Consider the following 140,881-nt stretch of genomic DNA (forward strand, 5'->3'; position numbering starts at 1 on the left):
CCTCCACGCCGCGCAGCTAGCTCTCCGGCCGCGCCAGCCGCTTCTAACGCGGCCCCGCTCCTTTCTGGGCTCCCAAACGCTGATTGGCTAATGCGCCTACAGTGGTGTGTCACCATTGGCCGAGGCCAGGTACCTATCACGTCTGGGAGGGCGGGGCGCTGAGAAAACGCGCGGCTCGGGTGGCTAAGAGGACCTGTCTGTCAGCAACTCCGCCCCGAGGAGGGTGACCCGAAGGGAGCGCGGGCTGCGAGAGTCGCTCCCCGGATGCGACTGTTTGCACCTTGCAGCGTGGCTGCCGTTCAGGGCACTTTTGGCCGCTCTGTGGTCCCAGGCTGCAGTTACCCCACCACCCCTACACAGCGGGTAGAAAATCAGACATATAGAGGCCAGAGGGTCACTGTGCATTTGACTCTTACTGTTTATACACGGAAAGGCTTTAGTTTTCTTTCGTGAGTTCATTTACTGAAACATTTTTTGAGTGTTTAATGAGTCTGGGAAATTACATACATAAACGGTTAATTTTCAGAGCAACCCTAAGAGGTAGAAGGCTATTATCTCCATTTTACAGATAAGATAACCAAGGAAAAGAATGGGCCCATATCTAGTAAATGGGGGAGGGAGGCTAATTTGAACCCAGCCCTAATTGTTTATCACTTATTACCTCTCATAGTAAAGAGCATTGGATTGAGAATAAGGAAACTTGCATTCTGGTTTAGGCCCTGATTCTCTAAAATTATCTATAATTCCCTGCTAAATAATGCAGGTATATAGAAATAGCAGACACAATCCCAATTTTATCATCCTTTAAGGATTTTTAGTTAAAAGCATCTCTCTTCTTTCATCGCCACCACTCCTCTTAAAGAAATGAACCAGTACTCTCCCCATAACCATTCTGGATCTTTTTTGCATCCCAAGCTTCCCAAGCTCCCTTATTTGCTGTCAGTTTCATTTAAGTAAGATGTTTCTCCACTAACAATGAGCAGGTGAGCATGATTCACAGCCGAGGTGAGCATAGAGAATCTACACACTCAAGAACAGTAGGGACAAAACAAAAATGGCGGAGGGCTAGCAGAAGAGGTGCTGTTCCCAGAGATCAGGGCAGCTCTAGAAGGCCCTTTCCTGAAATTCATTCACTCAACAAATATTTATTGAGCACATAAGTGCCGGGCACTGGGGATACAGAGAGAACAAGAAAAATAACCCTTCTCTTTTGGAGTAAACATTCTAGAGCAGTGTGGGGTTGTGGATGCAACACAAACATAATATTAATAGTAACTTTGACTTATATACACAAGCAAACACTCCAACCCTCAGGAGGAGTACCCAGAAGACATTTGTATATCAACAGCCTATAACTCAAAACTAGCCAGAGGGAGTCACATTACAGAAAATCTGGGAATCAGAATCTGCAACCAAATGTGGTACTATCAAAAAAGGACTATTAAGGGGCCGGCCCGGTGGTGCAGTGGTTAAGTGCGCACGTTCCGCTTCAGCGGCCTGGGGTTCACTGTTTCGGAACCCCGGGTGTGGACACGGCACCGCTTGCCAAGCCAAGCTGTGGCAGGCGTCCCACATAAAATAGAGGAAGATGGGCACGGATGTTAGCTCAGGGCGTCTTCCTCAGCAAAAAAAGAAGAGGATTGGCAGCAGATGTTAGCTCAGGGCTAATCTTCCTCAAAAAAAAAAAAAAGGAATATTAAAACTAGGGAACAATGTAAAGAGGCATTAGGGACTAGATAGGGATGCAACAAAGACTTTGTTTAATTACAGGGTTTACTGAAAGTCTTAGTTGAAAAAAAAACCCTCCTGGTAAGCCCAAAACAGACATAAAAAATGCTATTTAGAACCACTTCCTTCTAGGTGGGGGAGGGGACAGATTATTAAAGGGTCAAGATATTGGCAAATTCTTTGTGCCGTTTAACAGAGTGAATAGCTGTTTTTAATCCACTGAACACTTTGCTAGCTGTTGAATAGGTTAAAGTGGACCTGAGGCTGTTTGTAAATAGAGGTTGGGAAATACGGATTCTTGAAGGAAAGGGAATTTTTGAGAATTTGGAGTTTTGGAGGCTAATCCTAGAGAAAAGTGTGTGTGTGAGAGAGAGACAGAAATCAACGCCAAACTCCTGCTCTTTCTGGAGTCATCCTCATCTCAGTATATGACAACTCCATCCTTCCAGTTGGTCAAGCCAAACACTGAGTCATCCTTGACTTCTTTCTCTTCCAAGCTTATAGCAGATCCCACTGGCTCCAGTGTCAAGTTATGTAACTTATTATCTTCAGCACTTCCAACCTGGTCCAAACCACTCTCATCTCTTACCTTAATTATTGTGAGAGGCTCCTTACTGTGACTCCTACAATCTACTTTCAACAAAGCAGCCCAAATGAACATTTTAAAATCTAAGCTAGATCATGTCACTTCTCTGCTCAAAACTTTTCAATGGTACCCCACTTGACTGTCTTCATAAAAGACAAGGCCCTACAGTTTCTAGCCTTCTATTGCCTAACCACATATGCTACTACTCTCCCCTCCCCTTATTTCCATACTAGCTACACTGGTCTTGCTATTTCTCAAACGTGCTAGCATGTTCTTACCTCAGAACCTTTACACTTGTTTTCTTGGAATGATCCTGGAATGATCTTACCCCAGCTCTTCCCCTGGCTTGCTCTCTCACCTCTTTCAGGTCCTTGCTGAACTGTAATTTCATGAGGCCTCTCTCCCTAGCCATCTTATTTCCAGTTTCAACCCTATTTACCTACACACATACACACACACACAATCCCTATCCCTCCTTCCCTGCTTTATCTTCTCCAAATTACTTTTATCTAACATACTATATTTCACTTGTCTCCCTATAACTAGAATGTAAGTTCTACGAGGGCAGAATGCTTCTTTTGTTTACTGCCATATTCCCATCAGTAAACAGTACATAGTACTTGGTAGGTACTATTTTTTAATGAAGGAATAAATGAAAGGCAGTGAAATGCCTGAAACTTTTAGGAAAAGGTGCTTCTAGTATTCAATTTTAACTTGTTTTCATCACTGTGGTTTTTTGGTTATCTGTTGGTTTTGAGTATTACGTGAAATGAAGAAGAGAGGTTGAGATTCCACAGTGCAAAAAAAGTAGGACATGTGACAATCCATAAAACCAATCAATTCAGAAGTAGGCCCCAGAGCTAGAAAGTACAGAAAATACAAGTCTCTAAGGGAATCCCACAGAAGTCACAGAAGGGGCTTCAAACTGTCTACAGAATGTTGAATGATAGAGAGCAAGCCACTCTTATTTAGCTCTCAAAAGTCAGGGAAACCAGGATGATTTAAGCACTGATCATAAAATGAAGCCTAGCTCTGTGTCAATTAGTTTAACAAACCCTGTAACTGGAGATCCAGTTGTACATAACCTTTATAATGATTTATACCTCAACTATCCCCAAGGATGATACAGTTGATATTAACTCTTAACAAAGGCAAATCACCAAATTTATGATTTTGTAATATCATCCATTCCAACATTCATTTACTGCTTCTCTATTCTTCCATTCAAACCAGACCAGAATTCCTAAAATGTCAGCAACTTCCACAAGTTTCAAGAGAGGTACAGCAAAAATCTTAAGTCATCTTAGTTAAGAAAATGGGAGAAGGAATGAACAGAAATCAAGTGATTTTTTTTTTCAGAAGTGTATATCATTCTGTTAAACTTTTTTTTTCCTTTAAGAGCTTTTAAACTATGGCTAATGCTTTGTGTTATAATTTTGGAGTATTTTAACATAAAAATTCTTTCCCTTTAAATGTGTAATTTATAGGATTACCCTGTGTGTGTCTGTTTATGTCCCAGGAAAAGGGTGAGTATTCACAATCAATTTTTCCAGGCACTACCAAGAATGCTATTAATTTTTTCTTCGAAATGCATTGTAATGGCCTTGAAATCTAAGTTAAGGAATTTGGACAATATGCATGCTGACAGACACATCTGCTAACCCAAATTTTTTTCTTCCAAATGCACTGTCTTTGAAAATAATCTGAAATCAGATTTCTCAAAGAACCAAGCATACAATTATGAATCATGTTGATAGTGCTTGCTAGATAAGCAGTACATGTCACTATCATCTCTTAGAGCTATATATGTTTTGTGTACCAGTTACTCTTCCAGGTATCCATGCAACAATAAGGAATGAAGGTTTTTTTCCTCTGACTACATACTTTATACTATTAGGTCGACAGTGATGACCAAATCTTAGATCTTTCCAATGGACTCAATTCCCACAGGATCTTGTCAGTAAGAAAGAACATACAAAGAAAACTAAAACAAAACTGTAATCCTATCAATAAAATGACAGTTAAAGACTAATTTGAAGACTCAGTACACATAAACAACAATCAGATGAGTGTTTTATCATTAACATTTATTGATGGGATGGATAAATACAGATTGAGAAACATACTTGACAGCAAGATATCAAACTGATAGCCAGACTATAAAATTTATACAACATCCTTTCTTAAATTTTTTAAAAATTTTTTTGAATTTTTTACAAAGAGCCCTTACTGTAATGGTCACTTACATCCTATCATTCACATAACAGCAGTAGACATCCCAGGGGTAGCATCCAGAATTGTGGTGCCCCAAGGAAGACGGAGGCAACAGCAGAATAATATGCTGAGAAAGGACTCAAGAGCAATACAAAGAAAACAGACAAAAATACCACCACAAAATTGTACCTGAGTGACATAGATTGGTAAAGTGTTTTGCTTTTTTTTTTTTTTTTTTCCTTCTTTGCTCTTTGGTCTGATAAGAAAACGGACTGTTTTAGGTGTGTGGAGGAGGTGGGAGAAAGGTCAGTTTCAAATCTAGAAACCTAGGTTAACACTAGCTAGGCTGCTGCATTCACTTCTTTGGGTGCTTAACCCAGCCAGCACTTCCATACTGTAACCAACTCCAATGTGATCAACCAACCACTAATCACTTAGGTCCTCAGCTTTCAACTGAAGAGTTCCTGATAACCAGATGGAGAACATACTTGCTCTGGCTTCAATTAGCATGCTGTCAAGCATCCCTCTCCACGCTTAACATGACAACAGAAAACCCCAGAGTCTTTCTCTTTTCATTCAACCATGAATACACACTCATAAAGGGGAAGAGTAGACACCGCTTTTTAGTAAACATTCTGTTTCTTTCCCTTCCTTTCCCAATGCCAAGTTCATATTAAAAACTTTAGGAACATTAAAATGGAAGAGTCTCCCACTTAAAAAATAATTCTCACTCCAGACCACTTTATCAGGTAGGATTACAGTACCATGCTTATTTCAAACTCACATCCCCAGAGGGTTAAAAAGACAAAATAAAACTGACAGTGTGATACAACACGAACATTTCTTAAACCATCAGGAGCAAACACTCAGTTAAAAGCTGGGTGTTAACAAGCAGCAACACGAGAAATTTGGGGAAGTATCAAAGTCACTGAAAGCTTAGTGGGACCGTGGAGGGCTTGTATCTCACCATGTGAAGGGTTGCATAGACTGCTTTAATTCTCCCAAACCCAAGAGAATAATATTTGTATTCCAACTTCAAAATGATCTAGAATCTCCCCTTTCCTAGCATTAGTATCAAAATAACTCTTCAATAAAATAATAATCCTTTTAAAAATTTAATCAGTTCCCAATTTCCCACAGTTCATGTTTCTGTGGGAAACACAGACATGTTAAAATCCAACCATACTGGGATAAGACCCCTCTAATTGCCTTCGTCCAGAAGCAAGGTAGGAGGGCTGTGTATGGGGAATCAGGTAGCAGAGGCTTAAGGAAATCCAGGACTGATATTACCATGATTTTATTTCTATATCCTAATCCATTGCTGTTTTCAACTAGAGATTTAAAATTTTTCTATCAACACTGGTGAAGCCAATAATACAGAATTATGAACAAGGATACATTAAATCAAAACACTAAAATCATTTTAAAAAAGAGGAAGCTAGGGTCTCAGATATGGAAACACACTGATTCATGAGTGAGAAGACTAGACAAATTCCTACATATTTTCTAAACCCAAAAAGCATAACTGACACTTCGAAAGACCGATTTAGCTTTAGATTAATGCTTCACTAGAGTTGAGTTAATGGCAACACAGGTATCTGATTAAAAGCCCTAAGGACAATCCACAGGTATTTGTGCCAACATAAGATTCAAGCAAAGTTTTAGGAATGAGATTTACAGAACTTGAGGCTCCAGTCCTGCTTAACACCACTTATCCTTGATAGCCTAGGTTAAAATGAGGGGGGGAAAGCCACATTTGCTAGACTAACTTTGGATGTATATATCCCTCTTTCACCCTTTGAATGTGTGAGAGTAAAGAAGACACAGATTTTAGAAACCACACAACCCTTCAAAGCCCAAGTTTATGGAATTTGGACAATATGCATGCAAGTTGACAAACACATCTGCTAACCCAAAGACAATGCAGCAGCTTCATGCAGAGCCCATAAGGAGGTTCATGACATATGCATAGATCTAAAAGCAGACACTGTGGGTATCTTAAAACAGTATCAGGAGGCATTAACATAGGAAAATCTCTAAATTGACCTATATCAGCAATGACCTACTAATGCAAAGGCCAGACTATGCAGCATAAAGCAGCTCTTAGGTTCTAAGCTCTAGTAAGCACTTTTTTCTAGTTCACTCCTCACAAAGTTCTAAGGAACTAACTCAGACTGCCATGGAGAACTGCTATAAGGCTAAGTGACTACATATGCCTCTGTGGTGAGGGAGTACATGTGATTAGAAAATATGTGACATTTGATGAGAAAAACTGAAAGCTGGGAAAGATTTTCATAATCAAATCAGTGATCATCAATTCCACAAAGATACAGATGCAAACTAAATAACCTTTTGGGAAAGTCAGGAAGGAAAGCAGACTTCACCAAACAAAATCTAAATAAATACAAAACCTAAATTTAGTAAACACACCACACATCTACCAATTACCTAGCACAACACAGAAAATTTCAAAGAGAAAGAGGAAAATGTCATCTATAAAAGTGACGCGACATTCCAAGTCAAAAGCATTACTGGTTTATAGGTCAGCAGAGAGCTCATCTTACACAGCAATGGCAGGCACTCTAGAGAGTTCAAATACACAGAGATGCAGGACGCTAATTTACCTTCAGTTAAGGTTTACTGTACAAATTCTTTCCTATTTTAGGCCAGTGCATCACCAATTCCAACTGCCTCAGTTTTCTCCCCAACCTATTCCTGGCAAGCGGTAGCAGATGTACAACTCCTATCTCCCTATGACTTCCAATGAAAAAAATTCAATTTCTCCACAAAGCATACTTAGTGTGAAAGAAGCTGCACTAAAAAAAGACATATTCAAATTGCATCATCCTTTTCCATAGCAAAAAATGCCATGAAGACCAATGAATATCACATCAAATGATCTGTAGATAATGGCATTTTCAGTGAGACAACTTGGCTTAGAATTCTTTCTAAAGGATTCTTAGAAAACTCCTGAAGAACCTCTGCCTAGAAGCTAAAGCCACCAAAGATGGACAATGTAAACCTAACAGTATCTGTGCGCTAGGCTTGCTTACCTTCATGGCACCAGTACTGTTAAATTCACAAGCTCCAATCTCTGAAGTCATATATAGGCTGCAAAAACTGAGGATGCAGCTGTTTCCCTTCAGACATACAGATAAAAGCAAGTTTTACATTCATAATGTAATTTAAAATACATTGTCCTAAAAATTCCCAGTCACAATCTCTGGCTCCATGGCTTCTCCCAGAACTACTCTCACATATGGTCTGGTCTTTCATAGGCAGAATATGTAGCACATCCCCCCTCTCTTCAGAGACCCTGAGGCTGCTATCACTTGAACACTTTCCCAAAGCCCAACTTGAAAAAAGACACACCCAATCCTGCAGGGCAGAAGCCGGCCATGCTCTCCAACCCTTCTTCCTCAACCACATCTTTGTTCTGCATCAAAAGGAAAAAAAGGGTAAAAAGGAAGTTTTTATAATGGAGCCCAGAGTCAGGCCATTGGCTGCACCTGCCCAAACCAGAATTCAGAAGGCTACCACTCAATTACAACATAAAGAAAGGGGAAAATACCATGTCCTACATGTATCTTCCTTCATGTTCTAAAGGCCACACCGTGCTCTCTCCAGGAGACTGTTGGGAAGTGAAAATGGTGAGGGACAAGGAGGGAAAGGTAAAACATGATTTTTAAACACACACACTTAAAAACACACATACCCACACTTACATACACACTTAAAGGTCTCAACACTTCAAGTGGCCGGAGCCTATCTGAGAACTCATGGCCAAAAGCATATCCTCCCATTCCCCCTACACTCCCCCCCACCCTCCAATCCCACCCCCCAGGACTCATTGCTATGTATCTCATAAACACAGCAAAATCCCTATCCCCTCCCCATTTATATAAAAAAACTAAACAGATAACTTACTTTCTTTAAATTATTTTTCAAAAGTCTCTTAAAAGATTTTGACGTTTAAATACTTCCTCTCTTCTGATATATTAAACACCAAAATGATCCACAACTGTTTGATAAAACAAACCCTCCAGATTTCAGTCCTGGCAAGAAGAGGGAAGATATCAACTCTAATCAACCTAATTAGGAGGTGGAAAGGCCAAGAATAGAGAAAGTATTCTTAATCCTTCACAGCTTCAACACATTCTCACCTCTCTAATACCAGTAAAAACTATAATAAAATAGTTAAATTTCTGAGGCAGCAGATATAGTAACGAAGGCCCTCTACCACCCTTCCACCTATGTCTCGATATTATTTTATTCCCTAGTCCAAGCAGGGTGACATATTTCATAAGGGAAGTAATTTTCTTAGTCCAGAATCAGTAGTTAAAAAAAGAGAGAAAGCATGTGTTTTTAAAGAAGTTTTTTTCTCCTCTTCTTTTTCTTTTCTACTTAGGAAGGGGTGGAAGTGGTGGAGGAGGTTCTGATGGTAGAGGTGGTAGCCTGGGTTTGTCTGTATTGCCAGATCTGGATGGCATTCCACCAGCCCGTGGATTCAGATATTCACCGTAAGAATGAACAAATTCCAATGCAGGGGGCTGAGTGGGCTGAACACCCTGGGCATGGAGAAGGGAGTGAAGCATATTCACAGTATCTTGATAGTCTATCGTCTGGGTTGTGTTGTGACCATTGGCCCCCGTGGGGCCTTTATCCAGTTTCATATGAGGAACTCGAGTTTTACAGCTGGGCTGTGAAAAAGGAAGGCCACTTGTGTCTGAGCTATGCCCAGGCAACTGGGCCATTGTAGGAAGAGGAGGGAAGAAATTTATGGAAGAGGATTTAGTACTCTTGGCAATCTTGGCTGGATGATCAAAAAGTGCCCCTCCAGTCTCTTCAGGGGGGCCCCTTTTACGACTAGAACTGGAAGAGGAGAAAGAACTAGACAAGCTATAGGTTTTGTGTGCTAAGGTGCTTGTCTGACTGCTATGTTTTGGATCACCTGGCCGTTTGTTCCCAGTACCAGCTGGAAGCTGTGAGTGAGAGTGCTTGTGTGAGTGGTGATTATGATGATGATGATGATTAGATGGGTGAGTCTTGTGCTTCTCTTTGTGCTCTCGGCTCTTTGTGACACTGTCATCTATAGAATTGTGCTTGTCAGGTGCAGCATGGACTTTAATGCGCATTTTTATCTCCTCTGGTTTTGAAGAGGCAGCTTTATCTCCACTTGCAACTGGGATTCTCATTTTGAGAGCTGTTTTGTCAGCCTTTTCCAGAAAAGGCCGCTCGGGGTTTTCTGAACCCTCTATGGGCATTTTCAGAATAACTGACGAATGGCTATCATGGTGAGATAGGAGATTCTGGGCAGCATATGCATACTGTGACTTTACGTTGGCCTCCATGTTCTCCAGTTGCCTCTTCTGGGCAGCCAACTCTTCTGCATGCTTTGCACGGTATTCTTTCAGTGACACTTTAGCTGATGGCACACTCTTACTACTATTCTGCTTCTGGGAAATAAATGCATTCGAACCATCCTGTTGCAAGGAATGATCAACTCCTATAAGTGCTAGATTCTCACTAGTCCGATGGCCCTGAGCAGGTTCTAGTTTAAAAGGAGGTTGGGAGGACAGCCAACGCTCGCCCTGCAACATCTCCACACCGCTCAAGTTGCTGGATGACTCTTCAGTGGTTGGAAGGGAAGGCACTGTACTTGTGGTAGAAGAAGTTGACATGCTCATTAAACCTGCAATAGTTGTGTCAGAGGAGCTCTGGGAAATCATATTGAGGATTGTCTGCTCTGAAGTGTTTTCATCTGTTCCTCGGTCATCTGCTTTTGTTTTCTTGGCAGCCTGGCATGCCTAGAATGAAGCAAATGACATCACTTCAGGTAATTTATCAAGTGGAAAAAAACACTGAAATGAGTAGACTGTGCTTCCTGTACGTTGGGAATTCTGGATAGCCCATAAGCAGAAGGCTACTCCAACATGAGATCAGTAATTATTGCCAATACGAGACAAGATTTTTAAAAGCTTCAATTAAGAGTCACACAAACAGGATGTGAAAGAGATGTCTGCATTCATTGCAGTATTATTCACAATACTCAAGATATGAAAGCAACCCAAGAGTCCATCAATGAATGAATGGATAAAGAAAATGAAATATTATTTAGCCTTAAAAAATGAGCAGAAGGATTCTGGGAAGATGGCGGAGTAGGAAGCACCAGGAAATCTATCTCCCCACCCAGACAATTACATTGGCAGAATCTGTCTGAAGCAACTATTTTGAAATTCTGGAGTCTTTTGAAGGCTTGCAACTTCCAGGGTAAACCGCAGACAGTAAATCCGGGTTAATTTCCATCAATTTCAGCTCTCAAAACAGTAGCAATGACTAAGCCCCCACCCCTAGCCATGTAGCAGGCAGCTAGGCATCTGTTCCTGGAGCAGCTTGCACACAGCTTGTGAGAGCCAGAGTGGGCAAAAAGGACTCTCTCCTCCATATATTGGGGATCTGTGCTCTGATCGCCGATTGCTGCTGCTTCTGATCACAAAGGTACAAAGAGGGAGGCAGCCATTGTTCTTGCAGCTTCCTCCACTGTTGCAAGCCCCTCCCCATCTGGCTGAAGTGACTTCCAGGGGATTGAAAAGGCCAACACTCTTCCTCCCCTCCTTCATCTTTTGCTTTTTCCCCTTTTGGGTGCCAGACATTAAAGAGTAGGACATTCAAAAACAAATGCATACACAGGGAAAATTAGAAAAAGACCACACATGTCCAGAGAAAGGCTCAGAAAAGACCAGAGAAGACCTTAAGTTTACACCTCAGGCTGATCTTCAGCACAGACACACCCTAAAAAATCAACCCCCCTGCCCCTACAAAATAAACAAAAACAATAACATAAAACAGCAAACCCTGGGGGAGGGAGAGAATCTGATTTCCAGAATTACCATGTTATTAGATTCAAATGTCCGGTGTTCACCAAAAGAAACACGAGGCATATAAAGAAACAGGAAAGTATGGCCCATTCAAAGGAAAAAATAAATCAACAGAAACTGTCCCTGAAAAACCTCTGATGGCAGATCTACAAGACAAAGACTTTAAGTCCCTTAAAGATACTCAAAGAATTAAAGGAAGATGTGGGGAAAGTCAAGAAAACAATGTGTGAACAAAATGGAAACATCAGTAAGAAGACAGAAAATCTAAAAAGAAACCCTGGAGCTGAAAAGTACAATAACTGAAATGAAAAATGCACTAGAGGGATTCAAAGGCAGATCTGAGCAGGCAGAAGAAAGAATCAGCAAACGTGATGATTGGACAATGGAAATTATTGAGTCTGAAGAACAGAAAGAAAAGAGATTGAAGCAAGTGAACAGAGGTTAAGAGACCTATGGGATATCAAGAGAACCACCATATGCATTGTGGGAGCTCTAGAAGGAGAAAAGAGTGAGAAAAGAACAAAGAGAATATTTCAAGAAATAGCAGCTGAAAACTTCCCAAATTTGATGAAAGACATGAACAGAAACATCTAAGAACCTCAACAAACTCAAAAACAAGATGAACGCAAAAGAGATTCACACCAAGACATACTACAGATCTTCCTTGACTTACCATGGGGTTACGTCCCAATAAACCCATCCTAAATTGAAAATATCTTAAGTCAAAAATGCATCTAACACACCTAACCTACCAAACATAATAGCTTAGCTACCGTACCTTCAACATGCTCAAAACATTTACACTAGCCTATGGTTGGGCAAAATCATTAACACAGAGTCTATTTTTATAATAAAGTGTTGAATATCTCATGTAATTTATTGAATACTGCACTGAAAGTGAAAAACAAAATGATCATATGGGTACAGAATAGTTCTAAGTGTATGAGTTGTTTTCACTCGTGATCGTGTGGCTGATTGGGAGCTGCAGCTTGCTGCTGCTGCCCAGCACCATGAGAAAGTATCATACCACCTATCATTAGCCCAGGGAAAAAAAAAAATCAAAATTTGAAGTATAGTTTCTACTGAATGCATATTCTTTCACATCACTGCAAAGTTGAAAAATTGTAAGCTGAACCATTGTTAAGTCAGAGACTGTCTATAACGACACTTTCAAAAGCCAAAAACAGGGCCAGCCTGGTGGCACAGTGGTTAAGTGCGCACGTTCCACTTCTTTGCGGCCCGGGGTTCGCCGGTTCAGATCCCAGGTGCGGACATGGCACCGCTTGGCAAAAGCCATGCTGTGGTAGGCGTGCCATGTATAAAGTAGAGGAAGATGGGCATGGATGTTAACTCAGGGCCAGTCTTCCTCAGCAAAAAAAAAAAAAAAAAAAAAAAAAAGAGGAGGATTGGCAGTAGTTAGCTCAGGGCTAATCTTCCTTGGAAAAAAAAAAAAAAAAGCCAAAAGCAGAATCTTGAAAGCAGCAACAAAGAAGTGAACCAACACATACAAGAGATCCTCAATAAGATCATGAGAGTCAGCCCCAGTGATCTAGTGGTTAAGTTCAGCATGCTCCACTTCAGTGACCCGAGTTCAGTTCCCAGGCACTGACCTACAACATTGTAGCAGCCATGCTGTGCTGGCAGCCCACACACTAAAAAAACAGAGAAAGATTGACACGGATGTTAGCTCAGAGCGAATCTTCGTCAACAACAACAACAAAAAGATCATGAGGGGCCAGCCCAGTGGCGCAGAGGCTAAGTGCGGACATTCCACTTTGGTGGCCAGGGGTTCGCCAGTTTGGATCCTGGTTGAGGACATGGCACCACTTGGCAAGCCATACTGTGATAGGCGTCCCACGTATAAAGTAGAGGAAGATAGGCATGGATGTTGGCTCAGGGCCAGTCTTCCTCAGCAAAAAGAAGAGGACTGGTAGCAGTTAGCTCAGGGCTAATCTTCCTCAAAACAGGATGATGAGATTTCTCATCAGAAACTTTGGAGGTCAGAAGACACTGAGCCGATACATTCCAAGTGCTAAAAGAAAAAGATTGTCAACTAAGAATCCCATATCCAGCAAAAATGTCCTTCAACAAAATAAAGGAGAAATTAAGACATTTCCAGACAAATAAAAGCTGAGGGAGTTCATGACCACTGGACCAGTCATATAAGATATGCTCAAGGAAGCCCTCCAAGGTGAAACGAAAGGAGACTAGACAGTAACTTGAAGCTATATGGAGAAATACACATCTCAATAAAGGTAAATACATGGGCAATTACAAAGGCTAGTATTACTGTAACAATGATTTGTAACCGTGCTTTTTGTTTTCTACATGACTTAAGAGATTAACACATTTTAAGGAAAAATATTTATTAATGTAAAACCTAGTATTACTGTAACTTTGATTTATAACTCCAAATCTTATTTTCTATAAAGTTTAAGAGCCTAACACATTTAAAAGAATTATTAGTTTATGTTTTGGGACACATAATGTATAAAGATATAATTTGGTGACAACAACAACCAAAAGGGGTGAGGATGCATCTGTAAAGGAGAGGAGTTTCGTATGTTATAAAAGTTAAACTGTTATAAATTCAAGTTAGAGTATTGTAACTTTAGGATATTAAATATAATTCCCATGGTAACCACAAAGAAAACAGCTGTAGAATATACAAAAGAGGAAAATGTGAAAGGAATTTAAAATTTTCACCACAAAAGATTAATAAAAAAGAAGACAGTAATGCAGGAAATAGGACAAAAAACTATAAAGCATATATAAAGCAAATAGCATGATGACAGAAGTAAATCCTTCCTTATCTGTAATTACTTCAGGTGTAAATGGATTACGCTCTTAATAAAAAGACTCAAAGAAAAGAGATTGGTAGAATGTATTAAAAAAACATGATCCAGGGGCTGGCCCCGCGGCCGAGTGGTTAAGTTCGCGCGCTCCGCTGCAGGCGGCCCAGTGTTTCGTTGGTTCGAATCCTGGGCGCGGACATGGCACTGCTCATCAAACCACGCTGAGGCAGCACCCCACATGCCACAACTAGAAGGACCCAGAACGAAGAACATACAACTATGTACACCAGGGGGCTTTGGGGAGAAAAAGGAAAAAATAAAATCTTAAAAAAAATAAATAATAAAATAAATAAATAAATAAATAAACCCACGATCCAACTATATGCTGTCTACAAGCAACTGAAAGACCCAAACAGGCTGAAAGCAAAAGGAAGGAAAAAGATATATCATGCAAACAATAACTAATAAGAGCAGAGGTGGCTACATTAATATCAGACAAAATCAACTTCAAATCAAAAAAGGTTTCAAGAGACAAAGAAGGACATTATACATTAACAAAAGACTCAATACAGCAATAAGATATAACAATTATAAACATTTACACACCTAATGACAGATCATCAAAATATACGAAGCAAAACCCGACAGACTGAAGGGAGAAACAGACGGTTTTACAATAACAGTTGGAGACTTCAATACCCCATTCACAATAAGAAATAGAACAAGCAGACAGAAGATAAGGAAATAGAGGGCTTAAAAAATAAACCAACTAGATCTAACAGACGTATACAGAACACACTACCAAACAACAGTAGCATACACATTCTTCTCAAGAGCGCATGGGATACTTTCCAGGAGAGAACATATGTTAGGCCACAAACTAAGTCTCAACAGATTTTAAAAGGTAGATATCATACAAAGCATCTTTTCTGACCACAGCAGGATAAAGTTAGAAATCAATTAACACAAGGGAAATTGAAAAATTCACAAAATTGGGGAAATTAAACAACACACTCTTAAACAACCAATGGATCAAAGAAGAAACCAAAAGGGAAATCAAAAAATACTTACAGATGAATGAAAATGAAAACACAGCACATCAAAATTTATGGGACAATGTGAAAGTGGTGCTAAGGGAGAAATTTATAGCTATAAATGCTTACATAAAAAAACAAGATCTTAGGGGCCGGCCCCGTGACCAAGTGGTTAAGTTCGCGAACTCCAACTTCAGTGGCTCAGGGTTTCGCCAGTTCGGGTCCTGGGCACAGACATGGCACCGCTCATTAGGCCATGTTGAGGCAGCATCCCACCTACCACAACTAGAAGGACCCACAACTGAAATATGCAGCTGTGTACTGGGGGGATTTGGGGAGAAAAAGCAGGGGGGAAAAAAAACAAGAAGATTGGCAACAGTTGTTAGCTCAAGTGCCAATCTTTAAAAAAAAAACAAGATCTTACAGTAACTGTACAACTTATAGATCTAGAAAAAGAAGATCCAACTAAATCTAAATCCAAAGCTAGCAGAAGGAAGGCTATAATAAAGATTAGAGAAGAGATAAAACAAAACAGAAAAATAGAGAAAAATCAATGAAACAAAAAGTTGGTTCTTTGAGAAGATCAACAAAATTGACAAATCTTTAGCTAGATGGACTAAGGGAAAAAGGAGACTCAAACTACTAAAATCAGAAATAAAAGTGGAGACAATGTTACAGATTCTGCAGAAATAAGGATTATAAGAGTACTGGGGCCAGCTGCGTGGCTAAGTTCATGTGCTCCACTTTGGCAGGCCAGGGTTTTGCTGGTTCAGATAATGGGCGCGGACATGGCACTGCTCGTCAGGCCACGCTGAGGTGGTGTCCCATATGCCACAACTAGAAGGACCCACAACTAAAATATACAACTATGCACTCGGGGGATTTGGGGAGAAAAAGCAGGAAAAAAAAAAAAAAGACGACTGGCAACAGTTGTTAGCTCAGGCACCAATCTTTTTTAAAAAAAAGAGTACTATCAAAAATTGTACACCAACAAATTGGATAATCCAGATGAAATGGAGAAATTCCTAGAAACACACAAAACCTACCAAGACTAAATCTTGAAGAAATACAAAATCTGAATAGACTTATAACTAGTAAAAAGATTGAATCAATAATCAAAAATCTCCCAACAAAGATAAGCCCTTCACCAGTTAATCCTACCAAACATTTAAAGAAGTAATACCAATCCTTTTCAAACTTTCCCAAAAATTTGAAGGGGAGGGAACAGCTCCCAATTCATTCTATGAGGCCAGCATTACCCAGATACCAAAGCCAGACAAAGACACTGGAAGAAAAGAAAATTATAGACCAATATCCCTTATGACCATTGATGCAAAAATCCTCGAGAAAAAAAATACTAGCAAACTGAATTCAGTGGCATAGTAAAAGGATCATATACATGACTAAGTGGGATTTATTCTAGGAATGCAAGGATGGTTCAACATACAAAAATCAATCCACGTAATACACCACTAAACAGAATGAAGGAAAAAACCACATGATCATCTCAACTGATGCAGAAAAAGTGTTCAACAAAATTCAACACACTTTCACGATAAAAACACTCAACAAACCAGGAATCTAAGGAAATTACCTCAACATAATAAAAGCCATATATGAAACACCCACAATGAACATCAGATTCAATGGTGCAAAACCGAAAGCTTTCTCTAAGATCAGGAACAAGGCAAAAAGGCTCACTTTCATGACTTTAACGTAGTACTAGACGTTTTCATGATATAGTACTGGAAGTTCTCATCAGAGCAACTAGGCAAAAAAAGAAATAAAAGGCATCCAAATTGGAAAAGAAGAAGCAAAACTATCTGTTTGCAGATATGATCTTATATGTAGAAAACTCTAAAGATTCCACCAAAAAAAAATTAGCATTAATAAATGAATTCAGCAACATAAGCAAGATACAAGGTCAACACACAAAATTCAGTTGCATTTCCATACACAATGAACAATCTGAAAGGGAAATTATGAAAACATTTCCATTTATAAAAGTAACAAAAAGAATAAAATACTTAGCAATTAACTTAACCAAGGAGGTGAAAGACATGTACAATGAAACCTGCAAAACATTGCTGAAAGAAATTAAATAAGACATAAAGGGAAACTCATCCCATGTTCTGGATTTGAAGATTTAATATTCTTAAAATGTGAGTGCTACCCCAAAGCAATCTACAGATTCAATGGAATCCCTATCAAAATCTCAATGACATTTTTGTTTGAAGAAACAGAAAAATTCACCCTAAGGAATCTCAAGGGATGATGAATAGCCAAAACAATCTTGAAAATAAGGAACAAAACTGGAGGACTCACACTTCCTGATTTCAAAACTTACTATAAAGCTACAGTAATCAACAGAGTGTGGTACTGGCATAAAGACAAGCATACAGATAAGCGGAATAGAATAGAGACCCCAGAAATAAACCCTTGCATATATGGTCAAATGATTTTTGACAAGGGTGTCAAGACTACTCAATGGGAAAAGGATAGTCTTCAACAAATGGTCTGGGAAAACTGGATATCCACATGCAAAAGAATGAAGTTGGACCCTTACCTAACATCATACACGAAAATTAACTCAAAATGGATAAAGGGCCTAAATGTTAGACCTACAAAAATAAAAATCATAGAATAAAACATAAGACAAAAGCTTCATGAGACTGGATTTAGCAATGATTTCCTGGATATGATACCAAAGGCATAGGTAACAACAACAAAAAAAGGACAATTCAGACTTCACAGAAATTTAAAAATTCTGTGCATCAAAAGGCAGAACCAAGAGTAAAAAGACAACCCACAGAATGGAAGAAAATATTTGTAAATCATACATCTGCTAAGGGATTAATAACCAGAATACATGGAGAACTCCTAAAACTCAACAAAAAAACAAACAACCCAATTCAAAAATGGACAAAGGGACTCGAATGAACAGACATTTCTCCCAAGATAAAGAAATGGCCAATCAGCACATGAAAAGCTGCTTAACATCATTAATCATTAGGAAAATGCAAATCAAAACTACAATGAGATACCACCTCATACCTATTACGATGGTTACTATCAAAAAAATAAAACACGTGCTGGTGAGAACGTGAAGAAACTGAACTCTTATACACTGTCAGCAGGAATGTAAAATAGTACAGCCACTATGGAAAACACTGTCGTCGTTCCTCAACAAATTAAAAATAGAACTACTGTATGATCCAGGAATTCCATTCCTGGGTACATACCCAAAAGAACTGAAAGCAGGCTTTTGAAGAGATATTTGTACACCCATGTTCATAGTAGCGTTACTCTCAATACCTAAAATGTGGAAGAAGGCCAAGTGTCCATCAAAAGAACAATGGATAGACAAATGCGGCATATACATACAACAGCATATTATTCAGACTTTAAAAGGGATGAAATTCTACAATAAGCTACAACATTTATGAAGCTTGAGGACTCTAGGCAAATTGAAATAAGCCAGTCCCAAAAAGACAAATTGTGTATGATTCCATTTACATGAGGTACTTTAGAGTAGCTGAAATCATAAAAACAGAAAATAGTGGTTGCCAGGGACTGGGGTCAGGGGAAATGGAGAGTTATTGTTTAATGGTTAGAGTTTCAGTTTTACAAGATGAAAAAAGGTATGGGGATAGATGGTAAAGATGATTGTAGAACAATATGAATATATTTAATACCACTGAACTGTACACTTAAAAATGGTTAAGATAGCAAATTTTACGTTATTTGTATTTTACTACAATAAAAAAATAAAAGGAAACCTTGACATTTACAACACAGATGAACCTAGAGGACCTTTTGCTAAGTGAAATAAGCCAGACACAGAAAGACAAATATTGCATGATCTCACTCATATGGAGAATCTAAAATAGTTAAAACTCGTATAGGTAGAGAGAAGAACAGTGGTTGCCAGGGTCTGGCAGGGAGGAGGGGAGAATGAGAACTATTAGTCAAAGGACACAAAGTTTCAGTTATACAAGATGAGTAAGTCCTAGAGATCGACTGTACAGCATAGTACCTAGTTAACAATACAGTACTGTATACGTTATCCTTCTCAGTCTTTTGGCTAAGATCATGTGCAGTATTATATACTTAAAAATTTGCTTAAATATTCTATCACAAAAAAAAAATTCATAGCACTCTATACCAGTGCTAGAAGGCAATAAAAAAATGAAGTTGTACATATCTAAAATTCATTCATGAACATCTGTGCCTTATAACTGCTTATGATTGCAGCAAATTCTAAATTCTAGAATTTTATCCAAAAGCAAATTCTAGAAATTTTGGTAATGTTTTATATGAAAGTAAAAGATGGCTGATGTGCTCCTAAGTCTCCTTTGATCCCTAGGCAAACTCATTTTCTGCAACTCACTCGACTCAGGAGAACAAAATTAAGCTTATCAGTCTGGATATCTGAAAAACGCAGGGAACATTTTTAAACGAACTTTCTATTTGACACTGAAAAAAAAAGGAATGATTCGATTAGTCGTAAGTAATACTTTGAAAAACATTTGAAATACAACTTTAAAGTGCACTCTATATAAAAAGAAAATTCTAAAATCCATTTAAAAAGCAGGTAATGTCAAAGACAAAATTATGATACCAGCTCTAACCCTGTAACTCTGTATCCTTCCTCTACCAGAAGCCAACACTGTGACTCAAAGAAGCCACTTTGTTTTCCTTAACAGTCTCCACAGAGAAAATACTCAACCAATGTTGCTGACCAAATGATTGTATCACAAGAGTTGCAAAACACAAAACAATCACGCTATCAACTACAGGCATTGACTTCTGGGCCAGTATCCAAGCTATGACGTTGCAGTCATGATCATTGCGTAACTACAAAAAGGGAAATTCCAAACCTAGGGTACATAGCCAATTCTAGTATATTCACTGGTGCAGTCAAAGAAGAAAATCATCTGTTCCACAAGCTGACAGCAATAATTCTTACCCTCCAATTCCGAATTCGTTTCAGCCTGTTGGGGGTTTTCTCCAGAATCTGTAGAAATTCATGTGTCAGTTCTACAAATGAAATAGAACATTTCAGAAAAACTCAGAGAGGCAAAAGTAATGAAACAAGAATAACCTCAACTAACTATTTTCATCTGAATCATGTCACCTTTGGCCAGATATGTGACAGATCAAGAGCAAGTGCTTTTCAAGGTCCCTTACTCTAAAACTTACCATCTAAAAGTTCCAAGGTCACAGTGGCGTCAACATACTCCCACCAGTGCTTCCCATCAGTTGAGACTGGGATCTCCCAGTTGGACCACTTGCAAGCCAGATGAATGCAGACACAGGCCACCACAGGAGGTGTGTACTGCAGGCTAAATGTGGTCAAATGCAGGCTGACATCAAAGGGAAGGAAACAAGAGAGTGTCATGAGCTCTCAATTCTGAACCCAAGTTAAAACTCTCCATTATTTAAAAAAAAAAAAAGTTTAAAAAAACACTGGAGAGCAAGAAGGGCAAGAAATATCCAGTGCTCTGATCCAGTACTCAACATGCTGGACTGAGTGCTGCTCCATTAACTCCATTAACCCATCTGCTCGGTAACAACATCTCTAAATTTTCTGACTATACATCATTCAATCCACACACTGACCAAGGACCAAAAAACAAAAAACAAAAAACAAAAATAAAACAGACTTGTTTTTTAAACAAGGATAAATTATCCTTAGAATAAGTTCAGAACTTAAAGAAAATTGTAAGATTTTTGATACATATAATCCCTAAATCAAACACTTAAGGAAATCTCCTAAAAATTATCTCATTTCTTCCAATCATAGGTCTGGTCTATTTAAAATGACAAATATGCAATCAACTCTCTCAAGTGTGAATATGCTTGATTGATGCTTTATTTAAAAAATTTTTCTTATCAGGCTATAAAAATGAACTTCTTAGTCCTGACAGTCATTAGGAATATCTTTGGTTTCCATGAAGAATCAACAGACTGGAGATGAGAATGAGCAAGTCATTTGGTAATACAAATTATGATTAACGATTTTTTTCTTTAAAAGGGGAAGAAGAAAGAAAAATTATTACAACTCTTCACACATATACATGCCCATTTATATGGGAGTGGGGGGAAGAAAAAGGAGTGTTTTAAAATATCGCAATTATTGCGGAATCCTCCAAATTAGATTTTTAGTCACTGTCAGTGAACCTCAATTTTACCCCAACTTTCAGAACTATGCTCTTGGATATTTTAAAGCAAAGTAACACATGCAGAGTTAAGCAGGCTATCAATCAATACTAAATAATTACATTAACTCAGCAAATTAAAAAAGCACCATGGAAATTTAAGGTACAACATGAAAACTGCAGAAAAATCAACATTTACCAGAGAATTGTCTATAACACATTGTATCAAAGATCCATGCCTGGGTCTTTGGGTTCTAGTTTACTAAGTGCCAGACCTGACAACTTTCCATATACCCCTCAAAAAAGTGACAATTCCAACCCAAGTAAAGTCCTAGCCCAAAAATAGAAGGGAAAAGTATTAAAATATAAACCTGTTGGTTGCCATGAAGTAAGAAGTCTGTGCTAAGTCCTTGCTTGCTAAAAAAAAAAAAGGGGGGGGGAAGGGGGGTAAGGAAAATGTTATTAGTTCCATTCATTCTCAACAATTATTTAGTAAGCATTTAATGTTTGCAAAGTTGAAACTATAGTGGTGAATAAAGTAGATATGGTCCCTGACCACCTGACATTTACATTCTACCAAAGGAGACAGATAAACGATTTTTAATTATAACATTAATAATTAATGCTGCTTCAGGACCTAGGGACTCAAGCTTTATTCTGCACACCAGGTATCTCGGGTACTTGTTTAAAGTGCAATCCCTGGGCATCCTTCCTAGAATGACTCAATATGTATGGAGAAGGATGCAAGCATTTTTAACAAGTAATCTAGAGATTCTGATGCAATGGTTCACCGAGAAATACTGTAGTAGGGGATGAGCTAATTTGGAGGCAAGATCAGATCTAGAAGACCTTGATCTATTTGGGAAAAGAGATTTTTGGATAAAAAAGAAAATTAAAAATTTTAAATTGAGTAGCCTGTGATTTAATCTCCAAATCACCAAATAACAAACTATTTAATATATTACAATAAAAAAACACATTCCTCCTTCCAAAAGAAAACTGCTCTGGGTGACAAAGAAAATTTTAATCTTGATTAAATATTCATATATATCCATCTCTGTTTAACCCTAGCCTTGCTCAATGTAAACTTTTTAATGCTTTCAAAACATAAAGAACTTGGGGAAACCCCTGGGGATTTTCAGATGAAACACACATTAGCAAAATACAAAATAAGGCCAATTATCAGTTTAGTCCACAAAACTATAAAAGGCATGTAAATGCGCAACAATGTGTAGATATTCCTGATACTACTATTTAAACTAAATAAGGGGAACTAGATTGCATGCAATTATAGCTACTAAAGTTAAATTAGAATAAAAAGAAAGTCTTGCGAAGGGATTGTCAATCATGGAAATAAGTTCAAATAAATTCTGGATGATCCTCTGGGAGGCCTTTAAGACTGTCTGGGACAATCAACCCTAGAATCAAATTAAGATCACCCACTCCCAAGACATGCTTAAAAGTGCTGTTAGATACTCATGATTTGGTAACTTTTCCAAGTACACCCCCAGCTTTGACAAACATTCTCAAGAAGCTAACTCTCTTTAACTGGCGATCACCTGAAAACATTAATTATAAGAACCTAACAGAAAAACCCCAAGTCAGAACCACTCGTTTTGATTTAAGCTAGAAAGCCCTTTCAATTTAACTTTTGGCCAAAACAGCTATATTATGTATTTGTCCACAGCAAATCTTAGCCTCTAAATGGTAAACAACTTAAGACAACTATCCCAAGGTGGGATTCCTTACCTCTAACAAGCTGAGTGCACTTTACCACATGTGTATGTGGGTGATCAATTGTTAGCTCAAAGCCTGAAAAAAAAAACCAACTAGTTAAAAAGCTAAAGATAGTCGAGATACTTTATACTTCTTTTATCTGAATCATCATTAAAGGTCTCTCTCATTTTCCTGTCCCAAAACTGCTGTTCAGAGGCTAAGAGTCACATAAAGTATACAATATGCTGTTTTCTAAGATGCATTATCTCCAAAGCTGCTTATATTTTGACCTAGAAGGTACCACTAAGATAATAAAGCTAATACAGTTTCAAGACCCCTAAGGAACCAATAACCTCCAAACACAAAACACCTTTTTAGGGACAATAGAATATAAATATATGGTTGAAGAAGTAGTCCCTTAAGTGATGACTATCTTCTGAAGCTTAACCTTGAGAAAACAATTTAAAACCTATTCCTGTCTTACTTTGGTTTTGTTCCTTTTCATCATCTTAATCACAATAGGTACTGATCAGTTTATCCAACTCCAATGGTCTTTACCAAAATTACTTAAGGAAGGTCAGTGTGTCTATAAAAATTTTTGAGTAAATTTCTCTTTTTGCATATGTAAATAAAATTTGCTAGATAAAAGTAAAGAAATTCTACTGAAAAATTTACATGATGCAAATCATTCTAAAATAACTGATTCTTGCAAATTAGATCTTACTGCTTTCCATATTAAAATATTAATAAAAATTTATTCCATCAGAAAAACATCATTGTCACCTAAAGTATGGTTACCTTGAAGATATTTAAAGTAAAAAGTTAATTAGCAGAAATTAACTTCAGAGATAAATTTTCATTGTGTGTATATATACGCAATAAAATACCAGTAACTTTCTCACACAACTCAAGAAATCTTCCCCTACCTAGAGAAGAGAAAAATGACAGTCCAAAGGACCTAGAAAAAAACCTCTTTATTTTACCTATTTGCTAAGCTTTTAAAGACAGTCTCTCTGATAAAAATAATAATAGATAATAACAGAATATCATTAGGGTTGCCCATCAACCGCTATAGATTTAACTTCACCTCCTCTCTGCTGTTCTGAACACTGATTACTACTTTTAAAGGCAAATGCTGTTATCTAAATGTGAACAAACAGACTATAAAAATCCATGAAAGAAAAAACTCCTTTAGATAGTTTCTACTATTGTTCATCAGAAAGTTAAAAACTGCAAAACTTTAAAGAGCAAATCATGAATCCTAGAATTAAAAAAAAACAAACTGCTAACTGCTGTTTCAAAGGTCAGCTGTACCTGCACTCTTCCTATGGTATAGGCCAAGGTTAAACTCTGACCTCTAAAACCTCTATAATTTGCAAAAACCTTCCCAAGAGGTTCCTTCTTGTTTCCTAATTTGCAAATTTTAAAATCATATCATTATATGCATTACATACATGTTTATTTAATGTTTGAAAGGAAAATAAACTTACCTAAAGTCTGCAGAATTATGCTTTCTAATATCACCAGATCTTGAACTTGTTGCAGGTAAGCCTGCAGGTCAGAAACACATAAATTACTCCCCAAAAAAGCCCAATATATTAAGTATAAGCAATTCAAACAAACTCTCCCAAGGAAAGCAAAGCCACAAAAGACAGGAGTGGAGTTATGAGGTAAAGTAGGAACTGAAATTAATCTTTATCCCTATTCACTACAGATTCTCCTTTTAAAAGAAAAAAAAAGTGGTATACTGAGAACACTTTATTCATAAACAGCTACAGAAAAAGCGTCAGAGATTTTGTTCATTTTCAGACCGACATTTTAGGTTTTAAAGTTCATGTGCTGCAGACACAAGAAAATTAAAAATATACCTTTTTTCACCATCATCAAAATACATTTGCAGAGCCTTCCTAGAGTAATGTAGGCAATCTCAAACATTAGATTCCTGTTAAACCTTCCCCTTTGGGGTAATGCTAGATTTCTGAAAATTCATGGAAGAATTCAAAGGAAAAGGGAACAAACAAAAAAAATCTCTCAGATTTGTACCAGCCAACACTGTAGTCACTATCCACACATGGCTATTGAGCAATTGTAATGTAGCTAGTCTAAAGTGAAATGTGCTATGAATGTAGAATACACAATGGATTTTGAAGACTTAGTTAAAATAATAATGTAAACTATCTCACTAACAATGTTTTAATATTAATTATATGCTGAAATGACAATACTTGGGGTTAAAAAATACATTATTATAATATAAAATATTAAAATTAACTTTTTATTTTAAATGAAGTTTAATGAAAAGGTAAAAATTTTAAGTTACACATGACTCCTCTTACTCCCATTGGACAGCACTGGTCTAGAACTCTAGAAGAATGAGACTTGAGCCAGGAATTAAGAGACTTACGTTGTAGTTAACTTTCCACTTAACTTTATGATCTTGAATAAGTCCAATAAGGACTTAACCTATGCTATTTTTCCTTTCCATATAGTGAAGAAAATATCTTCCCCTTATCGACTCACCAGGAATAGAAACTCAGGTGAGAAGTTGTGTAAATATACTTCAGAGAAGGAAAAAAAGTGGCAATTATTTTTTATTTCATTAAAATAAAACTTTTATTTAGTCAATTCAATAGACCAATGGCATTTAGTAGTCTCAGATCTAAATAACAGTCCAGAGTAATAACTTTTTTTCTTTTTAACAAGAGCTACTAGTATAGCCCAAAGAGGAGATGAAGAAAGTCAAGACACTGCCACACAAAACACTTAACTCACATAATTAGGGGCTATTATCAAAACCACCCCCCCCTGCAAAAAAAACCACTTTCTCCAATATGATCACAAGAATACACAATTCCATTTATCTATTTGATAAAGGATAACTCATGCATTGATTGTAAAAGACTTAAATAATCTATTAACAGAAACCCATAATTTTTTTTCCCAAGCACTTAAAAATGGCAGACTTCTCAATTTCTCATATCTCATCATTCCCCAATCATTGACTTCTAAAGCCAAGAGAGAGTTGCCCTCCTTTAAAAAGAAGTCAAGAGGGGCTGGCCCCGTGGCCGAGTGGTTAAGTTCCCGCGCTCCGCTGCAGGCGGCCCAGTGTTTCGTTGGTTTGAATCCTGGGTGCGGACATGGCACTGCTCATCAAACCACGCTGAGGCAGCGTCCCACATGCCACAACTAGAAGGACCCACAACAAAGAATATACAACTATGTACCGGGGGAGCTTTGGGGAGAAAAAGGAAAAAATAAAATCTTAAAAAAAAAAAAGTCAAGAAAGGATGGAAGGGAAAAACAAAAAAGCTGTATGTACATGCACAGGACAAATGCCTGGAAGAATATATACCAAAACCGTAATCAGCAGTATCCTCCTAGGAGGAGGAAAGATGAGCTTTAACTTTTACTTTAAATGATTCTTAAGTGTTTGGATACTTTTATAATGAGCATATATAACTTATAATTTCTTAAAAAGTTTAAAAAAAAACACCATTGACAGGACTAATTTTTTAAAAATACTCATTAACAAAAATTTATCTCAAAGAACGTTCTTCATAATGATATTATAGTGGTGAAAAGCTAGAAATTACCTTCTTAACAGAGAATGGTTAAAACACATATATGTATATGATGAAATACTATCTCAACATTTAAACTGGACAATAAGATGGGAAAATATTTGGGATATAGTAAGTAAAAAAAAAAACAGATACAAAATATATACATGTATAGCTATTCATAGAAAAAAAGCTAAAAATAATAATGATTGACATATATCTGAGGTACAAATTACACCTAGGCGACATATTTTCTTCGTTGTTTTTCTGCATTTTCCAATTTTACCACAATGAATACAATTAACTTTTGCCATAAAATTTCTGTTTTTGCTAAGGAAAACACAAACACTAAAAGGTTCCTTTAACAGCCGCCATTCAGACTTCAGTAAATCAAAGTTACAAAACTAAACTAAGATCAAAATAAATTAAGAAGAACAGATGATATGAGTAATTAATCCCCTACCTCACTCCTGGTATCAGGAAGTGATTCCTGTGGATGGAGGCAAGCATGTGCTACTTTGATGACGTGTTCCAATTTTTTTGGCTGCTCCTCTACTTTAGCTGCTAGAAATAAGGCCGCTGGAGCCACAGACTGGATGGAGAGAAAACAAATCATTTATTATTTGTTTAGTCCTAGATCAAGGTAGATCTAAAAAAGAACCAAGCCTCAAACCAAGTTTCTTTACTTCAACTTCATCACCCCTTGCTTACACTTTTTCCTCTATTTAAAATGTCCTCCCCTCTTCTATCTGTAATCCAGTCCACTTTCGAAAACCAATCCTTCAACAAACTCTCTCTCATTAAAAACTACTTAGGTAAGGGGCCAGCCCCATGGTGTGGTGGTTAAGTTTAGCACAATCTGCTTCAGCAGCCCAGGCTCACGGGTTCAGACCCCAGGTGGGGACCTACACCACTCGTGGGTCATGCTGTGGCAGTGACCCACATATAAAGTGGAAGAAGAGCGGCAAAGAGGTTAGCTCAAGGCTAATCTTCCTCAGCCAAAAAAAAAGAAGAAAAAGAAAAAAAAGCTACCTGTTCAAGAAGCCTCTGGATGTAAATGCTGGCTTTCCATTTAAAATAAGGTTATTTATTAAGTTTGTATCAAAGCACTCTATATACCTTGTTTTAAAGGAGTAAATTGAAATGTCCAGGATAGGCAAATCCATAGATACAGAAGAAAGTAGTTTGGTGGTTGCCAACAGCTAGGAGGAGAGCGGAACAGGAGTAACTGCTAAAGGAGTAGTTTCTTTCTGGGGCAATGTAAATGTTCTCAAATTAGGTTGTGGTGATGGTTGCACAACTTTGTGAATATACTAAAAACCAGGGAATTATAGACTTTAAAAGGATGAATTTTATTATATTCAAAGTATCTCAATTATATATATGAGGGGGAGCACAAATCTTAAAAAAAAAAGGAATTCAAAGTATAGTATTATATTCAAGAGGTTAAACATAGAAGGAACTTAGAGGGGGAAAAAATTGAAGCAAGTACACAAGTAGACAACAAACTCAGATACTAAACAATCTAAGAGATTAGAGCAATATGAGATAAATGTAGCCTGATGATCTGGGAAATCTCAGGAAGCAGAAGTTCTCCTGAATCATAACAGGAATATTTCAATGAATCAAAGATGGCAATGGCAAGAGCTGGAATTGGCCAGGAGTCAAAGAAATGCAATAAATAATTTTATAGAATTTAAATAGCTGTTTCCCTTTACTGAGTAGAACTGACAAGCATCCTAATACTTATTTGTATCCCTGCTATACTTTGCTAGAATAGATTTTTCTCCACAAATTCAACTCATAGTAACAATTCTCTTCCTTCATATTTGTTGCAGTTATATATGCCATTTGCTACATATACATTCCTAGACCTTACCACAAGGGAAGCAGAACCAGAGGAAAGTGGGCATGAACAAAGGTGTGGGGAATCAGGGCGTGAAGTACATTCTGAACACCAAACTGAGTAGTTCAATGATACAGATACTGGAATGTGGGACACAAAAAATTTTTAATGAGAGTGACAACAAAGATTTTAGAAAAAAATGCAGAGTTTCAGAAATATTTAGAAAGATTAACCCAACGGTAGCTGGGACAAAAAGGAGGAAAGGATAGGCTACATTAAAAGTTAATTTTTAAAAAACAAAAAATTTTAGAGGGCCAGCCCTGTGGCATACTGGTTAAGTTCAACGTGCTCCACTTCAGCGGCCTGGGTTCACATCCAAGGCAGGAACCTACACCACTCATCAGCCATGCTGTGGTGGCAACCCACATATAAAGTGGAGGAAGACTGGCTCAGATGTTAGCTCAGGGCTAATCTTCCTCAGCAATAATAATAATAATAATAATAACAATAAAAAACCAGAAACAACCCAAAAACCCACCATTAGGGAGCTGGTGAAATAAATTATGGGAACTATACAAAGAAATACTACGTGGCCATTTAAAATAATGAGAAACCAATATGAAAAAAGGTCCAATATGTACCATCAAATGATAAAGGCAAGTTGTGTAAGAGTAGTACAGTAAGAAATGATTTTTATATAAATACATAAATGCTAGTATATGCACAGAAAAATGTCTGGGACACTCTATGCCAAAACATTTATCAATGGTTACCTCTGGAGAGTGGGATTACAGAGCCGCTTTCACTTTTATTATACATTTCTGTATTGTTTTCATTTCTACCATGAGCATTTTTTACCTTTGTAATAAGAAAACAATAACATGAAAAATGCACGGGAGCTTGATAGGACATACAATATATCAATGCCACAATGGTGTATTAAGTCCTCCCAAATTTGAAGCTGGATTCTTCACAGCTAAACTCTTAGAATTAACATACTAAAGGGGTGATTTTTTTGATCTGTTAACTCTAGAATGTACCTAAAATCAGTTCTCTAAAGAGAATCAACAACCCCAAATTAAGAGTCAATGGAGGGGGCCAGTCCCATGGCAGAGTGGTAAGTTCTCGCACTCCACTCTGGTGGCCCAGGGTTTCGCCAGTTCGAATCCTGGGCAGGGACATGGCACTGCTCATCTGGCCACGCTGAGGCAGTGTCCCACATACCACAACTAGAAGGACCCACAACTGAAAAAACATACAACTAGGTACCAGGGGGCTTTGGGAGAAAAAGGAAAAATAAAATCTTTAAAAAAAAGAGTCACTGTATTTTTGAAAAGGTCATGGCATCCAAAAGAATCTCTCTATAGTGGATAATCACCAGATCATTCATCCATTCAACAAGTTTACTGAAGGTGCTTTGAGGATACAGAAAAGTGAGTCTCCATCCTTGCTAAGTTTAATACATAGGAAATAAGGAAAGATATAATTTAAAAAGTAAAAGTAGAGTAAGTATATATTAATACATATACATGCATAGTGTATAAATTGATTTGAGATGTATTTCACCCTAGATTTCAAATCTTTACCATAATAAAAGGGAAAAACGTAGAAAACTTTCAGAATTAGCAAACAGTATGAACTTCTCTTCAAATTTCACTCTTTACCCACTACCTTCTATTCCAGGGCTATCACAAAGCCTCACTGAACACTTCTCTCTCCCTTAATAAGGGTGTGCTCCTTGCAACCTGAGGTAGGGCAGGGCAGGAGGCAGGGAGGCTAAGAGTAGAAGAAAGGTAAACTGACTGGATAATCAACAAAAATAGGGAATACTTAATCCACAAATCCAAAGGGCCTGCTGTGCAACTACTCCCAATACTGAGTCTGCCAACATCTTACACTACCAGAACAGCACCCTGTTTCACAGATTCTCTCCCTATGGCATAAAAAAGGAGGTCAAAACCCATCATCCGAAGGATGAGTCTGAAACACTTTTCCTCAAAAAAAAAAAAAGAAAAAGAGAAGAAATATTTGACTCACAAATCCATATGACGTGTTCATCAAGTTTACCCCTATTAACTTCTGATTTTATTAAACAAAGATAGTCTTACCTGCAAATGGGATATCACTATGCACCCGCTTCCAAGTCATTTACAATAATGTTAAATAGGACCATTTCAGCTAGCAAAACTGAAAATAGCACTATTTACAATTCTGTCCAGAAAAAAAAAATCCCTTTATTACTATTATTTTACTTTTCCTGTCTTAAAAGTCATCCCCTATTCATCACATAATGTACCTTCCCCCTCCAACCAGTCATTGATTGGAATTTTATCAAAGGCTTTTAGAAATTCTAAATAACTTACATTCACTTGTGTTCCTGTGACCATATTATTTAGCGCTTCAAAAATAACAGTTAAATTAGGCATGGTTTTCTCTTTAATGCTAGTCTCCCAGCCCAAAAAAGTTTAATGTTCAATAATCTATTTCTTTATTAGAGAATCTACCTAATCTAAGGATGCACTAAACCCACCAAACAATTAGCTAGACAATTGACAGGAAAACTGGAAGGCTGGATTCAGAACAGCAGTGTAACACACAATGAAAGAGATCAACCCCAAATTCTAAACTTCAAACTCCAGTTCAGCAGTAAAGATTAAAACCACAAACAAAATATAAAGTTGGAATCAATCACAAAAGGAATACACTATATAAAAAAATTATACTTACATTTCGATGGAACTGTGTAAAGGACTGAATCATGTAGAATCGATGCATGTATACGATAGCAGTGTTGATAGTCAATTGTGAGCTAAAATATTCAAGTTAAGGACCCAAAACAGCAGGCACCACAATTCCCCAAACCTCCCTACCACCTCTGTGTCCTCCCAAAAGGACCATGCAGCCAAGTACAGTAGATGCTCCTAAAAGAAAATCATACCTACCTCTCCAAATTAAAGAACAAGCCTGTTTTCTTTCACCAAATTATTAACCACCAATTGACACTTAGCACAATGCCTTACACCTAACAGATATTCAATATAAACTTGCTGAATTAATAATCAAGCTTCTCAGCATGTGCGGATCAAGACAGAATATAAACCAAACTATGTAAGACCTAAACTATGTAAGACCTAAACCGTCACGTGCTTACTGAAAATCCTGCAGTGGTGATCCATTAGCTCAGGATCTCTCTCCACGTGTTTTAAAATGACCTCCCTGATCCAGCCCCTATGTATGTCTCCACTATCTCACTGTCTAAACTCCAGTAATTAACTTTTCAGTTCCACTTCTCTTTGGCAACCGAGCCTTCTCATTTGGTGATCCCTGGGACCAGAAACACTGTGGAATGATTTGCTGTTCATTCCCTGAAAAGAAAAACTTTTAAATGCCTTACTTCTGAAGACCTGAGAAGACACCGTCGGGTATACAGAGATGAGGGAGTCCCATGATGGCAACAATCTTAACAACATACATAAAAAGAAGAGGGCTAAGGTGCCAGGAACAGAATTTCAAACAAAAAGTTTAACTCAGCACTGAGTGGAGACTTAGGAAACAAACTGGATATCTACGATAAAGAGGACACCTCTTTTGAGGTGAGCCTAACCTTAAGACACAAATATTAGCGCCAGCAACACATTTAAAGAGAAGTTGCACCCAAGAATAATTTTTCACTTAGAGAATGAAAAGCACTTGAAAACTGCATTAGCTTTCTTTGCTACAAAATGAGTATATTTTCTGACAAATAAAAATACTTACAGGGGAAAAAAAATCACTAAATTACCTCATCTTTGAAATGAGAAAAAAGAAAAGACATCAGCACTCTGAGTAACTTAAAAACCCATTATTTTGTAAACGGTTTTTTAAAACATTAGATTCGTAGGTCTATAATCCCTACAAATCTAATCTGACATCCATCCTTCCTCTGAAATTCTATAAAACTCTAAGAGTAGCTACTATTTGAATATCTGAAGGTCACGCATCATGATGGGCACAAAAATCAAACTGAAGAGGTATCACCTCATTTTACAGACGAGAAAACCAAGAATTTGACAGCTTTCTTAAACAGCTAGTAAGTGGGAGGAACGGACTTTGAAGCAAAGCTGGGGCATTAACTCTAGGCCACCTTCAGGTACTGAATTTCTCAAAACTCTCTTTACGCGCTAAGTTCAAAAGGCAGCCATCAACCGTGAAACCTCCACCAGACCCCTAGGGCACAGCGGAAAAGCAGAATCTCAAAATCATCAGAGCAGGAAATGAGAACACACCGAAAAGTGACCAGGAAGCGCTGGTTAAAATACAAAGCCGGGAAGGATACGAATTCCCAGCAAGGCTGGCGGCCCGAGCGAGCGAGCGAGCGAGCGGGAAATTAACTCCGCCTCGCTTCCCCCGCGCGAACGCTGAACATCAGACCGCCCCACCGTAAGCTCTCCCACCCAGACATCCAGCCCCTGCCCATCCTCTTCCCGCTTCCGTCCTGACGGAGCCTTGAGGCCTGGACGCCCGAGCAAGGCGGGACTGACTCCTAAGGCCACAGGCCTAGGCCGCAAGGATACACGTTAAGACGCTGCCCCATGTCCTGGAGCAGATTGGCCGCCTGCTGGCGATAAGAAAGTTCTTTATCTGGGTCCAGGCCAAAACGACGAGATGGACTATTTTCCAGCTGTTCTCGAGTAAAATACCACCGTTTGTTGTTGTTCTTCCTCTCTCCCTCCATAGTGCTTCAACTAGAAGGCAGCGGCGAAGGCTGCAAGCACTTCCCAGCGTCACCTAAGCGGCGACACACATCCGCTGTGCGGGGGCAACTGCGACGTGACGGACTTCCGTTAGAGGTGGACGGCTAGGTTGTGACACGCTTCCGCAGAGGAGGGCTAGTTAAAAAGGCTACTTCCGGAATGGACCACGCGGCAACCCGTAGCCGAGTTAACAGCCAGTAGGCGACTAGGAAAGACCTTGGGTCTAGGAGGCAGGCGCCAGTCACGTGATCGTTGGGAGGTCGTGCGGGGGTTCGGAATTTTCGTTCAAAACCTCGTCTCCTCCCGCGAGAGCTGGGTGGAGCACTGGCGCCCGGGGCGAGGGCGCGAGACAGCAGTTGTGGAGGCGTGAGGCGCCCGCCCTCGCGCCGCTCCGCGGCTCCTCGGAGAACTTCGTTTGTGGCGGAGGTGGCGATATAAAATGGGGCAGCTGGAGAACTTGACAGAGAAAATAGGTGAGATTGTCAAAAACTGAAAAAAGTGATCAGAGAGAGTGGCCCTATCGTATATCGTAACATAAAGCAAATAGAGGCGCTTACATTGTTGGTAGTAGTGTCGATGAACCGTTTGAAAACCCGCTTTGCGATTATGTAGCCGAAGCCTTGAAAACGTTCCTACGCCTCGCCACAGTGATCCAACTTAAAGGAACAAAATGAAATTAATAGTAGTAATTTAGTGCTTACTGTGTCCCAGGCATAATACTCACTGTTAAATACACTATTTCGTTTAATCGGCACAATCCCAAAAGGTAGTAACAGTTTAATCTACGTTTCGCCAGCGGTGAACTAACACTCCTTCGATGTGGAAAGCTTCCATCGCCCCCCTGCGCAGGCACAAACTTGTAAGTTCCTGTCTTCTGTCAAGATGTAGCCAAGCTCCAACGCTTCATGGCTGTTTGCTCTTAGGCAAGATGCTTAACCTCTCTGTGCCTCTTGTATAAATGTAAAGGATAATAGTACCTACGTTTTACGTTGTGAAGGATCAAATGAAGTTTAATTAAAAGCATTTATAATAGTACTTGGCGCATAGAAAACATTTAGTAGATGTTATCGTGGTATTATTACATTGTATTGAAATCGAGGGCAAGGACAAGCCGCCTTCAGTTTGGTATCCCCAGCAGCTGCCTATTACGGTCCTGGCTCTAGTAGTCAATAAATGTCAAATAAATGCTCACACACCCTACAATAAAGAAACGGAGGCTTAGAGAAATTTAAGTAGATTTTAAAATCAAGTCTAATTCCGTTGTTCTTTCCATTCTAGCAGACTGTTCTTGCTTTTCTGGAACACTCAATGTACCCTGATTAAATTTGGGTAATATTAGAATCTTTTGTCTCTTATAATATTTTGAGTCTTGTCATTTCTAGACATGGCTGCTCCCACTCAGTAAATTTGATTTTAATTCATCTTCAGAAGTCTTTCCTTCCATTTCAGGCCCTCCTCTGCCATGTACTGCTTACAGTCAGCATTAGCTCCATTTACTCCAGAAAAGTTGAGGTTCAGGAAAATTTAAATTACTTACCTGAGGTTATACATTAAAAAAAAAATTTAAACAAAATTTTAAACTTCTTCCATTACAGACTTTTGTCTTTTAATGGAATAAGCACTTTTTCGGTTATGTAGTCATGTATGTTGTCTTTTAAACAGCCAAAATTCTCTCTCTTAGATCCTCTTGCCTATCTCTGACTTGTGTTTGGTTCTCGACTTAATCTCTTGGATTGATGATTCCATTTTTGAATTTGCTTTCCTGGCTGAGTATACCAGTCTTCCAAGAAAAAGTTGTGGTGTCTGCCAGGCTTCAGGCGGCGCAGCTGTTGACCAATGGCTCGCTAGCCTGCCGTACAGAAGAGAGGGAGCTGTGTAAATCAGAGAAAGGAAATATTCTTTGACTGAAGATAAAATTATTTGAAAGTAGATGGCAGTGATCACATAATTGCTAAACATGAGTTTTTGAGTCAGGCCTGGATTCAAATCCTACCTATTCTTTTTTTTTTAGCCATCTTAACCATTTTTAAGTAAGGTCAACTATATTCACATTATTATACAGCAGGTCTCAACAACTTTTTCATTTTGCAAAACTGAAACTCTGTACCCAGTGAACAACTCCCCATTTCCCCTCCTCCCAGCCCTGACCACCCCCAAGCTACTTTCTACCTCCGTGAGTTTGACTACTTTAGATACTTCATGTAAGTGGAATCATACAGTATTTGTCATTCTGTGACTGGCTTATTTCACTTGGTATAATGTTCTCAAAATTCCCAGCTGTTCTTTTAACTGTCTGATCTTAAATGTCATCTCTGCATCCTGACAGAACACCATCTGGCACATAGTAGGTGTTCAGTACATTTTTATTGTCAAAATAATGTTAACTTTCAGATTCATTGCCCTTAAGGAACAATTAACAAAATCTTAAACCAGAGGAATTTTACTTTTTTAAAAATTTTAAATAGGACTCCATTTCCCGTAAATCACACCTATGAGGCTATTCTTCCTATTCACTAGACTAATCTTGTTCTGGGTAATCTTATTTCATGGTTTGATTTTGTCTTGCATTGTGCTCATGAATATCATATTTCAGTCATGTCAAACATTCTTACCATTTACTACTGTTAAAACAGTTTCTCCCCAACATTCATATAGTCTCCAAATTAAAATATGAAATGATGGTGTGCTATTTTTAACTATCAACAAGTCCATGTTCAGTGATGTCACATTGATAGCTTGAAATTGGCCATGGTATGTGTGTACTGGTAAATTATGAACAACTAGCTATCCAGTAAAACAATTGTATGGGTATGTAAACATACATACATTGTTATAAAATTTACTAATACAAAGGATGTGTAGCACACAATTTATAAAAAATAAAATATGAATCTTTATTGTAAATTTCTTATAGTCAACTGATTCTCACAGAATGCTTTCATTGAGTTTTGCCAAACTCTTGAATCAAGAACCAGCCTATGATTGCATTTAACAAAAGAGTATAGCTTTGATGGTTGACATTTTTATTTGCATTGAAAATGAAACAATGAGACTTATGTTGGAACTTCACCTATTTGTCAGTGACTTAAGCAACATCTTTGCTGAATTGGATAATAGTTTTTGAATACTGGAAGACTGTTTCAATTTCTTGTGCTATTGACAATGTAACGGCTACAGATGTGATACACTCTTAATCTACAACATTAACATTTTCTCTATCACTTTCTTAAGACTAGACAATCAGTAAAACAAATAAACCAAGCCTCTGTTTGTAGCATCTGCCAATCTCTGTAGTGTAAATTCTCCCACCATGGCCAATTTCAAGCTATCAATGTGACATCACTCATGAAATATGGAAGAGATGAACACCCTATCACATAGTATTTCTTCCATACAGATACAATAGACGGGACTTCTGTTTTCCAATCTGACATGTAAAGAACTTGGAAGTCATCACTCCTGTTCTCACAACAAAGAAAGAAGCGGAACAAACTGAAAGGCAACAACCTTTCTTAAATCCATCAGAGAACTGAGGTGACTGCAAACCACCACAAAAACTGGAGAGACAGGCGGAATCAGAACAGGCAGAACAGGGAATCATGGCTTACTGGGAGCAAAACCTATTACTGGAACCAGCAACTGGTAGGAGTACTTAAAGTGCAATTGACTAATTGCTGGAGACTGAATGTAGACTAGATTGAAAGATTCAAAAAAAAAACTCCTGGGGCCTCAGGCTTAAGGGGTCTCCCCCATTTTCATGAGTTTTACCTCCAGGAGTCCCACAGGTCTTACTATGAAGATTGGAGAAAAATCCCCTCATCATTCCAGCAGGGAAAGGGAAAAAGTAGCTATTTTGAAATATACCCAGAGCATTCAGTTCTCCTTAACAAAGGCCTGTCCTCAAGAGAAACTACTTAAAAGAGCCTAATCAATATGGGAGAAGGAAAATAACCAACTCCAGCCTCTAGCCTTCTTGTTTCACCTGAAGGGGGAAAAAAGACAAGAAGCATTTGCGAAGGTCACAGTCCAGGGACACAACCTCACTAAAGGACTGAGACCTAATAGGATTATAGAACACTTCCCCTCCCCCAACTTGACCAGCACATCAGTAGGGCTCCTATGTAATAACGGGGGATTACAACTGAAAGAACTACAAACTCAGACCCTACTTAAAGAGTCTCTAGGGAAACCTAAAGTCAACAGAGGAGACAAATACAAGGACATTGGAGGAAATTTTAGCCTCTGACTCCTATTGCTATACCAAACAGGAAACACAGGCTAACTCCCAGCCAGATAAACATAAAACATTTTACCCAATATATTGTGTCTGACTTTCTACAAAAAAATTACAAGGCATGCTAAGAGGCAAAAAATACAGTCTAAAGAGACAAAGCAAGCATCAGAACCAGACTCATATATGGCAGAAATTTAATTATCAAACTGGGAATTTAAAATAACTATGATTAACATGCTAAGGACCCTAATGGAAAGAGTGGACAATATGCAAGAATAGATGAGTAATGTAAGCCGAGAGATGAAAACTCTAAGAATCAAAAGGAAGTGCTAGAAATCAAAAACACTGTGACAGAAATGAGGAATGCCTCTGATGGGCTTATCAGTACACTGGACACAACCAAGGAAAGAATCAGTGAGTTTGAAGATAGATCAGTAAAAATTTCCCAAACTGAAAAGCAAAGAGAAAAAATGAAAACAGCAGAACACAATATCCAGACACAATAGATGTAAATAACCTCATGAGCATAGATAATAGTAAAATGTAGTAAAATAATTAGGGAGACAGATGACTTTAGTATTTACTACTTTTATTTTTAATATAGTTTATTCACTTGTAAGTTTAGATAATTTTTAATAATGGCTTGTTTAACAACCAACTTGCAAATTTCTGGAAAATTTAACAAGCAGCTCTTGAAAGTCTGTAACTGGCTCACACTGCTGCTTGAAATAAAGACTCGTTGGAAGTACCATATTCAGATTTAAATACGGTTTCTTAAGGTTCCATTATATGCTGAATATGCTATGCTGAGTAAATTTGCCTACATTTTCTCACAATTCTCATAACTCATGAAGTAGATACTATTGCCCTTTTTTTAAATAAAACTGAGGCTTAATCTGTTCAAAGTCAGACACCTAGAAGATGGCAAAACTAAGATTTGAGCCCAGGTCACTGCTCTTTCTACTCACTGCCATCTGAAGCTTACAGTATAAATAAGACTAGGGCAAGAGAAAGGATAACTAGTACTTGATTCATCCATTTTCCTGAAGTTATTTAGCCCACTCCCGCTCCAGCTCCACTGTGAACCCATAAGTCCTGTGCCTCCTTAGACAAAGGGGGTGTCAGTCACAGTAATTCTTCAGGACATTACCATGGTTACCAAACAGTGCAGTGCTCCAACCTGGACATTCTAGAAGAGGACAGGGAGGAGCTGAGATGGCCTTCTTTAACTTGTGTCTATTGGGATATCAAAATTCCTTTCGGAACAAGAAGAAGGACACAACTGAAGAAACAAGTAAGGGAAATAAAGAGTAGAGCGTTAGGAGGCCACTTCTTAGCCATTTCTTTTCCTGCCTTTGGTTGGAGATTTATCTGCCAAGATTAACAATTAGACTAGTTAAAATTATGGAGCACGGAGAGTATCCATTCGTTAATGTCATTTAATATCCTTATTATGACACCCAGTTGATTCAACTGAATAACTGTATTCTTAACTCATTTGCTCATTTAGTCAACGTTTGTTAAGCACCAGCTATGTGCCAGGCTTTATGTTGGTGACTGAGGTTACAAAGATGGATAGAGTAAGGCCTCTGCCATAAAGTGGCTGGCTATCAGGTGAAGATAAGTATGCAGACAAAAAAGCTGGAATATAGTATATGATTAAGTTAAATATGGAATGCTGTGGAACCACAAAAGAGGAAGTACCTGATACTATTGGATTTGGAATGAGAATGAGGATCCTTTAGAAAAGACAGGATATGCTTCCAGAACTGAGTGTTAAAGGATGATTGGAGTTGATCAAGTAGACAAGAAGGGAATATAGCACAGACAAAGGAAAAGAGACTTGAGAGAGACCCATATTAAGTGAAAGCCAAGTCCTTGGGTACAGATAAAGAGTAAAGTAGACAGGTACTGAGAAGCAGGCCTTGAAAACTAGACAGGGTCCAGATAATTGAGGATGCTGTGAGCCATGCTAGGAATTTTAACCTTACGGGGAGCCGCTGAAGGAGTTTTAGTAGGCAGTGAGTAAATATCAGATCTGTGTTATATCCAGAGTACCTAGCAGTGCCTCATGTACAATAGAGGTTTAATAAATATTTAGGATGAATGAATGAATAAATGATATTGAATGACTAACTCTAAAACAGGAAGTTACACAGGACGCTTTGCAAGGGATGTGACAATTGATTAAGGTCTTAAAAGATGAATTGTTTGAAAGTACAGAAATGAAGGAGAAAGAGTATTCCAGGCAGAATGGAGAACACGTGAAGGAAATTAAGTGTAGGCAGGTACTGAAGCAGAAGTTGTATTGGGGTAAAGGGAGGGAGTAACTGAGAAAGTATAAAGCACAAAGTTAGGATTGTAAAGCACTGATCTTGTATAAGCCTCCGTTCTGTCCTCTTTCTAATTCCATCAAAGAAGCTCTGTTTTACATATCCTGCTTCTAGGGTTCCACTGATGGACCCTCAAAATCCCTTAATAGCCCTACACCAGCCCTCCCCTGCTTACTCCCCCCAAGCTGAGTCCCAGCATTATGCCATGGTGCTGCTATTGTCCCCAAATACGGAGCTCTTCGCCCTCTCTCAGAGAAACACACTTGGCCTACCCCACAAATTTCCCTTGTTCCAGGCTAAGAATAGGCCTCTCCTAGCTGCTCCAACCCTGCCTGATTTCTCACCGTGAGGGAACTGAGCACCAAGCTTGGGGTTCTCCTACCCATTTAGCTACTTAAACACTAGTAAACAAGACACTAATCCAAAGAGGCCTGGCTCTTGTTTCTGAATAATTTTGTAGGCTAGGCAGAGAGAATGATTTCACTTCGTAAAAACTGGAGTCCCCTATGGGATGACAGGGAAGTATCCTGACAGCATCTGCTAACTCATTTTTCCATCCCAAGGCAGACTATAAGAGGAAGGAGGCTTGGCCAAACTGTCGGCCTAAAATGTAAGGTTAGAGGGAGGACTGGACATCAAATTTGCCACCCCTGCTCCCCTGCCTGCTTCCCCCTCCCCTCTCAATTTTACACCCTCTGGCCACCTCTCAAGATTTGAACAGATGAAGTCTACTTGCTAACTTCTAATTAATCTCTCATTTTGTTGGCTCAAGCACTTAATAATAAACAACTATTTATTTATATGTACATTGTGCTAAGCACTCTACATGCATGATTCCATTTAATCCTCTCAACATTCCTGTGAAGTAGGTATTCCTATTTTCTTTTTACCAATAAGGAAACTGAGGCTCCAAGAGGTTAACTTATTTACCCAAGGTCACAGTGATAGAGCCAGAATTTGATTCCAAATTTTCAGACACCTATGCTTGTGCTCATTTTTTTAAAGTTATTTATGGGGACAAATTGCACAGGTCTTTTGCTGTGAGCAGGCCACTGTACAATTGGTCAGCCTTTCTAAGAAAATCTGTCAACCCCTAAACCCTGGGTTCAAATGTCAGGTGGGCTTTGCATAGAGTTATTCACCATTCCGCAACAGGTATTTCTCAAGATTGCCAGGAGCCCACCATTCACTGGAACTGAATGGTAACTTTTTGCTCAGCTAATGGCTAGAATTGTTGACTTAGGAACTGCTTTATGGAGTCAGTACCTTCTAACCTTCTCCCGTCTGCCTCAGGCAACTTCCCAAGAGCGGTACAACACTTTAGAAGTCTAGAGTAGTGGTCTACAAGCACAGGAAAGAGTAACTGGTTCCTTCTGATCTCTCTTTTTTTCCCTCTCTGATACACACACACAGAGACATCGCAGAATCATCATTATATAGTCCAACTGTTATATGCAGAAACCAAAACAATCATTTGATTTGTTTTCTGTGCTTAAAACTGGAGTTATTGGTGAAAACTCAGTGCTAGGAGTCTATCCACATCTTATTTCTCCGAAGAAAACTAGGAAGTTTCACTTCTGGGACAAGAATTTAGTGAAATCACCATTTGACAAGGCAACAAGTTACCACTGGTCCCATCCTTCCAGGAGGCATCTTGAACTGAATTTGGCCTGTCTGACCCTGGAGTGTGGCTCACCTAATCAACACCCATAAACTCCTAACCACTAAGTACAGGTCCCTGGTATAAACCTGCCACCAGTCATCCAGCTACAATTAATAAGTAGTGTATAATCAAAGTAGAATGTAATTACAATAGAATCTCTCTTATCGGACAAATAGTTGGTCAGTTAATTTAACAAAAGTTTGCATGGTAAATTGGAGAATCAAAAGATACATACCTTATCCATTTTAGTTTCTCTTAATATGTATAACTATAGGTTCACTAGTTTTTTTGATATAGTGCCAGTTCCTTTTCTTTGAAAATATGTCTATTGGGGCTGGCCTGGTGGCATAGTGGTTAAGTAGGCATGCTCCACTTCGGTAGCCTGGCCTTCACAAGTTCAGATCCTGGGTGCAGACCTGTGCACTGTTCATCAAGCCATGCTGTGGCATCGTCCCACATACAAAATAGAGGACGATGGGCACAGATGTTAGCTCAGGGCCAATATTCCTCAGCAAAAAAAAAAAGGAGAAGAAAGAAAGAAAAATGTGTCTATTGATGAGGACCGTGCCTTTTTTTCACCCTCAATTCTTCAGCTACAATTTCCATTTGGATTTATTTAAAGTGGAGTCAGGCATTTGCAAAGCAAACTTATTTTTTTATGAGTTTTATGATTTTCCTCAATCTTTTAATCTTCCTCATTCCTAATCAACCGATATATTTAAAAATTATCTTTTAATTCTTTTTCAAAGTAATACTAAACATAAAGAATAGTGCTAAAAAGGCTTATAATGAAAAAATGAGTCCCTTGCCTCAGCCCTCTCACCTCCACTCTCCAGGGACGATCATTTTCAACTATTTTAGTTGTTTCTTTTGGCACTTGCCTTCCTACTTCTAAAGAAAATGTTTATATGCTATGTATTGACTTATTCATTTGTGGTTATTATATATTGCCTTCCTGTTATGACAGTTGAGAATTTAGCTTTCTTATACCACACCCTGTGCTTCCCCTCTCCCACTCTAGTTTTTCCAGGATAGTTATATCACAGTTTTAGGTTTCTGGTAGGCAAAATTCTAAGGATGACCCTCAGTGAACCTTGCCCTTGTATAGTCTCCTCCCCTTTGAGTGTAGGTGGAACTTCTGAATATGGCAGATAACACTCTGGTGATTGTTACTTTATATAGAGAAAGGGAGATTATCCGAATGGACCTAATCTAATCACACAAGCCCTTTAAAAGCAGAGTGTTTTCTCCAGCTAACAGCAAAAGAAGAATTCAGAGATTAGAAGCATGAGCAGGATTTGGCACATCATTGCTGGCTTTAAAAATGGAAGGAGGCACATGCCAAGGAACATGGGTGGCATTTAGGAGCTGACTGGCCTAGCTGACAGCCAGCAAGGCCTCAGTCCTATAACCACAAGAAACTGAATTCTGCCAACAACCTGAATGAGCTTGAAAATGGATTCTTCTCTCAAGCCTCCAAATAAGACCCCAGCCCAGCCAGCACCTTGATCTCAGCCTTGTGAGAATTAGTCGAGTCTGCCCAGACTTCTGACTTACAGAACTGTGAGATAATAAATGGATGTCGTTTGAAGCCACTAAATTTGTGATCATTTGTGATGCAGCAATAGAATGCTAATACAAGTTTAAATCCATATATATTTTTTAAAGATTTTATTTTTCATTTCTCCCCAAAGCCCCCCATTACATAGTTGTATATTTTTAGTTGTGGGTCCTTCTAGTTGTGGCATGTGGGACACCGCCTCAGCATGGCTTGATGAGCGGTGCCATGTCCTCGCCCGGGATCCCAACCAGCGAAACCCTGGGCTGCCGAAGCGGAGAGTGCAAACTAAATGAGTAGTCGTATGGTCTTACAAATATGTAAAAATTTTTTGCTAGAGTTAAGAATTGCCACTGTATTTTCATTTGCTTGGTTGTCCAAGTAACTATTGTTACTTTTTTTCCCAGATACTTTGACAGCTCTGTCAAATGCCCAATGATATTTTTTCCAAACACTCAAAACACAAATCTGTCAACTTCACTTTTTCCCAAACTGCCTCTCTCTTACTCCAGTCTGGTGCATTGCTCTTGTCCTGGAACTTGCTTTTGCCTCTCTCTAAGGTTTTATTGCCTGTTTCCTGGATCCCATGTTTTCTTTCTTGGTTTACTGTCTCTCCTACCTGAAATATATCCTAGAATAGCTTCCTAAGAATGTGTAGGAGGTATATTTTTGAATCCAGAATGGTTTTATTCTACCCTCATACTTAATTGTCAGTTTTTCCAGATATGAAATGCTAGGTTTAAAATTACTTTCTGAGAATTTCAAAGGTATGTCTTTATTATCCTCTAGTTTCCAGTTGGACTCCTTTGTGAGTGACTTATTTCTCTCTGGAAGCTTTTAATTTTCTTTTTGTTCCTTAGTGTTCTGAAATTTCGTAATGATGGAACTTGCTGTAGGTCTTTTTTCATTCATTGTGATAGATACTTCATGAGCTTTTTCAATCTGGAAATTTGCACCCTTCATTTCTGAGAAATTTTCTTTTATTATTTCTTAATTTATTCTCCACTTCCATTTGTCAGCTATAAAACCTCCTGAACTGATCCTGTAACTTCTTAATCTTTCTCTGTATTTTCTTTGGGTTTTTAAAAATTTCCTCTTTGGGAGATTCCTCAATTTTATGTTCCAGCCTTCTGTGTTAATTATCTATTGCTGTGTAACAAATTACGCTAAGACAGAGAGACTTAAAACAACAAACATTTATTACCTCACAGTTTCTGTGAATCAGGAATACAGGAGCAGCTCAGTATGTGGTTCTGGCTCAGGGTTTCTCATGTGATTGCGGACAGGATGTCAGCAGGTGCTGCGTTCATCTTATGGCTGAAGGCCTCAGTTCCCTCTGACTGTTGACAAGACATCTCAGTTTCTCACCATTCTCACCACCTATCCACAAGCTGCTTGAGTGTTCTCACATGGCAGCTAACTTTCCTCAGAGCAGGTGATCTGAGAGAGAGAGAGAAGGAAGCCACAGTCACTTTTTATGACCTAGTCTGAGAGGTGACTGTCACTTCCACCTTATTCTATTAGAAGAGAGAAAGTAAATCCAACCAACACTCAAGGGGAGGGAAATAGCTCTACTTCTTAAAGGAAGGAATATCAAAGAAGTTGTGGACATATGTGAAAACTACCACACCTTTGTATGAGAACGTTTTATTTTGGTTACTATGTTGTTTATTTCCAAGGGCCATTTTTGATGCTCTAGTTTTCCTTTTCCATATCTTCTCTCTTTTCTTCATGGATATTATACTTTATTTGAGTTCTCTTCTGTTCCGTGCCTTAGCTCTGTTTCCTCTAGGCCCTTTTTCCTATGAGTTTATTTTAGTCTCTATTTTTCTCATTGATGATTATCATTAAATAACTGATGATCCCTCGCTCTCTATTATAATTTAAGAATGAGGAAACTAACAAGCTGACTGGGAGCTTATTGGGGGAGTTGTCCATTGTGGGCTTCACTGGGAGCTTTCCTCTGAATCTCTGTGGTTTCTCCAGGGAAGAACCCTGTATTGCTTTAATGGGGATTGGTTGTCTGCTTGTCTGCTAGCATACTGGGACTGGGACAGGAGAAGAGGGTATAGAGAGTCTTAGAGGATCTATATTTTCACTTAATCATCAGATTTTTAGTCGTACACCATATACCAGCCCTCACAGCAGGATTCACTGCAATGTCTCTTAGATTTAGTTCCTCCAAAGAAATCTTTTGCTTTTTTTCCAGTTTTATTGAGATATAATTGACATAAAACATTGTGTAAGTTTAAGGTGTACAGCATGTTGATTTGATACATTTACATATTGCAAAATGATTACCACCTTTGCATTAGTTAGCACCTCCATCATGTCATGGAATTACCATCTCTTTTTTGTGGTAAGAACATTTAAGACCTACTCTCTGAGCACCTTTGAGGTATATAATACAGTATTATTAACTATAATCATCATGCTGTACATTAGATCCCAGAATTTATTCATCTTATAACTTGAAGTTTGTACACTTTAACCAACACCTCCTCATTTCCCCCACCCCGAGCCCCTGATAATCACCATTCTACTCTCTGTTTCTATTAGTTCAGCTTTCTCAGATTCCACGTATAAGTGAGATCACACAGTATTTGTCTTTCTCTGTCTGACTTATCTCACTTAGCATAATGCCCTCAAGGTCCATCCATATTGTTGCAAGTCACAGGATTTCCTTCTTTCTCATGGCTGAATAATATTCTATTGTATATACGTACCACATCTTCTTTATCTATTCATCCATTGATGGACGCTTGGGTTTCCATATCTTGGCAATTGTGAATAATGCTGCAATGAACAGGAGAGTGAAGATATCTCTTCAAGATCCTGTTTTCATTTCCTTTGGCTGTATACTAGAAGTGGGATTGCTGGACAGAAATCTGTCTTCTCTTTGTTGATGCAGGGTGCTTTGCCTGGTTGTACCACTTGCTCCATAGACTGAGTTTCAGTGACCACTTTACTGTTCTCAAACCTGTTCTTTACTCCTACCTTCTGTGGTACCTGTTACATTCTAAGGTTTGAGCCTCTCAGGTGAATTAGCTCAATTCTAGATGTATCCTCCACTACAGAAACTTAAGTTAAAACTTTCCCATTCTGGTAGATTAGTTACCATCCCTCTATCCACTTTCCATTGTCCAAAAGATAATTCCATTGAAATATATCATCTGCTATTGTCTCTTTGCTCTCTCTCTCTTTGCCTTTAAAGGTTAAAGCCATTATTGTTGTTGTTGTTATTTTGACGTCATTTTAGCAAATTTGAGAGGAAAGGGAAATAAACTTATATGATCAGTTAATCATTTTTAAAACTTTTTTTGTGATATAATTTCAAAATTATAGAAAAGTTATAAGATTAGGACAAAGAACTTCCCTATACCTTTTACCCATATTAGCAATTGTTAATATTTGGCCACATTTGCTTTCTCTCTCTCTCCATGTATATATAATTTATATATATAAATATTTTTTCTCAGCTAGTTGAGAATAAGTTGCTCATATTTTATCTCTTTACCTCCAAATATTCGTTTGTATTTCCTAATAATAACATTTTCTTAGATAACAACCCACAGTATAGGTATCAAACTCAGCAAATTTTAACACTGATACAATGCTATTATCTAATTATATATAGTCTATATTCCTATTTTGCCAATTGTCCCATTAATGTCCTTTAGAGTAAAATTTTTCCATCTATGATCAGCTTAAGGAAGAAACATTGCATTTAGTTGGCATGCCTCATTAGTCTCCTTTAATCTGGAAGAATTCCTCTGCTCCTTTGTGTTTCTTGACATTCACCTTTTTAAATAGTACAGGCAAGACATTTTGTAGAATTTTTCTGAATTTGGGTTTGTCTGATGTTTCTCATGATGAGATTATTATTGGAATATTTTAGCAGGAATGAGCAACATTATGTCTTAGGTACGTAACATCAGGAAGCTCATGATGTCTATTTGTCCCATTATTGGTGAGATTAACTTGGACCATTTGATTAAGGTGGGATTTGCCAGTTTTCTCCACTGTCAATCTATTTTATCTTTTTGTAAACAGTAAGATACTTTGAAAAAATGTAAATACACTCTATTCTTTTTTGTGTTTCTGTGAGGAAGATTGGCCCTGAGCTAACATCCATGCCACTCTTCCTGTATTTTGTATGTGGGATGCCACCACCGCATAGCTTGACGAACAGTGTATAGGTCCATGCCTGGGATCCGGACCTAGGAACCCCAGGCTGCCGAAGTGGAGTGCACCAACTTAACCACTACACCACCAGGCTAGCCCCAAATATACTATTCTTCATCAACATTTCACCCACTAGTTTTAGCATCTATTGATGGTTCACTGTGCATCAATTATTTCTATGATTGTTGCAAAATAGTAATTTTCTAGCTCAAGTCCATTTTAAGTCAAAGTTTACAATTTAAGTTTTATTGGGTTTTTCCAAAACGTTCATCTTAGCTTTTATACAAACCACTGATCTTTTTTGTTTTTTTCCTTCTTCTTCTCTCCAAAACCCCCCAGTACATAGTTGTATATTCTAGTTGTAGGTCCTGCTGATTGTGCTATGTGGGACACTGCCTCAGCATGGCCTGATGAGCGGTGCCATGTCCACGCCCAGGATCCGAACAAGGCAAAACCCTGGGCTGCTGAAGCAGAGCATGTGAACCCAACCACTCGGCCACGGGGTTGGCCTCCACTGATCTTTTTCTAAAAACACATATTACATTAGTTTAAATAATATTCCATTAAATTACAAAATTGCAATCACAAAGTAAAACCAGCATAAATTGTTTGGAGAAAAAAAACACGACTCTTGGTAAGCATACAGTTCAACTTGGGGCAGAAGTATGCAGATATGCTAGAGAGTAGCTCTTGGCTGCAACTGGAGTGTCACTGGCATCTTTTCATATGTTTTTTAGAGAAAGTGGAGAACATTAATTAATCTAGCAAGCCTATTAAATAGAGCTTCTTTAGGAGAGCTTCTACTTTATATATTATTGAGCTATTGACATTTAATGTGAATATTATGTTTTCTCTATGTTTTCTCTTATACATACATACATACCTATGATAAAGTTTAATTTTTAAATTAGGCACAGTAAGAGATTAACAACAGTAACTAATAGTAAAATAGAACAATTATCAAAAAGTACTATAATAAAAGTTACTGTAGATAGCAAACAGCATACAGTTTCTTTTCTTTCCTTATTACTAAGTTGATAATTTTCATCTTTTCACTTAAAGGAAGCACTTTATAGCTCCTCTTTGGCATACACAAATTGCCAGCATCACTACTCCAGCGCTTTGGGGCCATTATTAAGAAAAATGAGGGTTACTTCATCACAAGCACCATAATACCAAGATAGTGGATCTAAGTGACTAACGGGCAGGTAACATATACAGTGTGGATATGCTGGACAAAGGGGTGATTTTATCATGCTACTCAGAACCCCAGAAAATTTAAAACTTATGAGTTATTTGTGGAATTTTCCATTTAATATTTTTGGACTGTGGATGACCGCAGATAACTTAAGACCACGGAAAGTGAAACTGGATAAGCGGGGGACTACTGTACTGGCGTAAGGACTGACACATAGATCAATGGAATAGAATTGACAGTCCAGAAATAAACCCTTACATTTATGGTAAATTGATTTTCAACAAGAGTGCCAAGACAATTCAATGGGGAAAGAATAGTCTTTTCAACAAATGGTGCTACAAAAACTGGATATTCACATGCAAAAGAATGAAATTGAACCCCACCTCACACCATATACAAAAATTCACTCAAAATGGATCATAGACATAAATGGAAGAGCTAAAAGTTTGAAACTCTTAGATGAAACTGTAAGAAGAAAAATCTTCATGACCTTCAATTAGGCAATGGTTTCTAAGATACAACACTGAAACTATAAGTGACAGAATGAAAGACAGATAAATTGGGTTTCATCAAAATTAAAAATTTTGTCCTTCAAAGGACACCATCAGGGCCAGCCCCCTGGCCCAGTGGTTAAGTTCGCACTCTCCACTTTGGAGGCCCAGGGATTCGCTGGTTCAGATCCTGGGCGCAGACCTAGCACCGCTTGTCAGGTCATGCTGAGGTGGCATCCCACATAGCAGAACCAGAAGGAGCTACAACTAGAATATACACTATGTCCTTGGGGGGTTTGGGAAGAAGAAGAAGAATAAAAAGGAAGATTGGCAACAGATGTTAGCTCAGGTGCCAATCTTTAAAAAATAAAGGACACAATCAAAAAGTGAAAAGATGTTTTTTGTAAATGTTTTGATTACAAGACAGATTTAAGATAAATATAGACTCTTATTAAATCAGTAATCATGAGAGAAAATTAAAGTTTGTTAAATAGTTGCATGACAAAAGGCTGTGAGCCCAGACAATTTTGATAGAAATTTTTTCAAAATTTTAGGACACAAATAATTTAATTCTTAAAAGCACAGAAGACAATGAAAATAATCAACTTTACCATACTAACACAAAACTGGTAAAATAACGTAAAACATAATACAGAATTATACCCATCAACCAATGAAAATATAAATGGACAAATCCTATTAATAGATCAAATTCAAGAATATATTAAAGACAATCATCTACCATCAAGTCATCTACCATCTGGAATACAATGATGATTTAATATTAGGGAATAGATTATATAATACATCACACCTATGTCAAATTAAAGATATATAGAACTATCTCACTGGAAATGAAAGAGACATTTGATATATTTTTTAAAGGCTTTGTCAATTAAGAATAAAAGGATGTTCCTCAGCATAATAAAGACCTCCCACCTCATATCATACACAAAAATAAATTACAGATGGATTAAAAAGTTATATAGAACAAAACTGTAGAAATATTAGAGGAAAACATTTTCGCAATCTTAGCGTGGTTTTGGAAAACTTCCCTCATAGGACGTAAAGCCCAGAAGCCTAAAAGAAAAGATTACAATTTTTACTTAAAACAATTGTAAATTGTGTATCAAAGACATTGTGTATCAAAGGCAAGAAAGAGACTAAGAGCAAATATTTGCCATATATAGGTGTATGTGTATATAAACATACATCTATGTAAGTATAAACCCTTATTAAATCATGAGAGAAAAACATGCACATATATAAATACACACGTGCATACATGTGTTCATATGTGTGATCCATATATATAATAATATTCAGAACATACAAAAAGCTCCCAAGTAAAGCACCAAACCAGACCCTTTCTCATCCAATGTCAGATATTTATTTATTGGGAACTGATTGTGCCAGGCAGTGTGTTAGGCACTGGGAATACAACGGTGACTAACACAGACAATAAACAAGTAAATAAATGAACAAGATATTCACAGATTATAGTAAGTGCTGGGAAGGAAACAAGGAGGACAATGCAATAGATCAGACGTTATAAACCTGTGGCCAGAGGGCCAGACTCAGCCTGCAGAGTGCTTTTATAAAAATTTGGACCAACATTTAAAAATCAGATTTATGTAAAACCCACATTTCTGACTTCTCTTAAAAAAATTAGAACTGGCCACATTGACCCTAAATTCCCACATGACCACAATCAGCCAGAGCAAAATAGCAGCTTCCCCTCTAGATGGGACAGGTGTCTTACTCAGTTTGCTTTGCTCATAAACCTTATCTCCCTGGCTGTTTATACGCAGCTGAGTTTGCACATCCAATGATGGAGAATAACTTGGGGAGGCCCACCTTAGACAGAATAATCAAAGAGATAACATTTGAGCAACACCCTGAAGAACGAGAACAAGCCAGCCATGTGTACAGCCAAGGCTAGAGCTTCATCTTCATAAAAGCACATTTCAAAATCTAGAGGCAATTCAAGGCCAAAACTGTAACAAAGCACCTCCAACTCCCACTTTGATCACAGACTGCTTTCACTGCATCCCAGCCAGAAGCCTGTAACTCATCTCCCATTTCTGACAAGCCATTTTAATTGTGCACATCCTGGAATATCTATGCACTCTGCCCATCACCCATGACCTCATAACATTGAACCTTAGAACAATATTTCTGGTGCTACTGCCCTTTCCACAAAGACGTTCAAGCAACTTGGCTACCCTCTGCCAAGTTTGGCTTCAACAATGTCATTCAGACTTCCACCTGAAAATTCCATTCAACGGTAATTATGTTCTATTCCTAGGATTCCCTTCAAGCTACTTGAACTGCCCCAGAGCTAAAGCCTGGGCCCACCTGGCTGAGGTCTAGGGCACGTAGGCTGACTCTAGGAGCTCAGCATGAAGCTGTGAAACTCCAGGGAGTTGAAGTGTTGAGCTCCAGGGGAACCTGTCAAGACAAAAGTGCGTGTATTTGGCTCTCCTAGGACATTTAGTCTTCCTAGGATGATTAGTACCATAATCACAGATCTCAAGTGGGCACTCAGGACTGCCTGACAATCCTATTATATATCCCTAGTCACTCTCCTACTCCTCAAGGCAACTATTTCACATCTCTCTGCTTGAGTTTCTAAAATCCCTCTTCCATTCTTACCCTGAGGTGATCACTTCCTTGCTCCTTATTTCACTAAGAAAATAGAAGTGATCAGAAGAAACTTTTCATCGTCACATCTAACGTTGTACCTTCCCTCTGGCACAGTGAGTGAACTGACTCCATTTGTGTACTGGATCCCATCCCATCTCACCTACTCAAGGATTTTGCTCCCAAAATGATCCCCCTCTCCCTCAGTTTTTTCACTCTTCCTGGATCATTTCTATAAGTACACAAATGTGCTGTAATCTCTTCCATCTGGAAAAAAATGAAAAAAGGAAAAGAAAGAACCCTCTCTTGACGACAGGGTCCCCTCAAGCTATCGTCCCCATTCCTTTCTCCACCATGCTTCCCGCCCCCCCGCCCCCACCACCCCTGACTATTCCAAAACTCCTGGAAAGAGAAGTTTATACTCATCAACTAGAGAAAAACAACAATGCTGACTGGCCTCACTTTAAATTCATGATCACTAAACTCAAGCGGCTGCTTAGAAGTCAGACTACATTTCCTTGTTCCATGCACTCTCTCACTCTCCTGGAGACCCCTTCATACCTTCTCCTCTTTCCTCAAATCTCCACCACCTCCTCCCCTATTCTCACTCTCAGATAATGGCTTACCTTATGTTTCACAGAGAAAACAGTAGCAATTGGAATATAATTTCTATAACCTCTCACAAACCACATCTATCCATCTACCTGCATTTACGCTCATATATGTCTTCTTATAATGAATGGTTCATGCACCCTCCACTTGTGCATCAGACCTTATCTTGTTGACTATTCAAGAACACTACTCCAATATTCTTTGCACTCTATTGCATCAATTTTTCCATCTCTGATCGCTCCTATCTGCATACATACATACTATAATTTCTTCCATCTTAGACAAAGCCCTACATTTTCTATTTCCCTGCCCCCCCATACAGGAAAATTCCTCAAAAATGTTGTCTGGTCCTGCTGTCTCCAATTCTTCTCCTGCCAGTCTCTCTTGAACCCATGCCAATCAGGTTCTTGCCCCCCCCACGCCAATGATCTAGTCATCAATGCTCGTATCCAGTCATCATGTTGCTAAATTAGACGGTAAGCTCTTAGTTCTCATCTTATTTAACATATCAACAGAAAAATACATCAGGGCTCAGATGGTTCTGAAACCTAATGCTGCTGAGGTTGCTTGCAACATATGGTCAGCTGGTAGAGGCTTGGGCCTGTGGACCACCATAATGGGGAACTTACCTCATAATTTTCTATCACTTTAGAACTGATTTGGGAAAGTATGTATGGATAAAATACAGCATCCTATTTGGCTCTTAGCAAGCCCATATCTACCTTGCTTACCCCAGTCTTTCTAATCCCAATTTTTACATCCACTAATTCAAGGAACCCACAGTTCCTGACTCTATGCTCACCCTTAGTTCCACAACCCAAACGATCTTGCAGGACTCTGATTTGTAATCTACGCTTGTCTTCAGAATGATTCTCTGGCCCCACTCTCTCTGGCGGATTTCGTCTTGTTCATACATTCACTCCGGTGGCTTGACCCTTTTCCATCCAGCTGCACTAGTACTTCAGCTTGTTCTCCATGCTCAAATCAGCCACAATCTTACTTGGCCCTTGAGCTGGGGCTTTAACAGCAGCCATAAAAATAAACCTAATAATACCAACACTTTCATTCTTAATGCTCTTACTATAGAGATATTTTTAAGACATTCACAATTTTTCTTTGAAGAAAGATAGGGTTTTTTTCCTCCTAGTAGGTGTGAGTGTATTAACATTCTACTCAGAGGCCCACTCAAGCTTTCCTTATTATAGTCATAATGAAGACTCACAGAGTTGAGTCAACATATGTAACCAAATATTCTGCCAGTCTCTGCCTCCTTCCTTTCTTTTCCTCCTGAAAAAGAACCAAAAGAGGAAGACAGGGTGTGAGGAGCATACTTTGTCTATCCTTGACTTCATAAATTCAGTTTTATCAGATTCCCAGAGTTGTTGAGATTCATTGTGCCTTAGTTGCCTTACCTGTAAGTGGAGATAATAATGCCTTCCTTATAGATTAGTTGTGGAGATTAAATGAAATAATGTATGTAATACACCTAAGGCCTAGCACATAAAACTGTACAACAAATGATTGGAGGAAAAGTTATAAGCCATAATAAGCAAGTTACTATTTACATATGTAATATGTACCTTTCCTATGACTGGAATATCTTTGTCCACTTTTCAAAATATACTTGCCAGGACAGAGTACCTGGGAAGCAATATTTTTAACCATAAGATTCCTTGAGAAGCAACAAATGCTGGCTGGCTTCAAAGGCTATTTCATCCAGGCCCTGAAAGAGCCTGGTCAATTACAGCTGCCACAGAAGAGCATCCCTGACCAGAGACCAGAACTCTCATGTCCACCAATCAGTAGATTCCTGCCCCTCCCGGACTCACCTTTCCTAATCCTAATACTGGTGGCCCCTGCAGGTTCAGCCCAGCTTCCAGAGTTCATTCACATTATGCCCTGGTCTCTTGAGTGCCTAAGCTTTCCCTTCTCTGTCCTGCCCAGGAGAGCATGGCCCTATATCTGTCCTTTCCTGTGCTGAATCTACTTCACAACCTGCTTTGAACCCTATTCTCCTATCTACTCTTAGCTTCATACCTGGACACTCCTCTTGGTCCAGGAGTGTCTTGGTCTTGATTTCAGACAAATTCCCTCTTATCTGGCCCTTTGCTGAGACAACTCCCCTGCCTTGTTATATGAAAACCCTAGGTCAAACTAGCCCTCATAATAACACAAATCTACACTCAGGGCATTGCCCACTGGCAGGAGTCTCAGAGGCAAATCAATGGGGGTGGGTGGTAGGAAGAGATTATGCTTGTTCTTGTCTTGAGACAATTGAGACAAATGACCTCTTCCTGCCAGACTTTCTAGTGACTGCCTCCTAGCCATAAGCACAGTTACCTCCAAGCTCTGCACCTCCAAAGGGCCTCACTCCTCCACTGCTGCCTTCATCATTCCTCTTCCCAGAGGCATTCAGTAACGAGTCCTCAGAGGTGCTCTTACTTCCAAATGAATCACCAAAGAAAGATTAAATTTCAAGTCTTTCGTAAAAGCTGAGCACATCTCACTTGTGTTCTCATTTTCTGGATCCTGTCAAAGGATATAATAGGTAGTTTTCCCCACCTTGCCTGGAATGTCCTCTGCTCAATCTTCTAGGTCTCCTGACCTCTCCAAGCTCCTGTTTGGTGACCCACTTGTTAAGAGACAGCTGGAGATGCCATTCTTAGACTCCAGCAGAGGGCAGTGTAGTTCTGGCTTTTCAAACAGGAACATGAAGAGCTTAATCAGCCAAGAATGAACCTGGCCAAAGCCTCTGAGCCTCTCTGCCTTTCCAAATGGATAAACCTACTGAAGTTATAAAAATGTATCTTGGAAACAACCCATACATCTCATAGCTGCTACACACCATCATCCCCTATCCGCATGAAACTAAAGGGAGAAGATACTCAAGCTACTTATAGCTACAATCTGTCAAAGACTAGGGAGTGGGCACCTCCAAGGTGGGTGACTGTGTCTGTAGTGGCAGCAGATAGGCCACTCTTTCCACAGAGGCTCAGCTTTTCCCCACTGGTTTTCCCCACTAGGACTGGTCCAATCCACTGCAGAGTGGCCCACCAGGTTCAAGCCCTCTCGGCCCGCCCACTGCTGGCAATAGGAAATATTCCACATTTCAGGGAAGCTCAGGGAGGCAGGGATCTACCTCTGGAACAAGGTAATGATATCATGTCCCCCACCCAATTCAAGGTTGTTTCAGGATAAGCAGACACCCTTGACAGGTCCCCCATTGAGCTGTACACAGGGGAACCCATCAGAGGCTGGTTCTATCAGTCCATGTTTTCCCTTAGTCTTTATTCTTTCCTTAAAGTCCTGATTAGATGATTTCAAGAGCCATTTAGTGTAGTGGTTAAAAGGATGGGCTCTGAAGCCAAATTGCTTGGGTTAAACTCATGTCTCTGCTGTATGCTAGTTATGTGACCTTGGGCAAATTACTAAACTTCTCTGGGCTTCTGTTTCCCCATATGTAAAATAAGATAGTAATAGTACCTACTTTTTATAGTTGTGCTGAGCTCATTCACTAAGTACTAGCTCTTTTTATCACTGTCATCTCTAAAAGATCCACATAGTCCATTTTATATCAGCAGTCTACAACCAACACTATGCCTCTCTGTTTCCTTGTGCCCTATCTACTTCCCCTGTGCTCAGGATCCTGAACAAGGGCACCAGTTTGAGGAAGATATTCTGGACATGGAGGCAAAGGAATTACCCCCATATGTAAAATGTGCCCTGGGGATTGGTCTGGTTCCCTGGGCTCATGCTCCTGTCCACTTCCTTCCAAAGCACTGACAATTTCTTTGTATCAGGGAAGCAATAAGTGCAGGATAGCCTTCCAAACACACTTCAGCCAATTTCAGTCCATCCTAATGCTCCAGCCAACTTCATGGGATTAAAGTCCAGCATCTGATAGGACCTCCTAGACAGGAGTCATTTTTTATGTACAATACTACAACATTTTCTCTTGAACTGGTTTTGTATGAACTTCTAGTCAGGGTGGTATTACTCTGCTTGCAGCAACACCAACTTCAAGACAACAAGTAATGTGTGTGACGTATTATCACCACTATGTACTATGTTTTGGCATCTTAAACAGGCAAGTGCTGTCACCTGGAAGTCAGAATTCTGCGAACCTGAGGTAGACTCAGGCTAAAAATTCTTCAACCTGAAAACATTTTGGCAAATCAGCCCCGGTTCCAACCACCAGAGGCAACGATGGGCAAAGAAGTGGACACATGAGATTTTGCAACCACCCCAGTGGCCCTGAGAAGCCTATAATATTGAAAAATCTACAGCATTAATTTGGATAAGTGGAAAATCCACCCAAGTACTTTTGCACCACCCCAGATGTCCTTCATGGTCCATTCAAAGCATTAAATGTGGTCTTATGACAACTTCCAATTTATGGCCTAGTTCTAGAAGAAGCTGTCAGGGCCCTTCATATCTGTTCACCACAAAAAAACATATGGAACATAATATTAACTGGGTAGATAGAAAACTTCTGTTATACCGTCTACCAACAAAATGATGGATTCATCTACCTTGCCACAGTAGAATTTGCTTATGAAGAGCTCATTGCATCTCTCCACCTAGAACATGCCCGTTCATAGTAGCTATGGCATGATTCTCACCTACCTCTCACCGCCCTTCACCTCAGGTGGCTTCCAAAACTTGGCAGCTTGGGGAAGCTATGGGTTACCAAAAATATCTTGCAGCTTGCCAAAAACTGATGTGAGGAGTATGCCAACTGGTGTTTGATTCAGGAGAAAGGTATCCAAGTGAGTGATATTGTCCAGCACACCTCCAAGCACATGGTAACCATCCATATGGGAAGCTGGAAGCGTACTACTTGGAAACTGAGATAATAGAGAACATCATCTGGCTGTACCCTTAAGGACGATCAGTCTGAGGCCTCAGGACCTGGTAAAGAGCTCCCACTGTCACCTGCACCCAGAAGAATAATTACTCACAGTCCAGGTCCCATTGCTTACTAGGAATATGCTCTTTCTCCTCCATCTACATCTACTTGGCCATGGACATTCTGCCACCCCCACCTTGCCCAAAGTCAAACAACCAAATTCAAATGACACTGCTTCCAGGAACTGGCCCCTCATTGCTGTAACCTGTAATGAAGTACAAATCAGCCCGCTGGTTCAGTCCAGGCTTCCAGAGCTCTATACTCTACCACTTCTCCAAGTCCTCAACTGTTGAGGGAGAGGATTCAAACAGTGCCCCACTCTGGTGGTGTCATTATCTCAGATAGATAATGTTAAAGCAGATTTCCATTGAAGTGTAAAAGGAAGGGAGGAGGGGAAGAAATAATGAATGAGCAGGGCCAAGCCAAGAAGAAGGGGGAAAGCAGGAGCTGGGGAAGAGCTCTAGAACAGAAGTGGCATCCACACCCTCCACAGTGATCTCAACAACAACTTCCAGAGAGAATGGCAAACTTTGATTCAGTTCCTGACAAGCTTAGGATTCTGAGATGCAAGCCAAATGTAGCCTACTTAAGCAGAACTTGAATTTCTTAAAAGAACATTTGGTGGGATTACATCAAACTAAAAAGCTTCTGTACAGAAAGGAACAATCAACAAAATGAAAAGGCAACCTACAGAAGGGGAGAAAGTATTTGCAAACCATATGTTTGATAAAGGGTTAATACCTAAAATGTATAAGGAACTCCTATAACTCAATAGCAAAAAAAAAAAAAATCCAATTAAAACATGGGCAGAAATCTAAATAAACACTTCTCCAAAGACACACAAATGGCCAAGAAGTATATGAAAAGATGCTCAGCATCACTCTTCATCAGGGAAATGCAAATAAGACTTGCACAATGAGATATCACCTCACACTTGTTAAAGTGGCTATTATCAAAAAAAAAAGGTAACAAGTATTGATGAGAATGTGGAGAAAAAACCCTTGTACACTGTTGGTGGGAATGTAAATTGGTACAACTACTATGGAAAATGTTATGGAGGTTCCTCAAAAAATTAAAAATAGAACTACCGTATGATCCAGCAATCCCATTTCTGGGTACTGAAATCATGATCTCAAAGAGATATCTGCACTCCCATATTCATTGCAGCATTATTCACAATAGCCAAGACATGGAACCAACATAAATGTCCATCATCACATGAATGGATAAAGAAAATGTAGTATATACATACAACGGATTATTCAGCCTTAAAAAAGAAGGAAATCCCGCCATTTGCAACAACATGGATGAACCTGGAAGACATTATGCCACATGAAATAAGCCAGACACAGAAGGACAAATACTGCATGATACCACTTATATGAGGAATCTAAAATAATCAAATTCATAGAAGCAGAGAATAGAATGGTGGTTACCAGGGGTTGGGGGGAGGAAGAAACAGGGAGGTAGTAGTCAAAGGGTACAAAGTTTCAGCTATACAAGAAGAAGTCCTAGAGATCTAGTGTATGACATAGAGCCTATAGTTAACAATACTGTATCGGATACTTAAAAATATGCTAAGAGGGTAGACCTTATGTTAAATGTTCTTATCACAAAATAATAACAATAAGGAGGATGGGAGGAAATTTTTGGAGGGGATGGACATGTTTACGGCATAGATTGTGGTGATGGTTTCACAGGTGTATACTTATCTCCAAACTCATTAAGTTGTAAATATTAAGTATGTACAACCTTTTGTATGTCAATTATAAAATGTAGTTTTTTGTGTTTTTTTGGAGGAAGATTAGCCCTGAGCTAACATCTGCCACCAATCCTGTGCCCATCTTCTTCTATTTTATATGTGGGACGCCTGCCACAGCATGGCTTGATAAGTGGTGGGTAGATCCACGCCCGGGATCTGAACCGGCGAACCCCGGAGCCTCCGAAGTGGAGCATGCAAACTTAACCACTGTGCCACTGGGCCGGCCTCTAAAATGAAGTTGTTTTTAAAAATATATAGTAGGAAGCATATAAAAGCTGTAGAAAGAACAGAGAACCAAGCTTGGAAGATAGTAACCAGAAACAATGTTCAGAATCATGCTGCAGACCTGGTTGGGCATAGACTACTGCATTCAGTGCTGTGGTGGGTACTGACTGGCAGCAAGGACACTGGACTGTGGATACTGCTGCTAGAAACAAGATGCAGATTCACTGCTGCAACTTCCCATCAATAGAAGACTTTACATGGGCCCTGCTTCTTTGCAACCTCATCTTTGATTCAAAATCTGAAGCAGATGTGATTGGCCACATCAAAACTCTTTGCCCATGCCCTAGCTGCAAAAGAGGCTGGGTATCTTAGTCTGTTCGGGCTGCTATAACAAAATACCATAGACTGGGTGGCTTACAAACAACAGAAGTTTATTTCTCACAGTTCTGGAGGCTGGAAGTCCAAGATCGGGGTGCCAGCATGATCAGGTGAGGGACCTCTTCCAGCTTGCAGACTTCTTGTTGTATCCTCACAGGGCAGAAGAGGCAAGGGAGCACTCTCAGGCCTCTTTTATAAAGGCGCTAATTCCATTCATGGAGGCTGAGTCCTCATGACCTAATCACTTCCCAAAGGCCCCACCTCCAAATACCATCACCTCAGGCATTAAGTTTTCAACATATTAATTTCTGGGGGACAACAAACATTCAGACCCTAACACTGGGTAAGGAACATCTGGTCTGTTCAGCCTCTATAGTGATATATAGGTTTTGCCTCAGAGGGGATTCCCAAATCCCCATTAAGAATGCTAGGTCTACACTACACCACTCTACCCTACCCTACCGTACCCTATCGTACCTTATCTTACACTACATTTCCAGGCCCATTCCCTGTTCCTCTCCACTTTACCCAGCACTAATCAGGATCCACATCAATAGCAAGCTCTCTGAGACCTCTCTAATGCTTCTAACACACTTGCTATCCTGCTGCCTGAAATGCTTTTCCTGATACTATGTCCCACAAACTCTTATCCTCCAAGATTTGGCTCAAGCATAACTTCCTCTATTAGACCAATTGAAGCTCAGCAAATATGCGATTCCCAGGAAAGGAGTGTCCATCCAGATAAGGGGCCTTTTTCACCTGCACTAACCCTAAGTATCTGTCAATATCCTGATTCCAGCAGGAGGCCTCTCAAAACCCAGGAGTCAGGGAGGCACAAGAGAGTGGTGAGGGAGGTCTCATGATCACTGGGTTCTCCCTCCCTCCCCTCTGTCATAGGCATTGTGATTTGACTCCTGAGATCCTAAGAATCAGATTTGAGTGGCTAGGAGAGATCCCTGCCATGTGCCTGGTTAGCACAGAGACCAGAAATTCAGAAAAACAAATAGCCCCAATTGCTATGTACTCAGAGCTGCTCTATTCTCATTTCAGACCAGAGGGAACTGGTACCTGCTAGGCTTCCCCCTATTATCTCAGAAGATGGGAATTATTCCGTGCACCAGAATAGCCACACAAGGTACCATGAAGCTGTACAGAAGGTGTTGTTGAAGACATGTAAGTATCTTGGAGTGGGCACCATGCTAGGGGCAGAAGAGTTACATCTGAGTTCCTCAAGAATGGATGGGATGTCGTGGGGCATGGTTATAGGGCAGGGGGAAAAAAAGAGCCAAGAATAAAGACTGAGAAGAAGAGGGAGAGAGGAGACTTGAATGGTGCAGTGAGCAAGCTAAAATTTGCGTCAGACTTGGAAGCAGAAGATCCAAGTTGAGTCCTACTTCTGCCTCTTTTAAGTGTCTCACTTTTAGGTGGTCACTTATCCTTTACTAACCTGTTGCCTCATTCATTTAAAAAGAAAGCAAAACAAAAACCAGAAAATGCCTGCTCTACCAATCTTACGGAATTCCTGTGCAGATCAAAACAAAAATGAGACAATTTACAAAAGTACTTTGTCCATTATTGTGTGCTATGCCTGGAAGGAGTGGTAGACCAAGCACTAGCTTTGGAATTTGAACTGAGTGTAAACTCCAAACAAGTTGTGTGACCTTAGGCAACTTCCTTTAACTACTTAACCTCTCTGAACCATTTGAAAATGGGAACAATACTCTAGCATTGTTGTGAATGTTAGAGAAAATGTACATTTAAAAAAGCATCTAGGGGCCAGCCTGGTGGCACAGCAGTTAAGTTCCTACGTTCGCTTCGGCAGCCTGGGGTTCGCCGGGGCAGATCCCTGGTGTGGATGTACACACCACTTGTCAAGCCATGCTGTGGCAGGCATCCCACATATAAAGTAGAGGAAGATGGGCATGCATGTTAGCTCATGCCACTGATACATGCAATTTGTAGGAACCTCCAGGGAATTATGCTGTGTAAAGATAGCCAACCCCAAAACAATCACATACTGTATGATGACATTTATACAACATTCTTAAAATGACAAAATTATAGAAACAATGCATTGTGGATTACGAAGGTGGGGTGGTATGGCTATAAAAGGGCAACAGGTGATGAAACTGTTAATATCCGGTTGTGATATAGTACTGTAGTTTTCCAAGATGTTACCCCTGGCAGGAAATGGGTAAAGGGTACACAGGATCTCTGTGTATCATTTCTTACAACTGTATATGAATCTATAATTATCTCAAAATTAAAATTTAATTTAAAAAACTAAAATACTTTCAGAAATTAAAAAAGACATATGCATGAAGAGGAGTATCTAAGAGTTATTTCTAAGAGCAAACTTTTAAAAAGCTTATCATCAATTAATAGGAAAACAACTAACTCAAAAATGTAACATCTAGGGCCAGCCCCATGGCCAAGTGGTTAAGTTCACGCACTCTGCTTCAGTGGCCCAGGGTTTCACCGGTTTGGATCCTGGGCGCCTCTCGGACGTGGCACCACTCATTAGGCCATGCTGAGGTGGCGTCCCACATGCCACAACTAGAAGGACCCACAACTAAAAATATACAACTATGTACTAGGGGGATTTGGGGAGAAAAAGCAGAAAATAAAAAAAAGATTGGCAACAGTAGTTAGCTCAGGTGCCAATCTTTAACAAAAAAGTAACATCTCACTGGTATATTAGGGATTTATCCAAAAAAAAAAAAAAAATTATTAAGACTATATAGCCAGAATATTAGGCCATAATTCTAAGTTTAAAAAACATTCAAATTTTATATACTGGTATAATTCGATTTATCCAAATAAAGAGCGAAAATACAAAAAAAATCTAGGTAAGTCTGATATTTCAAAATTTTAAAAACACCTAAAACCACATTTAGAACTTGACAGGCACTTGATAAATAGTATCTATTAGCAGTATCTAACCATGAGGTGGTATCATTGCTAAGTTTCAGAGAATTACCTGGAATGAGCAAAGAAAAGAATTATTTCAGAGAGGAGGGAAGGGAATGAGGATGATTAAGCCCAGAAAAAGAAAAAACGAACCAGTGGACCCATCTTGCACATTTCCCAAGTGATTTGACTTCTTGCTTTTCCATCACCTTAGCACTTGGGGAAAGCTTTCTTGGAGATGGGCTTCATAGCAGGAGTAAAAACCAAGACTCATTCAACTGACCATGAAGGGTGTGAGATGCTGGAATGAGGAAGTGAAGCTGGGTGTGGTGACCACATTCCAGGACTTCTCAGCACGTGGTCAGGCCCAGTTGCTAGGTTGGGCTTGTGCTGCCCTGAGGCACAAAAGGGAGCAGAGAACTCGAAGAAATTGGATAACCTGCCCTTCCCCAACCATTCAGTCCCCAATCAGGTCTTCAGAGTCCCCTTGACTGATGCTCAGAACTTCAGCTTCTGGCGGTCCCACCATCCAGGAGTGCGCCCAGAGGAAACCATGCCATGGATCCGGGGCCCCCGCCACTGCCTCATTAAAAGCCCAATGGCCAGGTGAGGCTGGGAGGAGTAAACGTGGGGAGATCAAGAGAAGTATTCCCTTCTCTCACTTAGATCCTTAGAGACTGTTTCATCTCTACTCAGAGTTAGGGACTAGAAGAGGAAGTTTCGGTCTTACCAGGGAAAATTGGCAGCAAAATCTAGGCAGTGGTGGCTTTCAAAGGAGTTAAAGATTTGTCTGTGTCCTTGTTTTGCCTTGTGGATGTGAGTTCTGGGCAAGCACAAGACAAGTGTCTCTAGCATTCCTGTGGGAGGCTGGAGATGTTTCCACTCCCTTGGTTGCTGCCTCCCCACCCCTCCAACCACCATCCACTGGCAGTAGCCCTACCTCCTCATGACTACCCCTGCCCATTCTGGCCTGAGGCAGACTTGGGACCCTCTCCCCAGCTCCAGCCTGGCCTGGCTGAATTTAAGACCTTCTCTGTCTGTTCCAGGTTTATGGATCACTGTATTCTCAGCGACAGAACCTTCAGTCTGTATTGAGCAGGATGTGTTTGCAGAAGAACAAGATAGACTGTGGAAGGAGGACAAAGAAGGGGAAAGAGGGAGAAGGTGCCCTGGTTCCAATGGCTGAGGGGATCAAGAAAGCAGAGTAAACAGATTGGACTAGAAGTCATTTGTGTGCACTGGAAGTCTGGGTGAGGGAAATTATTCCAATGCCCAAATTCCTGTGAGATCAGGTGTGAGAGAGACTCTTGAACGAGCCAGAACTTGGCATTTGGTTTGGGAGGGGCCAGGACACTGGAAAGACCACCACAGGTGGTCCTGACTTCATGCATGCAGGAGTCAGAGTAACAGATCTGGGAAGACACACACTAGTCCTCATGATGGTGAAGGGCCTGGAGTAGTCATGCTCCCTGAAGACACTGCAGCTTCACATTGGCAGGGAGAAAACCAGAGGAAGCCCTCTGGCGACAGACAGGAGAGGTCCACAGAGCCTTCCGGCAGGAGGCTGCCTCCTACACCAGGCTCTGCCACTTCTGACCCAACCCAGAGCCCAGAACAGCTGCAGAGAACAGGGAATTTTACAAAGAGTTTGATTTTATTGATATTTAAATATATTAAATATTTCACTGAAATACATGGTACACCACCCTCCCCCCCTCCCACAGTGGTTACATTATAAAACCAAAGTCCATGGGCCTCCCACCCACTGACTCCCCCACCAACGGTGAGGAAGGGGGCAATGGTAGCCCAGCTAAGGGCATGGCTGGCACTGTGGTGTGGGAAGCCAGGGTGTGGACAGGCCCCTCCCACCTGGCAAGAAGCAGAGATAAGTCACCCAAGACTGAAGTCTTCCCACTCTGGTCTCCTTACACCCTCACCCCCACCCCAGGGCTCCAAGCAGTCCCTTCCTACCCAGGGATATGGCTGGGAGAAGGGAGTTGATTTTCTGTCTGGACCAAATGGTCTTTTCCCCTCCTGCTGCCTTGGCTAATGAAGTGCCTGATGGATCATTTGGTTGATGTGTGAAGATCCCCCAAGGCAGGCAGTTTGAGCCAGACACCAGGCTTCTGCAAAGAGCTAGAGTCAGAAAGGGCATGAGGAAGGGCAAGAGTGCCACCTGCCCCCTCCACTCCTCAAACGCAGCAACTCTGGGACCCTCTTTACTCTGCCTCTCTAATTGCCTCCAAGAGAAGGCAAGCTTCAAGCAAAATTCAGGCTAATGCCTCTGGCTTAAATAGGTACAAGACAGAGAAACCAAGGCACCAACTAATTCAGGCCAGAGGCAAGGAGGCTGCAGGGAAAGGGACCCTGGTGGGAATCTGGTGTCCAACCTCCTCGCCCTCCTGCCAGCCCTTGGAGGCTTCACGGAGATTGGGGAAGCAGGAACATACTAGACTCAGGCTGAGTTTCAGGTTCCCCTATCCCATCCCCTAGTACCAGTATCTGAGTCCTCAGAGGGATCCCACACTACCCCAGTCCCAAAGCATAACACATCCCAGGACACCAGCTGGGGAACCAAGGGAATTCCTGAGCCTCTGCCCGCCAAACCCCAGACAGTTCAGGCTTGGTCCCTGCCCCAGGCAGGGAGACAATCATGCTGCATATGTGGCCCCCAAATGGCACTTAGGGATTTGGCACAAAAAGGATTCCTCTCCCCAGGGCCACCCACTTGCTACCACACCCCATCCCACTTTTGGGCAACCTGGGCATATCTCTCCATCCCTTGAAATTAGAAACCCTGCCTTATTCTCAGAAGACAGAGGCTCACAGGAGATAGGCAACCTGGGGTAGAGAGCTGAGGAGCAGGAGCCAAGGACACACACAGACCTGGGAAACAGATCTGCACACAAAGACAGACATGCACGCACGTTACACAAACACAGAGGCCCTCCCAGTGCCAGAGGCTTGGGAGGACAGGCTTGGGATCAGGGTCATCTTTCTCCATGCCCTGGCCCTTTTCTATTTGGCAACAGAAGGGGCAGAGATGCTCCACACCCCCTTGCCAGTAGATGGCAAGAGAGCACTGGGGCAGAGTGACCTGATCCTGACCCTGTCGGGGCCCTCAGATCAGAGTCTGGCACCAACCCACTCCCTGGTCAGCCTGCTCTCTTTGGCACCTGCAGGTGAACTTCCAGCTCCTGATCTTCTGACATCCCCACACACGTGCTTGCTCTCTGGCTGGGCATTTTCACAGTACCAATGAGGCCAGACACTCCTTTCCTTAGAGCTTTGCAGGAACTGGGGTCAAATCTGAGCTGTCAGAAGTCCCTTTGTTCCCCTTTGGGGACAGATCATGGGACTAGGATTTGGCAAAAGGAAATATTCCCCTGAAATATGGATAGAACTGTGTCCCCAGAGCATCTCCCTCCTTTGCCCTGTGCCTAGGAGGGAGATCTGGCTGGGGTGGGCGTATCCAGGACCAGTGCTGGGATGCAGGCAGAGCAAAGGCAAGCAGGGAATAGGCACTCATGCCTGCCCCAGTCTTTGTACAAAATATTCCCAGGAAAAAGAGGGAAAGGAAGGGCCCAGCCCTGAGCCTGTTGCCCAGACAGACAGGGAAAGGGTAGGTATGGCGAGCTGCCATTTTAATCTGTCAGGCAGGAGGGCTTCCACTGCCTCTGCTGCTGCCCCCTCCCCTGCTCCCAGAAGCCGGAAGAAAGGAGAAGGAACAGCCCTACCCCAATTAAAAAAGAAAGTCACTTGCACAATCCTCTTGGTATCCCCTCATTCACCAACCTGAGGGCAGACAAGCATGGTCCCAGCATGGCCTGCTGGGGTGTTCCCTTTTGTGGTCAGCAGGGTCTGGAGGCTCAGTGCTCCCTGCCACAGCTCCACCCAGCGAGCACAGAGTCCACTCACATGCCCACCTTGGTCCCTTCAGCTGAATTGGTAGCTGGGTCCTGCTAACTGCTGGGGCCCCCATTGAGGAAGTAGGTGGTCATCTCCCCCTTGCCCTTCACCTTGACCACCCCTCGACACTCCAGCTGGTAGCCCTTGGCAGCTAGAACCTGGTACAGGTCCGTGGTCACCTGGGGATGTGGGAGGGGAACCTGCTTAGCCTGGGGTCCTTCCTGCTGCATCTGCAGGGGCCCAGGGGTTCTCTAGTCATGCTAGCTTCCCTCCCCCAGCCCCACCCCACCAGCCACAGAACATTGCCACCCTGCCCCTGTCCTAGCTGACTGTAAGAGGGACCTGCAGAAGCCCTCTGAACCCATACCTCTCACAACCTCTGCTCACATCCTCCTCACCTGAATTCGGTCAGGGACCCCCGTGCTGTCCATACGGCTAGAGACATTCACTGTGTTCCCCCAGATGTCATACTGCGGCTTCCGAGCCCCAATGACGCCTGCCACAACTGGGCCCATGTTCAGCCCTGGGTGAGCAGAGCAGCAAGAAACTGAGACTAGTGGATGTTTCAGGGGCAGCCCAGGGAGTCATCCCACCTCCTGGCACCTTAGAAGGACCCAGAGAAGAAAGTGGCAAAGGGACAAGTGTCCTGGTTGTAAAGAATGGAAAATCTGGGCATGTCGGCTGAGGAGCTCCCCTGAGTCAAGACAGTTCTGCTCTAACTGTAGCTAATCCACTGAATGCTCCTCTGTGCCAACCACTGGTAGGCATTTTCCATTATTTTATCTTCTCAACAGCCCTAAAGGTAGGTATCATTATCCCCATTTTACAGATAAGGTAAGTGAAGCTTAGAGAAGTTAGTTGACTTACCAAATAAGCCAGTAAGTGGAACAGCCAGAATTCAAACCAGTCTGACTCCAGAACCCATACTATTAACTACTGCCATCCACCTGTCCCTCTGAGAGGATGTGCCTCTACCAGACTGGCCACAGGCAAGGCACAGGTACTGGAGTTTAGATAAACCTGGTTTTGAATCCCAGTTCAGCCACTTACTAGTTGTCCGACCCTTGCCAAGTTATTTAATCTCTCTGAGAGTCAATCTCTTTATCTGTAAAAGGGGATAATAATGTGAGGGTTAAATTGTGCTAAAAAATGTCTAGGACAGTGCCTAGCACATAATAGGTCCTCAATAAATGATCTCTGTTCTTAATATGAGATGATATAGGAGGTGGAGAAAAGGAAACCTACAGAATCCTGATGGGGAAGCTATGATGCCATCCCCAGCCTGCTCCCTCAGTTTCCCCAAGAAACGCCCTGGGAAAATCTGCCAGGCAACCAGGCCCTCTCACCAATCTTCATCTGGAAATTGTTGAAGGAGTGCTCATTGATGTGCTTCATCTGCTCCATGAGCCGCATGGCATAGTCGGCGAGGGCAGTGATGTGGGAGCGGCCCACCTGATCATAGGTGCTGGCGTTCAGCCCGGAGGCAGCCATGTAGGTGCTACCAATCGTCTTGATCTTCTCCAGCTGCCGGAACCGCTCCTCACTGATGATCTGACCAGCAGAGGGGACCTGGCTGTCAAGGCACAGAGGCCAAACCCACCCTGCCCCATGCTCCACCTCGCCATGCCTTGGCCCCTTGCCCATTCCCTGTCTCAGCAGCTCCCCTCTTCTAGTGAGTGAGCCTTCCAGCTGCTGCTCTCAGTACAGGACTGAGGAGCAAGGAGAACAGGCCTCCTTCACCCAGCAGCCATCAGAACCCCAGGCCAGGACTTCGGCATACAGCCTCAGGTCAACTTCAATACCTCACTCACAGAACCCAGACCACAGAAGGGACATTTAGGCATCAATTATCCAACCCTCTCCTTTGGAAACTGAGTCCCAGAGTGAAGAAGTACCTTCTCTCCAGAACAGTGAATGGCCCATTCCTGACATGGATGTTCAGGACACCTCCTTACTTCCTTGCTTCCATTTTCTCTATTCAGGGATCATCTTGCTTGTTTGGCCTTAAGGGACTCTGTCCACAGACTACTGCGTTCTTCAATGACATCCAGTTGGTACCTACCCTGTCCCCTCCATCGATCCTCATGTTCTCCTTTTCTCCCCAACAATGATGACCCTGCCCCACTGGGGCTGACCTCCATGCTGCCTCTGAGACTGTCCCTGTCCCTTTCTCCACTGTGCCTACCTTTACCCCCACTCCTAGACAAATCAAATCTCCCTTCCTCCTCCCAGTACCACCCCCCCACCCCAATCCTGGCCTTCTCATCCAAAATTCTCCCCACTCCCCTGGTTCTCAAGTCCCCCTACTCTCTGCCAGCACCAGCTGACTGGACAAGTACCTCATCAAAGTCAGCAATGATCTCATTGAGCAGCCGCAAGCACTCGACGCCCTCATTGTTTGCCTCCAGCTCCACGTAGAACTCAGAGAAGTTGGCAATGGAGGCGAACATGACAGCCACACACTCACAAGACTGATAGTAGAGTTCATCGTTCCGGCGCTCCCGGGCCAGGAAGTGGGCAGCCACGTCCTTGGGCAGAATGTTATGCAGCAGCCGCCGGTTGTATGCCTGGAGCTCCTCCATCTCCTCCTTCTCCCCTGTTGCCTGTGGACACCACACCCATCACCCATTGCCCAACATTCACAAGGATGGGTGCAGTAGCCAACACTCAGAGATGGGCATCAGAGGGAATCACGTGGAAGAAGAAAGGCACAGACAGATGAGGCCTAAAGAACAGGCAAAGGGGTGAAGGGGGTGGGAACAGGATGAGGCGAGATAGAGCATGGGCACAGAGGACGCGTGGAGCCAGGGTGGGCTTGGGGCAGCCTGAGCCTTGGTCAGCTAACAAGATGCATTTCTGGCTTGGCCCAGGCTCTGCCCCCAGGATCCTCCCCCTCCCCCAGAGGCCTACTCAGTCACCTGCAGTTTCCAGAGGAAGTCCAGGCGGGCAGTTGATTCCACCTGCTGGGCATGCAGATAGAGCGCCAGCGCGAACACCAGCAGAATCACGGGAGTCATGTATTTGAGTGCCACCCTCCCTGCAGCTGGGCTGAGGGTAAGCAGAGGCATGCTCAGGGTCTGAAGGAGGCATCTGGCAGCCCCACCCTTTGCTGCCCCAGAACCCTCACTCACCAGTCCAGCCCATCGAAGGTCTCATTGGAAGAAGCCCTGGCAGGAAGATACAAGAGACAAAGTCATCGGGTCTTCCTGGGTTGCAGGGTGGGGGCATAGAAGGGGAGACAGAAACTGCACTTACTGAGCACATACCGTAAATCAGGCATTGGGCCAGGGCTTCTGCTTAATAGTAACTCATTAAGAGCAGAGGTTAAGAGAACGTTCCACTCCTGGCTTGTCTACTTACTAGCTATGTGACATGGAACAAGTTGCTTAACTCTCTAAGCCTCTGTTTCCTCATCAATAAAAGAGGGATCAGATCTAAATAATGCCTGCAAAAGGCTTAGCATCATGCCTGGCTGCAGGAAGCCTTCAAAAAATGTTAGTTACTATAATCTTTACAACTACCCCGTGATATAGGTGGCACTGCCATTTTACGGATGAGGAAACTGAGGCTCAGAGAAGTTAACTCACCTGTCCAAGGTCACACAGCTCACGAGCCACAGAGCAGGGATTCAAACCCCGCAGACTCCAGAGGCTTTTTCTACCACACCAAGCTATGGTTGCTTATCACAAGGGGTGGGGTTTTGCAAAGGAAAAGCCAGTGTGATATCCCAGGCAAAGCCCTCAAGCAGTAGTCAGAAGTTTTGGTTCCTAGCCAGGGCTCTGCCACCAAGCAGCTGTGTGACGTAGAGGTGGTTAAGAGAATGGATATGAAAGCACCATGCAAATCTGAGAGGGAATTCGTTTTTTTTTTAATGTCTAGCCTAAAAACAGGGATTTCCCAGGACTGGGGCTTCCTTGGGGTGAATAGGGTCATGTGCTGAGAGCTCCTCCACTGCCTCCGTTCCCCCTACAGGTGAGGGGTGAGTGGTGGCATTCCAAGGTACAAGGGGCCTGGGCACCAGACAGACTCACAGAGACCCAGCAGGGGGTTAGGAGGCTCTTGGAGGATTAAAGGGGCTGAGGAGAAACTCACAAGCCATGGACGCCAAGCAGCAGGTCATAGTTGTCAAAGATGGTGGCTGGGGGACCCAGCAGAAGCAGCACCAAGTAGATGAGCCCCAGGACAAAGATCATGGCCAACTTCCCGATGCTACTGATGTGCAGGAAGACAGAGCTGGCCAAGAGACTCAGCAGCATGTTCCCGACCAAGTACTGAGGGCGATGGCAGAGGCAGTGTTGGGTGAAGGCGGAGGCCACGGCGCCCCCGTGCAGGGAGAGTCCTGTACTCCCCTGCCTGACCTAAGCTCCCCTCCACAACCTCAAACCCAAACCTCCTTCACCCTCCACAGCCAGCCCCCTCATCAGACCAAGGTCCCTGGCTGCTCCTAGAGTGGGGACTCTGGTGAGACCCTGGGTCCCCAGTCCCATCACCAGGAATGGCACAGAGGGGTCAATAACTGGTACTGATCAGGACCCCCCCACCCGCTTGAGCACTGCTTGGACACCTCAGGGAAGCTGCAGGTAGGTGCGGTGCCCTCACAGAGGGGAGCATCCAGGCCCAGAGAGTAATTGAGTTGCTGCAGGTGGCAGGCAGTGATGTCGGCAGGTGTTAAATTCAGCATCCGGGCTGCGCAGGTCCGTATTGGGGTGTGGTTACAGGTGAACTGCAAAAGTGGGGGTGGGGAGGCATATCAGGGTAACCAAGAAGGAGAGAGGTTACAAGGGCCATGCCCAGGAGCTTATACCCCAGAAGCCAAGTTCTCCCTGAGGGATGACAGGAGGTGGGGAGAGCAAGGAGAAGGGGGAGTTAACCTCACCCTCTCCTCTGGGATAACAGGCTTCCTGACGGCAGGAAATGTGTCTTATTCCTCTCTGTACCGCCAATACCCAGAGCAGTGCTTGGCACAGAGGAAGGGTGGAAGAATTCCCACTGGACCTTTACCATGTTGGCGATGGCGGAGGTGAACACAAGCAGGACTGAAAAGATGCCAACCACGGTGCTGTGTGCCCGCGAGCGGACAATGCTGCGTGACAGACGTTGCAGCGCCTTAGGGAAGAGCTGCAGGTAGGCAAGAGACGGGGAGTTGGAGGCTAAGTCAGCCAAGGGATAAGGCCAACCAGGGATGGGGCCCAGTGTGACCCCTTTCCCCGTGTGACCCCTCCCCACCCCTGACCCAGCCTGCCCTGGAAGGCCCCCTACATACAGAGCCACAGGAGTACACGGCACAGGTCAGCACAGTGATCAGCAACAGCAAGAAGATACTGGCATAGATCCCAAGCATCAGGGTTGAACTGGGGCAGAAGAGAGACAGGGAAAACATTACTCTGCAAGATCCAGGCATCCTTGTACCACTCCCCAGACAGGCACGATGCAGACTCCAGGGACTGTGGGCTTGTGTGGGTGTTAGGAAGGTTCTGGGAAGTGGTGGAGGGAAGAGAAGCTAAGCAAGGCAGGGCAGGGCTCTCACTGTGGGAAGATGAGGAGCTGGATGAAGCAGATGAAGCAGAACACCAACAGGGCACAGGCCACATAGGCTCCGAAGCGGGGGTCCACCTTCCGCGAGTACTGAGGAGAGGAGGCTGAGCTGGCACTGGGCTCTGCCCAGGGGGAGGCAGGGCACTACCAGAGGCCTGGATGGGGTGCCCAATTGATATGAATCCCCACCATGCCCTGTGGTCACCTTCCCATTCCCCAAAAACCTCTCCTGTTCCCCCCCCCGTGCTCACGCTTCCCTGCTGGACCTCCCTCCTCCCCAAGCCCTTGTCCTCCTGCCCTTGCATCCCCCAAACCTTCTTTTCAAGGTCCTCTCTCTGGAAGGTGAGCAGGAACCGGCGCACATGGTCCTTGCGCAGCTGATCGATGCTGCGGGCATCAATGGCACGGCCCAGGAATTCGTCTACCTCATCCTCAGGGTTCAGAGCATCTTGAGCACCCCGGCTGAGGGCAGGGGACATGGCTTCACCAGGTGCATAAGCATTGCCATGTGAGAGGCAATGAGAAGGGAAGGGCAAGGACAGCACCCAAAGGAGGGAGCGTGAGCCGGGTGTATAGCACCTGTTCCCACATGACACATCTAAGGGCCAGGAAAGAGGGGGATCTCAGCTCCCCACAGCCCTGCCCCAGGGTGCAAGTGCCTTCTCCCTTCTCTTCCTCCCTCCTCAATAACCTGACTTACTTGTCTTTGCTGGAATCATCAATGCCCTGGAGAAAGGGATAGAGTGTGCAAGTGAGGTGAAGGGCAGATCCTCCTTCACCTCTACAATCCCCTCCCCATCCCCAACACTGTGCTGAGGGCTCCCCAGCCATATACTTGGTGGGCTTGGAACCCCTGGAATGAAATCATCCCTCCTACCCCCAATACCAGAAATCAGAAATCATACATGGAGATGGCAGCCACCACAAGGAAGACAGAAGAAGGAAGGGGGACATAGACTGTTGAGAAAGTGAGGCCCCAGGTCTTGGTGCTGTGGGCCCTCACCATCTGGCGGAAAGCTTTGGAGTCCTTGGCCCGGGAGAAGGCACGGTCAGGCACCCAGCGTGGCATCAGCCCTTCCACGGAGTTGGCCCGCGTTCGCTGCAGCTTGGCCAGCATGGCCTTCTCCTCCTTCTGTGTGGGCAGCATGGGTACAGGCTCAAAAGAGGGGCCCAGGGAAGGCCTCTACCCACTTCCCCCATTTGCCTTTCCCCAAGCCTGCCCCTCCCTCCACCCTGCCATGGCCTGACCCGTTTCTGGCTGGCTCCCAGGATGAGGAAGGTCTCGATGTGCTGCTCCTTGAGGTATGCATTGCGCTCGCCACCACGGCCCGGCTCCACCTCATAGTCCCCATTCAGGTACTGCAGTGTGGCTCGAGTGATGTGGATCCGGCTGTGCAGGGACAGCAGGGTGAGACCTGGGCTCTCCCAGGTTGCTCCCATCCCTCACCACCTGGACCCCACACTCACCCAGCCCGGCCCCCAGCTTCCATGTGGTTGGCCAAAGTTACATCATTGGACCACACATCGAACTGCCATTTCCGCAGGCCAAGGACACCGCAGTGCACGCGCCCACTGTGGATGCCCACGCGCATGTTCACATTCACACCTGTCACCTCACGTACCAGCCTGAGAAGAAGTGACTCCAGCTCAGCTCCTGGCACAGGCATCCCCACTCCCAGCCCAGAACCCAGGCCCTTCACTCCCCTCGGAGCCACGCAGGCAAGGACAGACCCAGATGCAGAGCACAGGAGCACAGCCTTGGCTGGACATGGGCAGAAGGCTGCATGGGGCTCAAGGACAAACGTTTGAGAACTGTGTTCACCAGCAGGGACCCAGCAGCATCTTGTGGAACTGAGCTGGGAGAGGAGCAGTCTCTGTTCTCCCCTCAGGCCTGCTCATCTGGCATTCTCTCCAGCCCAAATCTACTTCACCCTGGCTCTCCCTACCCTATCCCAACTGGCTGGAGTCTCAGGTGCACATGGACCTTGACACGGGCTGAAGAGAGATCCATTTCCCTCCCCAGTGATGGATCTCAAAAACAGAGAAGCGGCCAAGAATGAGGAAGAATCCTGAGAACACGTCAAAGGGTAGGAGCAGGCAGGGGCACCCTCAGTTCCAGGAAGCCTGGGAGGGGGCGCTGCTTACGAGATGGCCTCAATCATGTCCACCCCCATCTCCACACAGCAGTGGGCGTGGTCTGCCCGGGCCTCTGGCAGCCCTGACACACAGTAATAACAGTCCCCTAAGATCTTGATCCTCAGGCAATGATTTTCCTAAAGGAGAAAGAATTGGGGGAGAATCACCTTTACTCTCTTGCCCACCCAGCCTGCCTGGCCCACCACCCTCACTGCAGACTCCATCTGCCCCACCCCTCAGGCTGCCACGGTGAGGCTGTGCTCTCACCAGTTGGCCCTGCCGCCAAGCCCCAGCACCCTCACCGCAGCCAGCTTGTCAAAGCGGGCAAAGAGCTCATTCAGGGTCATGACCAGCTCCTGTGCAGTACACTGGGATGCCAGGCTGGTGAAGCCTTCAATGTCCGCAAACAGGATGCTGTGGATGATGACAGAAGATAGAAGAGCCACAATGCCCTCAAACACTGCCAGATCCCCCACCTCTCCTGGCATCTTCTCACCCCCACCCTACCTGACATTGTCATGCTTCTGGATGTAGATCTTGTGGAACATCATGTCTTCTTTCTTTGTGTTGATGTCTTCTTTCATTTCCATGGCAACGTGCTGGGGCAACACCGACAGCAGCAGCCGCTCCTAGACCAGTGGTTTCAACAGGGCACTACTATCTTCTTGGCCTCACAATTTAACCTATCCTGGTCCCTCCACACTCCCAGAGCCCTCCCAGACCTTTCTGGAGAACTGAGCTTCCCTTCTGGACCGTGGCCTGACCCTCCCCCATTAGAGCCCTCAGCAGATATACATCCCAGCCCTCTCTGACCAGCCTCCATTCAACCCCTCCAATGTGCTCCCATCTACTCCCTCTCACTCTCGGACAGGACAGGAACCCCAGTCTTATAGGGCCTCTGGGATGCACAACTGGGGGAACCAATCACATTTATTCGACGGAGTTATATGAGGCAGCAGATCCAATCCACAAGCAATTTGGGGGTGAGGAGGGGAAAGGCCATGGTCAGGGAGAGCAGCCCCACCTGCTGCCTATTCTCATGCTGCAGGTGCAACCGGGCCTGGATATAACCGCGGGTCTCCTGAAAGGCCTGGCGCTGAGACACCTCAGCTGGGTAGTGTGTGCAGATGCCGATGACGTTGGTGCAGAGGAACAGCATCATGTTGGCACCGAGCTGCAGGAAGGTAGCAGAGGCAGACGGGTGACCACCCCCCATGTACACAGGCGCAACTAGCTAGGCTTTCTGGAGATGCACTCCTCTGGGGAGGAATCCAGGATCCTGAGCCCTGTCTCTCCCCAAGCTGTCCCCTCCCCTGCCGTATATCTCCTCCATTCCCCTCGGATTCCAGCTCCCTGCCTGGATCACTCCATGGCTAGAAATTATATCTTTTCACAGCTCCTGGGAGCAGAAGCACCAACTAGGGCCACATAGGTCATGGGGCCTGGGCCCAGCACACTATGACTTCCTGCCCCACAAACACCCCAAACAAAAAAATGCTGCTCCTTCTGCATGTAGTTCTCCTGACAGGACAACACCCAGAGACCTGAGCTCTACACCCTCCTGTACGTGCCCAGGACAACTGGCTTCATCTCTCTGGGCCCATTTGCTCACCTGGAGAGGCAAAATAAGATCTCTAAGGTCCCTCCCTGTCCTGACATAATAATAATAATAGTTATTATTATTATTATTACTGGAGCTAATTTGTTGGCTGCCTACAACGTGCCTAGATTCTACAGGTGTCTTCTATACATTAACAAATGTATTTCTTATAACTCTATAAAATAGGTAACACTATCTCATTTTAAAGGTGAAGGATTTAGGCACAGAGAAGCTGAGTAACTTGCCCAAGATCACACAGTTGGTGTTGGCTGGTGTGGGACTTGAGTCCAAATCCTGTGTCCTAACCATACAGTACGGTACATTGTGAATTTCCAAGATTCCTACTCACCCGACTCACCCGAGTTCTTGAGGCCCAGCCTCAGAGCCCAGGCTTGGGAGTCACCAATTCTCCCAACATGAAGGACCCTTCCCAACTGGGATAGGGTGCCACCATGCCCCGCCACCCCCAAGACTTGGCCCCGCCAGGCCCCACACCCTGGGCCCCTGATCCTAGGATGTTCAGCCCTCAATCATCATCAGTAGCACTGACTGGAGAGCAAGTCTAAGGGGAGCTGGCCTCAGTGTTTCTGGAAGTTCAGGGATTAACCTGGCACCTGTGGCTCTACCCGAGTTGGCTAGGGCAGGGCTCTAATTTTGAGAGACGGCAGGGAAAGAGCACCAGCTGGAAGCCAGGAGTTCTGGGCTCTGCCTGGAACCAGAAGTAATACAGCACACTTGGGCAGGTCACTTAATCTCTGGGACCTCGGTTTCATTTTTCTTGGGTAAAATGGAGGGATGGGTCGGCGAACCCCCAAGCCATTTCCAGCTCTGATCCTCTAGGATTGGCCTCCCCACTTCCCTTCCCAGTCCAGCTCACAAGGCCCCCTCCCAGCAGCAGGGGTGAAGAGGGGGGCGTGCTATCTCCCTCAGGGGTTTCTAAGAATAGCCCCCAGTGGGGAAGAAGAGAAGGGGGAGCAAACCAGGCAACTTCCCTTCCTGGCCCCAGGAGCCCAAGAGGAAAATGTGAGTCATGTGGAGGGAAGGAGAAGGGGGACAAGAGACTGAAATAGATCTGTACACAGACCCCTATCCGACTGTGAGAACAAATGGATGCCAGGGCACTGCAGGAGACCAGGCTGGGCCAGGGTGGCTGAGTGAGACTGCTCGGCGTGTCTGAATGAGTGGGTCAGAGGAGAAGGAAGGCTCCTTCCTGTGAGCGTGAGCGGGACCAGATCTGGGAGGTAGCTGCCCAAGGATCCTAGAAAGGAGGCCACAGCCCCACCCCATCCAGAAAGCCACAGGCCAACTGGGCACAGGGAATCCTCAGCTCAGAGAAGGGGTATGGACAGCCCCGGCCCCAAGGACTGGCAGAAGGGCAGGGGCGACTTTCTCCACTCACCCCAGGAATGTGCCTGCCGAGACCCACTGGGTGAGGCTGCAGCCGGGCGCCCCTGTGGAGGCGGGAGACTGGCATAGCCCTGGCCTTCATGGGGCTGCGCCTCCCTAGTCAGGCCCTGGGCCTGGCCCTGGGCACCATGCCAGAGGAGAGCAGGGAAAAGACACCCACCCACCCTTGACGAACCAGAGAGGATGGGGGGAAGGGAGGCACCACCTCAAAGCTCCTCCTTCCCCAGGAAGGCAGTCCAACTGCAAAGCACAGCATGATAGCTACCCTGGAGAGAAGTAGGGGGCTAGCAGCGGCAGAAGGACCCTGGCCCTTTAAAAGATCTGACAGTAACCTGTGGGCACACGTTCCACAAACAATCAGACTGTAAAGTTAACTTTGAAAAGGTACATTCTGTTCTGGAGCACAGGCTGGGGCGGGGAAAGGCATCATGCCAGAGCACCCAGCTTCTCACCCTGGGAGCCCCAGGCAACTTCCTCTTTGTGGGTGGAGCTAAGGTGGGCTACAGGCCATAAGCCTTGGGCAAGGCAGAGGCTGGTTCCCTCAAACCTTGAGCAAGACAGAGGATAGCACCTTCTAAATCAGGGTACCAATGGAGGAATCATGAGGTATGTTGGCTGTGGGGCTGCACCTACAGCAGCCCCTTAAGAATCAGCTGGGAAGACACCCTGGTCTCTGCTCCCTGGTCAGGGGGACGACATGAGATGGCAGACTCCACAGTTCATGTCTCTCTGAAAGGGACTTTCCAGAAGCCCCTTCACTGGGTACCATCCCCTGCACACTCCCACACCTCCCTGCCCCCAGGTGAGAACCTGCCCTGTCAGGTTCTACTCCACTTTGGGAGAGGGTGGAGCCCTAACAACAACATCACCAGACAGATACTATTTTTATCCCAGCTTACACACTGGGAAACTAAGGCTGGGAGAGGCAAGGTTAGTTGTCTAAGATCTCACAGAGAAGAGTGCAGCCAATGGAAAACTAGGTCTGCCTGCAGCCAAGCCTTTGTTTCTCACTGGACACCATGCTGTCAAGCCCCACCTCACACACCACTCAGAACCCAGAGGCAGCAGCCGGCAGGGGCAGAGAACCTCAAGGGAGGGCTGCCAGACCCCTGGCACCCAGTGGGAGGAGGGGAGGACGAGATCAGACCCTAATGCCTGTCTTTTCTTTTCTTCTTTATTTGAGGAAGATTAGCCCTGAGCTAACTACTGCCAATCCTCGTCTTTTTGCTGAGGAAGACTGGCCCTGAGCTAACATCCTTGCCCATCTTCCTCTACTTTATATGTGGGACGCCTACCACAGCATGGTATGCCACGTAGTGCCACGTCTGCACCCGGGATCCAAACCAGCGAGCCCCGGGCCCCGAAGCGGAACGTGGCACTTAACCGCTGCGCCACCAGGCCAGCCCCGCCCATCGTTTCTATAGTCCAACCCCATCCAAACCACTCTCAGCCCAGGAGAGAACTGACCCCACTCATCACCTTCCCTGTCCCCTCAGAGATGGCCTTGGTCCAGGAGAAGCAACTCCTCCCTTACTAATTCTATCCAAAACCTGCTCGACCCCTGCAGACCACCACCTAGAGCTGCTTTTCAGGGATGGCACCAGGGTATGAGTCTCAGGTGTCAACCTGGGGCCAGAGATGCCAGGGCCTGGACACAGCCTACACTGCTCTCAGCCCCGCCCCCACCCTGGGGCTAAACATCACATTCCCACCTCCAGCCCTACATTATGTCTCTATTATTTCAAGGGCCTCAGGCCAAAGAGCTGTAGATTGTCGCTCATGGTGACAGAGTACAGGCTTGGGTCCTGGAGTCCTCCCTCCCTCAGCAGCACCCTCTGCCCCAGAATGGAGGTGGACCCCTGGAACTTGGCCTTCCATCACTTGTCCCTCCTCTGAGACACAGCCAGACATCTCTGTACCCAGTATCCACCCATGACCCGTAGCTACCCATGACTCACTCACCCTCGATTACCAGACCCCTTCTCATTCCCAGCCTGGTGTCCCCATGCCTACCTCCCCGACCACCCACCTGCTTCCAGAGGAAGGCGTCACCACGGTTGAGTTGCCAGGCCAAGATCAAATGCAGGGTGGAGAGGCCCAGGCCGCTGAAGACAGCTGCCCGCATGCGGATGGGTAGGAGCGTGTAGGTGATGTAGACAAAGAACACAGGGCACCAGAGGCCTACAGAGGGGCTGTGGGGGTTGGCTGCCAGGGCACCGCCGACCTGCACGGCTGCCAGGATGCCTAGCACCACGTAGCTTACTACCCACATGGAGTCCTGGCGGAAGCTGTGTCGGTTACACACCACCATAAGTGCCACAAAGAGGGCAGCTGCACAGGCCAGCAGGGCCACGTAGGCAGGCTGAGGGGGGGCAGGCGCGGCATGGAAGGCCAGCAGCACAGCTGTGAGCAGCACGAGCACCGCCATCAGCAGCGTCAGGCTGCTCTGGTTCATCTGAAAGAAGTACCGCTGGTACAGGCGCTCCAGCTTGGCTGAGCGGAACTGCTTTGACTGGAACACCTGCACCAGACGGCGCCAGCAGGATCGTCTGCTCCTGGGGGCCACATCAGGCGCCACCTCAGCCGCCCTGGCCACTGCTGCTGCCTCAGTGTCCTCAAAGGCCAGGGCCACGGCCCGCAGCCCCAGCTCCTTGCCCTTGCCTGGGCCACCCCTCCGGATGAAGGCCTCATCCTGCCAGCGGCACCGAGCGGGAGCTGCAGGGGTGGGGCTGGGTGGCTGTGCATCCTGGAGGCAGCTCATGTAGCGGGGTGCACAGAAACCACTGGTCCGTGTGCCGCGGCGTTGTCGCTTCTGCCCATTGCGTTCACCCCAGGCTGTTTTCCGTTCATCCACTTTGGGGACCAGGAGGCCACTAAACCACGACATGCTGCTGGAAGGAAAGGAATGAGATGGTATCAACACTACCATCACGGCCCAACACCACCAGTAGCTGCCGTTAACTGAGCGCCACTTCCCATTGCCACGCTTCAGACACACCATCCTCATACAACGTCTCTGAGGAAGATGATGGTATCCCCATTCAACAAGGGAGGATCAAGCCCAAGATGAAGCAGCCAGACAAGTGTGAGAACCAAGATTCTAACCCAGACCCATCCGACTCCAAAGCAGTTCACTTACACATTCGCCTCTTCCCTAAAAGGCACTGATTTCTCGATGGTTACAAACTCAAGTGCCTGTGTCGAGGAGCAAAGCCACCCATGGTTCAGGAGGAGTCACACCCTGAGCATGGGGACAAGCACCACCCACACCAGTGGATTGTTGCCACCAGCATCCCAGTGGAGCCTGATCTGATTTTTCAACAGAAGCTGAACAAAGAAGACGCACATTTTAATGCAACATCTCCTGATTTTTAAACATTGGCAAGTAATTCACATTTTTCAATACTGAAAGCCAAACAGATCACGTCTATGGAATGAATTCAGCCTGTGAGCTGCCCATCGGTGACCTCTGTACAAAAGGGAATCTCTTTCCACATCCTTCCCCATCACCACTCAGTCACACTCACTACACACACACACACACACACACACACACACACACACACACACACACACACACACACACTATGCACACTTCACCAAGCAAAATGCAACTTCTCCCTCAGGTCACAGCTTAAATGTAACTTCCTCACGGAAGATGTCCCAGCTCCCCACCCAGACTAAGTGCGGACCCGTTTACCCTCTGTACGGTTCCTCCATAGTACTCATCACAATTATAATTAAATTGTCCCTAGTTTAATATGTGTTTCCACCCCCTAACTACAAATTTTGTGAGGCACCAAGTACTGAGCCGGCTCATAGCAGGGACTCAATAAATATATATTGAAAGGGTAGAAGGAAAGAAAGCTCAAGGGGATTGGTAGAGAGCAGCTAATGTGAAATAATAACTAATAACGATAATCCTATGATTCTTCCTCTCACTTGCACTTCGGTCCTCTTAGGCCCTTTGCTGTTCCCTAACACACCACGCACAGGCCAGCCTAGGACTTTGCCGCCTGCTGTTCCCTCTGCCTGGAACAAGAGCTCCTCCAGGTCACAGCTCAAATGTCCCCTTATCAGTGAGCTTTCCCTGGCCACTCTATTAAAATAGCAACCCCCTTCCGGGAGCTCCCTATCTCTCTTCCCAGCTTTATGCCTTATTTTTCTCCACGGCTCTTATCAGCAGCTGCCGTTCCATATATTTTTCTTATTTGTTCATTGTCTGTCTCTCCTAACTGGAATGTCAACTTCATGAGGGCAAGGGTTTGGGCCTGTTTTGCTCATTGCTCTGTCTGCAGCACCACGTAGGGTCTAAATAAATGCTCACTGAGCGGATGGCTGCATGGCTGGATGGATAACACTGCCGTGGACTTTCTCTGTGCTGGAAACTTTTCGAAGTCCTTTCATATGCCTAATTCTATCTGTTCTTCACCAAAACCCTATGAAGCTGGTCGTGTGACCACCTGGGGCACAGGAGATTTGACAGAAGAAAAAAAAAGGAACCCAGGTCCACAGCCATTTTATATGGCTGATGCAAGGTATAGAGATCAGGAGGAATGAAATCAGCCCCAGAGGTCAGGTTTCCTGGAGGGAAGTGTCCTGAATTGGGGTGGGAGGACTCTACGACAACACCCTCAACGTGTCTCCCTAGCTGAGCCCAGCTCAGGAGAAGGCAAGGATGAGAGCATGTCATCCATGGATGCCTGTGCCCCCAACAGGGCCACATTCCTCCATGCCCACAGGGCACCCTGAGGGGCTCCTGTGCTTAAACCTGCAGAGCTAGCAGCTCTGACATTTGTACTCACCAGGGGACAGGGGGAGAATACCCAGCTCTTGCCCCAGGTGGCCACATGACCAGACACTCAAGCTAGACAAGCGGGGCTCCAAGCAGACACCCAGGGGCCCAGAAAGCAGAAGGCAGACTGGGGAGCTCTCTGCACACACGAAACCCCCATCCCTGGTTCACCTTCAGGCAAGTTCTCTGGCAACCCTTCTCCTGTATCCCACTGAGCCGCACGCCCTCCAACTCCTTCACATCACCAACAGCACCATCTGGAGGGACGAAGCGGAAACCCAAGACTTCTGGTCAGGCTGGCATTTGGAAAAGGTCACTAAAGAAAGCCTGGCTCTTCAAAACACTTCATTAGAAGTATGATCTTTGGAGTGAGACCAGGTTTCAAACCATACTGCGATTATTTGCTAGCTTCATGGCCTTGGACAAGTCTCTTAACCTCCCTGCGTCACTTTCTTTATCTGTAAAATGGGAATAGTTGTGAGGTAAGAATCTAACGGTACTTGTCACATAGTAGACACTCAATAAACATTAGCTCTTCCACCCCAGACCACTTTGAACCCAAAACTCTGCCAGTAAGAAGTCACGACATAAGAAGACAGGAAAGTCATGAGCAAAAACACGCATCTCCCCAGCCAGTGAGATGCCTGGTTCTATCAGTCCCTGTGTCCTCGGCTGTCAGTCCCCACAGCTGCTGGAGACAGAGCCCAGAGTGAGCAGGTTTCCCACCCCCCTCCATGACATTTTGCTTCAGCCTCCTCCCACTTGCTGGTCCCCTGACCTGTTCTTACACCCCCACTCCCACCGGCCCAGACCTCCATTCCCAAAGGACCTGTTTCTGGCCATGTTCCCAGCCCCCTGGAAGCACATCCTAACATCTGGCTCATACCCACAGAGGAAGGGGTAGACACTGTCCAGGGGAACACATGACCCTCCCAAGAACACTGTGACCCCACAGGGGATAGCTTCAGAGCTCTGTAATTGTCCAACCAACTGTAACCATCCCACCCTGGGCTCCACTCCAGGCTCTGCCCATCTTGGAGAACTCACCAGGCTCCCAGCACTCCTGGCACCACATGCCAGGCTGGTATGGCAGGGAACAGGGGAAAGCACTGTTCAAAGCCACAAAACTTCCCTATATGGTCCCCCAACCCTCCTTGCCCGGGAACCCATCACTATGAACCACAAACCACCTCCCTCTTCCCCCGAGACAAGCTCCTGAGCCTGCGCCTCCGACCTCCTCCTCCCCTGGGTCCTGGACTCTTCGCTCTCTCTCACAGATCTGCTGTTCCAGGCACCACCGGCTCCCACAGCCAGAGCCATGTCCATTCAGCCTGGTGGACGGAGGCCCAGGGCCTCCCAGACCTCAAGTCCCTGCCAAACCCTGATCCTCCAGCCTGAGACCCAGAGTCTGAAGCAGGCCAAGGCCCAGCCCCAAGGATAGCCCTGCTGGCTGCTTCGCCCAAAGCCTTTTCCTGGCCACCTCCTGTTGTCCTTTCCCCAGGGGCCCTCTGCTTCTGCCCTCCTTGGCAAAAGGAGGCTCTAGGGGACTTTAAAAGACTTCAGAAAGTTCATGGCAGAAGGCACAGCCCAGGGAGGGCCCTCAAGTGCCAGCACCACCCACCATACTGGGATGTGGGCCTCTATTCCTGGCCTTTCCAGATGTAGAGGAACCTGCCCAGGGAGGGCCTGTATCTGGAGGTCCAGCACAGCCTTCTCTTCTCTTCCCCAGCCCTTGGTCTCCCTAAAGACCGCAGAGGGCTCTTACCTCCACGGGCAACCATCCAACCCCCACCAGGCTCCTGCAACTCACAAGGGTACTCAGGAAAGGGGAGGGTATGGGAGAGGGGTCCCCAGGGCCTGATTCCACTTCCAGCTCTGCAGTCAGGCCCCAGAGCCCATTCTGAATAAAGTCTGCTCCCCCTGCCCACCCTGCAGCGGGTCCTGACACCACCCCTTTCACTCACAAAGTCTAGGGGGAGGGGAGGAGGTTTCATGCAGGCAGCGGGCATACCCCCGCCTCGCTGCCCAGGCTGCCTCCCCCTCCCCTAAATATAATCACACTGTACCCCAAACTCGGAGGGTCGCCCCACAGCCCTGCTGCAAAAACCTCGGGACAGCCCCTCCCCCAGTGCCTGCCTTTCCCCTCGTCGGAGCCAGCCGGGAACTCGCTTCGGGTGGAGGAAGGGAGGCGGGCGGAGGGCGCGCGGGTGGGGAGCCTCGAGCCCGGACCGGGAGTCCTCGAGCCCCCAGCTCCTCCCAGACCTCCGTGTGCCAGCCCCAGCGGCCTCAAGGCTCCCCCAACACCAGCGACACCACCCGTCCCCGGCTCCGCGCCCCCACCGAACAACTCTCGGGAGCCGTGCAGTCTCCCAGCCGCCCCGCCACCGAGCGCCGGCGCCGCCACCTCGCCCAGCTCCAGGCGCCGTCTCACCTGCCGCCCGGGGTCCGCGCCTCCCCCGGGCCCCCGCCGCGCCGCCCCCGCGGGCTCCGGCCGGCCGGCCGGCCGTCCCGCGGTCCTGCTCGGTGCCCGCGCGTCCCGGCCGTCCCTCCCGCCGTCCGCAGCCCGCCCGGCCCTCGCCCCCTCCCTGCTGTCCAGCGCAGCCGCCCTCTACCCCGGATCCAGAAGTCCCCTCCCCGCCGGCTCCCGGACTCCCCGCCTTAAAGGCACAAGCTCCCTTTGTCTGGGCACCCCCTCCCCTCCCCAGACGCCCGGCCGAGTGGCCCGCTCTCCTTCCGAGGAACAGGGTAGGGGTGAGGGAGACCAAAGAATGGGCCCACTCCCTCCGCGCGCCCCCTCCTCTCCTCCAGCAGCTCCCTCCCCCAGTCTTGGGAAAACAAGCGGCTACTGTTCTGGGATCAAGACCCGGGGTTGGGGGAGGGGGGGCCGCCGTCCAGCTCCCCCTTCCCTCCACCCCCATGATGCATCCTCAAGCATTCTCCTCCCACCCTCACCCGAGGGGTCTCCAAGCGCGCCGGCCAACCCACCCTCTCGCCGCGATTACCGCCCCGCCTCGCACGCGGTGGGTCGGGGTCCCCTGGCGCTGAACCCGTGCCCGGCGCCCACTCCTCAGCCCTCCCTTTCTCCCTCCCCCGAGCCCCCACCCTGCCATTCCCGCCCTGCCTGCCACGGCCCTGCTCCCTCCCGCGGGAACTCAGTTTAATAATTAATTAAGATTTCATTCCACAAGGCGCCAGGTGTGTGCGGCCTGCTTCCCTGCACACCACTTTTTTCCTCCTCCTCCAACCCTCTGGGGCACGGCCCCGACGCGACGAGAATCTGCTGCACCCAGAGCCCAGAGGGGAACTGAGGGAAGGGGCACTCTCCACGCTGCCCGCTGAACCCACTCTCTCTCTCTGGGGAGCCCCTCCCTCGCACCTGCCAACGTGCAGACTCCGTACCCTGGCACCTCTTACCCAAAGGGTTGTGCTTCTCTGCTGAGGGTGGGGGATAACGGGGGGGGGGGTGCATTGCTAAGTGCACGTACTGAGAAATTGAGACTTTTATTTATTTCCCACGTTATCAAGCACGGTGCAGCAGCCCAAGTTACCTGGGTGATGGGAAAATCACGTGGAAGCTGCTTTAAACCCTTTGAGGGTGAGAAAGATGGTGTAGCCAGAAAGGGAAAGAGGGTTAATTCCCAGGATGTAGATGAGTCTGACTTTAGAGGAGGTGCCAGTCCTTCAGATCTGGGAGAAGGGCAGCTTGTCTGGCTTCCCTTGGAGGCCGCCAATGGTTCCCTCAACCAGACCTGTAGCTCCTCCTTCCTTTGGCAGCCCTTTCCCCATCGGAGCTATCTAAAGCTGCTCCCTCCTCAGGCTCAGTCCTCCCTACATTCTTGTCCTTCAAGGCCCAACTCTGTCCAGTCAAATCCCGGCTGGGATTCCTAAACCCAAGACAGAGCTTGAGGCAAGGGACAGAGGGGAAGAATTAGGAAAATCCACTTCCATCACTTATCGGGCATATATAATTACAAACCATATACCTTGGGTGAATCATCACTTCTTCTCTGAGAGCCTCATCTATAAAATGGGGATAAAGCTATTTACCTTGTCTTTCTTACAGGATTTTGAGGATCACCCAGAAAAATGGTTTAAATGTTTGAAAATGAGAGAGAGTTTATTCTCCCACATACGATCCTCGGTTGTATAGGTCCTGCCTGTTATTTGACCTTCACCTGACTTCTCCCTTCAAGTAGCCAGTATTCTCAGCACTATCAAAATTTCCTCTCCAACCTGAATCCAGTATTTGCCACTTACTTCTTAGAATAATATGTTTATGGGCCATATGGGGAAAATACAAAAGACAATAAAGGAACAGGAAATGTGTGCATTATGAAATTTTATGTTTGGAATGGAAGGCTTTGTCCCTCGTTTTATTTTGGAATGAAAAAAAAACCATGTGGACACCAATCAAGTAAGTTGGAGAAGTATGCTAGGGGCCCGTCTCCGGGCGTTTTAAGTCACGCTGGCCTCCTCTACCCTAGTGTATGGCTAGTGTGTTATTCCTGCCTCCTGAATTCCAGTTCCAGTTCCTGGAGGGCAAGGCCACCATCAGCACCTTACTCAGAAGATCTGTTTCCACCACTATAGACTGTTGGGGCCTTAAAAATGATTCCAGTCTCTTATTTCATAGATAGGAAATACGAGCTAGTGCTAGGCATAAGGGAAATGCTCAATTATTGGATTTATCATTTATATGATATTAGAGCAGGAAGAGGTCTTAAAGATTATCTCATTCAGCTGCTATCCTTTTAGTAATTATAATAGCAAGCACTTATATAGCATTTACTATATGCCAAGTATTCTTCTAAGCCCTTGACATAAAATAACTCATTTGTCCTCATAACAACTGCATGGTGCTATTATTATCATGCTCACCTTACAGATGGGAAAAGTGAGGCCCAGAGAGGTCCAATAATTTCTCCAAGGTCAGAAAGTGGTAGGTCCAGGTCTGAACACTTGCAGTGTGGCTTCAGAGTCTGTGTTTGTAACCATCATGCTACACTGACTGCAGAAAACCAAGCCCCTGAGATGAGAAGTGACTTGCCCATAGCCACACAGCTGGTTGGTGACAGCAGTAGGACTAGAACTCATAGCCACTGACCCCACTTCATTCCTCTTTCCACTGTGCCTCACTATGATTATGTCTGTATACGTCATAGACATGGATTGTGCCAGTCCTTTCCTGGTATTTCCTCAGAAGCACAACATTCTTCTGCTGGTGGGTGGGCTTCATCCCCATTTGGCTGTGGGGAGTGCATTGAAGGATGGGGACAGTGGGCCCTTGATCTCTAGCTTCGTGATCCAAAAAGTGTGAGGACCGCTGTTACTGACAAACTGCAAAGGGCCAGGGACTCCTCATCAGACCAGCAGGTTCGAGTCTGGGCCTCCCACCAGCCCCCTCCGTGATGGAGCATTACATGTGCAGGACATGGTTCAGTCAGACCATCTCTCTCTGAAATGCACCAAAGCTGAGTGAAAGAGCCTGTGGGTGAGTATCTTGGGAGGAAACATGGACTCTCTAATACAGTGGCTCTCAGACCTCGTCTGAGCCCCTAGAGGAAATGGTATTCTTAGCAGAACGTGATGAAATATTAACATGTTAAAATAACTAAATACATAATTTTGTGATATGCCAGATCTAATAGAGCCTAGAATCGCAGGCACAAAAGTTTTAGAAAGATATATTTGAAAAACCTTAAGATTGAGAAAATTCTATCCATTTTTCTTTCTGTGAACTGGGACAAGATGGCTGTTGCTCAGTTTTCGTGGTAGAACACCTTGATCCGGCTTATGGAAGACCAGCCCTGCTGAGCCTAGTCTGAGAACCACTACAATAAGTAAAATATTCAGAAAGGACCTCCATTTCCCAGGGTGGGAAACAAACAGTGAGTCAGGGAGCAATTAGAAGGTTTCAACCCTGACAAAGAGAAGGAAGGGAAAAAAAAGAGAGAGGCAGCTGGCATGAACTGTTTCTGTTTTTCCAAGTCCAGCCTGATCTCAATGACCTCGGTTTCTCTAATACAGACCACAGTTACAGTGATATATTCTCAACCTCTCATTTTCAGGAAGAGGAAATTCCTACAAGAAGAGTGTATTATATGTAAATGCAAGTTCCATATAACCATAAGTGTATCTGGACAACAGTCTATAAATATCCAGTGTTGAAAACACCCCATAACCTAACTAATGGATGGACTAAAGTCCCGTGAGCCTTCCCTGGGTTATTTGGGAAACAGCTAAGCGAGCCTCTGCCTACTCCCTTTTGCAAAGCAAGGATTCCTTTTACAGTGCAAATAACCATTCCCTAACTTTTCTATCTTAAAGATCAGATTTCTACACATTGCATTTTCTGAAAGAAAGCTGTGTAAAGACAACCCACATTCATTCAATCCAGCAAATGTACCCTGTCCACTTCATCATCCCAAACATGACTGCTGCTACCACCACCACCCCAGAGGCTCTTGGCCTCCTCTAGGTCGCAGGGTTGGAGGAGGCTTTGGCCATAGCTGGCGCCACAACCACTACCTCCCACGGAAATGAAGGGGCTGACTGTAAACTCCAGAGGGATACAAACTTCTCTTCCTCATTCCTTAGCTCCTTACCATTCATTCATTTGTCCATTCTTTCCACAAGTATTTATGAAGCATCTACTATGGCCAGGGACTGTTCTGTTAATAGGTGCTGGGGGTACCGTAACTGAACTCAGCAGACTGGGTCTCTATTCTAGTGGGAGGAGACAAAAAAACAGTGAATAGGTGTAAAGATAGTTGATGGTGATAAGTGCAATGGTGACAATTAGAAACAGGGAAGGATAGGAAGCGGCTGGGGAGAAACCTAGGTTGCGTTGTGGAGAGGCCTCTCCGAGGAGGGAAGTGACATTTACATAGAGATCTGAGTGACAAGGAATCAGCCATGCAAAGAATCTGGGTAAAGAGCATTCCAGGCAGAGGAGACAAGTAATGCAAAAGTCCTAAGGCAATAGCAAGCTCGCTGTGTTCAAGAAACAGAAAGTCAGTGAGGCTGAAGCCCAGTGTGTCGGAGGAAAAAAGTGCACAATGAGGTCAGAGAAGGAGGCGTGCCTTGGCTAGCATCGGAGCTCATAGGCCAGGGTAAGGAGTTTGGATTTCATTCAAAGTGTAATGAGAAGGCTTTGGAAGATGTTAAGCTCGGAAGTGGCATGATCTGATTTATGGTTTTAAAAGATCATGTTGGCTGCCAAGTAGAGAATAAATCAAGGGATCAAGAGATGCAAGGGAAACCACTTAGGAGGCTATTATAGTGGTTCAGGTAGAAAAGAGCAGCGCCTTAGAAAGGATGGTAATAGTGGGCTGTTGAGAAGTAGAAGGGCTCAGGAAAGGTTTTGGAGTTGGAGTAACCTAATGACCTGGTTCCCTCTGCATGATTTATCCATATCAAATAATTATCGAAAACTGACGCATATTTATCAGGCACCTATGATGTGCCAGGCACTGTGCTAGGCACTGGAAGTTACAGTCCGGAGAAAACAAACCCACCGCCTCCTGCCCTACTGCCACAGGAAGCTCCAGGCTGGGGAAGTTACTGCCCATCCCAACCCTGCCTCATTTTCAGGACCAGAGGCACACCTCTCACCCCACCCCTGCACTGGACTCCAACGCTAAGCTGGGGTTGATGGGGTGCGGGGAGTGTTTACAGTTGGAGAATTGATGCCATAAAAAAAGAGTCCAAAGTTCTCCCAAGATCTCAGAGCAAAGACCAGGGGAGCCCAAAGCTCCCACAGTGGGGAGAGGTTTCATCTAAGGCCACGAGGACAAGAGAAACCTATTGGTGCCCACACCACTACTCATCCTTCTCTGGGTCCCCAGAACCGAGCCTACTAGAGCCCCAGTCAAGCCAGACTTCCTTAGCCTTCTCCACCACCCCCTTCTGCTGCCCTAATACCCTCGTGCTTCCTTGGTAGATTTCTCAGTCTCGTGTGCCCTCTGGTGGCACATTCTCAACACTGCAGCCCATGGTTACTCTCCCCAGCTTTTCACTGCTCAATCTACAATCTTCTCATCTAACTACATGCTCCTAGGGCAGTATGGGAAATTTGGAAATCCTAGGAAGGGCTGGGAATGTCATTGCGTTAAGGCAAAGGGTCACATTGGTTTCTGAGCCTTAGAGGCATGAGCTAGCCCTCCGTCTATTGCCAGATTCGTCTTTTGTTTATGAGATGAATAAACTATTTTTGAGCACCTACTGTGAGCTGATCTCAGGCACCGAGATGCGCGAAGCTGACCCAAGCACAGATGATCGGACACTCCCACCAAGGGCTTTGAGCCTGGAGCTGATGACGTGAAGAAGCTAGAGGAGTTTAGAATTGATTCTGCTCTTAGCGGCAATGCATCCAGTGACAGCGGCAGGAGCCTCCAGCCAGGCTCTTCCATGATGCCTAGTTCCATAATGCTTCCTGCTGCCTAATTTCTCTTTGTTCCTGCCTGTTTTTTAAGCGTGGTACTGTGGATTTTCCATCAAATCTGTGAGTAAGTCATTCCCTACCCTTCCAATAAATGTCTTTTCTGCTCACATTGGTTGGAGTCTGTTTCTGTTTTTTGCAATCAAGAAGATGCCTGGTACATTGGTCAGTTGATCAAGCCTTTCTGAGCCAATAACAATGACTTCCATATGCCATGCTGTTTTATTAAATGAGTGTATTAGTTATCTATTGCCACACAGCAGATTACCAAACAGTAAGCATCTTAATACACATTTATTATCTCACAGTTTCTGTAGATCAGGCATCTGGGCATGGCTTACTGGGTGCTCTGCCTCAAAATCTCACAAAGCTATAATCAGTGTCAGCCAGGGCTGCAGTCTCATCTGAGGCTCAAATGAGGAAGAACCCAACTCCAAGCTCAGGTGGTTGTTGACAGGACTCGGTTCCTTCAGGTGGTTGAGCTGAGGGCCTCAGCTCCTTGCCACACAGGCCCTTCCAACACGGCAGCTTGCTTCAGCAAGGGAGAGTGTCCACCAGCAAGATGGAAGTCACAATCTCCAGTAGCTTAATCACAGAAATGCCCTCCCATCGCTTTTGCTGTGTTCTATGCACTAGAAGCAAGTCACTAGGCCAGCCCACATGCAAGAGGAAGGGATTATCCAAGGACATGAATCCCAGAAGGTGAGGATCACTTGGCGCCATCTTGGAGTCAGTCTGCTACAATGAGGTAGCTGTTAGTCATCATTCAAGGCCTCGTTCAAAATCCCACTTCCTTCTTGAGGGCTTTTCAGGGCCCTCCTCAACCCAAACCCAGCAAAATTAACCTGTCTTACAAATGAGGAAACTTGAAGAGGTACTGGCTATTAGATAGAATTATTTTCAATTGTGTTAGGAGGAATACTGTTATTTTGGTGCTGTAAGAAAATGTTCTTTTTGAGAGATACTACTGAAGTATTTAGTGGTAGAATATGATGATGCCCACATTTTTCTTTAAACATCTCAGAGTAGTAAGGAGAGTGTCATAAGGTCATTCTCCCTTTGTTTCCCGATCTCCCTGGCTAGGCAGTTGCCATGGCAAAAGTTGCTTTTGTTCTTGCCAAAAGTGGTCCAGGAAGCCAGCTTCATATATGTGTATAAGCGGTGAGAGGGACTAAAAGGAATCATATTTAACAAATATCCAACTTCCTCATCTCCTAAGCCTCAAAGGGCTCCCATTTGAGGGCTATGAATATTACATTCATAGATATATACAAACTCACTAAAGTTCTTCCATCAACCCTGAACAAAAGAATGTGGGGTTGGAGAATGAAGACGGTTGTCATTGCCTTATAGACACTGTCATCAATTAAAAAAGTGGTGTTCAGCATATGGCATTTCCCCTTCTGCATTGTGCTTGATCCTTCAGATCGGGAAGATAGAGGATCCTAGAGAAAGCCCAGGGTGGAGAACCAACTCCCAGAAATCAGTTATCACCCTGCTGGGTGCCAGTACCATCGCACAGATGAGGAGGGGGTGCAGACGCTCAGGACAGCGATCCCCTTTTATTTGATTTTGACCTAGCTGGATCTCAGCCCTTAGTTCAGGACTTGGGCTTAGGGGAAGGCGAGGGGAGCAGAGGAAGATACTTCAGTAGCTGCTGGGCTTGGCTCAGCTGGGCCCAGGGCCGCAGCAGGGCGTGGAAGCACCTAGTCGCTTCATGCAGTTTTGGTCGTAGGAAAACTGATGAAAAACTATGACCTTTTCTTTCTGGGCCTCTTTGCTTTGGTCTCCTCACTCTTCCTTTCAGCTCTCCTTATTTCTCTCCTCCTCTCTAAGGTAACATCCTCTCTGATTAAGGAAAATGCCACCTTAACCAAGAGCTCAAATTTTAACATCACTAAAAATGGGACAAACTGACCTCATATGCCCCAATGGGATGCACTGGGAAGGACACTACGTAGCATTCCTGCCAAAAATGTTTAAACTGAATCTAATCACAAATTAATGGTATATTTCTAAAAGAGTTGGCCTGTGCTATTCAAAAATACCAATGTTATGGAAGGAAAAAAAACAGCTGGGAAACTGTTCTAGTTTTAAGGAAACTAGAGAGACATAATTAAATGAAATGTATGATGCTCCATTGGATCCTCAGATTTTTTTTGGTTTTAGTCCTAAGGATATTGTTGAGACAATTGAGGAAATTTGAAACAGACTGTATATTAGATAATATTGTAACAATGTTAAATTTCCCGTGTGTGATAATGTTTTGTGGTTATGTAGAAATGTCTCTGTTCTTGGTAAATACATGATAAAGTACCTAGGAATAAAGTCGATGTCTGCAACTGACTCTCAAATGGTTCAGCGAAAACACATATCTACATGGCAGATATGGAGAAGTGTTGACAACCAGTGAATCCAGGTGAAAGTTATATGCAGTCATTGTATTCTCGCAACTTTAGACCTACAGAAAAGTTTAAAATTTTTCAAGATAAAAATTTGAGGAAATGCCAGTTCAGAGTTTTAGCGCTAGCGGGAAAATACTCCAAATGAGGAAAGTGACAATAAACTGTGGTTCCTCTAAATTTCACATTTCCCACAGAGGTGGGGGGTGGTGCAAGAGTGAATATTTACTCAGTGGGCACACTGAGTGCTGGTGCCAGCAAAGCAGGGGAACTAAAAATATTTATTTAGAAATAATTTGATGGAATACTACTCAGCCATAAATAAAGACAAAATCATCTTATTTGCAACATCATGGATGGACCCTGAGGGTATTGTGTTAAGTGAAATAAGCCAGAAAGAGAAAGACAAACACTGTAAGATTTCACTCATATGTGAAAGATAAACAAACACATGGATAAAGAGAACAAATTAGTGGTTACCAGACGGGGAGGGGATGGGCGAAAGGGGTAAAGAGGCACATATGTATGGCGATGGATAAAAGCTAGACTATTGGTGGTGAGCAAGATGCAGTCTATACAGAAACAGATGTATAATAATGTACGCCTGAAATTACACAATGTTGTAAACCAATACGACCTCAATAAAACAATTTTTTTTAAAAAAGAATTTGACATCTTCCCCTAAACATCAGATTTGTCATGGGAAGTTTTAGAATTTTGTTAGACTTCTTAAATTTTACACAGTTGAGTTGTTTGTTGAATTGAATGGTTTTTCACTGCACAGGGATCGTCATAATCTTTTTAATGCTTAGGGCATCTTAATGTGTCCCCACACCCACCAAGGCAAACAGGCTGGGACTGGGAGGCAGGGAAACCGGGAAGGCACAAGGGGCTGCAAAGGTATAAAAAGCCGTTTGGAAGTGGGTAGCTGTTATGTAGGAGGCAAGACATGCAAAGGGCCCAAGTCTGGGAGTCCAGGGGTAAAACTGGCTGGCGGGAGAATGGAAACTTTATAGTGCAGTCTATCCTCCACTGTTTTACAGTTCATGCAGTTCCATTGTTCATTTTCTTTTTGTTCTTGCTTAATATTAGGTAAAATTTTTTGTTTGCTTAAAACAAATGTGATGGGCTGGCCTGGTGGCACAGTGGTTACATTCACACATTCCGCTTCGGTGGCCCAGGGTTCGCGGGTTCGGATCCCAGATGCAGACCTACACACCACTTATCAAGCCATGCTGTGGCAGGCATCCCACATGTAAAGTGGAGGAAGTGGGCACAGATGTTAGCTCAGGGTCAATATTCCTCAGTAAAAAGAGGAGGATTGGAGGTGGATGTTGGCTCAGGGTTAATCTTCCACACCAAAATAAATCATAATAATAAAAATTTAGAAAATAAATAAAAAGCATGTTGCAAAACAAACAAACAAACAAATTGAGCCTTTCTCAGCCACGTTAAGAAGAACCAGGACAAGGGGGTGATGCTCCTGCTGGGGCAGAGCTCTAAGGGAAAGGAGAGCCTCCTAGAGCTGTCCCCTTGGCCAAGTGTGTTTTGTAGAAAAGCCATTTGCCCCCTACCCTCCTTCTCTCTTCCTTTCCTCCTCCTGCCTTTTCCCTTCTCTGTCACACACCACCACCACCTTTTTTCCTTCTCAGTGTAGTGTAATGAACAGATCCCTCTGGGCTGTGAAGTCATGGACACCTGGATTCCAACCAATTAGAAGGTGACATGGACAAACCTCAAAACGTATTCTTTCCTTCAACAAGTATGCATTAATGCCTACTAGGTAGCAGGCACAATTCTAGGAACTGGGGATACAACGGTAAGTAAAGAAGACAGACAAGGCTCCTGCCCTCATGCCACTACATTCTAGTCCAGGAAGGCAGACTATAAACAAGCAGGTGAATGAATAAGAAAATTGTATGTCATGAAAAGTATATTGCATAATCTAGCTATATAACTGTATGAATCCCACTATATGACACTCCGGAAAAGGTAAAGCTATGGGGATGGTAGAAGATCCGTGGTTCCCAGGGGTTGGGGGTAGAGAGGGAGGAACAGGCAGAGCACAGAGGGTTTTTAGGGCAGTGAAACTCCTCTGTATGATACCATAGTGGTGGATGTGTGTCATTACACATTTGTCCGAACCCACAGAATGTACAACACCAAGAGTGAACCCTAACATACACTATGGACTTGGGGTGATAATGATGCGCCAAAACCAGACTCCATCAATTTTAACAAACATACCTCTCTGGTGGGAAATGTTAATAGTAGGGGAGGCTGTGCATGTGTAGGAGCAGGGGGTATATGGGAAATCTCTGTACTTTCCATTCTATTCTGCTGTGAACTCTAAAAAACAAAGTCTATTTTTAAAACGTGTGTTGCAGGAGATTAACATAAATAAAAGGTAACCGGAGGGACTTACTTTTGATGGGGTGAAAAAGGAAGCTCTCTCAGATGCTCAGTTTTCTCATCTATACAAGGGAGGTAGGAGTATTTGCCTTCATGTATATATATGAAAGTCCCCTGTAAGTTACTGTGTATCTTCCCATGTGATAGTGTGGAACATCATCTATAATGTATCCGTAGGCAGCTTTGAAATGGCTCCCAACGATCCTCGCATTCTGGTATTCAAGTCCTTGTGTAATCCGCACCCTCTAAGTGTGAGCCAAATCTAGTGACTTGCTTATAAGGAATAAAATGCAGCAAGTGATGAAAAGTCACTTCCAAAATTAGGCTACAAAAAGACCGCAGCTTCAATTCTCTCTCTCTCTCTCCCTCAGAGGTAAGCTGCCATGTTGTGTGTAACCCTGTGTCCACATGACAAGGAACTGATGTATCCAGCCAAGAGCCAACAATGACCTAAGGAGAGGTCTTACAGGATGCAACTACCAGGTGCAATGTGTGGTCCTTGATTGGATACTGATTAGGACATATGAGCTATAGACGACGTCTTGGGGCCAACTGCGGAGTGTTGAATATTGACTGGGAGTAGATAAAATGAAAATTAATGAAATGGAAAGGTGGAGACCATTGATTGAAAAAAAGCAGGTCCAAAATAGCATGTTCATTATGATGTCATTTTGCTAACAAAAACATTCATTTGTGTGTCGGGGGGGCATTAAAAAAGATACAGCCTACCCTATAACCCAGCAATTCCATTTCTAGGCACATATATCTAAGAGAAATGAGTTCATATCTACCAAAGACACATGTTCAAGAATGTTCATAGCAATTTTATTCATTATAGACAAAATTGGAATCATCCGAAATGTTCATCAACAGGAAAATGGATAAATAAATTACGGTATATTCTAACAATGGAATACTACACAGAAAAAGAGCAAACTGCTGATAATTCCAACAAGGATGAATCTCAAAATTACAACGTTGTGTGAAAGAAGCTAGATACAAAAGAGTACACACTGTAAGGTCCTTTTTATCTGAAGTTCAAGAACAGGCAAATCTAGGGTGCAGCCCCGTGGCGAAGTGGTTAAGTTCGCGCGCTCTGCTTTGGTGGCCCAGGGTTTCGCTAGTTTGGATCCTGGGCGTGGACATGACACCGCTCATCAGGCCATGCTGAGGCAGCATCCCACATGCCACAACTAGAAGGACCCACAACTAAAAATACACAACTGTATACCAGGGGGCTTTGGGAGAAAAAGGAAAAATAAAATCTTTAACAAAAAAAGAAAAGAACAGGCAAATCTAATTAATGGTGAGAAGAGTTGAACAGCCATTACCACGGGAGCCTGGATACTGACCATGAAAGGGCATGAGGAGAACTTCCGGGGTGAGCATAATGTCCTAGACCTTGATTTGGATGTGGTTACACAGATATGGACATGGTGCAAAAAAATCAAGTTGTACATTTAATATTTGTGCACTCTATATAATTATTATATCTCAATTGTTTTTCTTCTTCTTCTCCCCAAAGCCCCTCAGTACATAGTTGTATATTCTAGTTTTAGGTCCTTCTGGTTGTGCTATGTGGGATGCCACCTCAGCATGGCCTGATGAGCAGTGCCAGGTCTGCGCCCAGGATCTGAACCGGCGAAACCCTGGGCTGTCGAAGCGGAGAGCACAAACCTAACCACTCAGCGACGGGGCAGGCCCCATATATCTCAATTTTTTAAAAATTTTTAAGAAAAAAGTCCAGAAGGATTACCCCAAAAGTAATAATGGTGGTAATTTCTGGGTGATGGGAATACTATGTTTGGATTTGTTTTGTCTTACTGCTTATCTGTATTTTCTCATTTTCTACAATAAATAAGCACTGCCTCTGTAATAATTAAAGGTTATTTTTAAACTGCATTCCAAATACTCGATAATGTTATTCATGCTGCCTCAGGGGAAAGTCAAGAAATAATCCTCGCTGCACTATTCCTGAAGGAGAGAGGGGTGTGGCCACGCATAATACAAAGGAATGAAGTCGTCACTGCTGGGGCATCAGGTGTGGGGGACTTTTCAGGGGAAGTCCCCAGTGCCGGGCACGGGCAGGTCAGAGTGGAAGAGAACATCCAGCCCACACTGTGTAATGGAAAGAACCCAGGAGGTGGAAGCTGAAGATCCGGGTCTGAAGACATTGACTGATTGTGGCCTTTGAAAAGTCATTTAACCTCCGAAGTGGAAGGACTTCTGAGGGGTAGTCACAGGGCGTGGACTAAAACCCAGGTCAGGACTCTGCACAGGTCCTTTCCACCACATGCTGCTTCCCTGTGTATGATATTCTTACTCCAATAATAACAACTAACTTTTACACAGCAATTTACATTTTATGAAACACAAATGTTCCTGGTGAACTCTCACAGAACCTCTTGTTAAGCAAGCACTGTTCTTTCCCCTTTTTAAAGGTAAGAAAAAGTGTCTGAGGTAGAAAGTGACTTGTGCGTGACTAGTAAGTTGTAGAACTAGGACTTGCCCTCTGACTCCAAATCCTGCATTCTTTCCACCACTTCAGACGGTGCATCTAGGACCCTGACAGTTACCTGCACCCATCCTTACCCACACGTGCTTCCAGCAGCTCTGCAGTTCTTATCGTTTCCCTGGGAGGGACAGAGGGCTCTGCACAGCATCCCTAAATGACCTAATGCCCTTCCTGGTGCTCACTCCAGGGCAAAGAAAGATTCAGACTCCTTCCGGTTCTGTGTTACTCCAGAGGCATATGGGAGTCCAGACCTCCAATACTGGGCGGTCACTCAGGTCAAGGTTCTTCCAGTCTCACGTCCCAGCCTGGCTCCAGGCTGGCTGCCAGCTCTCTCTGCCCTCCTGGTCCATGATGAGGGGCCACAACTCTTCACCGGCCCTCTTCCTTCCTCCCCAGGAGGCTTCTCTCCAAGGCCAGAGTCCACACTTCCCCCAACCTTATCCAGTTTCTGCTTCTCCCTAACATCGCCTTCCCAGCCTGCCAGGCTGGCCTCATCCCCCTGGCAGCTGGTGAAGGAGCAGTGAGAAGCAGAGCAGAGGCAACGGTGGGCCCAAGGGGCAGCTGCTGGGAGCGGCCAGCACTATGCTGTCTTCAATAATTCATTCCTGGGGAGGCTGCAGGCATCATGCCCTCATTCTGATCTGGAAACAGCTACCACAGCTCAGATCCTCAAAGTGAGAGTGGTGGGAGTCAGGGTTGGAGCAGAGGGCTAGTGGGAGCAAAGAGAAGGGTACCCAGCCTCCAGCCCCACCACTGGCACCTCCCCTCCTCTTTGTTACAGAGGGGCTCTGAATCAGCCAGAGGTCAGGGATCCAGTGAGAGACAAAGGAGCCCAGAACTGCAGAAAGTCAAGGCAGAGAGAATGGAACCAAACACAGCGCCTTATCCCCACTCACTCCACTGTGCCTCAGGGTCAGCCTCCTCCTCCACCCCTCTGAGCCTTCTCCAGGCCACCCTGGGCCTCTATCAGCTGCCCCACCCTGCTAAAGGATGCCCAAGTCCACTCTGCCCCAGACATTTGGAAGCCCTGGGATGCCTCAGCAGCCTCTGTTTGGGGAACTCTTTCCCCAGAGAGCTCCCACCGCTTAGGCCTACAATCTGAGTCAAAGGTCTCAGATCCCCCTCCCAGAGATTCCCTACCCCCGCCTCATCTCTTTCAACCTCAGCTTCCCTGGTTAACCTCTGCTCTGATGCTTACAAAGTCTGTAAACATGTGGGAGTGGAGGAAAGACTTGAACTGACCCCTTGATCCGTGCTGTGATTCAGAGTCCTAAAGTGTTAATGGTTTGGCAGGAGAGAAAGTGGGGTAAAGTCGAGGCCGGCCGCCTTCCCCAGGCATCCCCAGGATCCTGGGATCCTGCTGTAAATCCCCCTTCCTCCACCTGGGGCAGCCCCAGCGTTCTGCTCATGTCCCAGCTTCATTCCTCCGGAATGGATTCCACACGTCCATTCTGTGGAACTGGAATCACCAGTCACAGGCAATGGACCCAGAAGGGACACTGAGATCCAGGACTAAAACAAACATTTATCAAACACCTACGGGGGGGCCAGGCTGAGCCAGACTCTGGGCAGTAAAAGAATGAGAGCGAAGCATCTCAGCCCTCTCACCTTCCCTCCTTCCCAGGTACCAGAAGGAACCCCCAAATCCCCAGAGCAGTCACGCTGCCTGCCCCCGAGCTCGGGCAAGAGTTGGGTCTGGAAGCCTAGACTGAGAGCCCAGTCCCTCCAGACAGACCTGGTGTGGGACGGAAGGTGCGATCTTGCTGGGCACTGTCAGCAAGAAACTCTTTAGACATATTTATAGCAAATGCTGCGTCAGGGGATGGAGCCTGAAAGTGCCTAGAAGCATCAAATATCACCACGGGCCCAGAGGCAGAGCCCAGAAAAAGAAGACAGAGACTGCAGCAGGAGGGATCGAGGTTTGATGTTGGAGGAACTTCCCCAGAGTAATATCTGGAGTTGATAATGGGTATTTCCTGTGAAAGCTATTTTCACAGAGCTTTCTCAGAAGAGACAGGGAGATTTTGTTTTGCTCTCGGTAGAATAGCTACAAAGGGATAGACATGGAGATCTTTGTTCTCTGTCCTCATGGTACACAGATTTTCAAATGCCAGGGCCACTAAGTACAGTTGTGCAGGTTATGCCTTGCTGAGGAGGCAAGTGGGGACTGACATCCAATTCTAGATCAGTAGGGCAACCCCCAGCGCAGAGCTGTGTCTGCATGAAGACTAGCTGAAAGGGCTCGCAGAGGCTCTGCCAGATATCCTGAGGTCCCAACAACCTGGGGATCTGGGAGCTTAGAAAATAGGGTGAGCTGACCTCAGGGCAAAGGGATGAAGGCTGCCTGGGAAGCCCTGGGGACCTGTATGCTGGAGCTGAGGACAGAAGGGGCCATGCTAAGGCATGGCTCCCAGGAGTGCAGTCAGGCTAGAGGTCCCTCTTAGCAAGGTGCCAGATATGGCAAGATCAGAGCCAGAGATGGGGGACCCGAGGGAGGTAGAGTGAGGAGGAAGAGGGTGTGGGTCCTGGACAGGACCCAAAGAGGGCTAACCCTGCCAGTCATCTCGCTGGGAAGGGGCTGAGAGAGGACGGTTCTGGGGACCTGGGGGCTGGGCTCCCAGCTTTAGCTCTGAGGTTCCTACCTTCTCTCCAAGGCAGAAGGGAGAGGAGTGTGTGGTCCAGCAACTGGACTGGAAATGAGAAAAAGTGAAAGGTGCAGAACTGCCCCTATGCACCTTCACATTCCCTCTGATAGGCTCAGGGAGAAGTCATTGATATTTCCATTCTAAAGTAAGGGGTAGAGAGAGGGATGGTGTTTGGGCTGTAGGTTCTAGGAGAGTAGAGGGAGGGAAGGAGGAAGGGAGGGGAAGCCAGGGACAATTGCTTGCCTTGGCCAGCACCACCCAACCCCCCTTCTCCTATGGAAACTTAAGCTGCCCCAAGGCTCAGAGGAGCTAGTCCATTAGCTGTGGTCAGCGGGGGTGCAGGGGGGGCCTCTCTCCCTCCAGGTCTTATTGCCAAATGAAAGGCAAAGCTTCTGCTCCTTCTGTTAGAGCTAAAAACAAAAACAAAACAAAAAACATGCAAACCTCCATGCACATTTTAAAAACACGCACACAACCTCTTTAGCTCTTCTGAATAGTTGAAGCTGAGTAACTTGGGGGTAGGTGGGCAGTAGGGGATCCTTGGACCGATTGGACTAGACTACAGAGAGAGGGGAGGAGGTGCCCTCCCAAAGCACTTGCCAGGAGGAGGAGATGACACTGGGGGTGGCGAGAAGAGAACTGACTCTCCCCTAATTTAGCCCCCTCTGGAATGGGGGCAAGTGGAGGGTCAGCTGAACAGAGAGGTTGGGAAGTTTTCCAAGATCCCGATGGGAAGATTGAGGCGAAGGGTTCCGGGAACCCTCAGGGGAAGAGAGTTAAAAGAAGGGCCGAGGAGGACGGTGGAGCGCCTCGATCTGTAAGGGAAGAGTTCTAGTTGGTGCCGGGTGGAAGTTGGGGATCCGGGTCATTCAGCTTCAGCGTTTCTGTCTCTGCAAGGGGGTCGCCGCCTCCTCCCCTTCAGCCGCAGTCATGAGAAGAGTCCAGACTAGGGTTGTCGGGGTTGTGGAGGAACCAATGAGAGGCTGATCCGCTCAAAAGGGTGCAGGGAGAGAGCTGGCTGGGGCTACACCCCTGCTCCCCCCTTCCCCCGCCAGAACTTGGGCTTGTCCTGTTTGACGTGCCCGCCGAAGGGGGCGGGCGGGGGTACTGACCGGCGGAGCGGTCCCGCGACTCTGTACTCCCTGCTGCCCAGGCCCTGTTGAGACGCTGCTGGGCCCGGCGGGGGCGGCCCTGGAGACCAGGATGGAGGTAGGAGCGGTCTAGGGCCCCAGAAAGGCCAAGTATCGCAAAGGAGCCCCATGGGGGTGGGGATAGAATGCAGCCTGGAGTCCCATTCTAGGGGTCTGGCGGTGGTACTCCAGTTCCTGGAAAGAGGAGAGGGAAAGGGGTTCCTCCCAGGCTTTGGCGGGGGTCTGGCTCCGAGTCGCGACCCCTCTGCTCCGACCAGGGCAGCGCCTCCTGCTGGCAGGGCCGGACCCCTGCCAGCCAACAGACGGGACCCCCGGGCGGGTGCCGCCACCTGGAGGGCGTGTGTGGCCGCCCGGAGTGTGAGCCCAGGGGGCGCTGCAGCGGGTCGGGGAGGAGCCGCCTCGCCTCCCCCTTCGCCTTGGCGGGCTGAGTGCCGCGGCGCAAGAACCCAGGAGAGAGAAGTGACAGTAGAGACCCAGGCGCGGGGCGCATCGTGGTCTGGGCCTGGGACGGGTGGGTGGACCTGTCTTCCCCGGAACCCAGAGGGGGCGCCTTGGCGCTGCGGCTAGCGAGCCGTTCGCGAGCACTCTTCCTCTGTGATCCTTTCCTCGCCTGGGACCGCGGCGCCTTTCTCCCTCGGGCGCCGGAGGCTGGGCGCCAGGCGCACGGAGCAGGGGCCGGGAGGGAGCAGAACCTTCCGCCTAAAGCTCCGGAGTCCAGGCAGCTCTTGAGCTACTCCCGCCCTTCTGCCTGTGGCAGTGGGAGCTCCAGAGTCTCTACCTTTTCTGGGGAAGGGGTTGAGGAAGAAGCAGGGGAGAGGGAGGGAAAAACGGAGAAGGGGGGCGAGATATGGGCATGGAAGGACAGTGGGAGGCACTCAGATAAACAGAGAACAGGGACCGTAGAGGAGGAAGAGACGGAAATGTAGAGAGGAGGACTGAAAGGCGACGGGAGAGGGAGAGTGACAGAGGCGGCGAGAAAGGAAGGGAGAGGGAGGGAGGAGGGAGGGAGGAGGAAAGGGGGAGGGAACCCAGAGAGAGGGAAGGGAGCAGGCGGCGGAGCCGGGCGGGCGCGGGGCGAGGCCAGGCGTGCAGGCGGGAGCCAGTGTGCAGAGCGGCGGCCGGGTCCTGCTCCCGCCTCGGAGCCCCAGGCCCGGGGGAGGGGGAGAGGCCTCTAGCCTGGTCTATGTCTTTTTCTGACTCCAGTGCAACCTTCCTGCTGAATGAGGTAAAGACGGGGGCCCCCTCCCCAGTGGGTGGGAGGAGAGCCCCACTCCAAGCTAAGAAGAGAGCCGGCATTTGGGGGAGATCCAGTGATGGGGAGGGATGGAGACCCGAGGTGAGGCTAAGGGTAGAAGAGGCTCGGTAAGAAAGAAGGGAGCGGCCAGAGCTGGCAGCTTCTAAGGACTAGGACTGGGATGGGAGGGGAGCCAGAACAGGGGCTACATAAGGGGCAGGAGAGAGGGGGACTCTGCCGAGCTCCCCCACTGCCGCTCCTTGGGTTCCCTGGGGGCAGCCTAGGAGCTAGAATACTAGGAGCTTTGGCCTGGTCCAGATCTTAAAGACTCCTGGGGAGGAGGACTTCCCAGAGGTCCAAGCTCCTGCCTCAGTTTCCCCATTCACTGCTCAGGGATTGGGATCTGCCCAGCTTCCCGGTGCACCTATAGGAGAAGCTAGAATGTATTCTGGAGGCCCCCAAGAACTCCAACTCCCAAACCTGGTTATTCAGGCTTTCCCCTCTAAGTCCTGCTTCCATGTTTTGGGTACCTGCCAGCTGTCCCTCTAACAGCTCTAGAAAGAGGAGGGCAGGAGGAATCCTCTCCTCAAATCCTTTTTTTGTCCTCAGCTCTCTCCCCTTATGGTCAGCCATGGAAAAGAAAAGGAGTTGGGGGCCACATGGATACTGACAAGCACTTGTCTTGTTACAGAATGGGAAGTCACTAGGTTGGCATGAGAACTGGAGCAGGCAGGTGTAGGTGAGGTGAGAATGGCAAGGGGCAACTCAGAGATAAGAGAAGGAGAGAGAGACGCTTTGAAGCTCCTGCAGGACCCAGAGGATGGGCCCAGGTATAAGGAACTTGAACCCATCTCCTGGGGGCGGTTGGCATGGCAACTCAGCTTCATAAGCAGACTTAGACACCATTGTCCCAGATGGGGATGAAATCAACAAGGTTTGTGAGGAAACAGTGAGGCTGATGGCAGATACATTGTTACCTACAGTCCCCAGGACCCCCTGGAGTACCAAAAGGAGAGGCCAGGAGAGTAGATTAGGGATGGGGAGAGAAGCAGATGCCTGGGCAGCTGTTTTCTTCATTAGAATCATCTCCCAAAAGACAGCACCTTGAGGGTCTTTTCTTTCATACCTCATGCCTCTTTTCTGCCCCTCAGAAGGAATTGAAGAGGCAGAGAATAAAAGGAACACTGAGGAACTGGGAGAGGGCACAAAAGTGAGAAGACAGAGTGTCTGGGAACTTCCAATACAGAAGAATCCAACATATAACCAACCCCCAAATGGTGCTGGACCCAGGAGAGGGAAGTGTGAAAGCAGACTGCCTCCCCTAGAAGTGACTGGTCCCCTCAGCCACAGGGGCTCCAACCAAGTTGTTGCCCAAATCCAGCAGGAGGAGGATGCTGGGCAGGGCTGGACCACTCACAGGGGTAGACAGACTAAAGGCAGACAAAAGATAGTCTTAAGATAAGACCCCTTCTCTCTCTTTTTCTTGTGGAGGGGACATGAACAGGTGACATAAGTGAGAAGCCAGTTGCTTTGGGTGGTCCTCCTCTCTCTCCCATGCATGGTGCTTCCTACCACAGATCTTGTCAAACCCTGTGAGAGTTCTGGTTTTCTGATTCCCATGTAGCCGGGGAAGGTAAAGGGATGAACAGACTCCTGATTCACCCTCCTGGGTGTGAGTAACAGGGAATGGAGAAGGACTGAGCTCCAAACTCTTCCAGTATAATAACCCTCTGTCTATCTCACATCTTATGGGGTGGCAGGTGGGGGAGGCAGGTAGACAATCAAAATTCAAAGGAATAATTTTGCTCAGGAGATGGGAAAAAGGAGGGAGCTCAGATGGATAGATCTTTGGGGAAGTTTGCTCAAGACAACGGCTGCTGCTCTGTCTCTAACCTCAAATCTGTGCTCCTTTGAAGGACTGTGATGCAGAGTGGTCCATGTGGCTCCAACCAAGATGCCGATAGACCACCTCATACCCATCCTTTTGCTAAGGAGGGAATCTGGCTTTACACTAGTGACTCTGGGGAGACTTGCCCTTCCCCCCTCAATCCCAGTGTGGCCAGGATCCCACCTTCTGTCCCAGCCGCAACAATCCCCCTCTCTTAAGGCTCACCCAAAACAGCCCCTCCCTGCCCGAGTTCCCACGGATGCTTTGGCAACGCCTGGCACAGTCCTTGGCAAGGAAGTGAGGAAGGGAACCCCCATCCTGGCCAGACTAGGACGAAATCTGCCCGCGCAACAGGTGTGGGGCGGCCAGACCCAAAAACTCCCCCTTTGCACAGGTTGGGTGACAGGGCCCATTGCTGCAGGGTCCCAAAAACTGAAGGGGGCGAGCACCTGGCGGGGTAAGGGCTACTTTCATGGCATTGGCCTGGGGTCGCCAAACCCATCCCTCCCCCGTACCACTGCGGCGGGGTTTCCTTGTGGAGTCCCCGGGACCGCCAGGGCCCAGTCACGCCGCCCTCGCACCTGGGGCCCCTCCCCCGTCCACCGCGCGGCCCCCGCCCCCGTTCCTCCTCCTCGGTCTCCTCCAGTCTCCCCATTTTCCTGTCTCCCCTCTTCCTCCCTCTGCCTCTAGCCCTCCTTTCTCTTTCTCCTGCCTCCCTGTAACCTGCGCCCTCTCCTTTCTCTCCTCAGGTCCCATCTCCCTCCCATTCTCCGCGCTCCCACCCCTCCCCCGCTCGAGCCCTTTGTTTCCCGGCGGAGTATTTCCTGGGTTGCTGAGCGTCTCTGTCTCTGCATCTCTCCTCGCCCCGCCTCCTCCAAGCCTGGATCCGCCCCGCCCGCAGTCTCTCCTCCCCTTCCTCCCCGCCGCCCCTCATCCCCATAGGTGCCTGGGGACCCATCTTCTACCCAGCTCCGGTCAGCTACCCTCTCCCGGCCCGGTCGCGGGCTCCCCGGGTGGCCGGCGCCCCCCGCCGCCACCCCCGCCTGCTTCCCTGGGAGGGGGGGTCAGGTGGGCGGGCACTATTGTTGTAGGAGCCGGCGCCAGATTCCTCAGCCGCGCTTGGGGTGGGACCGGCAGGGTTTAGGGGGGTGGGGTGGGGGGAGCGGTGATTTGAGCTCCGAGCAGCTGGTCTTCGCGGCTCGCTCCCTCCTTCGCGCTCTCTCGCTCTCCGCCGCCTCCCGCAGGGCTGCGGGGCTTGGTGGCATCTCTCGGGCGCGGCCCGCTGTCCTCGCCCCTGCCTCCGGGCCGCTCCCGCCCCCGGCGCCGCTCGCTTCCCCCCACCCGGACTCCCCCATGTATGACGACTCCTACGTGCCCGGGTTTGAGGACTCGGAGGCGGTGAGTGTCCACGGTGAGGGTGGGGGTGGGGGAGTTGGGGTGACACCTCCTCTCCCTTGGACCCTTCCCCCAGTTCAGGACTTTAGAAAACGCCTCAGTGGCGGGGCAGGGCGTGTAGGTGGGCGCTCCAGGAAAGTGGGGAGATGGATTTTCATGCCAAGGGCTCCCAGTGCCCCATTCCTAGACCAAGGGGTATTCGGTGTACGTAAGGAGGGGGCAGCGTGGGGAAAGGCTCAAGCAGGTGGCTCCAAGCCCAGGACAGAGGGTAGAGAGAGGAAGGGCTGGAGACTGAGAGCACAGAGGCTTTAAAGAGGGCACATGCAACGTCTGGAGTTCCCAGGGGAAGATTTATGGGGTCTGAACACAGCAGCTACAGGGGAAGCAAGGGCTCTTGGGGACGGGGACAATCCAGACCTCCTGTGCTTCAAGTAGGGGACAAATTTAGGGAGCCTGGGAGAGCATCAGAGAGTCAAGTACCAGCCTCTTCAGACACAAGGATCGTAAACTTGAGGACCTCCATTATTCCCTCCGCTGTCCATCCCTTCTCTCCTCACCCTGCTTCCAGCCCAGCTTCTCTCCCAGGCTGGAAACTGGGCACCCAGCACGGGTGTGGGCCAGCTGACTGAGCCCCATCCATTCAACACCTCCTGCTGAGGGGGCATCCTGAGCTGCTGCTCAGCATGAAGGGCCTGGAGGTGAGGCCAGAGGAGCTGAGGGCCTGGGGATGGAGAGGAAGCTCTTTGCTCAGAGAACCAGGCAACCGATAAATATTTAATTCTCCTCTTTGCTTTTATCTCCTGACCCACTGAGACAAATCAGCTCATTAGGCAGTGATTCCCGGAGCTCAGCCTGGAAAGATGGGGCAAGGATGGGGAGCAGCTTCTCAGTCCCTTCTCTCAAATATCCTGCAAGAAGGCCTCCTGAGGAGAGGACCACGAGATGGCTTAGAAGGGCTCCTTGATAGGTGTAGAGGGTAGAGCACTCCAGGGTCAAAAGAGGAGTGTTTGAGTCCTCTCCCATCTCTTGCTGCCTGGGATAGGTGAGTTGTAGCGCTCAGAATAGGCAGCTGTCAGTCCTTTTCTGGGACTGGGCTCCTGCTGGGCCCAATTCCCCCCTGGGCCTCTGGGGCTAATTACAGTGCAGCTAGAGCAGATGATTTTCAAGGCTCTGGTGGACACCTCTTTCTGACGGTTGAAGGGACAGCTGGCATGGCCCAGGGTGCCAAGGTGAGCTTGAGAACGAACCTCTCTGTGGAGCTGGAGGGCCCTAGAAGGTTCTTCCCATCCCTGGTGAGAAGGCAAGGGCTATTGCAAGGTAAAGACTGACATATGGATGGTGTAGGGGGCAGCCTGCTAACCCCTTGCTTGCTCCCCACCTCTCTGGCTCCTGGATCACCCTCCCCCACTTCTCTTTCTCTTGCCTGGCTCCTTGCTCTCCCTGAGGCCCCCTCTGAAACAGTAGGAGGGAGATCAGGCTCTAAATAAATCCACCGGCTCATCTCCCTCCTCTCCTTCCCCCGTGCCAGGCAAGAGTGGAGCTGCAGCCTGCCCACACATTCACCAGGCAAGGGGGGCACCACCAGGGCACTGTGCCAACTCCTGGCATCTCCAAAGTACTGAGCCTCTGGCTGTTTTGGCATAACGGGGGGGGGGGGGGGGAGGCAGGACCCCAGAGCGTGCTTGGCAGGGCAGCCCTGGCCTCCCCGAGTGATACCAGCATGTGAGAGATGGGTAAGTTCTGAGGACTTGGGAATAATGGAGAGGGGGGTCCATTCTAAGCACGGCTCATTAAACATTTAGGGAGAGAACCTGTCATTCCCATCCTATGGTGAGAAGCCAGGTAACCCAGATGCCCCAGGCAGGGACATTAAGATTAGTAAATTAGGCTGAGAGCCAGGAGAGCAGAGAATAAAGGTCAGACTCCTCTCTCCTCCCAGGTCTGGGCATCTAGGAGGCATCTGATGTGTACTTATCAAAGTGAGGGGTCGTCCTGCCTTGCCTCCTGGCCCCCTGCCTGTGGCCCCTGTGTACTTCAGACAGCCGTCTCCCACAGAGTTATCTCCTGTGTCTAAGGCCCCTGGAAGGAGGTCCCCCACTCTACTGCCAATGCAAAGGTTCTTCCTGGGGCTCAGCTGCTCTTTATCCTGCTGCCAAGCCAGCCTGATTTTATCCTCAAGCAGGCAGAGCCTACGTTAAAATGAAAAACTTTTCCCCCTTGTGCTATCTTCATGCCTTCGGTCCACCACAGACATTGTCTTTAGCTTAGGCTGCAGGGCCTGGGCTGACTTCAAGCTGACCAGCCCTCCTGCCCAAGGTGGGGTTGGCGCAGAGGGCATGGCGGACACAGGTGTGTGAGTTTGTCTTCCCCACTGAGAGCCTGGTCTCCGCTGCCTTCTGTAGATGGCATGCACAGTGGGCTTGAAGGAATGTTCCTCAGCCTGGGAACATTCTAAAACCCCCTCCCTACACACAAACACACATACACACATATATATTCCCACATGGACTCCTTGTCTAGGCTCCTACCTTATCCCTGCCACCTGCTCCTCAGAATTGATGGAAGTACCACTTCAGGCCTCTGATCGTAAAGAGGGGAAACTGAGGCAGAAAACAAAAGATTCCCTTTTCCCCAGACATCCTGACTTCTATCAGCTTCTGTTGCTCATTTCTGCATCTCCCTCATGGCCTTGAAGGTGGCCTCTGCAACCCTCCAAATGCACCTTCATTGCCCGAAGACCCTTCCTATGCACAAACTCTCCTGGCTCAGGTTACCAGAGACCCCCTCCCTACATCCCGAGGCTCCTGCTCCGTGGCTGGGTTGCCTGGCATCAACATGGTTTCCTCCAGGGTTGATATCCCCTTGGGGAAGGGGTTGGGAGATGTAGGCCAGGTGGTAGGCATGGCCCAGCCTCAGCGGGGCCCAGAGAGATAGCTTTGTGTTCTTTGTGTTGCCTTCCCAGTCTGTGTCTTGTTTGCTGCCCACACCTGACCAGTTGCCCCAGCAGGTGTGAGAGGAAAGTAGGGGGTGGGGAGAGTAGAGAGGAAGTAACTTCCAGGAGTTGGCAGCTCTGTGTCCTCCTCTTCACCCTGGAAAGGTAGGGACTTGGGGAGATGAGCTCTAAGGGGGTGGATGGCTGTATCCCGACACTCAGGACCAGTGCCATGCCAACCAGCATCTATGTTCCCTGCTGGTTCTATTCCTGCCAGGCATTTTAAAGGGATACTGTCCAGGCTGCTTTGCAGGCTGATAGGAACAAGAGGGCTGGGTCTCCTGGATTCAGAGTCATCTCCAATATATCATCTTCAGTACATCTCCCTTCCCTCTGCTGCGGAGGACATGGTAGAGGGGAGAAAAGGGAGGAAGGAGGGAAGTCAAGGCTCTATTCAAAGCTGCAGTATTAATAGGCTGGGGGGAGGGGCCCAGATCTTAGCACATATGGATTGGGCTGGGTTTCCTGCAGCCCTAGAGGCACTGGGGACCTCCTCAGGGAGATAGGAGGGACCACTGGCACCCAGCCACCCCCGTGGACATGGAGAGGCTGGGGTTAGTAGAGGCATTGCTGTAGGCTTCAGAGGGTGCCTCTATAGTGCCCTTGACACCTGAGCCCAGGGGTCACAGCCTCTCCCCCTTGCCAGGGTTCAGCTGACTCCTATACCAGCCGCCCATCTCTGGACTCAGACGTCTCCCTGGAGGAGGACCGGGAGAGTGCCCGGCGTGAGGTGGAGAGCCAGGCTCAGCAGCAGCTTGAAAGGGCCAAGGTACCGCCTTGTGGGCTTGGAGTAGGACAGGCCAGGCAGGGTGGAAGCTTGTGCTCTGTCCTAAGTCCTGAGGGTCAGTGGGCATGATGTACGTGAGTGTGAGAGAGTGTGTGTGATGGGCGGACCGATGGGGCCTCCGCCCTCTGCTAATGGGGCACTGCAGCTGGAAGGGGTGCTCTGAGGCTCCCCTCATTTGCCCCAATGGCCAAATTCTCCAGCACAAACCCGTGGCATTTGCTGTGAGGACCAATGTCAGCTACTGTGGTGTACTGGACGAGGAGTGCCCAGTCCAGGGCTCTGGAGTCAACTTTGAGGCCAAAGATTTTCTGCACATTAAAGAGGTGACCAGCCCCTCCCCCCAAGTAGAAGCCACTTAACTTCCCTGCTCTTGCCCCACTTCCCATGTCTCTTACCTCAGTCCTCATTTATAAACAAGTCCCCAGACTCCTAAACTCTTATCCTTAACACATACCTGTACACCCGTCATATCCAAGACCCAATCCCCAGGGTCTCCATCCTTCTGAGACTTGGCTTGGGCCTCAGTCTCCTTATCTGTAAAGTGAGCAGTTAGATTACCTGCCTCTTAGGTCCCGTGACAGCTGTGATGCCTCACGCTGAAATCTTGGGTGGCTCCACTCTGGCTGCCCTTCTCTCTGGCGCCTTCTCTTGCCCCCCTCCCCTTGCGCTGCCTTCCTCTTCCTCGACCAGCTTTCTGAATGCCTCCCTAGCTCCTTCAAATGGAAAAGCCAGGACTGAGGGCTACGCCACCTCCTCTCACCGCCCCTTTCTGCTCCACCCACCCCCAGAAGTACAGCAACGACTGGTGGATCGGGCGGCTAGTGAAAGAGGGCGGAGACATCGCCTTCATCCCCAGCCCCCAGCGCCTGGAGAGCATCCGGCTCAAGCAGGAGCAGAAGGCCAGGTGAGAGCAGGGCTGTGACTCAATAAACACACACCCCAAACGTGTGCACTTTACCCACAGTCTCCGTCACCACACGTGCACACATATCCCCCCACAGATACACAGTCATGCCCAGCTGTACACATTTACATGCACAGATATACAAGCATACACACACAAATGTACATATGTCACATGCACACCTCCCTCACTAGCTACAAAATAAGGAAACGTATATAACTGTTAAATAATGTATAGAACGTACACACACAAAGACATTTATTGACCTCCCTTTCTGCTCTTAGGAGATCTGGGAACCCCTCCAGCCTGAGTGACATTGGCAACCGACGCTCCCCTCCTCCATCTCTAGGTAGTCTCCCCACCACCACCCCGAGCCTTGGGTGGGTGGATAACTAAGACAGGGGGAGGGAGATTCTCCCCAGGTGAACTGTGTGGGCAGGGGTTGGTGGAGGGATCCAAAGAGCTGGGAGAAGCCCAGTGTCTCCCACGGGAAGGGAACACCATGCCCCCAGGGCTTTTCCCCCTTCACCAACTTTAATCTTTTATTTCCTTTTCCAAAAAGCCAAGCAGAAGCAAAAGCAGGTGAGTCAAGGAAGGGACCTGGGCTGGGGGGCTCATGACATAGGGCTGTGGGGACAGGTTTCTGGGCAGTCATTGTTGGAGGGGCAGAAGAACACAGAGGGGAGGGAGCCCAGAACTTCTGATTCTGCCCACACCAGTCAGGCAGAGGGCAGGCCACAGGGCCATGACTTTGCCTGACCTCAAGTCAATTCCACAGGCAGAACATGTTCCCCCGTATGATGTGGTGCCCTCCATGCGGCCTGTAGTACTGGTGGGACCCTCTCTGAAAGGTTATGAGGTGAGAGGAGGTCCCTGAACCCAAAGAGTCACCTCTACCAGTCCTGCCACAGGAAGGCCCCAGGGACTGTGGGAGGGGGTGTTCTCCCCACCAAGGTCTGTGTGTGGAGGGGGTGGGCTCCAGGGCCATGCCTGGGGGGGCCAAGCCACTCTCCAAGAGGGCCCTCAGTCAATTCCATGCCTTTCCCCCGACCCCTCCCACCTAGGTCACAGACATGATGCAGAAGGCTCTCTTCGACTTCCTCAAACATAGGTTTGACGGCAGGTAAGCTGCCCTGGCCTGGGCTAGCATGAGAACCGAGGAGATCATTGCCTCCTTCCAGATGCCTATAGCAAGGTCTTCCTTCTCTAAAGGGAAAGTCAGTAGGAGCTGGGTAAGGAGGGGCCTAGGGCTTGAAATTTAGAGGTGAGCTGTGATTCTCCACCCACACCCCAGGATCTCCATCACCCGAGTCACAGCTGACCTCTCACTGGCAAAGAGATCTGTGCTCAACAATCCTGGCAAGAGGACCATCATTGAGCGTTCCTCCGCCCGCTCCAGCATTGGTGAGAAGTTCCCATCTCCTGCTTCTCTGCCCACTCCAGCAAAATAAGAATCTTCCTCCTCTCCCTTCCCCACAACTTGCATTCCTGCCCAACTCCTTCTCTGTCTGCCCCGGGACTGGCAAGAACCTACCCCAGTCTCCTCAGTTCCGTTCCTCTGCCTGCCCAGGCCTTGATGAACACCCTCTCCCTCCAATTCCTTCCTGTCCACCATTTGGGAACCCCCCAAAGCCCTGTTGGAGTAAGAAATGGGTAGAGTCCCTTGTGAGCACTGCGGCTCCCTTGTTCCCTCCATAGCTGAAGTACAAAGTGAGATCGAGCGCATATTCGAGTTGGCCAAGTCCCTGCAGCTAGTAGTGTTGGATGCTGACACCATCAACCACCCAGCACAGCTAGCCAAGACCTCATTGGCCCCCATCATCGTCTTTGTTAAAGTATCTTCACCAAAGGTAGGTGGCAGTGGTGATGGAGGCCCAGAAGGCTGCCTCCTAGAATGCAGTACCACTCTGCTTGGTCCCTGCCCAAGGGCTCCTGAGTTCCCTTTTCCTACTGCCCCTTAACACTCTTCTGAGTCATCCTTGCCTGCTACTGATGCTGTATTGCAAGTGGGGGACATGTCCAGTTCTTTCTAGGCCCAGCTCTGCCCTTCCCATCAGGTACTCCAGCGTCTCATCCGCTCCAGGGGAAAGTCACAGATGAAGCACCTGACAGTACAGATGATGGCATATGACAAGCTGGTTCAGTGCCCACCAGTGAGTGCCTGGGGTAGCTGGTCCTGTGCCCTCTCTTACTTTTCCAGGGCTGGGGGAGCAATGAGATGGGTGGGGGGCTGCTGCTGAGAGGAAGCTAACATTCATCCTTTCCCTTCCCACCCCAGGAGTCATTTGATGTGATTCTGGATGAGAACCAGCTAGAGGATGCCTGTGAGCACCTGGCTGAGTACCTGGAGGTTTACTGGCGGGCCACCCACCACCCAGCCCCTGGCCCTGGACTTCTGGGCCCTCCCAGTGCCATCCCTGGACTTCAGGTAACCATTTCCAGTAGGCACAGATGCTCAGGCTAAGCCAGCCAAAGCACTGCACCCTCCCCACCCAGAGGATTGACCTTGGCCTCTAGCTCGAAGGCCAAAGGATTGGAGAACTCAATCTTTAGATTGGTAAAAGAGGTCACTTTTCTAAGGCTCAAAAGAAACACACTCTCCAATCCTTTCTCCTAGTCTGTCTTGAAGGCAGGGCCTGAATTTTGCAGGAGTCGAAAGCACCAGTTTTCTGTGTCTGAAGTAGAGGAATGCTCCAGTGTGCTTCCCTTCTTTGCACTGGTATTTCCTACCCAGGAACTGAGAGTGGAGCGGGGAAAACTCCCAGCCAGTAGAGGTGGAAGGGAGGCTAAGGCAAGGTCTGCACTGCCTCAGTTAGAGCTGTTCTGTTGCCCCCAGAACCAGCAGCTGCTGGGGGAGCGTGGCGAGGAGCATTCACCCCTCGAGCGGGACAGCTTGATGCCCTCAGATGAGGCCAGCGAGAGCTCCCGCCAAGCCTGGACAGGATCTTCGCAGCGTAGCTCCCGCCACCTGGAGGAGGACTATGCAGACACCTACCAGGACCTGTACCAGCCTCACCGCCAACACACCTCGGGGCTGCCTAGTGCTAATGGGCACGACCCCCAAGACCGGCTCCTAGCCCAGGACTCGGAGCACAACCACAATGACCGGAACTGGCAGCGCAACCGGCCCTGGCCCAAAGATAGCTACTGACAGCCTCCTCTTGCCCTACCCTGGCAGGCACAGGCACAGTTGGCTGGGGCAGTCCCTTCAGGCAGGCTGGAGTTAGACTGGCATTAGGCTGTCCCTAGGCTCAGCCCCCAAAACCCCCTGCCCAGCCCCAGCTCCAAGGCTGCCTGTGGTCCCCAAGGTTCTGGGAGAAGCAGGGGGCCCCCTCACCTCCTGGGCACAGTGACCCCCCCCTAGGCTCCCATTCCAGGTACTAGTTGTGTATGCTGCACCCCTGGCACCTTCCTCTCCTGCACAAGAAGCTGCCTCACTGGGCAGTGCCCTCAGGCCAGGATCCCCTTAGCAGGGGCCTTCCCACCAGACTCAGGGAAGAGATGCCCCCTCAAAGTGACAAGAGGGTGGGGGTGTGAGCAGCATGGCATGAGGAAGAAACCAGGTCCCTGAGCAGGCACAAGTCCTAACAGTCAAGGGACTCAGGGGTTGTGCTTTGGGGTCTGAGGGCCTCCATTCACCTCACTGCCACACATTAGAAATGAGACAATCAAAGCCCGACAGGGTGGCACTCCCACCCATCAGCTGGGGTAGGGCATGCACACACAAGGCTCTGGAGCAGCAGGTAGGCTCAGCTGGGGCCAGACGCCTCACAGCTGAAGCTCTTGAAGGGAAGGGCTCTCCTCACCCTGCCAGGAAGCTTCTTAACATCTGACAGGACCAGAGACCAGAAGCATGGTCAAGCACAATGGTGGACGGGAGCCAACCTGGATTGGGGGTTTGGGAAGGGAGAGCGTGTGTAGCAGAGGATGTATGGAACAGCTTCAGGGGCCTCCCCGCCCCCCTCATTCTTTTGCTTTTGCATCCTGACATTTCTGTTCTTGGCCCTCATGCCTCCAGGGGGGGTACGGGCCCCAGACTTTATTCCCTGATTCATTGCTGCTGCTTGTTAAGTTAGGGTTAGATGGGGACAGACAGGATGCAGTGACAGCCCCCAGAGGCCCTGTCTACCTGGCTACCCTTGCCTTATGGCTCTAGTTTGTGACCTACAGAGCATGCTCCACAAGACCCTGCCCCACTTCACTGTCATCACTAATAAACACCATGCACAGTCCCTCAGGCTCCTGTTCTATGTCTGCTGCCTCAGGTGGCTAAGTTCCTCACTGCATGGCCCAAGTCTGGAGGAGGTAAAGAAGTATCCAGGCTGCCTTTCTTTCACAAAGGATCCCTTGAGGGGGAAGAGAAAGGGACACAGACGGGGGAAGCACTATACTTCCAGGCTCCCCTCCCCCACCCGCTCATGCCCAGGTGCCTGGAGGCAAGCATTTGGCAGCACAGAAGGGACTTGTTCTGGGAGGTAGGGAAGAAGAGGCTAATTAGTCACAGCTTTACAGTCTCTGCTGCAGGCCAAAAGGCCCTAGAAGTAGTTGCAACCTCAACTCCATGTTCCTGCCCAGCTCTTTGAAGAGTAAGGAAGAGCATGTGAATAAGAGTGGTACTGGGGGGAGAACTTAGGCCCTGCAGCCCTCTCCCCACAACCTAACTCAGCCAGGCCCAGCTCATCATTCCTTGATGCCTCTGGTGCCCATCTTCATCCTCTCCCATGAGCATTTAGGGAGCCACAAGCAAAGGTAGTGAAGACGGTGTCAGGCACAATGCAGCAGGGCGGCAGAGTGCTTCTGACTGTGCCTCGCCTGTCAAAGTTCCACAACTGCTTTCCTTCCTGCTCCTCATGCAGAGCCCCCTAGAGGGTGTCCAGGCCAGAGCTACAAGTTATGGGAGGCTAGAGCAGGAGAGAGAAGATGCATTATGATTCTGCTGTCAATGGCTTTTCCATCTCCCCTCAGGTGCCACCTGTAGACTTAGACTATCAGCTGAGATCCTAGGCTCTTCTCTTGATGTGATTTTCTTGCATCTCCCAAGTCAACCCAGCGTGCTCAATGCTGTCCTCCTGTCTTCTGTGGTACCAGGGAGAATCTGGGAGATGAGTTTAGCTAGAACTAGACACAGCCTTAATATTCATGTATTTATTCTCAGAACATACAAACTCATCTTCTCAGAGAATAGAAAACAGAAATTTCACTCAGTGACTTAAAGATGGACACAGCCAGCTCACCCTGTCCCCACATCTACTAAAAAAAGTCCCTGGGTGAGGGATGCCTAGAGTGCACAGCACCCCTTGGCACAGGGGCCGTGCACAGCTCTAAACAAGGCTTTCAACTTGTTTTATAATCCAAATGGGCAAACAGCTGTCAAAATGACAATAAGAGTCCAAGGTCCATAATCCTCACAGTGCCAGATCCCCTGGGTCATCTAGGGCAATGACTTTGCTGCAGCTACGCAGTCAAGTCTGCCAAAGAAGTCCCATCCGGCTGCTGGGTTTTTGTTCAGTCTGGGAGGCAATGCCAATTGGCTGCCCCCCTAATTGGCAAGAGCCGATGGCCCAATGCAATCCCAAAGCCCGCCAGAGAGGCAGAGCTGGGCCAAACTCTGTGGTAATTTGTTCTCCCTGCCTCCTATAGCAGCTTCCGCTCCGTCTGCAGCCCCACACTCAGGCCATCAGACCTGAGGGTCTAGGCCAGGGAGTCTGATTGTTTCCCAAGCCCCCATAAGCCAAGAGTGAGGACCTGGAAAGAGAGATGTGAGGGTCCTGAAGAATAGGCTTCAGAGCATGTCCTTAAACCTGTGGGAGAGTGCTGCGTCAGGCAAAGATGGTCTCTTCCCGGCGCTTCTTGGTGAGGATGGTGCCTGGCTTGTGCTGGGCATCTGGGTGGTTGGCTAGCTCCGGGGGGCAGGAGGACACTGGGCTCTCCAGGATGGCTTGCTTCAGCTCATAGAATACAGCAGAGTCCTCTTTGGTGAGGAAGGTGATGGCCACACCACTCTTGCCTGCTCGTCCTGTGCGGCCAATGCGGTGGATATAATCTGGGGAGGGAAAGGAATGTCATTTACGGCACCAGGCCAGATGCCCTGGTGGGCACTGTCGGAATCTCCGCTTTCTAAGGCATCCTCCTCCCCACTACACCTCCAAGGGCAGTATATGAGCTCGTGCTGCCTGAACCTCTAGTGCCCACATGCTCTCCACTGGGGTCTGTCTCCCCACTACTAGCATTTATGGGGGTCATCCTATGACCCTAAGACTGAGAGTGGCCTGGCTCCATTCTTCTCCACATCCTGAGGACAGAGGGCTGTCCCAGGTGCTGGGATAAGAAACCCAGGTGAGATAAAGGGCAGAAGCTCTTCTCATTGGGACAAGCAATCTTAGATTCGGAGCTCGGGGACATGGCGGCAACAGTGCAGTGCAGTGCCACAACTTCAAGTGGAAAGAGACAAGGAGTCTCTCTTTAGCTGGATTGAAACTGCTTTCCCCTGGACTTACCTTCAATATTTTTGGCCATATCATAGTTGACAACCATGGACACGTCTTGGATGTCGATACCACGACCCGCCACATCTGTAGCCACCAAAATATCCTTGGCCCCAGCCTTGAGGTTGGACAGTGCAAACTCTCGCTGCTCCTGGCCTTTTCCACCATGCAGTGTACAAGCATTGTACTGTTGGAAGAATGGTGAGGTGAAGACAGAGCAATGGGATCGGGGAAGACACAGAAGTGAAGAGGGAGTAGGGCCAGAGAGCAGGGCTTGCAGAGAGCAACAGGGGAGGAGGAGACAGGGAGGAGGCAGAGAAAGAATGAATGCAAAATGCAACTGGAAGTAAGGAGAGAAGAGGTGAGCTGAAGAAAGGGACAGGAGAGAACATAGTGGAGGATGGTGAGGCAGGGACAGACTGGGCAAGGCCAAAGGTAAAGCAATCAGGGGTGAGATGTGCAACCAGATAGATGAGAAGCAGAGAGTGAGGGTGAGAGATGAGGGTGGAAAGCAGGGGCCAGAAGTGTAAGGAAGTTTAAGCACTGAGTGGAGAGGACACACCCTTCCCCTCAAACACCAGTATCAGGAGCCAAGGACACTGATCACCAGCATCTCCTCCTAACCACATCATCCCCTCTCCCAAACATAGACACGAAAACTCTGACCCACTCTATTCATCATAGTCAGATCCTGCCAGGATATGTCTCAAAACCTCTCCTTGGCCCTAGCCTATTTGGAGGAAGACACAACCACTTCTGGCTGGCACTGCTGGAATGGACAGGGAGTCTCAGCAATTGACCAGTCCTCCTTGTCCCCATCAAACCACGCTTTTCCCTCAGGCCCTGAATTGTGGAATACTGGAGAGGTTCAAGAATGGTTGAGAATTCAACGCAGGAGACTAGGAGACCACTCTAGTCTCAGGAAACAGCACCAAAGAGACCAGACTTCGCTCTCCCCTGCCAGACACACCCCCATCTTCTCCAGGGATTTGGCCAAAACGTCGCAGCCCTTCTTCTGATTGACAAAAATAATGATGGGCGGATCAAAGCCTTGCTCCAAGATTGCCAGCAGCTTTTTCCTGGGGAGAAGAGGAAGAAGATAAAAATGAGATGCCTACCACCTCCCACTCCAAGTGAAATGCCCAACCCTGACCTATGAACACCAATTCCAGGATCTTCAGTGCCCATGGCACCCTGAATGAGAAAACAGAAGCTCTTCAACACAGCAGAACAATCGCCCTCCAGCCACCACCCCATTGAAAAAAGGTCCTTCTCCATCTCGTTTCCCTCGTCTCCGCTGCCCCCATACCTCTTTTCTGACTCTGACATGAGGAAGACCTTCTGTTCCACACGTTCATGGGGCTTGCCTGCCGAGCCAATGTACACCACAGCAGGTCGCCGAAGATAGCTCCGGGCAAGACGCTCCACCGCTGGGGGCATGGTGGCCGTGAACATGACTGTCTATGAAAACAGGAGGCTCAGCCCTGGACCCAGGCAGACACATCACATATCCCACAGGCAGCACAGCCCAGGCTAAAGAATCTAAAATGAGCCTTGGTGTAAGTTTTGACAGCCATCACCTTAAGAAATAGTATCCTTTGCCTTCCCATTTCTCTCCTCAGTACCTGTTCATCAAGATACTTTATATTTTACATCTTACGATGACAGGAGGGCTGAGAGCATTTTCTAGCACCTATGGTGGGTAGTAGTATGACTCTTTGGAATCATTTTTCCATGGCTAAGCTAAACGGCTACACTGCTAGGACTGTGAGAAGGATGCACCTAGGCATGCCTCACCATTCTGGAAACATGTACTCTGGGCCCACCTAGGACAAGGAGGGCCCTAGAGATGGTTTGGCAACTTGCCCAACTTTTCCCAGTATAGGGAAAGCAGCCTTACTTGGCGGTATTTATGTTTTCCTGACTCAAAGTTGGCCAACATCTTCTCAGGGTCCTCAGCTTCATCGGTGTCTGGCTTCTGGTTGCTGACAGGCATGTGCTCCAGGATCTTCTGGACATCTGGCTCAAAGCCCATGTCAATCATCCTATCTGCCTCATCCAGAACCACATAGGTACAGCGGCTCAGCACCAGGTAGCGGTTCTCCAGCACATCAATCAGACGTCCCGGGGTAGCAATCACGATCTAGGGGGTACAGTGGAATCATATGCAGCCCCAGCAACTACTCCTTTCTTCTCCCTCCTGTGAACCACCCACCTACTTGGGCAACGCTAAGGAACTTGGATCCCAACCTCTAGTTATGTTTGGCAAGGAAGGTTCCTGAGAACTGGCGTGAAGTCACTTGTTGCTACCTTGGAGTTTTTCAGGAATGAATGCGGTCTCTGAGTAAGGTCCAGGGGTTATACAGAGGAGGCAAAATCAAAATGAATTTTCTTAGATGAAAGAGAGACTAAGGGATACTGTGGAGGGTGTTTTATAAAAGGATTACCCTAAGAAGACTCAATTTCTACAGCAGACTTCTGGTAAAAAGCTCTCCTCCCCTCTCCTGAGAAGAAGGCAGCACACAAAGTCAATGACATGGTCTGGCAGAGTGATTAAGAGCACAGGCTTTGGGGGCCGGCCCCATGGCCGAGTGGTTAAGTTCACGCGCTCCGCTTTGGCGGCCCAGGGTTTCGCCAGTTCGGATCCTGGGCGTGGATGTGGCACCGCTCATCAAGCCATGCTGAGGCAGCATCCCACATGCCACAACTGGAAGGACCCACAACTAAAAATACCCAACTATGTATCGAGGGTCTTTGGGGAGAAAAAGGAAAAATAAAATCTTTAAAAAAAAGAGCACAGGCTTTGGTTATGAAATGCAGCTCTGCCCACCACCAGCTGTGTGTGATTTTGATAAGTTACTAACCTGAGCCTAAGCTTCATCTGTAAAATGGAGATACCACCACCTCCTCTCATATGTTTGTTGTGAGAAATAATGATGTGCACAGGACAATCCCTGGTGCAGAAGTTGTCAAGAATAATAGCAGATACATCTAAACCAGCCCTTTTCCTCATTTGACTGTACATCTATGGCAGAAACTAGAAACAGAGCCCCAGAACAGCACCTGCCCAAATGGTGGGTTTGCTACTGGCTGGGTGAACAAACCTCACAACCCATGCGCAAACGGAAGCCCTGGTCTTCTCTGGAGATGCCGCCAATGACAGCCACAGTGCGGATGCCCAGTGGCTTCCCAAACTTGATGGTCTCTTCCTCAATCTGCTGAGCCAATTCACGGGTGGGGGCCAGGATGATGGCATAAGGGCCCTGGTCTGACTCTTCGATCCTGTGGTAAATGGGGCATCCCACAGTTTCATGAGCTTTGGTTCTCATCCAACCACAAACAGGCAAAGACAAATTAAGGGCAGCTACATGAACGGAGAGGGTGGTGGGAAAAGGATGCAATGATCTCCTTTAAAAATCAGAGACTCCAGGGGCTGGCCCAATGGCACAGTGATTAAGTGCGCACATTCCGCTTCAGCAGCCCGGGATTCGCCAGTTCAGATCCTGGGTGTGGACACGGCACTGCTTGGCAAGCCATGCTGTGGTAGGCCTCCCACATACAAAGTAGAGGAAGATGGGCACGGATGTTAGCTCAAGGCCAGTCTTCCTCAGCAAAAAGAGGAGGATTGATTGGCAGCAGATGTTAGCTCAGGGCTAATCTTCCTCAAAAAAAAAAAAAAAATCAGAGACTCCAGAACACCCAAGTTCTCCAGGGAGTGGTCCTTGCCAACAATAAAAATGACACACTTTGTTGATATCATCATCCACTCATTCCCTAATATCTGACCCAAACTAAAGAAGGGGCTTCTGATTATTGACTTAAAAAGAAAACCAAATACTCATTGGTCACTTCCACCTTTCCTACGCAGTCAAACCCACTCCAACTGGTGTCAACTGACCCCACCTGTCAATTTTGGGAAGAGTGGTGATCCAGACCAGCAACGGGATGAGGAAGGCTGCTGTCTTGCCGCTGCCAGTCTCAGCCACACCAATGATGTCACGATTCTGTAGCCCAATGGGAATTGCCTGACGCTGGATAGGTGTTGGTTCCTGCAGTGATGCAGAGAGAGTAAGAGACCAGGCAGAATTATACTACCTGGGCTACTGCTGACAGAGTGGGCACATATGCTAGGACGACAGGAGGACATTAAGCACAGCAAACAGGAATGGGGACCCAAGAAGAAACACAATCACCAAAGGCCAATACTTCCATCAGAAAGTGACAGACAATGTCATCTTGGTACCCACTGGCAGAGAAGGCACCGAATAGGCAAGGAACAAAGTTCTCTGTTCCCAAGTTAAGTTTGTACCCCCTAGGACGTAGGAATACGTCAAGTCTTCTGGACCAATCTGCCCCTCCTTACCTTGTAGCCACATTTATCAATGACCTCCAAGATGTGTGGGGGCAGGGAAGAGTCTTTCCAGGATCGGATGGGATTGGGGATCTTGCCACCTTTGGTGGTGATGCTGTAGTCCTCGCGGAAGATGCGCCAGTCCCTGTCTGTCATCTCATCTAATTTCTTCTGGGACCAATGTCGATCATCCCAGCGCTGCTTGGCTTCCTTCTTACGAAGTTTGCGGAGTCTCGCCCTGGAGCAGAACAGGAGGAATAAGTGGGATCGGTCTCCCTCATCTCCTTCCTATAGACTCTAGGCTCTGCCCAATCACCCCTAGCCCTGAGCACATACTCCTCTTGCTCCTTTTCTTCCAGTGTCCGCCTCTTCTCCATCAGGTCTCCATAGAAACGTGACTGCTCTCGTTTCTGCTGCTTTAGGTCAATGCCTGCAATGAAGCCTCGCCCCAACAGCTGCACTTGGTGCCGTTCTTTGTACCTGGGATTGAGAGAGAGGAAGAAAAAAAGAAAGGAGTTGTTACAGCAGGAGGGAAGGGCAGACTGCCAATATGTACCAGTTCCCCTTCCTGGCCAGGGTCCTTCCTCACCCAGAGGGCTGGCAGACTACTGGTTTACTAGTTTCCCTCATCTCAGCTTATCTCACTAACATCTCTGTAGTCACTGGTTCTCTCTAGTTAAGGCCCAAAGCCACTCACAGTGGGTTGTAGTCGATGGATGTGTCCTCAGATGCATCCCACTCAAAGACAAACTTGCGATCATTGAGATGCCTCGTTCGGCGCCGCTTCTTGATGCCGCCCAGGTAACGCTCCTGCCCAGGGAGAGAATACAAAACCCATCAAGATCAAGACCCAAACCCCACATACAGAGATCAGAATGGCCAAATAACTAAGCCTCATTGTTGTGTGTCGGGGGAAGTGAAGAGAGCCAAGGCCTGCACCTTAATGGCATGCAGCTCCTTGCTCTTGTCCTTCTCCTCCCGGATCTTCTGCCGCCCTTCCTCATCCTCATTTCCATTGGTCTCCCGCTCCATCCTCTCCCTGCGTTCCCGACGCTCCCGTTCCTGAGGGTCTTCTGCAGACCAAAGAAAGCAAAGCTGCAGAAGAGCTCAGTGGAAGAAAAAAGAGGACCCAGGGGGATCCAGACAATGGACACCAAATAAGAAAAAAATGGGGAGGTTTATGATACAAGGCAAATGAAGACCTAACAGAAAGGTATTTTTCTCATATACTTCCCCCTTCCTTCCCTCTTCCAAATTCCAGAGCAAACAGGTTTCTAGCTCTCCTGAATGACACTACAATCCCATCTCGCTTTTTCTGACCCCATTGAGGGGCTACCCTGGGTAGGAAAACGAACCCAACATTTTCCTGCCCAAGTCCTGGAATTGTTTTCTTTTCTTCCTCTCTTCTTCAAGCATCCTCTGCCGCTCCTCGACCTCCTGCTGCCGTCGCTTTAGGGCTTCGGCCTCTCGTTCTGCTTTGGAGAGGAACTTGGGCTACAAAATAGATTACAAATGTAAACAAAGGATCTGGGAGCATGGTATAATCACGTCACTGATGGGGAGATGGCAGGGAGTCCAAACATATTTGCTCAGGCATTAAACCTGCTAAGGAAAAACACCAATAGGCCTTGGACTCTGTTATGGGTCCCCCTCCCCCTCAAAATATGTTGAAACCCTAACCCCCAGTACCTCAGAACATGACTGTATTTGGAGACAGAGCCTTTAAAGAGATGATTAAGGTAAAATAAAGCTCTTAGGGTGGGCCCTAATCCAATCTCACTGGTGTCCTTATAAGAAGAGAATTTGGACACACAGAGAGACATCAGGGATGCACACACACAGGGAAGACCATGTGAAGAGAGAGAAGACATCCATCTACTAGCCAAGGAGAAAGGCCTCTCAAGAAACAACCCTACTGACACTGATCTCAGATTCTAGCCTCCAGAATGGTGAGAAAATTATTTTCTGTTGGCTAAGTCACTCAGTCTGTGGTGTCCTGTTCTGGGAGCCCTAGCCAACTAATTAATACAGACCCTCAAGTTCTTACCTTAGCTTCAGCTTCTTCTTCAGCCTTTTTCTTGGCCAGAAGTTCCTCCAGAGACAACGGCTGGGCCTGAAGATAAAACACAGTCCATAAAGGCTCTCTTCCTTTGAAGATCAACAACACTGGGCTTGAATTGAAGAGGAAGACGAGAAAATCCTTCCTCTCCTTTACCTTAGGCTTCTTATCACCATGTTCATCCTCTTCATCCTTCTTAGAGTCTCTGTCTTTCCGAGATTTAAAGTCTTTTCCTCGGCCAGGAGATAAACTTTTAGCAAAGGAACAAGAAGAGTCCATATCACCGTCTTACCCAAGCCCTTGATGAGGTTCAGGCTGAGCCCCAAAAAGAGGATGGAAGTTTTCCCGTGCCTCAACAAGACTGGCCCCTAGTCATCCATCATGTCCTGAAGCTCCCTTTGCAGACATGATCACTCTGCCTACTCTGAAATCTAATGATGGACTTGTCTTGGCCCCATTCTATCTGAATCTCTTTTTCTGAGACTTATCTCTTCTGGGAAGTGGGTCTTCACTACTGCCATCAAAAATATTTCCTCCAGGGGTTGGCCCTGTGGCCAAGTGGTTGAGTTTGCGCGCTCCACTTCGGCGGCCCAGGGTTCGAATCCTGGGCACAGACATGGCACTGCTCATCAGGCCATGCTGAGGCAGCGTCCCACATGCCACAACTAGAAGGACCCACAACTAAAGATACACAACTATGTACCGGAGGGCTTTGGGGAGAAAAAGGAAAAATACAATCTTTAAAAAAAAAAAGAAATTTCCTCCAAATAGCAGTTGCACGTTGAAAAAAATCCTGCGTAACTTTATAACACACAATGATTTTAGCCTACAGGCCACCCACACACACCCTTCCCAGATACTGCTATGTATGCCACCCCCTCTCATTTTCCCTCCTACCAGTTGCAGCAATCCTTTCCCCACATCTGCTATAAGCTTAATCTACAAGAGATCTCAAACAACCCACTGCGTGTGTTAGGAGAATTCTGTCCTTTGCCCTGAATTCTAACCTACACATTCAAGGCCTAATAAAAACTTTGCATAGAAAGTTTCCAGAAGAAAGAGATCAAGATACAGAGGTATTAAGCTATCCCAACAAATATATATTGTATATCCTGGGTAGAAAACTAAATGGTCTGATGGAGGTAAAGGAACGTTTTGTAGGCTGGTAACCTTTTCAAACTAATTTCTAAATTCTAAGAACAAGTTGACCCCCAAAGGGTTGTGACTTTATTAACTGGCTCTACTTTCTAAAGGAGACACGTGCTTTCTAAAACAGACAGCTCTGCAGTAACTACCAATAGGATCCACTAAGAAAAATTTACTTTGCTACAAAGCTGAGCCAGCTCAGATGCAGAGAGGAAGAGATGGAACATTCCCTTAAAGTCCATTCCCATTCCCTCAGGTACCTGGATCGTTTCCGGTCCTTGTCCCGTCTGTGCCCATCCTTATCCCGATCTCGGTCCTTCTTATTCCGATCTCGCTCCTTATCTCGTTCTCGTTCTTTGTGCCGTCGGTCTCTGAAGACAGCACATTTAAGAAATCACTTGATGTTTCCAGAATACCCTGTTTCACTGCTGCCCTAAGAAGGTTCTCATGTTCTTTTCTCCCCCAAGCAATATTTTACAAATTGGGGAATGTGTTTCCTGGGGAAGTTATGAGGGAATTCTAAGAAGGTCATAAGCTCAGAGTTATACTGCTAAATGTTAACGGCAATGATAGACCATGGGCTATATGAACAGATGAAGTGTCTTCCTCGATCATCTGGACCTTCAGCTTACAAGGTCCCTCTTAACCTTTAAGAGTCACTGGGTTACTAGGTGTAGAGAAATGTATGGAAGTCTAATGTCCTAATACTGAAGACATCAGCGGAACCAGGAATGAAGACGTCTGAAACATACTCTCCCTTCCCCTGTGAAAGACATACAAAGTTACTTTACCTTTCTGTAGACTTGGAACGGGAACGGGAGCGAGAACGGCTGCCTCCTCTACGCCTATCCCTCGAACGATGCCGCTTCCTATCTTTAGATGGGGAAGACTTCCGGTCCCGGTCTCTATCCCGCTCTCTGTCAGGAGTTCGAGATCGCTTCCTTTCCTCCTTGGAAGGTGATACATCACGCTCCTTCTTGTCAGCCAGCTCTCCTGCCATCTGTCATGGGTAAGAGAAGTACTTACAATGTACTAGTTAGTGCTCTAAACTGTTTATATATAATTCACTTAATCTCAAAACAACCCTCTGAGGTAGATATAGTGGTATGCCTACGTTAGAGACAAGGAAACTGAAGCTCAAGTATATAAAGTTACTTGCCTAAGGGCAAACAAGTGCTAAGTGGGAGGGTCCCAGGCAGTCCAGCACCAGAGGCCCACTCCTGCTCACTATACTACACTCTCTCTGTGATTCCTTTTTGTATATATTCATTTCTATAAGTATACAATGAATACACCTCATTTTTATAATTAGACTATAAAAGCAATGTTAGCGAACGAATAGTGTTGTAGCTTTCTCTAGAAACATCCTGTATTGCTTATCTTAGGAGTCTATTAGGTCTGCCAGCCCACCAGGCTAAGTCAATACATATACATCTCAGGAAGAAAAGTTGTCTTGAGCTCATAAACAGAGCTTAAAAGAGAGGAAAAAAAGTTTAACTTCGAGATTTGGGATTATAATCAGCACCCTGAGGAAAAGCCAAATTTAAATGGAAAAACAAATTCACTTTTACTGCTCAGATTAAAAAGAAAATGGAGTCAGCCCTGATGGCCTAGTGGTTAAAGTTTGGCACTCTCTGCTTCAGTGGCCCGAGTTCAGTTCCCAGGTGCAGAACCACACCACTCATCTGTGAGTAGCCATGCTGTGGTGGCAGCTCACACAGAAGAACTAGAAGGACTTACAAGTAGAATATGTAACTATTCTAAGTTGTATATTCTACTTTGGAGCTTTGGGGAAGAAAAAAAAGAGAGAGAGAAGATTGGCAACAGATGTTAGCTCAGGGCAAATCTTTCCCAGCAAAAATAAATAAATAAATAAAAATACCTGTGTTCTAGTATTATTAATTTACTTCCAATCATTGGAAAAAAATGTACTTCTAGTTATGCAATGGGAAAAACTTGGTGAAGGATACAAAGGACTTCCATGTACTTTTTTGCAACTTCCTCTGAATATATAATTATTTCAGAATAAAAAGAAAGAAAGAAATGCAACAAAAACTAGAGGTCATACACATTCTGACTGACTTTCCCTGCTCAGGTTTTCACAGCCTTGATCAACACCTAGTCCCATAAAAGGTTTGAGCAGGAATTTGTTCTGTTCCCCACCTGCCTGGGACACTGAACACCATGCCACACTGTCAATTGTCCTTCAGACTATAAAAATCTCCTTCAGCCAGGATCTAAAATGACAGCCAGTCTGAATCTGCCTCTGGGCCCTCCCCCAGCCATCATCAGCAGCAGCAGCATCATCATTACCACCCCTAAGATTTGGGATACATTTCACACAACTCATTTTATCCCCAAATGGTTCAGCTGGAATATCTGTTCCCTAAGCCTTAGCTTACAATCCCCCTTTCCCATGTAATTTCCTGCCATATATCTTTGAGACAGGAGAATGTATAAAGAAAAGAAAAATGAACAAGTAGCACTTTCAAAAGGTAGAGACAATCCATTTTATCTCACAACTGCCTGAGAAATGACTGAATGTTCTGTGTCAGTACATCACGCATAACACGTGGAAATTATACTTACGTCTCTTCCACTTATAGCCCTAAGAAAACAATCCCGAAGAAAGGCCATCTTCTCTATAAAGCATCCTGGATATCATTCATTCTTTCAACAAATATTCAATCAGCACCTGGTAGATGCCAGAAACTGTTCTACATACTAGAGATATAGCAGTAAACAAAACAAAGTCTCTGATCTCATAATGTTTAGATTCCAGTGAAGCAGATAACAAGCAGAAAAATAAGAGAATTTCAAACAGTATTGAGCGCTAATGAAAAGAATAAAACTGGGTGATATGATGGGGAGGGGTAGAGGGATAGAGGGCTCAGGAAAGAATTTCTTAGATGACATGTAAGCTGAGATTTGAATGGTGAGAGAGAGAGCCTGCAAAGATCAGAGAAAAGAACTTACTGGATAGAAGGTACAGCAAGAGTTAAGGCACTGGGGCAGGAACTAGCTTAGTATGTTTGCCAATTAAAAACAGACTTGTGTGGCTGAGGGGGAAGACTGATTCAAGATGAGTTCAGGGAGGTAAGCAGGAGTCAGATCATGGAAATGTGTTTTAAGCTACGGTAAAGGAACTTGGATTTTTATCTAACTGAAACGGGAACCTTAGAAAAAAAGGTGTGAAACAGGAAGTGATATGATCTAATTTTACGTTTTTAAAGAGTTACTTTGGTGACTTGAGAAAATTTACAGCGGGGAGGCAAGAGTGGAAACAGAACCACTGAGAATGCTATTATAGAAGTCTAGGGGCTGGCCCTGTGGCCGAGTGGTTGAGTTAGCGTGCTCCGCTGCAGGCAGCCCAGTGTTTCGTTGGTTCGAATCCCGGGTACAGACACGGCACTGCTCATCAAGCCACGCTGAGGCGGCGTCCCACATGCCAGAACTAGAAGAACCCACAATGAAGAATATACAACTATGTACGGGGCGGGGTAGTGCTTTGGGGAGAAAAAGGAAAAAAATAAAATCTTTAAAAAAAAAAAGGAGTCTAGCCAAGCGGTGACAGTGGCTTGTTCTAGGAAAGTGGCAACAGAGATGAAAAGAAGTAGACAGCTTCAGGGTATACTTTGGAGGCAAAGCTGAGAGGAATGACAAAGGGAGAAGGGAAAGGGCGGACACAAAGCTCCTAAATTTATGGTTTGACCAACCTATGGTTCATGGTGCCATTAGTGACCAGAGAAGACTGGGGAAGGAACAGATTTAGGAGGAAATCAAAAGTTTCATTTTGCCCAAGTTTGTAAGATGTCAATAAGAAAGCCAAGCAGAGATTTCAAGAAGGCAGCTGAAAACACAATTCTGGAACTCAGGAGAGAGAGCCTGGAGACAAAAATTTGAGTCATGATTATATACATGGCTTTTAAAGCCGTAAGACACTAAATGATATTACCTAAGTAGGCAGGATAGTTAAAAAAAGAAAATAGAAGAGAAGAAGACCCAGGATTGAGCTCCGGAACACTATAACATTTAGAGGTCAGGCACAGGAGGAGCCAGAGAAAAAGATGGGAAAAGCAAAAGCCAGTGAGACAGGAGGAAAAAAAGTAAAGTCTGGCATCTCAGAAGGCAACAACGTATTTCAAGGAGGGAGTGGTTAACTGTGTCAAGTGGAGAAAGACTAAGAGAGAGAGGAGTGACCCTTGCATTTGGAAAAATGGAGATGGTTGGTGACCTTGACAAGAGCTGTTTCCATAGCATGGTGGGAATAGAAGCCTGACTGGAATAACTTAAGAAGAGAGAAGTGAGAATAAGAAGACAGTAAATATAGGCAACTTTTATTATAGGTTCTACTTATTACAATGGCCCACTCTGGCCATTGCTTCCCAGCAGCCTTCCTTGCAAATCTCCAGAACTTTGAGTTCTTCAGTTCTTGTAGGGCGAGAGCAGATTCTTTTTTTCATTCAGTTAAGTATTTACCAAGCATCCACTATATACAAGGAACCGTGCTAGGCGCTACGTGATTTACAAAAGGAAGATCCTGTCCAAAGGAATATTACAGAACAAGAGAAGGTATGAGACACATACCAGGATGAAGGCTCAGATGAAGTTCACTATGAGTTCAAAAAAGAAGTGTCCTTTCATTTGTAAAAGGGGATTTGGAAAGATCTGTAGAGGAACTGGCTCTTGAACATTTAAGTATAGGTAGAATTTGAAGACGTGTAATTGCGGGTGTAGAAAAGGAGTCATTCCCGGCAAAAGAAATAATATAAGAGGCACAGAGGCGGGAAAGCATGACTGGTTCTGGGAGAAAAGCCAGAGTTCCAGTTTGGCTGCCGCAAGGGTTACTTGAAACATGAAGGAATAAGGTCAAACTGGGGGTATCACAGGTGCTGTGCCCATGGGCAAAGGTCTGGCACGTAACATTGTCCTGGGACCTGGACTGTGCCCCCAGGAGCCAATGTTACCCCCTGGGGCCCGCACCCCTTCGCTCCTGCCTGCCAAAGCTTTCCGAGATTGTGCCCCTTCCCTAAAGCGTTCTTCCCCGCCTCGTGCTGGAGGCAAGGGCCATCGCAAGTGGCCCCACTCTCGCCCTCTCTGCAAGCTCGTGGGAACCGCTTCCACCGCCCCGGACTCACCACTCTGAGTCTGAACCGCCCAACGCGGCCTCAACGTCGCCGACCAGTCGCCATTTTTCCCGTTTCCTGGTCGCCGAGCTGCACCCCTGGGCGCGCGGCAAGCTGGGAAGGTGAGTTCCCGGTGTTGGTCGGGGCAGTCTGACAATGAGGGCCTGAGAACTACCAATCCCAGAATACATGGCGCGAGCGCCGGCCCCAGGCCGCGGGGTCTGCTGGGCACTGTGGTTCGCCAAACGTTTGAGTCTATGCAGGCGGAAGAGTTTTCCGTGGTTTGGAGTCCCTCAAAAGGTTCTCTCAAAAGGTTGTCTCATCGTGGATCAGTTTCTTGGAAACTGCAGTTAACGACTATCATAGCCTGTGGCTTACAACGGAGGAATTTAAGGGCTTCCTTAGCTATCAATAGCACGTAATTATAAACTAGCAGCTGCAGTAACAGCAACAAATACTTTACCGTTTGTGGAAAAGCGTTTTTTACAAAAAGTCTGTGAGATGGATTATTAGCCCCATTTTACAGGTGGAAAAACTAAAGGTTAGGATACCGGAGTAGCCAAGTATTTCACGGTGAGCGTGGGACAGTTCATTGTGCGGGACTATCCCAGGTTTAGGAGGATATTTTAGCAACCCTGGCCCCGCAGTAACAACTTAACGAACTCAGTTATTGTGACAACTCAAAATGAGCCCAAACGATGGATTCTTTCAAAGGCCTCTGTGAGGGATGGTGTCCCCTGGTGTCCACATAGAACCCTGGCTTCCTCATTTTCATGCCCTTTGGAATCTGGCCAGTTGTGCTATCTCCATATTTTGGCTTCTTTCTTCCTCCTAGTCCCCCCCCTTCAGGCCTCCACTGAGCTCTTTTACCCCAAATTGTATGTTCACTTTGTTTCTCTTTAGTCTTACAGTTCATCATTCTCCCCTCCTCCCCCAAAACCCCAAAGAACCCCCAAAACCTTGGCATTTCTAAGATGGTTTAGATAGATACTAGGAAGTATCTAATGCCTCCTTCCTTCTCATTTTCCCATCATCAGCTTTTTGGTTTCAGTGCCACATGGCTGTAGGTCTGGCTTTTCTCTCCGAATATGTGTTCAGTTCTCCTCAAGCAACTCCTCGGGATAGACCCAAATAATCCTAAAGCCCTGAGCATCACGCATAATGACCCAGAGTAACCCTGGGAGAGGCACCCTTCAGCTCTTAAAACTCTGCAGCCTTTGGCCTGCCCACTTCTGCTCCCCAGACAGAACTGAAGGGAAAGGATGTCTGAAATCTGCTAGGTGTAAGTCACCCAATGAACACTGGAGGGCTCTCCACTCACAGAATGGAACCTCAAGGAACAAGCGGACAAAAGTGTAGGCTGGAATCCTTAAGAGCTGCAGCCACTATTTACTGAGAATCTTCTAAGTGCCCAACTCTGTGCTGGACACTTAGCTTACTTATTTTACTTAGTTCTCATAACAGTATGAGATAAGTATTATCTCCACCTTACTGATACAGAGATTGTGGCCCGGAAAGATTAATTATGCCTTCAAAGTGCGTTAAAAGAGTAGAGCTAGGGGCCAGCCCGGTGGTGCAGCAGTTAAGTTCACACATTCCGCTTCGGTGGCCCGGGGTTCACCGCTTCAGATCCTGGGTGCAGATGTATGCACTGCTTGTCAAGCCGTCCTGTGGTAGGCATCCCATACAAAATAGAGGAAGATGGGCTCAGATTTTAGCTCAGGGCCAGTCTTCCCCAGCAAAAAGAGGAGGATTGATGGCAGATGTTAGCTCAGGGGTAATCTGCCTCAAAATAACAAAAAAAGGGTGGAGCAAGGACTCAACTCCAGGTTCGTTTAATCTCAGAGCCCATGCTGTTTCCCTATTTCCAGGTTACCACTCTTGGCCATCTTTAAAGATAAGTAAACTGAGACCCAGAAAGGTGATGAAGCTTGTCCAAGTTCATAGTTGCAAAGTTCCCCTAGTACTTGTGCATGCCTCTCTCATGACACGTGAAGACACTGAGCTTTAAGGATACTCGTTCTTTGTCTTACCCTGATAATTCTTTCACAAACATGCGTGTTTGGAGATGGAGACAGTGGGACTATATTCTAGTAAGGACCATATGTAGAGTCTTCTATTTAGGTACCACATAGCCAGCAATAAGGGGCCCATGGGGATTATACTTAACATTGAGAACCAGTTTGAATCCTGACTCCATTACTTACTAGCAGAATGGTCTCATGCAAGTTATATGGCATCACTGGCTTTCCTATTTCCTCATTTATAAAATAGGGATAATAATGCCACTTGCCTCACAGGATAGGATAGCAGAGCAGTGAAAAGTGCATGTTCTGGAACCAGGTTACCTGGATCTGTATCCAGATTCTACCACTTTCTGGCTGTGTGACCTTGGACACATTAACTAATCTCTCTGAACCTCAGTTTCCTTGCCTGTAAAATGAGGTAGGTAGTACCCCACAGGGTTATCACAGAATAAATAACATGAAAAACTCATGGGTACCCTTGACCCATAGCAGACATTTAACAAATGTTAGCTATTACCCTTTATGAGGTTAAATGTGATAATGTGGGTAAAGCTCTCAGCACAGTGCTGAGCACATGGTACTCAAGACATAGCAGCTTTTTATCTTTAGCGCACTATGAAACTTAGGAAAAAGAGCTATAAGTCACTGAAGAGAAGGGACGTTACATCCCCTGTGCTGCCATCAACAAGCAATGGAATTGGAAGGTCAAGAAAGCAAAAGATGTGAATTCAGGAGACCAGAACCCCAGGAACCTACCCTCAACCTTGGCTTCAGCCTGTCCGCCCTCTGCAGGGGTTGGGATCTCAGCAGCTTGCCTCCCCTATCAATGATGTCACTAAACCTTGTCTTTCTCCTCTAGGCTCTCTAGGGCAGTGGTTCTCACCCAGGAGTGATTTTGCCCCAGGGGACATTTAGCAATATCTGGAGATGTTTTTGGTTGTGACAACTGGGGGGTGCTACTGACATCTAGAAGGTAGAGGCCAGGATGATGCTAAACATCTTCCAATGCACAAGACAGCCCCCACGACAAAGCATTATCTACTCCAAAATTCATTAGTCCCAAGGTTGAAAAACTCGGCTCAACAGCTCAGGAGCTCTTCACTGGCTTAGTAGGACTTAGGTGGGGTTAGGGACGAGACGGGGTGGAGGGAAAGGGAGGAGATCCTGTTGGAGGTGCTAGGGAACAGTGGACGCAGCCCTCTGCAACCTACAGACAGGGCTCCGGGACAGCTTTTTCTTCACTATCAAGACGAAAGGCAACAGAAAGAAACTAAAAAAATGGAGCCAACTTCTTTATATATGTTATATTTTTCATTAATAAATAGGTTTTCTTCTTTAAACACAGAACATATAACAGATTGAAACATTCCCCCCTCCCCCCGATTCCAAAGACAAGAGTCTATAAAACAAATGCCAGCTGTACTGCCCTAAAGGCAGAAAGAGTCTGGTGACCCCCACCCAGCCCTGCCCCCTGCAGCACCACCACCCCCACACTGTGAGAGAAGGGGGTCTGGGGCTTCTCCCTTGGACCGTGGGGACTTAGGTGAGAAGCATGTGAATGTATGATGTCACCTCTCCATGAGGCATGGGCTATGCAAAGATGAGGTTTCCTTCTCATCGGCTCTGACCAGCTCCTGCCCTTCAGTTTTGAAGCACCCGGGCTCAGCTCCCAAGGGAGCTGCCTCTTGGCTTCCCCACTCTCCACTCCTCTGTGGCCTCCTCGGAGGGGAAGGGAAGGGCTCAGAGACCCCTCTCATCCCCTGGCCTGCATGGAAACGCTGTGTGGAAGAGGCATGATGCTGAAGGTGAGGCTCCTGTAGGCCCCCGAGCCCCTGAGGCCAGCATGCCCCATACCCCCACACCTTTCCTTCCTCTGGAGTGGGGGGCACTGGGGCAGCTGCCCCCTCCACCACCTAGTGCCTGGCTTGGGGTGTGATGGTTCTTTCTTAAGTGTCAGGTCCTCAAGCCGGGCCTGGCTCTTTCCTCATCCCATTCCTGTCTCCTTCCAAGCCCTCACCGTGGCCATCTGAAAAACTCGTGTCCAGAGTCCTAAATTGTCTCATCCTCCCTCTCCCCGTGCCTCTGCAACCCAAGGGAGGAAGTGGGAGGTTGTCTCCCCTCTCCAACCCCCATTTCACATGATGGAACAGCTTTTGGCCTTTTCCTTCTTGAAGGTGGAAGAGATGAGTTCAGAACGACTGGGCAGGTGGAGCAGTCGCTTGGAGAGGCTTCGGACGGGGCTCTTCGGGGGCATTGTGCTGGACTTGTTCAGACACACCATGGACGCTGTCCGGAAGATGCTGTGGATACTCTTTTCCGAGGTGAAAGCCGAGCCTTCCAGGTAGATTTCTGCACCCAGCTGCTTGGCTATTGCGCAGCCCTGTGGGGGGGGTGGGGGGTGGGAGGGAGTCATCAATGCAGTGGTCCAAAATGGCTCTGAAACACCACCTTCTGTGGTTAGTGGTACTCCCCAGGACTACTCTGGATGGGACCCAACTGCCAGTCCCCTACTACCACCCTCTGCTGACTTTTCTGAAGGTGAAGCCTCACTGTACCTTAGATTCACCTGGAACACTTTTAAAACCATACTGATGCTAGAGCAAGTAAATCAGAATTTCTTGGGGTAGGGCCCAGGCATTAGTCTTTTTAAGAGCTCCACGGATGATTCTAACGTGAAACACTGGTTTAAAAGAAATGATCTGGGCTGGCCCCGTGGCCTAGTGGTTAAGTTCGTGTGCTCCAATTCGGTGGCCCAGGGTTCACCAGTTCACATTCTGGGCACGGACCTAGCACTACTCATCAAGCCATGCTGAGGCAGCGTCCCACATCAAGGAACTAGAAAGACCTACAACTAGGATATACAACTATGTACTGGGGTCTTTCAGGAGGAAAAAAAAAGAGGAAGATTGGCAACAGATGTTAGCTCAGGCCAATCTTCCTAAGAAAAGAAAAGAAAAATAAAAGAAATGATCTTCACACTTCTATGTGCATAAGAAATTATCCAAATTAAAATGATTATTTTATTATCAATAAAAATGCAGTTCCCATATCTTTCTCCCAGAGTGACTCTCTAGGTATGGAGTCAGGAATTCTAACAAGCACTTCTAGTGAGTAAACGCATGTGGCTCCATAAGAGCAATCTGAGAACCACTGGCACACACAGGAATGTCTCACCTGCCAACCTATAGCATAAATCTGGGTAAACAGGAACCCCCCACCTCTATCTAGGTGACTAGTTTGCTCCTTATAGATGGCCCCCTGGAATACCAGTTCTCTTGCATAGTGAAATAATTTGAGCAAGGGCTACATTTCAAGCCTTCTACCTGTGGCCTTCCCCACCCCACCCCTCAACACACACACACACACACACACCTGCTCATAGGAGATGGGTGCCTGCTTCTGGTGGGACAGCTCCATCAGAGTGCTCAGGTCTGTTCGCAGGTCTGTCTTGCAGCCAATAAGCAAAACACGGGTGCTGGGACAATAATCTAGGATTTCTGTCCTCCACTGAAGAGCCATGCATGACAAAGGGAAGGGGAAGGAGGAAGGAAGGAGTCAGTAGCTGACAGATACCCAGAGAAGCCCAGTTGGCAACGTCACACACAGCATCCAGCTTATCACCAGCCCAGCCCTCTCTCTGAGTCACAGCATCGCCACTGCACTAATTACATCATCTTCCTGCCCATGAGCCCTTTGGGGCCACAGGAGTGCTGACCCAAGAGCCTGGGCCCTCATTCAACAGCCGAGTCACCAGAGAAAGCACAGAGGCAAATCTCCTCCCACTTCTGCCAAGCAGACAGGGCATGGATCAGCCCCTTCAGCCCAGTCAAATGGCTTCACAAGTCCAGAAAGCCAGCGGGAAGCCAACCAGTTTCTTTCCAAGGGAAGGAGATAATCCTAGAGTCTTCTGGAAAACTAGGCTAGTTCCACAAGGTATCTTGGGACTCCTCAGTATGGGCAGACCTTGCCACCCGGACCAAGACATTTCCTACCAGCAGTTCGGCTCAGGCCTGCCTGCCTTGCCCAGTCCCAGTGGGCCTGGGATCAAGGCCTATAGAAGCTGCCTCCAAAAGGCCCCATCCCCAACCCCCAAACCATATCACCGAAAGGTTCTCTGACTCTCAGTCCTTTGCTTCCTGAGTCTTCCACACCATCCCCCTTCTAGGCCTCTGGCAGAGCAGTATAGGAGAGTGGCAAGGGGACAGGAGATCTGGTCCTAGTCCCAGAGCTGTAGCTAATGGTGTGGCCTTGGGCAAATCTCTTCTCTCCTTGGCCTCAGTTTCTTCCTTTTACACCAATGGGGATTAAGTGACAAGGTCCCCAGGAATCCTTTTTGTTCTCAAGCTGAGCTTGAGATTGTAGAGTTTATCCAGCCTTACCTTCTTGAGTGCACTGTCCACTGTCTCCGGACGGCTGATATCAAAGCATAATAATACTGCATCTGAGTCGCTGTAGCAGAGTGGACGGACATTGTCATAGTAGGGAGATCCTGGTACAGGAGAGAAAGAGCTGATGGTGAGCCATGGCATTTTCCCTCTCCCACAGGCCTACACCCAAAGAATCCTAAGAATATCATTCTCAGTCCCTTAGGTTTGTTGGCCCCACCCATCTCCCAGGGAAATGTGCTGCAGCCTAGAAGCTTGTGACCTGACTACCTGCAAAAGGCAGTGCAAGAGTATCATCTTTCTTAGTCCTGAAAAGGGGAAAGGTGGCAAAATAAAAGGGGTGGAGTATAATTTGACCCTGTCTGGGTCTTACAGTGGGCTGAATTTAAGGTCTGCCAGTTTTCTGAGTCATAGAGGAAGATGCGCCCACCCCTGCAGAGGGACCAGGGCTGTTTAATGTCTCTTTTCTAGAGTCTGCCTGCCTTCTGCCCAACCTCTGCTCCCTTCCTCTGCTCCAGGGTCCCCCTAGTGAAGAAACAAACCTGCCTGTTATGTAACTGTCTGACCTGCTTCTTTGCCATGGGGTCAGAACTCTAGGAGGCTGGTAGAGCAGAGAGAGCATCAAGGATTCATTGTCCCACTCCTCCTCCCACCCAAATCAGCTCACACTGAAAAAAGCAAAAGGAAAGCTAGAGCCCTACCCACCCCCCCCCCACCCCCCAAAGATCACAGGGAGGCAGTCTCAAAGACAGCACCACCAAGAGCTGGGGATTTAGAGGCTTGAGTGAGGGTCCTTCACTGGGAGGGGAGTAGGCATTGCAGACCCAGGTGGTCCAATATGGTAGGATGCTAGGGGCTGAGTCTGCCCCCTCCACCCTGGGGAAGGAACAGTAGCAGATTTGGAACCCAGACAATTCGTGCTCAGAATAGCAAGCAGCCCCTCTCCCTGCACCGCAATTGCCATGGAAACTGGGGGGTATCCAAGCTGGGGGGGGGGTTGGTCATAAAAAAAAAGGAGTAAAGGAGACCTGGGATATCTGCCTGCTCTTTCAGCAATCCACCCCCATCCCCTCTCTGAGGTGGGGTCTCATCCTGGCAGCACTGAGCAAAGAGAGCACTGCAGCACGGGGGAGGGGGAGAGGAGGAGGCCTCCATCTGGCTCCAAGCGATCCCCCTCCCCTAAGAGAGTAAGTGAATAATGGGAACAGGTTCGACCCTGGCCCCAGTGTTGGGAAGCCCCAGGCCACACACCTCTGCCACTTCCTCCTTTTTTGTGGGCACCTAATTTGAAAGAGGGAGTTTGAGCCTGCATCCTTTGGGAAATTGAGGGGTGGGGATGCGACACGGGGAATACAGACCACCTTGCTGATTTTCTATTATCTGGATTGGGATTCAAGGGCTGCCTTCTGGCTGTGGGAGGAGGGGGGAAGCAGCAGGGGTGGGGGAGCTTTGAGGCGGTGGTAGTAAAAAGAGATGAGCTGCAGTAAGATTCTGGGAAGAGTGAGAGGTGGGCATGGTACAGCAGATGAAAAACCATATATCATGCAGCCAAGCTGCATTCCAGTCTGATCTCGCCAGCATAGAACAGTCCAGGATAACCAGACCCTGCCTCCCAAGCCCTGGAGCTGTAACAGAGAAAAGCACACCAGGTTGAGGAATTTGGGTTTGGTTTGGTTTTGAGGAGGGTGGAGCAAGAGGAAGTCTCCTTTTCTTTTCACACATCCCCTACCCCCAATCTTTTCAAATCTCAAAATCAGATCATAGGAACAAGAGCTCTTAGGAGGAGTAGGGCCAGCATATTTATTATCTGTAACAGGAAATCCTGAGTGCTTTATAGTTCCTCTTTAAACTCAGCCTGAATATGCATTTTTGGAGAGGAGTCGATTTGATTTTCTTTCTCCTATTCCTGGCTTTTAGTCCTTAATTATGACTCTGACCCCAGGCTATTAAAAAAGGACTAGAGGAAAGAGATAATGGGAAGGGGTCACAATCAAAGCAAAGATCAACCTAGCACTGAGGGTTTAGGGCTGAGAGCCTGGAAAAATATTGCTTTCTACATTCCAGAAGGACACAACATCTTCTACCTCAGCCCAGAATGGGGGGAAATGGTCAAAGCCAACACCCCCCACCTCCTGCCACTGTCCACAGTGTGACTATGCCCCACATTAAGCCATCTCCCCCACCCGCCAAAACAGTGATGATGCATCGCTTCATCCCTGAGCCGCAGCGGCATGACGAGTAGAGCCGAGCTGCGGCAGGCGAACAGCAGTGGCCCACGATGGAATGCAGGAGAGAAAACTGAGTCAGGAGCAATATTTCCCCAAAAGCAGGCTTGTCTCCCTGCCTCGACCACAACTGCCTCCAGCAGCAGCACTGCCACCTGCCTGCTAATTGGCTTTGCTCTGGGGCAGTAAAAGCTGTGTGTGTGTGTGTGTGTGTGTGTGTGTGTGTGTGTGTGTGTGTGTGTGTGTGTGTGAAGCTGTGTGTGTGTGTGTGTGTGTGTGTGTGTGTGTGTGTGTGTGTGTGTGTGTGTATGTGTTGGGAGTGGAAATGAAGAAACCCTGTCTGACTGTCCCCCAGTAGTCTTCAGAGGTCCACTCACCTCACCCTCCCAGACCTCTGAAGGGTGGAGCGATACTCAAAGAAATGAGTAGCTTCTGGGGTTGCATCCACTCTGCACCCCTAGACCAGCCAAGTGAGTTGACCAAACCCCTCTCCCATCCCCAACCAAGGAATCTTCAGGTCCCTTTCTGAAGATGGCACCATACTCCTTCTCCTCACCCAAGAGGGAAACAATTTCTAAACGGCAGCAGCCTCAGCAGCCCCATGGAGGTGGGAAGCGGGGATTTGGGGCCAGCAGTCTTACCTGACGTGTCCCAGAGACTGAGCTCCACTCGCTGTTCCTCTGTCTCCAAGCAGGCTGTGTAATTCTCAAACACGGTGGGCACATACGTCTGTGAAAAAGAAAAGAACTGGTCACACTCTGGGCACCCCTACCCCATAATCCTCCCCATTACTGCTGGCTACACAAGAAGCCACTCACCCTGGTGAGACACTAAAGTGGCAGAAGATAAGGGGCCAGGGGAGGGGATGCCTGGGGCAGGAGAAACCACATAGGACAGGAAGGAGGGGAGTGTAGATGCACAGGCACTTGGTACACTGAAGTAAGAAATGTGAATGACTTCCAGCCAGGGGCAAGCCCCCCATATCCTAGATGGCCAGGGAGACACACACACACACAGATTCCTCTCGTCCCCAGATTTGCCTGTCTCCCAATTAAGGAGCCACAAGCCAGTTCTAGCTCTTTATCTTCTCCCCACAAGCCCCTTGGTCCAGCAGAACAGCAGAAAGAGGCAGCAGCAGCCTCCCTGGGGACGTGCTCATAGAACCTTTGCGGATGGGGTGACAAGACAGGCAGGTATTACGTCAAGAAGAAACCCCAGACTCTCAAATGCCTCCAGTTCCCTCTCCTGAGAGCAGACTCCAGAATGAAGGGAGGTGGGAGGGGATTTGATTGGGGCCTATGGGTGAAGAGGTGAGGAGGAGCCAGCAGGGCGGCAGAAGTGGAACAGGTCTCAGGGGAGGCTAAGGCAGCGCGGTCCTCCGCTAGAAGGCGGCTAAGGATGGGGCGGGGCGGGGTGGGGGAGACAGATCCCCTGGGCAGCTAGGAATCTACCCCGGAACAGGTAGGCAAGGAGAAAAGCCGGCCAGCGGGCGGCCGGGCAGCTCACCTCGGGATAGCAGTCCTTCGCTAACACCTGTAACATCGCTGTCTTCCCACACTGCACATCCCCCACCAGAACGAGCTTACATCTGGCCACGACCGGCTGGGGGGCCCGTCTCTCCTTCATGGCTGCGGGCTCCGCGGGACCTGGACTCCGATTCAGAGAGGAGGGTTGCGCCAGGTGCGTCTCAGCACACAAACTCAGCCGGGTTCCCTGCCTCCCTCCTACTGAAAATGAGGCCAACACAGCCCCTTTATATCTCCCTGGCCGAGCCAATCACAAGAGGAGGCGGTCTCTGTCCAGGCCAATCCCTGAGGTGGGATCCCCTCCAGCAGCCAATGGTAGGAGGATCTGAGTCAGTGCCCTCTTCCTCCCTTCCCTTTTTCTTAAAGCTGCACCATTGCTTCCTCCGAAAGGGGATTCCCACGCTGTTTTCCATCTGTATTTGGGAAGAGGGAGGGAACTTGAAGCAAAATTAAATGGTCTTGAGTGTCCACCAATTAGTGCCAAAAACAATAAACTAGCCATCAACGCAGAAAGTGAGGTTAAGCTGGAATTGCCCCAAGAGAAGAGCAGGACCTGCCTAAACTATAGACGAGTGGCACCCCGGATGTGTGCGGGGCCTAGCCCCAGGGATCTCCCACCTCTTTGTTCCATCTAATCTTCATCCAAACCGGTTCCCATTTCTGGCTTCCCCTCCCAGAAGCTCCCTCTGTACCCCTTTATTAGCTCCAGCTGTACCCCTTTCAACACCCAAGTCTCTTCCTTAGGAATCACCTTCACTAAAAAAGTAAATAAATCAACAAGCCTTCTTTCATCATTTGGAAAAAACCTACACAGCTTCTGACCCACAGATGGGCAGAGAGAAAGGAAGGGGGGACTCTGGTAAGTGGGGATGGGAGAGAGGAGGAGAACAAAGCACACAAAGCCACTGTCTGTTTGGCTGGACAACCTCTTACCCATGCCTGGCAGGAGCTGCTTAGGGGTGTTTGTTCTGCTGCCTGGGTTCAGCTTCCTGGATGAATCAGGCATAGGTCCAGTTTCAGGCTGACACCTGCTGATGCCGACGCGCTGCGTG

General features: G+C 46.2%; 7 protein-coding genes across 24 annotated transcripts in view; 2 read left to right on the forward strand and 5 right to left on the reverse strand.

Moving 5' to 3' along the window:
- KANSL2 (KAT8 regulatory NSL complex subunit 2) overlaps nucleotides 1–127 on the reverse strand; it is a 17,295-nt gene extending 17,168 nt beyond the window's left edge. For 3 of the 5 annotated variants that reach the window (XM_070494604.1, XM_070494602.1, XM_044755642.2), the window contains exon 1: nucleotides 1–127. This exon is cut by the window's left edge and continues 5 nt beyond it. In XM_070494604.1, coding sequence (XP_070350705.1) covers nucleotides 1–116 — 116 coding nt within the window. In that variant the 5' untranslated portion in view covers nucleotides 117–127. The other 2 variants (XM_014850037.3, XM_014850036.3) reach the window with 1 other exon arrangement.
- A 4,253-nt stretch (nucleotides 128–4,380) lies between these two features.
- Nucleotides 4,381–33,348, reverse strand: CCNT1 (cyclin T1). 2 transcript variants are annotated; one of them, XM_014850033.3, is made up of 9 exons: nucleotides 33,072–33,347; nucleotides 31,246–31,327; nucleotides 27,136–27,264; nucleotides 24,603–24,663; nucleotides 23,146–23,208; nucleotides 21,768–21,813; nucleotides 20,438–20,601; nucleotides 20,205–20,275; nucleotides 4,381–10,335 (listed from the first exon to the last, which is right to left on the reverse strand). In XM_014850033.3, the coding sequence occupies exons 1-9, from the start codon at nucleotides 33,230–33,232 to the stop codon at nucleotides 8,929–8,931; spliced, it is 2,184 nt and encodes a 727-aa protein (XP_014705519.1). In that variant the 5' UTR covers nucleotides 33,233–33,347; the 3' UTR covers nucleotides 4,381–8,928. The 2 variants fall into 2 exon arrangements, 1 of the variants encoding a protein (XP_014705519.1); XR_001399466.3 differs by lacking the exon at nucleotides 20,438–20,601 and having other exon boundaries at nucleotides 5,837–10,335; nucleotides 33,072–33,348.
- Nucleotides 33,349–33,418: 70 nt separating this feature from the next.
- On the forward strand, nucleotides 33,419–63,576 carry SPMIP11 (sperm microtubule inner protein 11). 4 transcript variants are annotated; one of them, XM_070494605.1, is made up of 6 exons: nucleotides 33,575–33,724; nucleotides 34,048–34,110; nucleotides 36,649–36,893; nucleotides 60,493–60,615; nucleotides 62,814–62,958; nucleotides 63,399–63,576. In XM_070494605.1, the coding sequence occupies exons 3-6, from the start codon at nucleotides 36,851–36,853 to the stop codon at nucleotides 63,445–63,447; spliced, it is 360 nt and encodes a 119-aa protein (XP_070350706.1). In that variant the 5' UTR covers nucleotides 33,575–33,724; nucleotides 34,048–34,110; nucleotides 36,649–36,850; the 3' UTR covers nucleotides 63,448–63,576. The 4 variants fall into 4 exon arrangements, with proteins under 4 accessions (XP_014705521.1, XP_044612221.1, XP_070350706.1 ...); XM_044756286.2 differs by lacking the exon at nucleotides 34,048–34,110 and having other exon boundaries at nucleotides 33,478–33,724; XM_014850035.3 differs by lacking the exons at nucleotides 34,048–34,110; nucleotides 36,649–36,893 and having other exon boundaries at nucleotides 33,419–33,724.
- On the reverse strand, nucleotides 44,221–84,846 carry ADCY6 (adenylate cyclase 6). Of its 9 annotated transcripts, none has more exons than XM_070494599.1 (23): nucleotides 84,166–84,305; nucleotides 81,906–81,991; nucleotides 78,969–79,827; nucleotides 74,957–75,106; nucleotides 74,440–74,561; nucleotides 74,235–74,346; nucleotides 73,942–74,069; nucleotides 73,264–73,422; nucleotides 73,045–73,186; nucleotides 72,800–72,928; nucleotides 72,497–72,522; nucleotides 72,111–72,258; nucleotides 71,789–71,886; nucleotides 71,525–71,612; nucleotides 71,263–71,379; nucleotides 70,826–70,984; nucleotides 70,354–70,532; nucleotides 69,393–69,428; nucleotides 69,180–69,309; nucleotides 68,601–68,864; nucleotides 67,608–67,812; nucleotides 66,660–66,784; nucleotides 44,221–44,479 (listed from the first exon to the last, which is right to left on the reverse strand). In XM_070494599.1, the coding sequence occupies exons 3-23, from the start codon at nucleotides 79,824–79,826 to the stop codon at nucleotides 44,456–44,458; spliced, it is 3,399 nt and encodes a 1,132-aa protein (XP_070350700.1). In that variant the 5' UTR covers nucleotide 79,827; nucleotides 81,906–81,991; nucleotides 84,166–84,305; the 3' UTR covers nucleotides 44,221–44,455. The 9 variants fall into 9 exon arrangements, with proteins under 9 accessions (XP_070350700.1, XP_070350702.1, XP_070350698.1 ...); XM_070494597.1 differs by lacking the exons at nucleotides 44,221–44,479; nucleotides 84,166–84,305 and adding exons at nucleotides 63,988–66,440; nucleotides 84,720–84,846; XM_070494598.1 differs by lacking the exon at nucleotides 44,221–44,479 and adding an exon at nucleotides 63,988–64,488.
- A 17,513-nt stretch (nucleotides 84,847–102,359) lies between these two features.
- On the forward strand, nucleotides 102,360–114,731 carry CACNB3 (calcium voltage-gated channel auxiliary subunit beta 3). Of its 2 annotated transcripts, none has more exons than XM_070494127.1 (13): nucleotides 102,360–102,524; nucleotides 109,455–109,577; nucleotides 109,796–109,918; nucleotides 110,384–110,499; nucleotides 110,784–110,848; nucleotides 111,062–111,081; nucleotides 111,278–111,358; nucleotides 111,564–111,622; nucleotides 111,794–111,903; nucleotides 112,198–112,349; nucleotides 112,557–112,652; nucleotides 112,778–112,927; nucleotides 113,336–114,731. In XM_070494127.1, the coding sequence occupies exons 1-13, from the start codon at nucleotides 102,483–102,485 to the stop codon at nucleotides 113,648–113,650; spliced, it is 1,452 nt and encodes a 483-aa protein (XP_070350228.1). In that variant the 5' UTR covers nucleotides 102,360–102,482; the 3' UTR covers nucleotides 113,651–114,731. The 2 variants fall into 2 exon arrangements, with proteins under 2 accessions (XP_070350228.1, XP_014705514.3); XM_014850028.3 differs by lacking the exon at nucleotides 102,360–102,524 and adding an exon at nucleotides 105,368–105,819.
- An 893-nt stretch (nucleotides 114,732–115,624) lies between these two features.
- DDX23 (DEAD-box helicase 23) lies at nucleotides 115,625–129,818 on the reverse strand. The gene is made up of 17 exons (XM_014850027.3): nucleotides 129,679–129,818; nucleotides 125,332–125,540; nucleotides 124,801–124,911; nucleotides 123,551–123,644; nucleotides 123,383–123,448; nucleotides 122,691–122,829; nucleotides 122,275–122,408; nucleotides 122,033–122,145; nucleotides 121,672–121,815; nucleotides 121,348–121,573; nucleotides 120,888–121,033; nucleotides 120,089–120,266; nucleotides 118,885–119,127; nucleotides 118,294–118,445; nucleotides 117,955–118,063; nucleotides 116,997–117,171; nucleotides 115,625–116,542 (listed from the first exon to the last, which is right to left on the reverse strand). Exons 2-17 carry the CDS (start codon nucleotides 125,538–125,540, stop codon nucleotides 116,319–116,321), a joined length of 2,463 nt encoding a protein of 820 aa, XP_014705513.1. The 5' UTR covers nucleotides 129,679–129,818; the 3' UTR covers nucleotides 115,625–116,318.
- A 3,151-nt stretch (nucleotides 129,819–132,969) lies between these two features.
- Nucleotides 132,970–140,038, reverse strand: RND1 (Rho family GTPase 1). The gene is made up of 5 exons (XM_014850026.3): nucleotides 139,810–140,038; nucleotides 138,945–139,032; nucleotides 136,073–136,182; nucleotides 135,066–135,200; nucleotides 132,970–134,073 (listed from the first exon to the last, which is right to left on the reverse strand). The coding sequence occupies exons 1-5, from the start codon at nucleotides 139,927–139,929 to the stop codon at nucleotides 133,828–133,830; spliced, it is 699 nt and encodes a 232-aa protein (XP_014705512.1). The 5' UTR covers nucleotides 139,930–140,038; the 3' UTR covers nucleotides 132,970–133,827.
- Nucleotides 140,039–140,881: the final 843 nt, after the last annotated feature.

This window comes from Equus asinus, chromosome 22 (assembly GCF_041296235.1).
Source record: "Equus asinus isolate D_3611 breed Donkey chromosome 22, EquAss-T2T_v2, whole genome shotgun sequence".
Classification (NCBI taxonomy): Eukaryota; Metazoa; Chordata; class Mammalia; order Perissodactyla; family Equidae; genus Equus; species Equus asinus.

Coding starts and splice junctions, on each gene's coding strand:
- RND1 (XM_014850026.3), bottom strand. CDS start 139,929: ATGAAGGAGAGACGGGCCCCCCAGCCGGTCGTGGCCAGATGTAAGCTC. Junction 136,183..138,944: donor CAGTCTCTGGGACACGTCAG/GTAAGACTGCTG, acceptor CTCCTGTACCAG/GATCTCCCTACTATGACAAT. Junction 135,201..136,072: donor TGGACAGTGCACTCAAGAAG/GTAAGGCTGGAT, acceptor ATGGCTCTTCAG/TGGAGGACAGAAATCCTAGA.
- DDX23 (XM_014850027.3), bottom strand. CDS start 125,540: ATGGCAGGAGAGCTGGCTGACAAGAAGGAGCGTGATGTATCACCTTCC. Junction 121,816..122,032: donor TCCATCGACTACAACCCACT/GTGAGTGGCTTT, acceptor TCTCAATCCCAG/GTACAAAGAACGGCACCAAG. Junction 121,034..121,347: donor TTGATAAATGTGGCTACAAG/GTAAGGAGGGGC, acceptor GCATCACTGCAG/GAACCAACACCTATCCAGCG.
- CACNB3 (XM_014850028.3), top strand. CDS start 105,775: ATGTATGACGACTCCTACGTGCCCGGGTTTGAGGACTCGGAGGCG. Junction 110,849..111,061: donor CTCCCCTCCTCCATCTCTAG/GTAGTCTCCCCA, acceptor TTTTCCAAAAAG/CCAAGCAGAAGCAAAAGCAG. Junction 112,350..112,556: donor TTAAAGTATCTTCACCAAAG/GTAGGTGGCAGT, acceptor CCTTCCCATCAG/GTACTCCAGCGTCTCATCCG.
- CCNT1 (XM_014850033.3), bottom strand. CDS start 33,232: ATGGAGGGAGAGAGGAAGAACAACAACAAACGGTGGTATTTTACTCGA. Junction 21,814..23,145: donor GTGCACTCAGCTTGTTAGAG/GTAAGGAATCCC, acceptor TTTTTTTTTTAG/CAAGCAAGGACTTAGCACAG. Junction 20,276..20,437: donor GACCTTGGAACTTTTAGATG/GTAAGTTTTAGA, acceptor TTTCATTTGTAG/AACTGACACATGAATTTCTA.
- SPMIP11 (XM_014850034.3), top strand. CDS start 38,701: ATGGCCTTCTTTAACTTGTGTCTATTGGGATATCAAAATTCCTTTCGG. Junction 38,780..60,492: donor GGACACAACTGAAGAAACAA/GTAAGGGAAATA, acceptor TTCTCATTTCAG/ACCAGAGGGAACTGGTACCT. Junction 62,959..63,398: donor ATTAAAAGCCCAATGGCCAG/GTGAGGCTGGGA, acceptor TGTCTGTTCCAG/GTTTATGGATCACTGTATTC.
- ADCY6 (XM_070494597.1), bottom strand. CDS start 79,826: ATGTCGTGGTTTAGTGGCCTCCTGGTCCCCAAAGTGGATGAACGGAAA. Junction 71,887..72,110: donor GAGAGGACCTTGAAAAGAAG/GTTTGGGGGATG, acceptor TCCTCTCCTCAG/TACTCGCGGAAGGTGGACCC. Junction 66,785..67,607: donor CAATTTCCAGATGAAGATTG/GTGAGAGGGCCT, acceptor CTGCTCACCCAG/GGCTGAACATGGGCCCAGTT.